Source organism: Nothobranchius furzeri, chromosome 13 (assembly GCF_043380555.1).
Source record: "Nothobranchius furzeri strain GRZ-AD chromosome 13, NfurGRZ-RIMD1, whole genome shotgun sequence".
Classification (NCBI taxonomy): Eukaryota; Metazoa; Chordata; class Actinopteri; order Cyprinodontiformes; family Nothobranchiidae; genus Nothobranchius; species Nothobranchius furzeri.
In genome coordinates, this window is record NC_091753.1 from 18,724,416 (window position 1) to 18,848,960 (window position 124,545).

Sequence of the window (124,545 nt, forward strand, 5' to 3'; positions counted from 1 at the left end):
GCGGGTGACTCTCGCCCCGGAGGATCCAGGTTCAAGTCTGGGCAAGGAAAATGCAGTAGATGTCATGGTAATTTTTCTTAATTTCAGGTATTTTACAGTTGTGACCGTTCAACTGTCATTAAACGTCCGAATGTTTGCTGGGCAGTGTTTTAAAAAGTGCACATAAGCTAGATGGTTTTAACCATATAAAATTACATTTTTTGTGATACTGGAAAAATACATACTGAAATAAAACTACTGGTTGAAAACTTTATGACTGTGATTGTACAATATATGACTCACTAATACACTGCAAACTCCCTTAGAGTGGGGCTTCCAGAGAGAGAGAGAGAGAGAGAGAGAGAGAGAGAGAGAGAGAGAGAAAAGTTCTTGCCTCATTAATGAATTGTTTATTTTTTTCAGTATTTAATTGACAAATTATCCTTTCAAATAATTAATTGATGAGTTACATAATTGTCCATTTAGAATTGTTGAATGGACTGAGTCAAGTTTGGTGCACTTTATATATTTCAAAACATGTTTTTTTTATTTTAATGATGCATATAAATAATTTAAATGTTAATTTAATGAAATATTTCTATTTTTTCATTACCTCACCCTTGTTTTGACAGAAACAAGACCTTGCTGGATAATATCATGGAGAAACTATTTGTTCACAGTACATGGCTCAATGAGGATCTGTGTAAAGGAGGAGATGCTCAGAAATCTGTCTGCAGATTGTTACAACCCAGACTGGAAGTGGTGGGCTGTAATAAGAAAGGAGACCAAACAGAGGAGTGGGGGTTCAACAACTGATTTATTTAACAAAAGTAAGGATTTACTAAAGCAAGTTAGTGAACAGAAAATGGCCAGTGAGGACTCTCCACCACACAGGAGAGACCCAGTGAAAGCAGAAAAACAGTAGGCTTTGTAGGCAGCACCACACCCTGAGCCCAGGTGCCTCCAAGGCTGCTTAACGAGCTGCCTACAACAGAATAAAAACACAATTAAACACAAATGAAAACCCAATGAGACGGTGGGGGCATCACAACACGTTCAGGACTACCCAAACACCAGTAATTCTTGACTGCACTGATCTGCTTTAGTAAATCCTTACTTTGGTTAAATAAATCAGTTGTTGAACCCCCACTCCTCTGTTTGGTCTCCTTTCTTATTACAGCCCACCACTTCCAGTCTGGGTTGTAACAATCTGCAGACAGATTTCTGAGCATCTCCTCCTTTGGTATACAGATCCTCACTGAGCCAAGTACTGTGAACAAATAGTTTCTCCGTGATATTATCCAGCAAGGTCTTGTTTTTGTCAAAACAAGGGTGAGGTAATGAAGAAATAGAAATATTTCAATAAATTAACATTAAAATTATTTATATGCATAATTAAAATTAAAAAACATGTTTTGAAATATATAAAGTGCACCAAACTTGACTCAGTCCATTCAACAATTCTAAATGGACAATTATGTAACTCATCAATTAATTATTTGAAAGGATAATTTGTCAATTAAATGCTGAAAAAAATAAACAATACATTAATGAGGCAAGAACTTTTTAAACTTGAACATACCTACACCCACAAGTCTATTTTTACCTGGTTAAAACCATCTAGCTTATGTGCACTTTTTAAAACACTGCCCAGCAAACATTCGGACATTTAATGACAGTTGAACGGTCACAACTGTAAAATAATATCACAGGAATTAGGAAAGAATAATATGACATCAACTCTATGTTACTTGGCCGGACTCGAACCTGGATCCTCCACAGTGACAGTCGCCCGCTCTCCCAGCTGAGCTATGCCAGCAACTGCTGAATATCAGATTTTTTTATATAGATAGCTAGAGAGTAAAGTGCGGGGTAAACTAACCAATCAGAGGATAGGGAAGATCTGCCACAGGCCACGCCTCCAGAGTGCCAAAACTCCTCACAGCCGAGCGAGCGGAATTAGAAACCGAGCGCGCAGAGGCTGCCGAGCGCGCAGAGAGGCTGCCGCGCGCGCACGTTTTCCTCTGCCGTGTGCTCGTTGGCAACGCGCGCACGCAGGTTTGTCACTTGTGCACATCCTTGTGCGCTCACAGACACAGTTTGCTCCCTCTCAGTGCACAAATGACCTCTCGCCATGTATATTTTCGCTCGCGAGTCCCGTTCACATGCGCGCTGTGGACCCAATGCGCGTGCACGGGTTGTGGCACGCTTTAAACGCGATAGACTCGGGCTGTAGTGTGAGACATGAGCAGACACGGGTACTTCTGCTCTGACAGCGGATGGCAGACTGCCTGCTGATTGATTTTCATTGCCTTGAATAAGTTATCTTGTTCATTCTGCTGATTGGTCCCAGCGCTGTCCAGCTGTGTGCAGAGATGGTTTGAAAAACAAGCGTACGACTGAGCTCTGTCTGTGGGTCATGGACAGACGATGCGTTTACTTACATAGGCTTGCAGTTTATGGTGTCCCAAAATGAAATAAATTAAAAAATAAACATGTTTGGGAACAAAAAATAAATGTGAAACTACATAAGGGTGGATAAATATACACAGATGACATTTTCAAGACATACGAAGAACATTTAAAGCTGAAGCAAGGTCCAGAGGTTTTAGAAGCAGCTGTCATTGAAATCTGCACAAGGCAGTGACTTTTACAGATGAATGAACGGCACAGAGACGGTCAGGTTTCTACTTTAATAAGAGTGCACTTTGTCACCTCTTTATTTACTTCACTTTAGGCTATTATTTTACAAACTAGATATAAAAGAACATAAATAAATGACTTAAGTTACATGTACCTAGAGCTCCTTGACAAAATAAAGAGAAATGATCATAACGTCTCCCCAGAAGTACAAAACAGAGCGAGAGAATGTTAAATTTACATGGCTAGATCATGATGGCGTTGGAAGGCAAACAATGACAAATGTGTTACGTTTCTGTTTCTCTTTTCAACTCATTTGATATTTAATTAAAGGGGAAAAAAAGTATCTTACAGTACATTCTGGTTTCCTTCTCCTTCCTAACGTGTCTTGTTGATTTCCAAACAGGTCCGTTTCATATAGACACCCCCCTCCCCTCCCCGAAACAAACAACAAAACCAGCAAACTATCAGAGAGAGAGAGAGAGAGAGAGAGAGAGAGAGAGAGAGAGAGAGAGAGAGAGAGAGAGAGAGAGAGAGAAAGAGAGAAAGAGAGAAAGAGAGAGAGAGAGAGAGAGAAAGAGAGAGAGAGAGAGAGAGAGAGAAAGAGAGAGAGAGAGAGAGAGAGAGAGAGAGAGAGAGAGAGAGAGAGAGAGCTGCAGCACTGCGTTAAGGATGGAGGTGTTTACTCTAAACGATGCTTCTCTGTTGAGTTCAGTAACATTCACACAGAGCGGGTGTGGTCCACTGGGTCAAACTGGTAGCTGTAGGATACCCATCTTGCACCCCTTCAGGTTTGTCCTCCATCTTCCATCTAAGATGGCTGCCCAACCGTTCAAATTCAGCTTTGTCCCGTGTGCACCGGAGACTTTTAGTCCCGCTCTGCTGCGTCTCCGTGTGTCCGTCTGCAGCTGCTGTTGCTGCAGGGCAGGAATGGGTTTCCCTCCATCCCCAAGCTCAGGAAATGTTTGTGCTGAAGAGTCTGCACTTGGAAAGCAACACCTTACTTGCTGCTCTTGTTTTTCTAATGGTGACAAAAACAACTATTGATTTTTAAAAAATAAAAACTGTACAATTCGATTTTTTTCTACAGTTTAATTAAAACAGAGAAAATCAGTTTGTCACTCATACACACACACACACACACACACACGCACACACACACAAATCAGACCCTTCTTACTCCACATGCAAACAGAGCGAATAAAAAACTACAGCTCACGAGTTCTATGAGACTTCCTAAAAGCGTACGTCATCCCGCGGAGCTGAGCTTTTCTCTTACATTCTTTTTTTGGACTGAATCATTGAGTCGTTCGTATCAACTCTTTTTCATCGCTGGAGGGTCACAAGCACGGGACTGCTAGTCTGTCATGTTGACATGCTATGAGCCTCCCGGGAGCTCGAGGATTATCCGTCCTCTAGTTAAAGGAAAAACCCTCAAATATCCCTTGGGACAGGGAATACAGAGGATGAGGAAGAAGGACGATGAAGAGGAAGAGCGGGTGGAATTCCAGTCGTGGCGAGTGGAGCCAAGTTCCTGTGTGTGATGGACGGCAGCAGCTGGAGAGGAGAGATGGAAAAAAAGATGGAATGAGAGTCTGCATCAGTCACGGTGGTTTTCTGTGTAAACTGCTTGGTTCCGGCGAGCAGAGCTGCTCTCCAGAACCAGAACCAGAACCAGAGCCAGCTCCACAGAACATTCAGATCTTCAGCTAAACAAAGGCCAGTGCCAAGCTGGAGCATGCAGACAGTAAAGTGCTGGTCCACGGGGGGGAATGTGGACGTTATGGCGGCCATAAGTTAACATTTGTGAGCCACATGTTGTTTGTGAAAACATGAAGCATGCCTTTGATTTACTGCCACCAATCAAAAGCCGAGAAACGGGCATTTACAGGACATCTGCATGAGATTAATGATCTGTGCTGCAGCAGCAGCATCGATCTGCCCACTCGACATAAATCAGCGTCTCCATGAGCAACGGTTCATGTTAGTAATGTGTGTGAGAGCTCGGTAATGTCATCAGACACGGATCTCATGTGCAGGACGTTGTTTTCACATTAGCTAAAGGTTTTTGGGTTTGAAAATGAGATTTTTCATCTTTAGCATTGGCAGTGAGACACAAACACAGATTCATCTGAACACAGCCGTACGTCTCACACGAGTAACAGATGGACGGGCTTGATCAGGCATCTCTTCATGCTGGGGACTCACGTCCACAGAGACGCACCGAACCTGATGCTGAAGGCCGATACTGGTCTACGGCTCTCTGACCTGATGAGACTGAGCTGATTTTTACATCTGAAACTTTTAATAATTTCTCTTATACATGAAAAATGAGACAAAAATGGAAATTTGAAGAGCTGCCAGACCAGGACAAATGCTGGACTCCTTGGTAAAGGGACAAAAGGAATGATTTTTGAGTTCTGGACAGGCCGATTACTGATTTGGCCGACTCTTCTGACAAAATGATCTATATCTCTGAATGTGAAAAACCACCAATTTATTTGTAACAGCGTGTTTCAACACAGCGTGAGAGCTGACCAAAACGCCTTGCAGAGGTAAATAAAAACAGAAAATAAACAGTTAAGTACAATACAGTCAAAACAAGCACGAAAGGGTCATAATCCAGAAGCCAAATCATAGAAATGAGTCTTCAGTCTTGAGTAGAAGACCGGGGCAGTACCGTACGGTGAATGGAAGGACAACCCAAAGGACACAGAATAACAGTGATTTGTTTTTATTTTGTTTAATGGTGGTGGTCACATCCAACCTGTTATCTTCTAGATAAGCAAACACTCAGCAGCTCTGGCTATTTCTGTTGTAATGGACAACAAGTGAAGTGATGAATGTCAAGTAAACGACGAGTGCAACATCATTAACCCTTTCATGCATAATGGTCACTACAGTGGACAGGTACACAAAATTGTTATTTATTTATTTTTACTATTAAGCGCAGCTGTTGAAGACTTTATTGCATTTGAGCCCCTCCATTTGGACTTCAGTAAGTCAAGCCACCATGTTTCATGTTCAGATTGCACGCTGTCCACTGAGGTGGACATGTCAGAAATTATTTGTAAATTAACAAAATGTTACAAAAAATATTTGTTGAAATTTGTTTCATTCACACCTAAAGATGAATGAAAAAAATTGCTTAAAAAATCATGGTTGAAGATTTCATAATTCATGCATCAAAGGGTTAAACAGCAAACCAGAACTCGATTGGTTCACAACAGAACTCAACTCACTGAAAACTAGTCGGCAACCCTCAAACCAGCTGAGAACAAAGAAACAGGGCTCAGCTCGAGCTGGAAAGTTATTGATTCTTTTCTTCAATATTGCAATTGCGATTTAATTCACGATTATTTTCTCTACGGGCTTTTCTCATGTTTTTCAACTAACAGAAGCCAAAAATATCTGTGTAACTTGTACTTAATATAAACAAGTTTAGTATCTACAAATTTTTCTACATATCACCAGTGTTAAGAACGTTACTTTAAAAAAGTAATTAGTTATAGTTACTGATTACTTTGTCAAAAAAGTAACTCAGTTACTTACTGAGTTACAAGATTCTAAAGGTAACTAATTACAAAGAAAAATAACTATTTTGTTACTTTTTCATTAAAGAATGCAGGAAAATGGGTTTACATCTTAATTAAACGTACTCGGCTATGTTCACTTATCCTCCCATGGATGTGTCCGTCACAGAAGCTCCAATAGTCACATCAGAAAATAAAAGAATAATCTGGCCAAGAGAGCATGTGAAGCAGCTGGTGCCTAAACCCAACGTTCTCTGCTCTGTTTGGCTGACTGGGAGTCAGCTGCTAATTAATTCTTCTCATTAACATGCCAGAGGCAGCAGTTCTGCAGACTGATCACAGAACAGTGACTATTGATCTGTTCCTGCTGCCTGAAGTGGTGCAACCAGCTTGCTAATTAACACGGAGCGGAGGAACGGGGGAAACGGACTCCTTTAGGATTTTAGGCTCCAAATAACATCAAAACTCACAAAAGAGGTTTCAGCCATTTTTGTTTTACAGCTTTGTGTGTTAAAGGTGCCGGAGGACGACGAGGGAAGTTCCTGTATTCCTATCTTACTTTGGATACGTTGGTTGATTTCAACCCTTACAGTCAGGAAACAAAACTACAACATGGGGTTTATTCAGGAAGTGAGCGCCGACTTTTAGCAGTTCTGTGTCATATTCACACAGAGCTGCAAGGAACAGGTGAGTAAACCCCGCCCACTTTCGCGCTCAGGTAGAATTACAGCAGAATCAGTCAGAGTTTTAACGAGGGGCTGAAAGTTGGACTTTACACGACTGACATCTTAACCCTTCATAGATTTAGCTAATCTTGTACAAACAAGCCTCTTAATTCTGCTGCTTTTAGAACAAACACACTGTTTCCCCTCACTCTCCTGTCAGCCCCATGGTTTTCTCTCAGATCCTTTCAGAGTGAACACCCAAGCTGTCACGACTTCAGCCCCATATCACTCCTCCAACTGGGACCCCTCCTCCTAACTACAACCCCCAGCACCACCTGCGTCATCACTCCCAGTCTATATACGGAAGTCTCGCCCTCTCGCCTCTACTCAGCCATCGTTTCAACGATCTGACTCATGAGATTTCGGACTACCAAACTCCCCGACTATCATCGACTCAGAAAGTCAACTCTATTCTACTCTGGAGTATCCGCTCGGCCCTCCCTCTGGTCCGGACCCGCGGTCACTCCTAGATCAAACCGTGTGCCTGTTAATTCCCGACGCTCGCTCTTCCGCGTCTGGGTCATTCAAACACGCTACAGCCGAACTTCCTGGTCTCTCAGTTCACCTGCCAGTCGTCACGCAAGCTTGGATTAAATTAGGTTACACAACGTAGGAACAGTGTGACCATCGACGCCGTGTACTGCTCACGCTTCACCTTTTTAAAATGACTTTCAGGTTTTACACAACGGCTGTTCAGCTAATCAGAATGCTGCTAATGAGTCACTAGTGGTTACCATGCAGACCCTAATGAGTCACCGACAGGAGCTTTAACATTGATTTTCTCGTACTTTAAACATGGGCACTTGTAGCTTCATTTGCTACAATGTTGATGTTGTTAAAATACCTTTTAGTTTACGTTCAGAAGGAAAACTAAGGACTCACCTCGCTGACGTGTTCCTTTCTTCTCCTGTTTAGTAGCCATTGCTGATTGTGATTGGTCCTGTCCCCGTCCTGCTTCTTTAAGGAAAGATAAAATAATTCCAATAATCCCTTCATCTGGCCTCCAGTTTAAATGAGCAGTAGAGCTGAAGTGATGTGGGTCAGAGCGGTGGGGAAGAGTCGGCCGCTACGGCAGCTGAGGTCAAGTGAGAGCTTCCATTCTGATGTAAGAGTGAGAGTTTCTGACTGTACGTGGGCTTTCATCGTTGTTCTTTTCTTAAAGGGGAAGACTGGGGAGTGGGAAGTCTCCTTTGGAAGATCAAAAACATCCTAAGTATTGTCCCGAGGGCAACAAAATCCAGTATTCGGGGGAAACAAGGTCGGAAGAGAGCCCCTTCCCCAAAAGGTCCAAACAAACCCACAGAAAGCCATCCCAGCACCAGCAGCCTCCCCAGAAACAGCCCTCGACCTCTCGGAGAGCTTCTACCTGACAGGTGGGAGCCTCCATCTTGTCTGAGAGATGTCAAACAGATCCAGCAGAGAGAAGAAACATGGTGTCCAGGACAGTCTGCGAGTCCCGCAGAAAGAATTTCATTTAAAGGAAACACAGTCACAGGAAATCCAAAAGATCTGCTCCTCCGATTGTTCCACAAATAAAGAAAAAACAAATAAATTTTGCCCCAAAATGAGGAAGAAATGTCGGATCGCACCCACATTCCACTCTCCTCCGTCCTTCCGAACCTTTAAAGGCACTCCAGATTGGTCTCTCGGAAGAAAATTTTCAGCCGTCCGTCCATCCATTCAATGCTGCTGCAGAGTCCTGCTCTTAAAAAAGGTGAAGTAAAGGTCAGGTTCTTGGGGAAAAAGTGCCCTTTTAGCCACGTTTTTTCAACGTCTTCTTTTCTTTCAGGTCAAATTTAAAGTGCATGGATGAGGTAAACTATTAGTTCATAGTTTTGTGTCTTTTTAAACTTTTTTTTATCGTGTTCTTTCATACAAAATGTCTTTTTAACGGGTTTTTCTGACTTTTTCTCAGACAGGGACCATTCTGCCTTGAATCTGCTGCATTTGGGACAGCATACTCTGGACACTGGTCAGGATCTTGTTCTGGTGTGCTGCTGAGGAAATGCCTATCTGGGCCATGTCCCTGGGAAAGGACAAGGAGAAGGATGCTTTAGGACCAACCACCACATACGGAGGGCTGATGTTACCAACAGAGTTTCTGTTTCATTCAAACACACACACACCTGGTACGAGAACACAACTAAAGAAATGCTACAAACAAGTAATAATGCCCGTCAGAAGTTGGACACAGATGCATTTGTTTTTAGAGTTTTATCAACAATTTCCCGTCAGGAGAACGTTTCCCCTCCATGCTACATTTACAGGTGTTACTCACTCCTGAGTCATGTGAACCACAGCTTCTGGACTGGTGTAGCCAGCTGCAGTGAAGTTATTGCGGTATCGCTCCATGCCGATGACCTGCAGCCAGTCCTCCACAGTCCCTGCTGCTGAAGATGCCTCAGGGCTCCCAGGCTCCAGCAGGGTGGCGTTGGGCCTGCAGTGGATGCAGAAAAGAAAGGGTTAGCTGTTTGAGGTGGTGTCTGAACTTTAGATCATAAACCCAAACTATGAGGGGCATATCATGGAAAACCCACTTTTGGGGGCTTTTAACCAAGTGGTATTGTTATTTCCTCAGGAAATATACCCCCAAACCCATGGTGGCTGCATTCATGCCTTTTCCTGTCTCAGCTACAAATTTTCAGATTCTTTGGAAAAGAAACTAAGTGCACCATCAGACCTTTCTCCTCCCCCTAAAGCTAGTCTCAGATCTGAAACCTGCCCCCCCTGGAAGTAGGTCACCAACACCTACATTGTCCTAGTTGTGGGCACAAAGCGGTTGATTTCATGCTGCAGTTCAGAATGTGTACTTCATGTCACAGATGACTGCTTCAAACCAGAGTGGATATTCTGACAATTTACTTCTGCGTTGGGAACAAAATACCACCATAAAAACCTTACATCCACAAAGACTCCTGGAACGGCCAGCACAGGCAGCGGTTCTGTAACAGACTTGGTAGCCCAGTGCTTAGACGGACTACCCGGCACGTAGCTTTGCACAGGTTTTTTCTACGTTTTGCTGCGCTTGCTAGTAAGACGTTTTCAACCCTTTATTGGTGACCTGTTTAAAATACAAGGGCGAACATTTTATGTGCTTTTAGCCGGTGTGAGTCCATTTGAGGTGAGCAGAGTAAATCAACTAAAATGCTGCTTGGAAACGACCACATTGAAAGATCTTTAGAGACACGAAATATTTTGTAGAAAAAAATAAGAAAAACTAAAGTATAAAAACTTGAAACCTGCTTCAGCTGGCTAAAAAATGACTGGCCACACCGGGAGTGAGACCGGCTCCAGGGCCGGGTGAAACAAGACGAAAGGCAGATGTTGTAACTGCTGGTCTACCAAGGCTAGCGCCACAGCAGGCTGGCCTAACCCCGGCTGCACACCGAAAGCATCAGCGATGCGGAACGGTTTACTCGCAACAACCGCTGCACTCCAGGGCACACCAGGAGTCTCAGCAGTGAAGCAGCTTCTTTGCCGTGCTCCTCGCTCGACTCGTGAGATCACACAATCCCCCAAGACTTCAGAGGTTACGGTTTGTTTATGCAATCCACCATTAAACCAAAAAGAAGGAAATCACGTTTGATATCACGGTTTGACGTCATCTATGATGTTGTTCCTCTCCACTACAGGATTAAAGCCATAAAAACACACCGCTGCACTTGTGGAACGATGTTGTGAGTAAATGAGTCGTTAGGTCACACGCATCGTACATATGACAAAGCATTGCTGCAATACTTTTATTTTGAAAATTACCAGGGATTTTACACTGAAACAGTGTGTGATTTCCTGTCTATGTTAACTGCAGTAATTGGCGCATCCCAGAAGCGGCTCGCGGCAAAAATAGAACCAGATCCTATTGTAGCGGCGTGGTGCGGCGTGGCGTGGCGCTTCTTGGACACTAATTGCCGCATCGCTTAGAAGATAATGGATTGTATTTGTAAAGGTGCCGTTCCGCGCCGCTGATGCTTCCAGTGTGCAGTAGGAGTAAGAAGCTGTAGTAGGAGAGTTTTGTCAGAGCGGGCGTGGGCGGAGCTTCACTGAAACTAACCCTTCAGGATGATGAAAATAACTCGTATTTAAGATAAATGACACCTCAAAAGTGCCAACGGTAAGATTTGATCATAAATTGTGCCTACCTTTGCTCTCAAAGCTTTAAAATAGCATGGCCCCTTTAAAGCTTTGAAAGTTTGTTTTTCCATTTAGACTTAGATAATTACCACGACAACCGCAGCACAGAGAAAATATTTGTCTCATTCCTAACTGTCCAGCCATGTTGTGGCTAAATAAACCTTGTACGGTGAGACAGGAACCCCCGAGCTGTAAAGAGCGCCACGCTACATTTCTCCTCAGCGCTTCCTCTTTGAGCAGAACAACATATCTGCCAGGCTTGCCTCTGTTTAGCGTCCTGATGTGCAGGTGCCCTCGGAGACTGGTCCAAGTCAAACGCGGCTCCTCTACAGTGTGACGACACAGATAGTTGCTCTTTATTGAAAGAAAACACACGAGCCGAGCACACCTCGGCGAACTTTACAGCACGGCCGAGTCTCGCTTTCAACCCAGTCGTTCTCTTTCACTGCTTTTCTGAGTGAAACATTAACACGGGGTTGGAAACTCAGAGGGGATTTTCAGAGAGCAGCTCTCTCCAGAAGAAAGAAGTGCTTTCATCAGGAGCCGGGTACGGTCCCAAGGAAACCAGCGACCAATGACAAAGCTGTGAGCGTTAGGTTTCACATCTTCAACTGCCCTAATAAAGCCACTTCCTGTAACATATCAGTGTGAGCAACAACAACACGATCACTTTGAATGAAAATATCTCAGGAGGAGGGCTGTTCTCTGTAATTTCAGGTGAGATTAAAGATGGTGAATTGATTACTGATCATAACGAATGAATCTCTGACCGCAGTCAACAAACCGGCTCCCTGCACCGCCATTCTGTGTAGCGGGGGTGTCTAAGGTGTGGCCTGCGGGCCTTTTGTAGCCCGCAGAGGGATTCTGTTTAGTTGCTGGCTGAAGTTCCAGACATTTGTCCTGTAAGCGCAGGCAGTAGATGCAGATACACACGTTTATATGGTAGGCGTTTTAATAATAAGGGGCCTGATGTAACTAATATACTGGTGAAATATTTCATGATCTCTCCGTGGAAAAGGTTAAGAGCTGACCCAGCTCTACAACGGGAACCGTGCTAAAACCTTCTCAGGTGCCAGCATGTCAGAGTCCCCATCAAATCATCTCTGCTCGTTAGGTGAAACAGATTACACGCAGGCGTCTTCTACCTGCAAAAGTCACTTTTATAGGACTCAGTCCTAATTACTCCACCAGGACTTCCTGGTCCCATTAGGAGTGCGTGCGCGGCGGTGCGACCCACTCGTGCGTGCTCACACGCTCGTTAAAGTCAAACAGACTCCTGCTGCTCTGTGTTGCGTCTGTAAACACACACAGGTCACTGCTAACACGTTCAGCTGCTGGGGAGCCCTGGGGTCGTGTTTGTTTTTAATTTGGCGTTTCAGCGTAACTCTCCGCTCCCTGTAGGAACGGCTGCATTCCTGGGTGTCCTGGGCTTTCGCAGCTCGTCCATTAGAGGGGCAAACGTGGAGAAAAGCAATGCAGTTTGATAGATAACGTGCAAAGAGCGAGGAAATAAAGTAGTAAACATAAATTTATATAACTATACAATCCATTTTACTGCACTTTGTGAGTGTAGCAATTAGCTTCGGATGAATTAGTTGCTTCTTTAAACCAACAAACAACCAAACTGCCCTGTTGCATTTTTTAAAGGTCTCTTTTATATTTTGCACACAATAAATTCAAGCTGAAATGTTGCTGTAAGGACCGCAGGCAGAGCTGACGGGGAGTTGTGGAGCAAATCCTAAAATATTTTTGTCTGGTTTTTCATCTTGTGCTCCACTACAGTGAGTCCCAGTGATCATCAGCCTTCTACTGAAGTAAAAGTACACAATATGTAGACTTTATTTAGTTAAGCAATGAAGCGGTTGTGTCTGCAGCACAAAAACAAGCCTGAAAAACTGTTGTTGTTGTCACTGAAATGCCCAGGCCCAGAGGTAAGGTCAGAGCCGTGGTTCATGGTCTAAACACAGTTTAGTAGCATCTTCTTTACCTGACAGTGGTCTCTCCTCCGGTTCTCTTCAGAGTGCTGGGGTTGCGGATCAGTTTGTCCAGCATGTTGACAATCTGTCCAAACTTTGGCCGGTCTGCCCTCTCCCGCTGCCAGCAGTCCAGCATGAGCTGGTGGAGAGCCATGGGGCAGTCCATGGGCGGGGGCAGCCTGTAACCCTCATCGATCGCCTTAATCACCTGGACAGGAAGCGTGAAAAACATTTAAAAAGAGAAAATCACCTTACGGCATCTGTGCAAAACACCAGATTATGCAAAAACAGACACTCCATTCCGGCAAATCGGTGCAATATTACCGCAACGGTGTGCCTTATAAATGCACCATGCCGGCATGGCGATGCACAAATTTTGTTCTGCCTCGCTTGGTAGTAATGTCGCAGTAACTGTCTGTCTTAAACAGCAATCGCACTTGGTGCAACAGAGGGAGGTGCCATGAGCACGTGGGGAGTTACTGCCGAGCTCCGGCCGGATACTACAACGCAGAAGAAAGTAAACGTGAGCCGTGGGTTTTGCTTTTGTGAACAGAATCAGCTGAGATTATAAACTGGAGTAATGCAGAGCTCCAGGAGCTTCTCTCAGTTAGCGCTGGAGCTCAGATCACCAGAAACTGCATGGGGACGCCTTTAGGAGCAGCTTGTTAAAGAAGTTAATGAGCATGGCTTCAATCGCATTAAAAAGCAAGTTATGTCCAAGATAAATGGAAGTCCGCGGCAGGGCAGGGACCACCCCCATACCCCCTTAATGCCGCCGTCATCAAATCGTTTGTAAAAAGGACACGATGGCACAACATTTCCGCCACAGTCTGACCACTGACCACTAACACACAACCTAAGGCTAAGGCAGCCACGGCGGTGCGTCAAATTGACGGCACTGTTTCGTAAAAACGGCTGCTGTTGCATGACTACCGCGGGATCTGACATCGCTGACAGAACGTTACTCTAATGATCCAAATTGAAGCTTGTTTGTGACCTTTAGCATATGAAGACTTACATCCTGGTTGCTCATGTCCCAGTATGGGCGCTCGCCGTATGACATCACCTCCCACATGACGATGCCATAGCTCCATACATCACTGGAGGAAGTGAACTTCCTGTAAGCGATGGCCTCGGGGGCCGTCCAGCGGATCGGGATCTTTCCTCCCTGTAATTGAATGGTGGGTTGATTAATTAAAGCAGACAGACTCGCACACACACACACACACACACACACACACACACACACACACACACACACACACACACACACACACTCACCCTGGTGGTGTACGCTGCCTCCGGGTCATCCTCCAGCACTCGAGACATGCCGAAGTCAGACACCTTACACACCAGGTTGCTGTTGACCAGGATGTTGCGAGCTGCCAGGTCACGGTGAACGTAGCTCATATCTGACAGGTACTTCATACCAGACGCAATACCACGCAGGATCCCAACCAGCTGGATGACTGTGAAGCGACCGTCGTTCTTCTGTACAAAAACATCCATTAAACGCTAAAGAAAAACTCATTCTTATGAGCAGAATGTTTAGATACAGCATGAAACATACGGTCGTTAGATCACTTACAGCGACGGAGGCTGGGTCGTGGATCGTTCTGCTACTTTCTTCTACCACTGCTCTCCAGCTACACGGTTATTTAAACTGTTAACTATGTTTGCTAAGTGTTTTCTCTCCAGAGACGCTACACTAGGCCCGGCCCTCTGAGGGGTGTGATGCCTTCCTGTTAAAGATGACTTTTCCTCTCCACTGTCGCTGCATGCATGCTTTGTATGTGGGTTGCTGCAAAGTCAGTGACTGGGTTTCCACTAATTAGAAATATGAACTGAAGTAGATGAAGTGTAACAACTAGGCTCAATTGGAACATTTGCTTTGTAAAGTGACTTGAGATGACTTGTGTTATGAATTTAGATTAAACTGAGTTTATCTACCACTTTAATAGCTGATACTTATTACCTATTTTACTTGCACAATGCGTACTGAGTATGCGTCTACATATATACTACCATTGTATTTAGTGTCTTACTTTTACTTTTATTCTTAGTGACTCTTGTACTCTTTCGCTATCTGTGCTGAGCTGTAGTAAAGCACAAACCTCCCTGCTGTGGGATCAATACAGTCTCATCTTAAAGGTTGGTTTAGGCTTGACGCGTCCGCGAGGTCCGCACGGCTCCACGCGGAAAAGTAGCGTTTTAACAACCACGCCCCCTCCACCGTGCCTCCGCACGGCCCAAAATTTCCGCGACGCGCACGTAGGAAATTTTCTAACCACGCGGACGGACGCGGAAAAACAGAGAGGGTGCTCGCTGCAGAACCACAAAGGCGGAGCTGCACCATAAGGTGGAGCTGCACCAGAGTCAGCCCCGCCCATTCACGCAAACTCAGCCTAGCCCACTGACTTCCGTTTGTTTTCCACTTTATCGCAAACTGACCTGACCCACATGAATTACGGCTGTTACTAGTTTACAGTCGTTAATGCTATGTTCTATGCTCCAATTAAACAAGATAAATATAACTTGCTACATGACAAAACCTGCATATATCTCGAAATGAAAAGATTTCTTTTAGCGAATATCTGCCCACAGCAGATCTAACAAAATTGGTGTACAACAGCATATCAGTCTATTGATTGAGCTCTGGTAGTCTAGTGGCAAGATCTTGTGAGTTAATTTTTGCTTTCCCCTCAGCTGATGCTGGTTCGATTCTCGGTGGGGTCGTCAGCAGTCTATTTAGCCAGTTGAAACATTTAATTTGTTTATATTTTAGTTGTAATGTTTATTTTTAGCAAAATATTTATGTCTCTAAAAGTTCTTTGAATTTGGTCGTTCCTAAACAGCATTTTAGTTGAAACTCTGCTCACAAATGGACTCACACTGGCTAAATAAACGAATAAATAAATTAAAAAAACACATTAGTCATTATATGTTAAACGGTATACCAGTAAATTGTTGTAAACATAGTACTGGCAAGTGTAGCTAGAAATGAAGAAAAGAGGTTGTAGACTACCTAAAACTTCCACTGTTGGGAGGCGAACCTGCGCAAACCTGCATGTCATCCTGACTCCTTAACCACTACTCCATCACACCTAACATAAATTATGTGGCGTTACATGTAATTGTGCTTTCCAGAATGTCTCGGAGATGGGTTGTATGGTTTATTGGCGGTGTCTCAGTAGAAGTCATTTCAGAAATAATTTGTCAGAAAATTCACAGAATATCCAGATTTGAGAACCAAGACCAGAGCCGCTTCGGGGGAGGAGACCAAATTGAAGCTGAGATGGGAGGAAAATGTATGAGTGAGGCTAAAAATGGCTTTGGCGTGTTTCTTATGAGGAAATGACAATATAACATGATTAAAAGTTCCAAAAGTTAGATTTTTAATTATATGGAAACTTTACAAAAACTGCTCAATTAACTTCTCATCTCCGTCCTCAATCTTGCATTTTTTTAGCTATAACACCCTCTTTGGTTCCAGAATGCTATCAAGTCTGACAAATGGAAGGAATTGTACTGACTCTGATGGAATGGGTGGGGCTGATTCTGGAATGGGCGGGGCTGACTCTGGTGCAGCTCCACCTTCTGGTGCAGCTCCACCTTTGTGGTTCTGCAGCGAGCACCACTTGGAAAAACATGGCGGACCGGCAAGAACTAGTATGGCAGAGGTTCGTAAATACAGACATTTGTATGATTCAGCTCTCAGAGATCACCGTGATCAACGTGTTGTTAGTAATTCTTGGAGAGAAATAGCTCGCACTGTCGGAAAAGACGAGGACGCTGTTAAAAAATGCTGGAATGCCATGTTGTAAACAGTAATTTCTACTATGGTGTAGTGTTGGATGCATGCCGTAGAGCTCCATGCTGCCCCCTACAGTTTGGGAGAATATTGGATCACCGCAGAGACAAGCCGTACGAATCATAAACGCTGCGAGCCGCATCACCAAGCGGAAAGTAAATGCGTCAAGCACAAACCAAGCTGAAGTAAAATCCTCAGTAAAGAAAATCTACATAAAAACTAAAAACCTTTGTGGTTGTTTTCATACAGTGGTCTCCTGTGTATTTTATTTTGAAATCTGAGCAATTACTGTTTTACGTCAGTCTGAAGTTAGATATAGTACTGCATTACTCGTAAAAACACGTTAGTAGATCGTGTTAGGCTGAACTAAGACTAAGATTCTAAGCAAGTGGAAGGATGTTTTAATGACTTTTAAAAGCTAAGAAGCTTTTAGTTGTAACATCTGCCCGTTCTGTCTTCACATTCATGTTTCAGATGCTTTTGCAACAATCTTATGTTAAAGTGACTCAAATGATATTTTTTTGCATGTAAACACAAAAGATCTTCAACTTCTAACTTCATACTTTCTCATTTAACTTTCAGTAACCCCTCCCACCCCCATCATATGATCACTGATGAAGAAGGTTATTACCTTCATGTAACTGAGACAGATCTTAACATTCATGTTCACAAACCTTCTTTATTGCTATGAAATTGTATTTGATCTGTTTTTAACACAGTTGCTTAGTTTTTTCCTAGGTCTAATGTTCCTCTCCCGTCAGATCCTGCACATTGTCAGGCATCGGTGAAAACTCAGGTGTGAGGAACCACAAGCCAAAGGTGAACCCAGCAGAGCAACCCCAAAACCCAGAGAGCCTGTGAGTCGATCAAAGTGTTTGTGAACCGACACTTGTTACTTCAGCGGATGACATTAAACAGATTAGATAGCGATCGTTCTGCACATAAACACACGTGTGTGCACACAGACGCGCATGACTGACCCTCAGGAATGCATCCAGCGATCCGTTTTCCATGTACTCCGTGATAATCATCACTGGCTTACCTAGAGGGTGAGAGTGAGAGAGAGAGAGAGAGAGAGAGAGAGAGAGATCACCAACACACATTCAGAGGTATCACCAACAGAACAGCACATTTTGTGTTGATGCAAATATTAACTGGATGCATTACACAAAATCCAATCTCCCACAATCCCCCAGACTCTCTTTTTACATCCCTGATTGCCCCTTTGCCCTCTCTCTCATTTGTCAAATTTCAAGGCATCTGTCACTCTCAGCTTGCTCTTCTTCTTCCCTCCTCCCCTCCTTTGCTCACCCTCTCCAACTCCCCAGAACCTGGCCACTCCTCTCTGGCCTTTTGCACCCCCGCTCCCCGTCTTCCTCTTTTTGTGTCTCTGATGGGAGCGTCTGTCTAAGAGTCTGAGTTGGGGCAGGCAACGGTTTGGATGGATATTCCCTGGTGGGTTTTCTGAGGTTGAGTAGGATGGGATGGGAAGAAAAGAGATGGAAAGTAAGAAATAAACTATGACCAACTGGTTTGTGTTCATCCCAAAATGGCAGCTAGCTGGTGCCCAACCAGCCGTGGTGACAACACATGTCATGTCTGTCCTAGGAAAGCCTTCTCCTTTGTGTTAAGGTGGACTTACAAGCTTATTGCTTTGCAGATTTAAAACTGCTGATTGGAGGAGGAACATGCTTGTGTTCCTTTACAGGAACGCAACAGAAATCCAAGCTAAGGTGAAGTTCCTCCACCATTTCAAGAGGCAGCCACCTTACTCATAGAGTGATTGGCACCCCATTAATTACGGGGGAATCCAGTGATGCCACAAAAACAGGAAGTTGAGCTGAAGTCGGGCATTCTGTGGAGCCCTTTTTGTCAGCCATCTTTGTTCCCTTTGTTGTGCACCCTTGCTCTAGGGCAGCTTGTGATTGACAGCTTTGCAATCAAGTCTGAGGAGTGTCTGACCTGCGACCTTAAACTCTCGCCTTCACAACCCCACCCTCTTCCCTCCAGCTCCATTTGCATGCTAATGCCTTGTTTGGTGAATGCACCCTGCTGCCTTTGGCATTGAACCCCAGGGAAGAGGTGCATCAGTGGGCCGATTATCACCTGCCAACCCAACAGTGGAGTCTGGGGAAAATGCTAGCTGGGGGAACTTTGGGGCCAAATGTTCTCTGAAAGCCCAGGCTTTTGCAATAAAAGCAAGATCGGCTTTTAGGAGTAGGTCCTTCTATTTAATTAGTATTTTCTCACTATATGTAAATCAGTTCTTATACATATCACCTCTAATGTCAAACTCTAATGGAGGCTGCATTTTAACTGCACATGACAGAAACATTAAGTGTATGCCTGACTGAAGATGGTGGACTGCAGCCTGCAGGGTTCGGAGACAGATCTTTGCACATTTATGTACTTTAGAGTATATTTGGACTTCCTCCATTATTAATAAGCCTTAATTGGCTCTGTTGGACACGCCAGCAAACTGAAGCCAGATTGAGAATTCCTTTTAAGTTGGTTGAAATGGAGAGTGGAATGCAATTGAAATAATGGACTTTTAATAGATTTCACTGACACCCTCAAGTGTGAAGGACCCATTTACTCGAACCTCGCAGAAGTGGAGTTATCAGATGCCCCCTTGCTTTGGCTTTCATGTCAGCTTCTGTCACTGCTGCGCCGCCGATCTGCTTGTCTTTCATGTCTCTGCTTTGTCTCGCTCTGTGTCTTCCTCTTCAAGCCAGTTCAGTTATTCCAACACCGCCGCCTGCTTTCTCTGTTTGTTGTTTGTCTTTCCTCCCAACCATAAACTCCTAACCGCCTCCCTGTCTCTCCCTCTCGGCCTCCGTTTGTAACTTCCATGCTTGCCACTTGTGTCCCGTTTCTTTTTCCGTCCTCCTCCTCTTGTCATCTGTACAGCCATTCCTTCTCGCTCCATCTCCTCAACGTCTGGCAGGTCATGTGATGTGATGTTAGGTGATACGCAATTCTACCTGTGCTGCTGTTCACCTTCAGCTCTGGCTGGAAAACATGTCTGTTTGGCTCACGTATGTCGAATATGTGTGTGTGTGTGTGTGTGTGTGTGTGTGTGTGTGTGTGTGTGTGTGTGTGTGTGTGTGTGTGTGTGTGTGTGTGTGTTTGAACATCCGTGTGTGTGAAGCCAATATGTACAACAGTGGTGGAGACAACATTATCTGGCACTGACATGGCCGGGCTGTTGTGTCTTCATGCATTAAGGCACCTCATCCATCTAGCCATGGCTGGCTATCAGCCACAGTAACACACATGCATGAAACCAAAGTGCTGGACACACACACACACACACACACACACACACACACACACACACACATTCAACTATCGTCTAACAAATGCCACCATGGGTAGGTGTAAAGAGAGGGAGTGCAGAGAGAGAGCGAGTGCACCGAGGACAGAAGTGGGGAGTTTTAGCCGGTGTTGTGTGACCATGCAAAAGCAGATAGAGGAGGGATAGGGTATCACTCCCTAACCCCAAACACATTTACAGCTGACACCATGATTAATGAGTCTAGAGCTGCGCTAGAGGGCCTGTTTCTGCACCCCCATTAGACGAACCCTCCCCCTCCACGTCTCCCAAATGCCCAGCAACCTCTAACTCTACTGCCCCCACACTGCCAGTGTTGGACCTTTTCCATCTGGTCACCTACAAATACCATCTATGAGACGTTTGAAATCCACACATAGAACTTTATTGCACAATCTGTCATACAGTCGAATAGAAGCCACCAATTACTAATGATACCTTTCACCTTCCTAAGGCAGCAGCAGCCAACAGGCAGCCAGAGAGCTGCATCTTTCTGGCTTGTGAGCAACATTTAGTGGCCCCAAGCTTTAATTCTGTCTTGGTATTCATGTTGCCGATGCAAGGCAGCATGGTGTTGTATGCACAGCTCGTCACTGATGACCTGCAGCGTGTGCTTCAAAGGTTCACTCACTCAGCAGTGAGAGTTTAGCATAGTCCCCCTCCACCCACCCCCCACCCCCACACACACACAAAACACTCTTGTTCATTTACTAAACATCTCACAAACCATGTGATGAATATCTGTGAAACTCTGGGAATGCTTTATTGAATGATATATTGTTTACAGTGGGATGCAAAAGTTTGGCAGCCTTGTTAATCTTCAAGATTTTCCTTAAAAAAATCGTTGGTTGTTACGATAAAAACTTGACGCACTTTACACAAGGAGATGCTGCATGTGAGAGTGATGCAGAGGAAGCCCTTTCTCCTCCCACAGCACCAACAGAGCTGCTTGAGGTTTGCTAAAGAACATTTGGACAAGCCAGCTTCATTCTGGAATAAGGTGCTGTGGACTGAAGAAACTCACTGAGTTATTTGGGCAGAACAAGGGGCGTTACTCATGGAGGAAAAAGAACACAGCATTCCAAGATAAACAACTGCTACCTACAGTAAAACATGGTGGTGGTTCCATCATGCTGTGGGCTGTGTGGCCAGTGCAGGGACTGGGGATCTTGGGATGCATGGATTCCACTCAATATCAGCAGGTTCTGATGATCAATGTCCAGGAATCAGTGACAGCACTGAAGCGGCAGCGGGGCTGGATCTTTCAACAAGACAACAACCCTTAACACTGCTCAGCATCTACTAAGACGTTCATGCAGAGGAACACGTAGAACATTCTGGAACGGCCATCTTAGTCCCCAGACCTGAATATGACTGAAAAGCTGTGGTGTGAGTTAGAGAGAGCTGTCCATGCTCAGAAGCAGCAGACCTGAATGAACTAGAGATGTCTTGTAAAGAAGAATGGTCCAAGATACCTTCAGCCAGAATCCAGACTCTCATTAGAAGCTACAGGAAGAGTTTAGAGGCTGTTATTTCTGCTAAAGGAGGATCTACTAAATATGGACTTCATTTCTTTAAACTTAGTTTCACATTTGAAATATCAATGTGTGTGTCTCCTAAATTATATATTTAACTTAAATGTTTTATCGTAACAACCAACAATTAATACAAGAAAATCATGAAGATTAAAGCCTAGTTTATGCTTCCGCGTCGGCACGGAGACACGCAACGCCATTATCCGTCCTTGCGAGCCTGCTGGAGAGCCCTCACAAGGACGGACGGAGTTGAGTTCTGTTTTCTAAACATTCATCAAACAAGACGGTGAATGCAAGCTTGTGATTGGTCAGGATGCCACTTTCGTCAATAGTACCGCCATTGCTCCCTCAAAAACAATGATATCTAGCGGCAGCCCCACCCCGTGTCGAGTCTACACTTTCCGATCTGAAATCTCTGCAGCAGAAACCGTCTGAAAGAGGGAGGGCTAACTGGTAGAATGTTTTGAGCTGATTGAAGGACGTGCAAGGTAGTGCCCGGCTGGCACTGGCTACCGTATTTTGTCTTTAGCCAATCGCAGTAACTCAAATGTCGTTCACCATGTGTGCCTGGAAAACAACAACAACAACTTGCTCAAACTTCATCTATTCACTCACGCAGAAATTACCATGTCTTTGGGTGATTTCTGCCAGTTTTGCGAGAAGATTATGCGCATAAATTGCAGGACTTCCCCTAGCGCTTTTACAGACTTTGCTTGGTCGACGGCCAGACTAAGCGTGCCCCCTCCCCAGCCCTACCTTCTTCGCTGTCACGGACAACGCGAAGCAGCGAAGCGAACCAGGGGCCTCCACTCTGCTGACACTGACGAGAGACGGTAGCGAAGCAATCCCTCGACCACCCACCCGCGCTCTCATGGTCCGGCCCGCAAGGCTTATCAAGTTTTCTGGGGAAAACCCTGAAGGGTGTTTTAAGTCACACAGTTATGTTATTCAAAGCTACATCGACCCAGCAGACATCCGGACGTTTAATGACCAAACAAAACAGCCTCAAACTGAGACGTTCTGCCATGGTTGAAAAATAGTTTGGTGGTCTGACAGTTTGAACTGGAGCGTTACAAGATGGATTCTCCTGAGTTTGGAAGACTCCAAATCTCACGAGAATTACTCTTGTAGCGCAAGGTTATAGATTCAGTCCTTTTACTAATAACTGAAACTGTTGTGAAAACAAGAGTATAATTCATGCAGAACCCACATTTGGTGACCACACCCTCCAGGTGGATGATATTGGGATGATCAAACTGGCCCATGATGCTGGCTTCGGACAGGAAGTCCCTTCGCTGCTTGTCGGTGTAACCGGCCTTCAGCGTCTTTATGGCCACGCAGATCTCTCTCTTGCCCGGCATCTTCAGTCGGCCACTGCAGACCTCACCAAACTCCCCTGAGAACACACAAGCTGCACTGAAAATTCAATGATGCACAAGCAGACGGATCCACTGACAATAAATCAGGACCAAATGGCCCGTGTTTGTGTGCAAAGTTGTGCAGGGTTCCACTAGACATTGATCAGGGTCTCTAATCCCTCCTGCTCTTATCCACTGGACCAGAAAAAGCAGGAAATGGATATTGATTATTTTGCTTTATTATTTTGTCATTGAATGACTTTACTCAAGCCACAGGAATAGCACAGACAACATCTTTAGCTTCTGCTGATTCATTTCTTGAAGACCCATCTGGAGGTATACCAAACAGCGTTGTCTTGGAATACAGTGTGTTTAATATTTGATGTCCTCGTGTTACAGCAAACAGGTTACTGGGAAAGAAATCTCACCGATGCCAATGACTTTCTCAATCTTGATACAGGATGCGTCTATCTCTTTGGCGAACTCCCTGACCGCCTGATTTGGATCCTCGTAGGTGAAGGGGTCAACATAAATCCTTACTCCTGAGAAAAGTGTAAAGGAAAGATGGAAGGAAGGAAGAATAGAAGAGGGAGGTTTATTCGTGCCAGCAACTCTACTCCAAACTCCCCATCTGGTCTTTATTTTCATCATGCTGGAGGCTACACCTCTTTCCTTTCTGGATCTCCTCCTCCTCTTTTCCTCTCTCCATACCTTACTTCACACTGGGACTCCATTGCTTTTTATGCCACTCTGGCTGAATCCAGTGAAGATGGAGCTCATTACCTTGAAATTCTTGATGCATGCAAATAACAATGCTGATGACTTGATAATGAGGTGTTTGAAACATGTTAGCAAGCAAGCACATTAAATTCAGAATAGTTTTCTCCCCATTATATGGGCTCCATTTGCAGTCTGCAGAGCACACGAGCACACCTGACAGCTCTAATGTATCTCAGTTATAGAGAGCGTGGATGGAGTGTAAACTACAAGTTACCTTGATGCAAGTGTTTCTCTTCATCAGAGTCCTGCTTGGCCTTGCTGTACTTACTCCTTCTGGGGGCAAAGAAGCAGTAAAGTCAGGGTCAAACCAAAAGGCAAAGACTGAAAAGACATGGATCATTATAGCGTAGCTCAGGTGTGCAATAGAAAGGAACAGAAACCAGAACACATCCCTGCTGAAGGAACCAGCATATGTTGTGTTTTGGTGATAGGACGGTGGACCACCAGCTGAACCATCACCAAAACACAACATATGCTGGTTAACACCTACGTTGGGCTTTGCTGGTTTCTTCAGCAGGGATTAGTTGTCGAAAGAGAAAAAATAAAAACATTTGTGAAAGTCTTCTGACCACAGTTTAATGAGACGTTATCATTACAGAGGAGCAAATTGAACATTTTAATAAGTTTTATGGCAAAATTACTACATTTGTAACAAAAAAATTCCCATTAGCTTTACAGTCTTAAGAGAAGGTAGAGTGTCTGCCCTGGGACTGGGCGATCGGGGTTCAAATCCTTGTCCGGTCATACCAAAGACTTAAAAAATGGTACCCAGTGCCATCCTGCTTCACACTCAGGTTTAAGGAGTTGGATTGGGGGATTAAACCACCAAATAGTTGCTGAGCGCAGCCACAGCTGCAGCTCACCGCTTCCCACGGGGATGGGTCAAATGCTGAGATGATTTTCACCAGTGTGTGATGACTACTGTGACATTAACTTTAGGATGGGATAGACAAAAGGCTAGTTAGCTAGCATTAAGCCTGATGCTAACACAGGTGTCAGCGGTTTGAAAGTTCATGACTCAGAAATAAACTAAATCAAAACTACAAGTTTGAAACAAACTCTGGGATGTGCCGCACCAAAACGCAAGTTAATTAGCTTAAGTACGTAGCTTGTAGCAGTTAGCTGAACATCAAAGGAAAAATTCAAAGCCAATTCCTGGCAAATATGCTTAAATAACAAGCATAAACTGAATATTGTTTGTTGCATTTAAAATAAAGCTTGTGCATGCGCCAGCCAGGACTGCTCATTGTGAATCAAAGCCTGGACAACCAGGTCCAGATTCAGGCTTTTAGCTAGGCACTTAAGACTTGTGCCCGTCTTCTATCACTAAACAAAATGATTCTTCACGCGACTTACAGTTTTATATTCAAGAAAAACAATATCAATATAGATATTTATCTCTAATTATAATTAGGGATGTCCTGATTAGCAGTTTGGGCTTCTGATCCCGATCCAACCTTTTAACTTCAAATCCGATCCGATTTCCAGTCCCGATCCGATAGTTTGCCTTTACTACTGAAATTTATAAAGCTGAAACACATTTTTAGTAAGTAACTCAAGTTAACTTTCTAAGACTAATTTCATTAATAAGCATAATCTGTAATGATTCCACCCTGTTCTGCCACGCCTGTCATGTTCGGTTTTTCCTTTCTGCCAGTCCTCCTGTTAATCAGCTTCACCCAGTTCACCTGAGCCCTGCCTGATTGTCTCCTTGCTGCACCTGTGCGCTCCTCCTTTTAAGCAAAGCTCAGGCTCTGTCTCCCTGCCAGATGATCGACAGCCTTGTGTCCGTAGAGACTCCAGCGATATTTTCAACCAAGCCTTTTGACCACGTTTTGTGTCCACGGATTCTGCCTGCCTTGCCCCTCACGGATTCTCTCGCCCATCTGTCACCTGGACCCCGACCTTGGCTCTGAACTTTGACTACTGATCCCTGCTCAACACCTTGATAAGAATTGCTGACTTCTGTCTGTTTGTGTATGGCCTTGCCTGTATCTCACTCTGACATTGGATTTTTGGATACTTGAACTTCTGTGGGCTGTACTAATTGTCTGTGTCGTTTTGAGGAGAGAAGTTGAATCCTCCTCCTTGAACCGTCACCTTATCGTGGTGGAGGAGTTTGAGTGCCCTAATGATCCTAGGAGCTATGTTGTCTGGGGCACTTAGTGCCCCTGGTAGGGTCTCCCATGACAAATTGGTCTTAGGTGAAGGGTGAGACAAAGAACGGTTCGAAGGATCTTTCATGGCGGTGAAAACGAAGAGTCGGAGTACCCGGCCCGGAGGGTTACCGGGGTCCCACCCTGGAGCCAGGCCTGGGGTTGGGGCCCGTGAGCGAGCGCCTGGTGGCCGGGCTTTCGCCCATGGGGCCCGGCCGGGCCCAGCCCGAACCGGATACATGGGCTCGTCCAACTGTGGACCCACCACCTGCAGGAGGAACATGAAGGGTCCGGTGCAATGTGAATCGGGTGGCAGACCAAGGCGGGAGCCTTGGCGGTCCAATCCCCGGACAAGAAAACTAGTTTTTGGGACATGGAACGTCACCTCGCTGGCGGGGAAGGAGCCGGAGCTTGTGGCAGAGGTTGAGCGGTACCGGCTAGATATAGTCGGACTCACCTCGACACATTGCATTGGCTCTGGAACCCGAGACCTGGAGAGGGGTTGGACACTCTACTTTGCTGGAGTTGCTCCGGGTGAGAGGCGGAGGGCTGGGGTTGGCTTTTTGTTAGCCCCGAGACTCTCTGCCTGTGTGTTGGGGTTTACCCCGGGGGACAAGAGGGTAGCTTCCTTGCGCCTTCGGGTCGGGGAACGGGTCCTGACTGTTGTTTGTGCTTATGGGCCAAATATCAGTTCAGAGTACCCACCCTTTTTGGAGTCCCTGGGACGAGTGCTAGATAGTGCTCCATCAGGGGACTCCATTGTCCTGCTGGGGGACTTCAATGCTCACGTGGGCAATGACAGCTTGACCTGGAGGGGTGTGATTGGGAGGAACGGCCCACCTGATCAGAACTCGAGCGGTGTTTTGTTATTGGACTTCTGTGCAAGCCGCAGTTTGGCCATAACGAACACCATGTTCGAACATAAGGACGCCCACCGGTACACTTGGTACCAGGGCAGCCTAGGTCACAGGTCGATGATAGATTTTGTAGTCGTATCATCTGACCTGCGGCCGTATGTTTTGGACACCCGAGTGAAGAGAGGGGCGGAGCTGTCAACTGATCACCACCTGGTGGTGAGTTGGATCAGATGGCAAGGGAACATGCCGCGTAGACCTGGCAGACCCAAACGCATAGTGAGGGTCTGCTGGGAACGCCTGGCAGAAGAACCTGTCAAGACGGTCTTCAACTCCCACCTCCGGCAGAGCTTTGACCACGTCCCGAGAGCAGTGGGGGACATTGAGTCCGAGTGGGCCTTGTTCCACTCTGCGATTGTCGAGGCGGCTGTTGCTAGCTGTGGTCGTAAGGTGGCCGGTGCCAGTCGTGGTGGCAACCCCCGTACCCGCTGGTGGACACCAGAGGTTCGGGGAGCCGTCAGGCTGAAGAAGGAGGCCTACAGGGCGTGGCTGGTCTGTGGGTCTCCGGAGGCAGCAGACAGGTACCGGATAGCCAAGCGGGGTGCAGCAGTGGCAGTTGCCGAGGCAAAATCTCGGGCGTGGGAGGAGTTTGGTGAGGCCATGGAGAAAGACTATCGATCGGCTCCAAAGAGGTTCTGGCAAACTGTCCGGCGCCTCAGGAGAGGAAGGCAGCAACTCGCTCACACTGTTTACAGTGGGGATGGGGAGCTGCTGACGTCAACTGAGGCTATAGTCGGACGGTGGAAGGAATACTTTGAGGAGCTCCTCAATCCCACCAATGCGCATTCCGAGGAGGAACCAGAGCTGGGAGGCCTGGGGATGGACTGTCCGATCTCGGGGGCAGAAGTTGCTGAGGTAGTCAAACAACTACACAGCGGCGGAGCCCCGGGGGCGGATGAGGTTCGTCCTGGGTATCTCAAGGCTATGGATGTTGTAGGGCTGTCATGGTTGACACGTCTCTACAACATTGCGTGGTCATCGGGGGCAGTTCCTAGGGAGTGGCAGACCGGGGTGGTGGTCCCCATCTTTAAGAAGGGTGACCTGAGGGTGTGTTCCAACTATAGGGGGATCACACTCCTCAGCCTCCCTGGTAAGGTCTACGCCAAGGTACTGGAGAGGAGGGTCCGATCGATAGTTGAATCTCGGATAGAGGAGGAGCAATGTGGTTTTCGTCCTGGCCGTGGAACTGTGGACCAGCTCTATACCCTTGCAAGGGTGATGGAGGGGGCATGGGAGTTTGCCCAACCAATCCACATGTGCTTTGTGGATTTGGAGAAGGCTTATGACCGTGTCCCCAGGGGCACCCTGTGGGGGACGCTCCAGGAGTATGGGGTGGGTGGCTTTCTGTTAAGGGCCATTCAGTCCCTTTACCAGAGGAGCGTGAGTTTGGTCCGCATAGCCGGTAGTAAGTCGGACCTGTTCCCAGTGAGGGTTGGACTCCGCCAGGGCTGCCCTTTGTCACCGGTTCTGTTCATCACTTTTATGGACAGAATTTCTAGACGCAGCCGTGGTGTGGAGTGTGTCGAGTTTGGTGGCAGGAGAATCTCGTCTCTGCTTTTTGCGGATGATGTGGTCCTCCTAGCTTCATCCAGCTCTGACCTTCAGCTCTTGCTGGGTAGGTTCGCGGCCGAATGTGAAGCGGCTGGGATGAGGATCAGCACCTCCAAATCTGAGACCATGGTTCTCGACCGGAAAAGGGTGGCTTGCCACCTCCGGGTCGGGGGAGAGGTCCTACCTCAAGTGGAGGAGTTTAAGTATCTCGGGGTCTTGTTCACGAGTGAGGGTAGGAAGGATCGGGAGATCGACAGGCGGATTGGTTCGGCGTCTGCAGTGATGCGGACGCTGAGCCGATCTGTCGTGGGGAAGAGGGAGCTGAGCCAGAAAGCCAGGCTCTCGATTTACCGGTCGATCTACGTCCCAATCCTCACCTATGGTCATGAGCTTTGGGTAATGACCGAAAGAACGAGATCGCGGATACAAGCGGCCGAAATGAGTTTCCTCCGTAGGGTGGCCGGGCTCAGCCTTAGAGATAGGGTGAGGAGCTCGGACATTCGGGAGGGACTCGGAGTAGAACCGCTGCTCCTCCGGATCGAAAGGAGCCAGTTGAGGTGGTTTGGGCATCTGGTCAGGATGCCTCCTGGACGCCTCCCCAGGGAGGTGTTTCGGGCATGTCCTGCCGGCAGAAGGCCCCCGGGTCGACCCAGGACACGTTGGAGAAGTTACATCTCCAATCTGGTCCGGGAACGCCTTGGGGTCCTGCCGGAGGAGCTGGTGGACAAGGCCGGGGAGAGGACGGCCTGGAGCTCCCTAGTTGGGATGCTGCCCCCGCGACCCGGACCCGGATAAGCGGAGGAAGACGACGACGACGACGAAGTTGAATCCACTGAGACTATGGAGACTTTCTGTGCTCTACATTTTATTTATTTCTACTCTGAACAGAAGAGGATTAGAGCCACTGACCAGAAAAGAAAAAGAGAATTCTTACTTAGAATTCTGACTTTTTTTCCTCAAAATTCTGACTTTTAATCTCGGAATTCTGACAGGGAATTCTGGGGAAAAAGTCAATTCTCTTTCTCTTTTCAGTGGCCCTAATCCTTTTCCGTACCTCTGACTTTACAGAAGGAACTGACATTTGTTTAATACAAATTTTCTTTTCGTGAGGAATGTTTACCATTCAACTCTCCTGAACATCTATCTGTCTAAAAAAATAAAGAAAAAAAAATCTATCTATCTATCTATCTGTCTATCTATCTATCTATCTATCTATCTAAGCATGGTCCTGTATCTAGTTAAAGGATTTCTCATGCACATTTACTGCAGTAATAGTCGTACATTTATGAACCCGTGCAGGGTTTCCCTCAGAGCCAGTGGATTCTGAAGGATATATGGTGTAGAGAACGCAGGCAGGAATAAAAACTATGAATCAATCCTGGAGAAGATGCTCCTAAATCCCTCTAATCCCTCAGCAGCCTGACACCTGTGCTCGTATTTATAGGTCGGTGATGGAAATGACCAGATGTGTGAGACATTGTCCTCCCCTCTAGTTGGGCAATGATGGTAAATGGTAACATGATTTTCACACACACACACACACACACACACACACACACACACACACACACACACACACACACACACACACACACAAACAATCACAGGAAGACGGCAGCAGCACAATAACAGTGACCATCACATGCATATAAAAAGGCTGAGACAACAACCTGCTTGGCTGAAGACAGAGGCAATCACACACACACACACACACACACACACACACACACACACACACACACATACACACACACACACACACACACACACACACACACACACACACACACACACACACACACACACACACACACACACACACACACACACACAAACACCTATATCCATATCATGACCCACAACACTTCCTCAGCATTTGAAAACTAAACTTTCCATTTTTTGCTACATAACAATATGAGCACACACACACACACACACACACACACACACACACACACACACACACACACACACACACACACACACACACACACACACACACACAGAGGAGAGGGTGGTTAACACCCTGAGGTGTGACAGCCCCATCTGCATGTAATTCATCTGTGTGACGGCGCTTCGTCCTGCTGGCTGGTTAACACTCTCAGATTGGGTCACTGAAGATCCACCTGATGCCACTCCATCTCTCTCTCTCTCTCTCTCTGCTCTAACACCCACTTTTTGCTGCCTGCTTATCTCACCGTTCCTCCTGTTGCTCCGTCTTTTACTCCTCCATGTTTTCCTCAGCCCGTCTCTCTCGTTTGTCTTTGTGACAGTCAAAAAGTCGCAGCGGGGGAAAAAAACTAGCAGCCATGATTACCACCACAAACTGAGAGATAGGGGAGAGTGACAGGGAGGGAGAGGAGCGGGGAGACGAGAAGATGGGGAATGAGAGGTCGCTGATTACATCTCTTCAGCTGTCTGAGCTGTCAATCATGCCTCCGGTGTGGCAAGTCATCACTCATTTGATGTGAGGTGGTTGTACCAGCTGTGTGTGTGTGTGTGTGTGTGTGTGTGTGTGTGTGTGTGTGTGTGTGTGTGTGTGTGATTCCCCTGACAGCTGCTTTTTCTGCCCCTGAGGAAGACATCCCTCATCGCTGAGGAGAGCGACAGCGACAGAAGGCAGAAGGATGACACTGACCTTCGGCTGATGACGAAAGCGCTGATGAGGATGAGGAGGAGAACCACGCTGCCCACCACCGATACCAGTAACACTGTGGAGTTGGCTCCATCGCCGATGATGGGAGATGGAACTGTGGGTAAAATACATTATAGTTATGTTTGTTTATTTGTTCACTCAGAAAGATTCAAATCACAAAAATAGCACATTAAAAACAGATGAAAGAAACAAAGAGTCTGAAGTAAACATAAATTTGAATCAGAAAGTCTTAAGCTGCTTTGTTGAAGAATCCAGACTCATCCCACTGTTTATGTGCAACAGATTGGAAACCAATAAAACCCCTCTAGTTCTTGGTCTGGTCTCCAGAGCTGCTCGTGGTTTCTGATTTGATGGCCTGAGGAATCGAGTTTAGCAGTTCAGGCATACAAAGAGGATTTTGACCAATCAGAGCTCTGAAAGTTAAAGTCAGGAGTTTCAAACATGCTCTATATTTAACAGAACCGTTAAAACTGGAGTGAAGATGCCTCTTCTGTTGGTTCCAGGTAAGAGAACCATCTTAAGTTCATGCTCTACCATCAACCGTCTTGGATAGGAAATTAATCACAGACGCCAAAAATCCTTCAGCTTGATTTGATGGGAGGATGTAAATGCCTGATCCGAGGAACCGTTCACTCTGAGGCAACAATCCGACATTCAGTCCTCCTAGAGTTTGACTGAAAATAAGCTTTTTTAATCAGTTAGTGATTAGCGAGTCATGTTGAGTCCAGAACGGCTGAATTTCACCAAAACAATCATAATCATCTTCTGAAAATAGGAGTGGGCCCACACCAGAGCCCTGGGGTTCTACACAGAGCAGATCAGTAATGATTCTGTTTGATTGAAAAAAAGCACGAAACGTCACAGATATGCTTTCAGCTTCCAGCTGAAGCCAGATGGACTGGTTGTTGTTTATTTTTGAGTGTGTCTGTTTTGATTTTCCTTCTTGTCTAACCACCTTGGTCAGGGGTGTCAAGCATACGGCCCGCGGGCCGTGTCCGGCCCGCAAGCGGGTTGGATCTGGCCCGCGAGATGGTTGTGTAAACTTTATTTTCATACTTTACAATGTAGAGTTAAAATAAACTTGTCTTTGTGAGCATGTTTTCTCTGTAATGAGTATAAATAAAACAAAGCTGCGCTCAAGGCTCACACAAGAACTTGAATCACATCCTGAAGTTGGCCGCCACTCAGGATGTGACTTCTGATATTGATGTGCTGGTGGTGAAGCTAAAAGATGTTAAAAGTGTATTTGACTCATTTTACTTAAGTGCTGCATGAAACTGATCTAGCCATGTGATCTGTAAGCCCTTTGAATCACTAAGGAATGTTTTTTTATTTTTATTTTTATTTTTTCTTCAAATTTTCAAGTACACTTCAGGTGTTGTACTTGTACTATTTTGGATACACTGTCCTCAGGCTCCAGCTTTGTTTTATATTGATTGTATTAAAACAAAGAAAACAATCTGAAGTTGTTTTTAATTTGCCGGTCCGGCCCACTTGGGACTAGATTTCCATCAATTCGGCCCCTGAGCTAAAATGAGTTTGACACCCCTGACCTTGGTAATTCCGTTCCAATCTCATTATAATATTCGTACAGCACAACAGATTTTATTTGTGGTTCCTCTTTTAAAAAGGAGTCGGGAAAGTTGTCTTTTTCGGTTGAAGCTCAAACGGACTGGAACACATTACCTGCTCATTTAAGATCCACCACATCTTCTCGTTTGTTTAGAATTTTGGTTTATGAATATGCGACGCCCACCTGTAACGCTTTTAGATTTAGAAGAAGAGGAAGAAAAAGGGAAAATGCTTTGATGAATCTGAGATGTGCCATGGCTCGATTTATGTGTTTGTTAATTTGTTTATTTTAATGTAGTTGTTTTTGTTAGTTTGTGATCAATGTTTCTTTTCCTTTTGATTGAGCTATCTTGAGTTTATTTGATGTAAGGTAAGAGGACCCGCTCGAACACGAGATGTTTCATCTCAAACGGTTCCATCCTCATCAAATATAAGTTTATAAATAAAATAAATAAAGAGAACAGACACAAGGAAAGAGAAAGTGAGGAAGGTTGCTGTGACACAGTAACCGGTCTCAGTCCATGCTTGGTGTCTGTTTACAGTCGCTCCTGTAAAGTCACAGCTTCTTGTTCACTGCAGAGAGACAATGTCCCCGTTTGGACCAGGACATGAATGCAGCTGTCTTCAGACCGTAAGTGCTGTCCAAACACAGCCAGGCTGGGTGTTGGTGCTCGATGCAAACAGGGTCGGTGATAAACCACAGTAGGATGTGTGCCTGATTGTGTCTTTTTCAATTGCAAAGGGACACCTGCAGGTTTTAATCAGCTGTTTACTCGTTTGTTTATTAATAATACCACAGGTGTTGCACTCCCTTTCAGGGTTTTCTAGCAGCAAAAACAATGCAGAATTTACTATGTGACTAACACAACAACAATACTATTGCCAATACTACTACGAGTACTACTACAGCAGTGTGCAACTTTCAACTGTGCATTTTTTCTGTTAACAAAAGTACTTGTGCATATTTTAACACCATTAAAGTATATCAATCAATCAATCAATTTATTAAAGACACAAGAAGGTCCATAACAGATAGTAAATAATTAAAAAAGTGAAATAGGTAAAATATATGCAAGCTAATTCAGACTAACATGAAGGTTAAAATGCCAATAATTCAACATGTTGTAATAACTTAAAATTTTATATTTATGATACAAATGTTTCATGATTTCATTCGTACAGCTGCAAGCAACACATTCTCACACCCAAAGCGTCGAAAAATGACACGTGTGACCAAGCATCAAAATATGACGATTCAGGGTGCCCCAGCGCGTCAGGAGAGGACGCGCTGTCCCAGAGCGTTGGTATCCGACGCCCGCGGTTACACGGACATTTGACAGAGTTGTGACCTACTTAACCTTCCCCTCACCCCCATTCTAACCTTAACCAGCTTGCACATGCAAAGCTTTATTGAAAATTGCTGAGTTAAGGTTAGGATGGGGGTGAGGGGAAGGTTAAATCGCTAGAGGTTCGAGGTGAAATGTCCGTGTCACCGCGGGCGTCAGATACGGACGCCCGCGAGTGTCCCTGCGCATCCTCTCCCGACGCGCTGGGGCACCTTGATCATTATATTGTGACGCTTGGTCACACGCGTCATTTTTCGACGCTTTGGGTGTGAGAATGCGTTGCTGCAGGTGGTCCTCACATCTGTTGAAACTTTATTTGTCTGCATGTTGACTTAGTTCATGGTGAATAAATGAGACGCTGATACGACTTGGACAGTTTATCTGAGGTTATAAAAGACAAAAACATTTTCTGAGACATGGAAACTTGAAGCTGACTGTAAAAGTGGAATTAATTAAAAAAAAAGTATTTTCTTTTTTATTTGTTAACAGTTTTTCTAATATTTTTCCCAGACTGATTTAGTAAATCTCCTCCAGAACAACAACAACAACAATAATAATAACAATAATAAATGTCTGTTTATTTATTTTTTATTTTTGGCTTCCTTACATCACTGTAATGGGCTCACACAGGCCAGCGGGTTTGTGAGGCTAATTGGGAATATTGTGCAGTACACCCACAAATCTGCTGTTAGTGTTGACAGGGTTGCTAAGTGATTCCAAGTCTGGCTGAAACAGTGACCGTTTAAAACACTTTAGTTTGATCCTTGGCTGGAACGTCTACCGATGCATACATTTAGTCAGGTGAAAGAATGGACGAGTTCATTCTGATTAATGACTCTGTGACACTGCATGATTTTTTGTGAAATGATACGACAGGTCTGGCATGGTGTGCTGCTGGCTCTACAGAGCAGAGGTATCACCCAGACAATCAAAGGAGAGGTGGTGTGCTTATTGGGTGTTGTAGCACAGGATAGAGTGAAGAGCTGGCAAATTACAAAAACTATATCAAATATCCTTAATTTGTTGTTTTCTGGCATCCAAGAAGTAACAGCACAGCATAAAATACAGTAGCTTCAACTAAGTGCTAGTGTAGCTGTTGCAGCAAAACAAGCTTAAGAAGGGAATGATGGGGTTGAACGTGTGTTTAAACAACACGTTCTCACACCCAAAGCAGGTAAAACCGACGAAGCATTCGTTTACGGAGGCGACGTGCTGTGACAGAGCGTCGTTTCCCGACGCCCGCGGTAAAACGGAGATTTCACCGAAATGTGACCTTTACCCTCTTGCAATTTAACCTTCCCCTCACCCCCATCCTAACCTTAACCCACTTGTGCATGCAAAACTTTGATTCTAGTTGTAACGTTCCTCTCAAGCATGGTTAACGGGAAATTTAGAGCAAGAAACTGGGTTAAGGTTATGGTTGGGAGGGGGGTGAGGGGAAGGTTAAATCGCTAGAGGTTAGAGGTTAAATGTTGGTGAAATGTCCGTATTACCGCGGGCGACGGAAAGCGATGCTCTGGCACAGCACGTCGCCTCCCGACACGGAAACAAACGCTTGGTCACCCTTCGTCAGTTTTAGCCGCTTCGGGTGTGAGAAAATTTTGGTTTTAACCATCCATTTAAATACAAAATGGATAAAACATCTCGGTCCTTTTCCACTTTTAACATCATTAATATACGTCAGAGTACCTACCATGTTTGAATTACTGTGCTGTTCGGGCATTGGGACTGAAAGAAAACGAGTGACTATGAATTTCAGATGTTTCTAAGTACTTAGCACCTTGTGCTAGGGATGAGCGAGTACACCACCATCTGTATCTGTTCAACCATCTAAATTATCTGTATCTGTACTCGGAGTGGGTGTGGCCTAACCCGGAAGTGGATGTAGTTTAACCGGAAGTGGGTGTGGTTTACATAAATTTTTTTAAATCTGAAATTGATATGGATTGATCAGAAGTTGCTATGTGTATTGTTTATTTGAAAACTATTTACAGAGCAGCCTTAGAGTTGAGATTAAATGTTTCTGATCACAATAGTAAAGGAACTATTACAGAACAAGTTTTTCAACAAAATCAGAACATTAATATTTAAGTGCATGAATTAAGAGAGAGAGAGAAGAAAAGATCTTTTCTATAGCTCCTCTCAAGATGAAAATCACGAGGCGCTTCACAAAAACAAAACATGTAAAATAGAAAAAAGAATTTAGAAAATGATTAAAATATGTTTAAAATGAGCAAAAAATAGACAATTTTGATTAAAAAATGTAAAGAAGGAGAGAGAGTGAATAGGAAAGAGGGAGTGGATCCTGAGGAAGAGGAGAGAGAGAGAGAGAAAAAAAACCCGACCGGAGTGGAGGCAGTGACTGACGCAGCACGAGCCGTTTTCAGCTGTCTTGTCAAATGCACCACGTATGTTACCAAAAAAGTAACTTTAAATAACTTTAAAGTAACTTTAAAAAGAGGCGAACTGAAGAAAACATAGGGAGTACTGAAGAGTGAGCAACAGTGAAGCAAGCACAGAGAGATCCGTTACTGTCTGTGCGTGTGCGTGGATGGACCGTACGCTGACTGAGCAGTGAGCTCCCGGCTGCAGAGTTTTGTGTGTAGGGAGGGGCGGGCGCTCTATGTGACTGGCCAATCATAGAGCGTGAAGACAGTCAGTTACCCAATGAGGATTTTCCTTCAGCACGATTACAGATATTTACCAGTTTTACTCGTTCCATGCTCGTGTTCGTCAAAAATGCTTTATCCGTACCGGATACTCGTCTGAAACGAGTATCCGGCTCATCCCTACCTTGTGCACACGGCCAGATCATCAAATCAATTTTAAGGACTCACCTGATTACTGTAATGGCCCTAAAAATAATCCCATATGATATTCCTGCCATGTGTGGTGTGTTAAGATTGTTCTGGACTGCTCAGGAGCACATCAGGGATGCTCCAGTCATATTCAGGGGTAGGCAATCCTAGTGCTGGGGTGCCGCTATCAGCATGTTTTAGCTCCAACACACCTAATTGAATGGCTGATTCACCTGTTCACCAAGATATCAAGCTGAACTGTTAAGCGCCCATTAAAATCAGGTGTGTTGGAAACGAGAAAAAACGAAAACATGCTGGGTAGTGGCACTCCAGGACCATGATTGCCTATCCCTATGTTGGGATTGATTTTAAGGGCTAACGTGTGCTTCTTGATGCATTTGACGTGTAGCCAATCAGAAAGTGAGGTGATAGAAGTACGCTGAACGATCTCTGCCATTTTTGTGTACTCCAAAGTCACGTTTGATCTCGAGATGTTTTGTGAGATTTCCCATCTGACTGAGGAATGTTCATGTGGGAATTTGGTATGTGTGTAGTGTAGATCTTGCCGTGTCTCCAGACACCAGAAAGTCAAAAATGGGGAATTTCTGTTATTTTTTGACCACCACATGTTGGATCTTCCATGTTTTAACAATCTAAATTTGTCCAAGTCCTGCCAAGGGAACCAGGTCAAACCCTTCTAATTTAAAATGATCCATTAGATATTCCTATAAAACTGAACTCAATAATAATCATTTCATTTAGCTAAACATGGTCATATTCAGAGGGTGTAACACCTTGAGAAAGGGCTTTAGATGCATCACAGCTGAAGAACCAAACTCAAACTGAATCATGAGGTACGTTGTTCACACTCACCTGAGTTGGTCATGAATTCAAAGGGGCCGCTGAAATCCCCATAACCAGCTGCAGTCCGGGCGCGCACATGGAAGACGTAAGAGGTTAGCGGGGTGAGACTTTTGATGTCGGCATTCCTGAACAACGTTTTTATGATCCTGTAACTCCTTTCGTTCTGGTCCTTCAAAATGAAATCAGTGTTAATCAGAAGTCCCTTCAGGTTTACTAAATAAAGCAATGTGTCAGTTAGTGCCCCTCACCTTCTCATAATACTTGACCTCGTACTCCAGGATTACCCCGTTCGCTCTTTCTGGTGGCTGCCATGCTAGTGAGATGGTGTGTCTGGTGATGTCCTTGGCCTGGATTGATGTCACTGGAGACGGAGCTGGTCAGAAAAACAGGACGTGGTTTAGCTTAGCATTTTGTCTGGTGTCTCTTTGTTTCCTTTTGCTGTGGTCTCTACTAGGGCTGCACAATATATTGTAAAATTATCGTCATCGCGATAACAGGACGTGTGATAGGCCCATCGCAAAGCATGTCAAAAACGGCGATAAATGTTTGGTTCAATCATTTCCATCAGTGTCGTACATCAACTTTTTGTAAACCAGCTCTGTTTTTTACGCGGAAGTATTATTTGACCAATCAAATGTAGCCCTTCTGATATGCGGCCAATCAGATGGGTCCGTTCACGTAATACGCCCGCCCCCTACGTAGACCCTTACCCCAAAATTCCACTATCTCCACTCCACCCCCGCTTTCCGCTGCCGCTCACTTCCCTTGTTCGTCATACTGGCTCAGATTAACGAACGCACTTTGTGCTGAGGTTTCTGGAATCAGCGCTGCTTTCAAACGTGAACGTGAGTCCGCTCGGTGTCGTTAAGCAGCTGATAATAACCGGGATGACTCAGACACGTGCCGGCGAACCAACCCACCTTAGCCCCGGGCTTCGGTTAGCTTCCAGCTAAAAGGCTACAGCACTCTCCTCCCAGTCCCACCCTGCTAAAGAGGGCCTGGAAAAGTTCCCCCACACATCAAAGTGATTTTTCGTTTATGAGCTTTTATAACCTTATTAATCAGGATAGTTGATTTGCTGCTGCACATAAACTGTCAGTCAGAAGCTCTGCTAGCCGGTTATCTTAAGCCCTTTTCAGACAGACATTCTGTAACATTTGTGGACAATTCAATTCGGTTTTTAACCGGAACCGTGTTTTCAGACACACCACTTTTGTACCAGAACTTGTCCTTTCGGCTGCGTTCACACAGCAGGGAAAAGTTCCAGATGTCTGACGGCGGCGGGGGGTGGGTAGAATCGGACTCATGTTAAGAAGAAGAAAATTTCATTTCTATAGCGCCTCTCAAGATAAAAATCACGAGGCGCTTAAGCATAATTCTGCGCACACGAAGACGCATAAGAGACCTGGATGATGAAGCTCAACGGTTAAAGGAATCACTGAAGCGGTGTGAAGCGCTCCGTCGCGCGTCTAGGCGGTACCGTAGGAGGCGAGCTGCCGTGGTTTGCCGCATGCTACAGGAACGAGCTATCTAGGTGCGCACAGCGTCCCCTCCTCCTCCCCCTCCCCCTTGTCCGGAACTCTACCTCACCAGTCTGAAGCAGCCACCCTGTCCGTAACAAGTCCGGACCTGTTACTAGGGGCTTCGTCCGGTTAAATTCCGGAACACGTTATCCGGATGTTTGTATTCAGACACAAAGGTCTTACGGACAGAGTCCGGAACATTTCCGTTTTTCATGGCCTGTCTGAAGGGGGCTTAAGAGAAGCTAGTTCAATTTGTTAGCTTGTTATCAGAATCATAGTTGCAGTTTCATCATCTGAGCTGCTTTTTAAGATCTAGGTAAACTTGTTCAATTTGGGGATAAAAACAAACGTTTTCACATATTTTCCATGTAGTTTTTTGCCAGTTCCTCTTCTGAAAGGTAGACAATTGTTTTTCTCTTTCCCTCAGAAAATCTTAATATTCTCCTAGTTTGGCCCAGCACAGATCACTTCCCAATTGCAGCAACAGCCTTATATCATAACCACATAAGTGGAGAAAATGCTCAGTAGCAATGAGAGAATTTGCTGTTGCATTTAAGTGATGTTAACTATTATTTAACATTTAAACTTACTTTCTGATTTTTTTTTATTCAAAAAACCCTAGTAAGGGATGTTTTTTCTGTATTTGTAGCATCAGAAAAAGTTTTATGGTGGAGGTGATGTTTTAAAGTCACTGAGAAACTGCATGCATGCAGTTTGTCGTTTTGCTGCTAATACAGTAGCAGGTGCAGCTGCATACTTTTGCAATAAAAATGTTATGTTGTAATGGAATTCATGGATTAGTTTTTGTTTGCTTTGAACCCAGAGCAGACGTCACACGCCAGACAACATCGACACTGCATACTTTAGTATTTGTTCATTTATCGTGAGTAATATCAATATAGCAATATTAAGAAGCACTGTTATCGAATATCGCAGGTTTTCCTAATATCGTGCAGCCCTAGTCTCTACATAAATACCACCAGAGTTATTGTCTGTGAAGAAAAAACAGCCGTGGTGTTCCTGTTTCAAGAAGTAGAAGGTGGTTGGAGGAGAGGAGGGAAGAAAGCAGCAGGATTTGGAGTCATATCTCCTGATATTACAACACCTCGCCTCTGATTGGTTAACAGTAACACGACAACCACTCTACGTTGATGTTTTATCTCCACAAATATCACAAGCCTGGCGGAGTTCTGCTGTGTGGTGGAGTTGCTAATGCTAACGATTAGCTTCTGCACACTAAATCAACAACAGCCTTCCCTGTTGTGAATCAAGATGGGTGAGTCCATGAATGCTAATTTTCAGATATGAGTGGCTTTTCTCCGTCTATTTTCCATCAGTCTAAAACAGGAAATCGGAGTAGAAAACCATTTTCATGTTCTGTCCGCATGTTACAGTCAGAGTGACTGATCACATTTCAGAAATAAGTGTCATATGTTTCCCAGTTAACCTAGCCTTCAAAATAATATATTGGCTAACACGGTTGTCAGCAGTCATATTGAGAAATTCCAGTTGCGTTTGGAAGCACTCAGTGCTACATTTTCCTGCTACTGTCACAAAATCTCTTGTAACAATTAAGTACGAGAACAACTGACAGCAGTATAAATGTTTACAAAATATTGTGTGAATAATTAAGATGTTTAATAGAATGTAGCTGTTTTCAAATGGCTACTCAGATTAGCCATTAGCTCATCGGTGCTTTAGGATGCATACTCTGTTCTCAGCTGCTCGGGAGGCTGTCCACAACAGCTAAGATACTAATTAATTCTCATTTTGACACAGAAAAAGTCTTCAGAATGTTTTGAAATAATTTCCCACCCTTTTCTCCTCCTTCACAGCCAGACCGCACATTTCCCTTCCATCCAGAATCACATGTGCTCCAAAGCTGAGTTGCTAGAAGTAGATAATAAATATTCCACACAGAGATTGCCAGCATACAGCAATAATCTGGCATGAGTAAAACGAATCCAAGTTGACACGAGCGTCTTTTCCTAACTTCATTTAGAGTAGACTGCCAGGTCACCCTGAGAAGACCTGATTCGCTAGAAAGTAAACGAATCAAAATAAATGACCTGAAGACTTTTATTATTTTTTAATGAGTTTTATTTTTTAAACAGCTTGAATCAATTGGTTTTCATTAAAGCTGTGGTGTGTGATCTTATCCTAAGCCCTTTCTGCTGCAGCTGATAATGAGGCCATATTTCAAGATGACGCGAACACATGAAGGTTAAAGCACAGATAATAGACCACGCTTGTTCCCTCCCTCCGGTGCGTCACCAGCACACAAATCAAACCTCTATCTTTAAGCAGTGTGACAGCACCAAAATTGGGTATACACCCTTTCTTGAAGAGGAACGTGCAGGCGCTGGGAGATAGTGTTGGAGACGGAGAAACGCCCGTGTCAGGGAGGAGTTTTGATCAGGCAGAAGGAACATCAGATGGTGAAGACACAAGCGCCTCTAATGGGTCGTAGCATCGCTACAATTCAAACGTTTCATTTCTTCTCCACTAAACACATTCAAAGTCTGTGTAGCATCTGCTCTGAGAGGAATCTTTGACCTCTGATCCTCGACGATTACCATAACCTTACTCACTCCAGACCATCTGCCTTTTAAAGCATTACAGTGGGGTGATTAATGAGGGGATTTATGTCCACCGATTATGATTGGATTCTCTGCGACACTATATACATTCTCATCACTTGGACCATGGACTCCAGGGAGCCTAACCTTCGAGCTAACGCTAACAAACCCGTGCTTTTAGGCAGGGATTGGGTTCAAACGGGACTGGAATATAAGCACCAGCCGTGGATTGAGTTTCACTGAGATGAAGAAGCAGCAGAAGGGAGGAGGGTTTTCGTGCGTGTGAGAGGGGGGGGGGGGGGGGGGGGGGGTCATGATGAAGATGGAATAGATAGGAATGCAGACGTCTCTTGGTAAACGGATTAACCCAAGGTTGTGTCATCTTGCTGGCCTAATGTGTTGCATCTCCGTTAAACAATTAGACAGCGGCCATTTGTATCCCCTCAATCAATCTTCCTCGACAGCAAGAGCCAATTTAAAGGCCCTCATGGGTCTGGAAGAGGACGCTCTGATTCAGAAAGGAAACACCTGAGAGGTCGGGGGGGCTGCGTTCCCCAAAGACAAGCCACACATCCATCTTTCCTCTAAAGATGACAGATATGGCCACGTAATCGTGTTCTGCTGCTCTTGTTGTTCTTTCCCCTTCCCAGCTAAAGTGAGGATCCAAATGAGTGTAGTAACCTTAAACTTTGATTGATAAATCCTAAAGTACTGATGATTTTATATCTGATTTGACCTTTTCTCTATGCGTCGTTGATTCTTGGCCATCAAACTCAGAGAATTGTCTTGCTTTATAGAGTTACTGCAGGTATCAGTACAGGAACCCATGCCTGATTTAGAACAAGTCTAAGATTTACTATGTGTGAAGGTGAACTAGCATCCAAAAAGGAAAACCAACAGATCTAAATAATATATTTTTATATATTAAATAATGATCATAAATTCTTGCATTTACAAAAGTCCGTCTGAATTAAAAGAAAATGCGTTCCACTGGAGTTCGTGTTTTAGCAGATCGAGCGACCTGCCTCGGTCTCCTCTGGATAAACAGACTCAGACATTCTTGTCTCTCTTCAGGAAGGATCGGGTCTGAAACACTTCAGTGGTTTACTGGGCTTTTTTGTTTCTGTTTTTAGGACTAAACATGTGCATGCAGAAATGACACACTGAAAGAATAATCAACTTAAGTTTTTGTATCCTACTTTTTATCTAATTCCTCTAATGGTGGACCACTCTGTCAGCCCAGCATGACAACTATAAACACGCCAGTTTGTTCTAAGGTGAGACAATGGTCTTGTTGAATCTTGGGAATTAGGTTTGTTACATTAGCATCAGTCACATAAAGCCTAGCAGTGATGAGTGGGTTGAGGTGAGTTAACGAACAGTAAATGAATCCAACACATTACATGCTGTACATGAACAAGGCTGGTCGTCAGTCTCATCAGAGCTGATTGACTCTAGATGAGAATTCTCCCTCAAGATCTGTACCTCTAATTTCAGTTTTTTCCACATAAATCTAGTTTGAAATTATTTTCCTAGCCCTCCAGTAACGTTGACCTATCCAAAGACTCCTCACAGATCTTAAAGTAACAACAGATGTTTTTTTTTTTACTTTAAGCTAGAGCTTTAACATTGATCTTGGTGACTGCGGAGTTAGAAACTTGACCAGTTTCATATTAGACACCACTCTGATAGTTTTGTGGAGCCGGGAGGTACCCTGTGTGGGGGTTGGGTTAACTTGCTTTACGGCTGTTAGCCACCATGGCGGGGCCTGGAAGTAAAAGTAGTGGCACTTTCACAAGTGACCCGGTCCAGTCTAGGTGGCGTCGGACCGGGGCCCAACGGTAGGTTGTGTTCACACACACTTCTCAGGGATGTGGAAACGGCTGAGCATGTGGGCGGGACAAGAGACGTGCAGAGAAGTCTGTAGTGTCTCTCTTAAGTTTGTAAACAAAGGCGGCCGTGAGCAGAGTTGCTTTTGGAGACTCTGATATTGCTTCCTGTTCTGCTGTTTCTGTCCTCGCTCTGCGCAGCTCAAGCCTCGGCCGCTCTGTCTCTCTCTTTACTCCACTGTATTCAGAATGATAATCAACGTGGGAAGCCCCCCCTAACTGATTCTACCCACCAACTGGACGCTCCCCCTAATGGTAGGCGTGGATTTGAGCTATTCAGTCAGCAGTGGGTGTGTTGGGTCACCTCAGCTCGAAGGAGACCGCCGAGGGAGGAAGTCTGAAAAAAAGCGAAGAAAAAAACAGGCTACCAAGATGTGAACCCCAAAAATACTACCTGGGTGGGACCAGGGCAGCCCAGATACGAAAGTGCCATAAGAGAGTGATGTCTTTGGAGGTGAAGCAAAGAGTTTAAACCAGAGTGAACATGAGTGTGGCCTACACTAGCTAAAGGAGGCTACAAAATCACAGAATGATTGTGACCTGGCTTTGTTGCTACTGGACTTGTAAGTAATTATATTGTTTGTCCAACAGTGTGGATCTTTTTAACTTGTGGTTTATTTTAGCATTAGTTGGCTCAGGTTAGCATTAGCTTGTTGCTAATGTTGGCAGCAGGGTTGTAATTCCACTTTCAACCAGTAGGGGAGAGGAGCAGGACACTTTCTGTTGTTACTTTAACTGTTGTTACGTCCAAACGTTGTCAAGAGCCTCCGGAGGAATAGTTTCATTACTGACCAACCTCATCAAAAACATGCAGTTAGCTGTGACAGCTTGTCCGATTTAGCGACAGTAACTAAGGAGGTCACTTGAGACTGATGAATGTGATGAATTCACATATGTGGGGCAAAGCTATCAAACTAAGCCAGGCAGCTTAATAACTTGTTAGAGGCAATGGATATTCAACTGTTGTTCACACCCCTCTGCACTTCCACTAGACCCCAGAACACACACATCCACACAGAGACACACGTAACATGCATCAGTTCTTTAAATAAACCCGAAAATATAAATCCAGAATTTTAAATGTAGCACAGGCAGCAAACATGTGCATTATGACATCAACCTGGCAAAGATTTTTGGTTTGATTTGAAAAAACGCCGTCCTAAAGAGATCCAGGAGACTAGGCAGGTACTTGGGGGCGGGGTTAGTCATAAATGTATTCACTGTAAGTGTTTGTGTTGTATCTGTAGTCAAACTCAAGCATTTGCACAAACATGTGGTTGATTACAGCCCAACAAAAAAAGAAACAGGCAGTGGTGCACATATGGCCGCCAGATTGGAACCCGGTCGCCAAACTTGAGTCACTGCGTTTTGCTGCCGTGACGGAAAAACAGTCGAGGAGGGAGCTGTTATTTTAATGTGGAAAAAAAGCTCCGGCTTACAAGGTTCTCTCCCTGTGTGCTCCACCCCTGCATGAATTCAGTTTGCTTCCACCTCCAAAAACACATTTCCACATGTGCCTCTGTCCGGTGTCAGAACTCTGTCAGGGAAAAGGGAAAATCACATCCATGCCCACACACACAAATCCCCTCCTGCACTAATTCACTTCTAGTGTCACCTTTGCCTGCCAAGTCTTCTGTATCAGGACATAAACAAGCCTGTCTATAAGTCTTTCTTTCCCTTTTTCTCACACTCATAAAGTGCTTGATCCCATAAAGAGGAGAGGAAACATTCATTTACAGCCAGGGGTCACTTCAAAGCATGGACCCCACCCCACCACCCCCATCCTTCTCTCCAAGCCGTCGGGGTGAAAGGGTTACACCGAGACTGATTTACAGCACTTTGTGGCGACACACGGAATCTGACCTCCTTGTGCACAAATCTGCTAGGTCACAGATGGACTCGTAATCATTCACAACTTCATATTGAGCTGACAGGATTGTTTTAAACAGCCGCCCCTTCCTCACCGTTTCTATTACGCCTCCCACTCTTCCTCCTTTCTAACCAAAGTTTGAACTTTTACGGGAGGGTGGCGGCGCAGGCGTCTTTTCTACGGCAGTCAGAAATCTTAAATAACCTAATAAATGTGTAATCCACGGTGTCTGGGTGAGGGGAGGTGATCCTGAAAAAGGGACGGCCGCAGATGACTGGCTGGATTATCAGCGGCTGAAACCAGAGCTTTCAAAACCCCTTACAGGCATTAGGATGAAGAAATCCAATCAGTGTGGAGCTTTGCTTTCACACACACACACACACACACACGCACGCACGCACACACACACACACACACACACACACACACACACACACACACACACACACACACACACACACACACACACACACACACATATAGCTTCAAATCACTAATCCAAGAGAATAATGGTGAAACATGCATCAATGCTGGGCCAAAGGCAACATCATCTGTATCCAGCAGGACATTGGCCTTGAGCATCCTCAGGGGGACACCGTGTGTGTGTGTCTCTATGAGACCATGTCTAAAAGAGTTCATTTGGAAATTTTGTGATTGGTTGTGCAACTGTGTGACCGAACTGACACGCCCAGACTCCGGGGCTCGTTCCACCTGCAGCTCTCCCACAGGCTGCACACCCATTCATCTCTGTGTTTTCAACCCTGACTGATAAATCAAGCTACAGTGTCCTTAAAGCTCCCAGACCCCATTGCATGGATGGAAATCGGTGATAAAAGTGACACAAAAAGACATAAAGCTTGCCACCCAGGAGCAGAGCAGTAAAACAGGTCGAGGTAAGGATGGGCTGTAATCAGACGAAATAAGGCAGAGACAACCAGGGGTCGTAAAAGCCATTTACACCACAACAGGTTACAAAATGGCTAAATGACAAAACAACAGGAGGCTCTGAATACATCCTCAGGCCGGAGGGCTTCTCTTCAGCTCACAAGCTATCACACTTTTGCACAAATACACACAATTTAGCTCAGTCAGAGTAACTCTAGTTCATTAGCATGGCAGCTAAATATAACTGCTATCTTCAGTCTAGGCTCCTCATCTTTAATTATGCAAGATTCCCATGAAATATTAAAGCAATTCATTTCCATCAACTTGTACTATAATGAATCATCTTTCACCACAGTGTGTCACCAGAGTGGTACATACGTGTGTGCACCTTAGCTCTCAAAGGCAAAGAAAGTAAGACCTTTAAATTAATGGGTGCTAACTCAAAGACAAGCCAGAAAACTGGAACCTGAACATGAAGAGTTAAATCCGATTAGCATCAGAAGGGTTTTATTGTCTTATATGCAAAAAGTAACAACATTAGGGAACTGCTGCGGTACTTTTATCGATCGGAACAGCTCATGTACAAACACAACACAGGGTCATGTGACTGACACCAAGTGACTGGAGTGGGCAACCCTAGGATTGTCATTCATGAGTCCAACTGCAGACGAGAAGAGACTGTATTTGTGGTTCTGGTCCGAATGGACCAGAGCCTTCTGCCCGATGGGAGCGAGTCAAAGAGCCTGTGTACAGGGTGACACGAGTCACAGTCAAATGTGTGACCATCTGTAATGCTGATACATAGGGATGGGTACCTTTGACATTTGAATCGATCCGGTACTAATTCCCGGTACCTAGGAATCGATACCGGTACTTAACGGTACCAATTTTAGATACTTTTGAGTATTTATTATTTTAATTCTCTTTTATAATTAAATTTATTTTTTTCTCAATATATAACAATATTTGATGAATATCACGATAAATAACATACAACTGTTTGTATTTTAACATTGTCCTTGTAGTTTTATAAGCTGATAATTGAACTGAATCAAACATCTTTACTGTGAACTACATTTACTGTGTATCGTCATTCCTTTTGCCGTCCTTTTTCATTTGATTTTTCCTACTGGAAAGTTAGAATTTCCAAGGAGAAAGCAAACGCACCATTAGCTGATAACAATGGTGGCAATGGAAGCTAATTTATCAAGCTAACCTTATCTTAAACAGTTTATTTAGCTGCTGGAGCAGATTAAAACGACGATGCCGCACACTTAGATTGTGGTCGCTGGTTTCATCTTCACCTGTCGCATTTAGTAAAGTGAAGCCAAACTTTAGAGCGCGTCCATGTTCTTCTAGTCGGAATTTCGGAGTTCCGAGGAGAAAACGAACGCACCATTAGAGGAACGGAAGCTAACAAATCAAGCTAACGTTATCTTAAACATTTTATTTACCTACCGGAGCAGATTAAGATGAGGATGTCTCACTTAGATCGTTGTCGCTGGTTTCATCATCACCCAGTTACCCATCACATTTAGTGACGTGGACCCAAGCTTTAGCGTGCGTTCTTTCTACCATGCTGCTCTGTTTACAACTCGCTCGCAGCGACCGACGGCATAATGCTCTTGCGCATGCGCAGCTGTCTTGGCAAGTTCTCGTAATGAAGGACGGGTACCGAAACGAGGCACCGTTTCAAATGACGTGAATCGGTGCTCAGTCGGTACTATGGAATTTGGTCGGTACCTTAAAAAGTACTGAATTCGGTACCCATCGCTACTGATACATCACTAAAACTGTCCCTTTTCTACTCAAATACTCAACATTGTATCTGGAACATGTCTAAATTAAGCGTTTATGAGTCAGAAAGTAAAGGGAAGGGGAGGCAACGTGTGGAGGATTTGTGAACGATGAAGTTTGTTAAAATAAACGTTTTGAGCATTTTGCATTTGTTTGCTTTTTGAAAGGTTCCTGAAGCCCAAAAACGAGGTACGGTGGGGTCTTTGTACCATTTCATTACCTAGATTCCAGTGAAACTAATGTTGTTTGGTTAACATTTAGTGGAAATGAGCAATTATGTTACTTGAATGGTTCAAAAGTATAAAAGGTGTGCCTTTCATAAACTGATGATTTGGCAAATCAGTTATTCAGAACCTAATCAGTGTTCAATCAGAAAAAGCTATAAATCTCTTGTGAAACCACTCCTTAAACAGCATTGGCTTGTTATGAAGAGTATATATCCTACTTTTAAGAGATTGTGCTAATTGCGTTATCACTTTAGTTAAAACCACACTCAGCCTGGTTGCTCTCGGCTGCTCTTACCCGCCTGGTTGGTGGTGACGGTGACAGACACAGCCTGCTCTGGCCCCGGCCTCTGGGTTGAAACACCGTTCACTGCCCACACCTCAAAGGTGTAGTTGGTGTGGGCCTGCAGCTCGTTGATGGACACCCTGGTTCCCTTCAGGCTCAGCTGCTGGGGGCTGAAGTGAATGCCGTTTCCACAGGGTTGGCATCGGCGACCATCGGGTCCGCAGCGTTTACACACAACATTATACGTCAAGTCCTGACGCCCCCCCGAGCTCTGAGGAGGGCTCCACTCCAGGTTTACAGAAGTCTCGTTCACATTAGAGATGAGGTGAAGAGGGGCAGAAGGAGGGCCTGGTGAGAGGAGGACAAGAGGCAGTTAATAACCGGCGTTATCGAAGCGAGTCAAATAAACACAAATGTTTCTGTAAGAACTGTTCTGTTCTCTTGTGACTGAACAATGAAGGAGACGGGCAGATTTAATAATAATGCAAATATTTGATAGATTAGGTTTATTTAGCACTTTCCATCATTCACACATTCACATGAAGACCCTTTTACGTAAAGCTGCTTTACCTAAATCTTTTATTTTCCTATTTTTAACTCAAACTAGTAATCCTTCATCTGTTTATGAAATTTTATAATTTTATGACTTCATTTTTTCTGATGTTAATCAAATTCTGTTTTGAGATCATTAGGATATTACGTTTGATTTTGTTTTGATCTATGTGAAGCACTTTGCGTGTCTGTGATAAGCGCTGTATAACTAAAATGTACTTACTTACTTACTGACACATGCTGCCAGTGATGGTTAGCTACTATGTAGCCACAGCCGCCCCGGAGGAGGTCTGACAGAGGCAAGGCTGTATTTTACACCATCGGTCCCTCTGACCATCAAGTCAGGTGACTTGCCTTGATCTGATTGGCTAACAGCAACACGACTCTACCACTGACTCAGTTTGTTTTGCAACATTGATTTTTTTTTATCTCCACCACACAAGCCTGGAAGAGTTCTGCTATGTGGTGGAGTTTCTAATGCTAACAGTTAGCTTCTTCTAGCCAAGACGTTCTCTGCTGTTTCTTGGACACTAAACCAACAACAGCCTTCCCCGCCGTGAGTCACGATGGGTGAGTCCATGAATGTTGTGACAGTGTGATGTAAATCTGTCAGACTTTCCTAGAGTTTCACCGTCTATTTCTATCAGACGCTAATGCAGGAGATAGGTGTGGGAGACTATTTTCATGTTCAGCCTGCATAACTGATCATTTTCAAAAATAATAAGTGAAAACTGGTCTTTAATCTCCTTGTTAAGGTTTTTTTCCCCCCAGACATAAACAGTTAGCAGAGACTCAAGTGGTAAATTGTCTTGTCTGTTTAATGGAAGCTCCGTTGTCTAGAAGTTCCTTTTATTGTCCAATACATTCCAGCTTAGCGGGATTTTATTTGAACCCAGTACGCCAGCAGAACCCTTTTGAGATCCAGTTGAAAATAAAGGAGTGCTGGATACAACATGAAGGACTTGTCAGTCCACTTGGACTTGAGCCTGTTGACTTGAAAAGTGACCTGGTGTCCCATTTTGTGCAGAAAGTTCAGCTGTTTTTGCTCCACACTTTTAGAACAGTTCTAACTTCTACTCGTCAGAGGACCAGCCTTTACTGCCTTTAGCCCCGCCCACAAAGTCAAATAACCTCACTGCACATGAAACTCATTTATTTCTGCTGTGGGCAAAAAAATACATGCTTCGGAAAAAAGTCATGCATTTAAAAAATCACACAGTTAGACTGAATGCTGATGAAATAAAAATAGTATAAAGGCCATTGTGACATAGATATGAATGTGTGCTTTAATATAACAATATACAACAAATGATGAAACTCCATCATTGCTAAAAGTGACTATGCCTAACACGACTGTATGTCTGTTGAGTGGCTTTGTTCTGATCGGAATTCTGCTGATGCGTTTTCTGGAAAAGCAGAATTCCTGGTTTGTGATGCACTCTCTTCAGTTCATCACTCCTAATTTACATGTTAGCTCTGATGTGAATAATGTGTGTCTTGCAATGCTATCAAACAGCAGTAATTGATTTAACTCTGCCCCCCTCTATCCTCCCGTGCTTCTGCTTCCTCTGTCTCTCTCATGATCCCTTTAACTAATGAAATGCACGCAAGCGGGCTGGGGGGTTGATGCAGGGTGAAATATGGAAGCTGGTCGGGTCGCTGATGAATCATCTCACAACGGAAATTAATTATCAGTGTTATTTTTGGAGCAGCAGAATGGCAACGAGCCATGAAGAGCTGAGGAAAAGGATGGAATGCATTGTTTTCAACAAAAGGTACTTTTGTTAGAAGAAGCAGTAAAAATTCACGACAACAAGCTTGAAATTAACATTAAAGTGAAATGTTGGTACAATGCAAAGTGCAGTTTAGGATTGTTGTGTCCCAATAAATATTTCCCACAGATTTTCTGCCCCAAATGGATGTGCAGACATCGTTCAGTCCTCACTTTGTAACAAATGTGCGGGTGTCAACGAGGTTCATTGCATTAAAAATCTCGATTTGATGCTTTAGGAGGAAGGTGCTTGAAACCTCAAACGCACCTCCAGACAACATAAAAAAGGCTTCACAAGGTAAAGATGATAATGAAGTTAGATCCTCAAAACCTTAGGAGGAAGAAAACTCTTTAGTGCAACCTGAAAAGTCTAGGAAACTCCTGAACCATCTCCTGACGCTGATCCAGATTTGGTATAGCAGCAACGGGCACGTGTGAGTTCACCTGTCGCTCCGAGAGAAGACTTTTGGAGGTGGTGTCAAAAAGGACAGCAAAGAAAAGCATGAAGAGGACAGGAAAAAGGCAAGGAGAGGACCGTTTTCAAGTAAAGCATCGTGGGACCACGGACTCTGGAAATGTTGACTGCATTTACCCCAATGTAACTGTCAGGAAAAGCCATTGAAATCTATTAAATGTGTGTAACTGAACTTCAGTACCATAGACATCGTTGACCATCTGAAAACACCTTGTGAAATAGTGGCTGAGCCTGATGTGAAGGACAGCAGGTGATGAAATGAAGTGTCCTTTATAAGCTAAGTCCCAGGAGTCCCAGTGTTTTGTTCTCTACAACCTAGCAAAGACATGGTCTGCCCTTTCTTGCTGTTGGCACAAAGAAACATGACAGCAAGGCAGCTGAGACTCGACTCGTGAGCTGTTTGTCAGTCAGGACACCCAGGCATGTTGTAGCCTTCGCTGGATGCTAGCTGAAGTTCTCCCGTGCTGCATCCACAATCCCCAGACATGGCTGTGTGCATTGTGCTGGGTTAGCCTGTCAGTGTTTGACAGAAAAGAGGAGAATGAGAGACGTTGTGAGGAAGGCTTGAGAAAGAGACAAAGACAAACACGGTTCACCCAGTAAGAGGACAGATCGAGTTAGTGTGATAGGAAGTGTTGCTGGAGGATGGATTAAAGGGAAGGTAGCATCAGAAGGACGCGTCCAAAATCAGCATCTCATTAAGCTGCGACGGTGGGCAACAAAAGGGTGAATTACATTTTAGAAGGAGTTTTGAGAATAGTCTCAAGCGGTTTTCCTCTTGTGCTGCTGGATTTAGGCCTGGCCTGCCAGACTCGTCCTCTGTTTCATTCTGCACAGAGACTCTGGTAACTCACAGGCAGAGAGGCACATGAGGGGCGGGGCTAGCCAGCTCAGAAATAAACAATCAGAAAAAAGACGGAAATGCCGACTGTACCGCACGACGCTGTAGTTTTTTTTAGCTGTAGTCAAAAATGGCGTCTGGCGACGGCGCTAACATCTTTTAGGCTTTTAGCGCTTCTACTTGTTGTGGTTTTAAAGATGTTCAAGTCTTTTAGAACAGAGGACAGAGCCGCTTCAGTCCCCATGTTTATGACAAAGTCGGCGTTGTGGTGTGTGATGCACGCTGTAACCATATTAACGTAACCATATAATCTAAATGGTTGTGAGGTTGTTGCTCCCATACAAAACCCAACCACTCTACGCTGGCTCTGTTTGGTTTTTGAGTCAGAAATACGAGTGGGAAAATGAGACAAGTCTAGGACAGGTTTGGCGACAGAGGCTAAGGGGTTGCCCTGTAGCAGCTGGGATGCCGGTTTGAACCCAGGCTCAGTCTGTCAGTCTTTGTGTCCTTGGGCAAGACACTTCACCCTCATTACCTGCTGGTGGTGTTCTGAGGAAGCGGTGGCTTGTGTTTCAGTGCACCCCAGGGCAGCTGTGGCTCATCCCCCCGATATAAAACCTGTTCCCTTGCAGTGACGTGAACCAAGTCGAGTTAGCATCCTTCCTGCTGTTTTCCATCTCCTAGTTGCAGCAGTGAGATGTTAGCTTTACTGCACAGTTCACAGGCTTCGAGGTGGAAGAATGGAGGCTGTTTCATATTATTCAGTTTCCTTTTAACAACTGGAGGCTTCAATAGAAATCTATTAATAAATTCCCATTAAAGACGAAAATGACGAAGTGTCCCCATTTCTGCTCATTTCACCATGGTCTCCTCTTTCCACCTTCACCTCATTTCCCCTGTTTGTTTCTGAGACAATAAGAACAAGTCGGTATTTCTAAGTGAAGGTTCCCACTAAACAACATCTATGTGACAGTGTTGTGTTACTCTCTCACATCCAACACACTAGAAAGATGTTCTGTCTAACCCCGCTCGTCAGAAGCCTACTAACGATTACTTAAAAAACTAAAGATGTATGTATTCAGGGATGTGTCATGGTGCACAAGCAGAAAATAGGATGGTGAGATTTGTGAGTGTCGGCAAATGTGTACATAATCCCATCACAGAGGCTGTTATGTTTGCCGTGACAACGAACATGGAAAAAACGTTGTATAACTTTATAAGGTCTTCAACACATTCCACCGTGTCAGGATTCCTCTCTGCATTGGACACACACGCGCACACACACACACACACACACACACACACACACACACACACACACACACACACACACACACACACACACACACAGTACCTGACGCTCTCTCGGAATGCACCGCTGGGAGCATGAGAGCGTGGGAGAGCTGTCGGCTGTGACTGACACCCGGTAATTAATCCTGGGAGAGCGAAAAGCGAAGGGAAAGGGAAGCGCAACGCTTCTATAGCCTTCATACATCATTGACTCAACTTGGACTTAAAACTTTGCTTTCTGCTCAGGAGGAATCCAGATTACTACGTTTTGAAAGTTTAATTGCTAATTACTTTTTTCATTTCATTAAATGTCTTTTCTGTTGCTCAGTTGCCTGAGTTGGTTTTGGTGCCTCCAATCTGGATTTCACTCCCTCAACTGTGTTCTTGTTGTCTTTCTCCTCCTAACACACCTCTCTCTCATCTGGTTTTTCTTCACCAGTCACTGCAGCTCTAGCTCGAGGCCGAGCGGCAGAGCCCACTAAATCGGCCGGAGAACCATACTATTACCATCCAACTTGGGTTTGTTCAATGCCCCCACGAGTCCTGTTGGGCTTCGTGTTCATTCCTCTCTTCCACGCCTCCTTCTCCCCCACAAAACCGCTCTTAAGAAAACTGAGGAAAGTCTGTAAAACACATCAAGGTTTTCCCAGATTAGAGAACAACCTTTCTTTGATTAACTGATCCTGGTTTCTTCTCTGTGGTGTTTGTACTAAAATGTGTGTATCACCGTTTATTTCTCTGAATTATTTAAAACTCCTGACTCAAAACATTTCATATTTGTTATATATCAAGAAAGGCATGACATGGGACTGGAAATATGAAATAGTCAGTTGTTTTATTAAAAAAGACAGAGTGGTTTTTATGTTTATGTATTTCGCATACGCTTTTGTCGTTAATCTCTGGGAATATCCATCGAAATGCTGTTGAAAATGAACTAAATGATGCCCAGTTGTTGGAAAATGTGGGTGGCTTTGTAATATAAAAGCATAAAAATCTGGTCTATATGGGTTTAAGTGTAAGTAAGTGGGTGAAAGGCGACGCCATATTAGACGCCATGTTTCCTTCTATGGCAGCCTGTGAGGACCAAACACATTTACTGATTTGTTACCAAACTTTCTCCGTTCATAAATGTTTGTTTTACACATATATCTCTTCATTCGTTGGCAGTGATGAAAGGGAGCCTGATGCCATTTTACTGGAGGTTGAACGATCTGACGAAGTACTCGTTTAAAAATTGCACTTCCAAGAATTTTTGACCCTAATAGCCAACTGTTGGTGCGGCCTTACCCCAAAATTCCACTATCTCTGCTCCGCTCTGATTATTTCACTGTAGAATTCTCACATGTTGCTCCTTTACATGGAGATAATTAGCAGCTAAGGCAGAACTCCATTGGTGTACTCAGTGCAGCCCAGTGGTGTGGAGGGAAACTGTTTTATATCTTTAACTGAACTAAAACGTGAAATCCTAAAAATATAAATCCCGTATAAATACCAAAGTCACATGCATCGAATGTGATCACATCTGAGCGTAGTACTAGAAGTTAATCTTTACAGTGTGGGCTTTTCAGTCTAGTTACATTTTGTTCCTGCTAAGCCTCAGTCAGGTAGATTGTGAGCGCGGAAAAGAACTACTGTCTGTAAACTGGAGAAAACCCCATTTTGATCACAAAGTTTCTTTCAATACCAGCTGACCTAAAGAACAATCACTGGAAAAGGTTCCAGACAGGTTTACAAGACCACCAAAACAGCAGGAGTTCCACCACAATCATCACATCAGAAAAACACAACATCCAGTTTAATCAGCACCACAAGCCACAACCAGGAAAATGCATTTTCAATAACTCCCTCACTCTCACACACACACACACACACACACACACACACACACACACACACACACACACACACACACACACACACACACACACACACACACACACACGCTGCCCAATTACCAGAGATGCTGGCTCATTTCCAGTCTGACCTTCAGCGAGGCGAGCTGGGAGATGATTTTAAGAGGGATTTTTTTTTTTGCTCTGAGAGGATTTTTAGACAAAGAGAAACAAAATGAAAACAAAATCTTGATGAATGCTTCCTAAGTGATGACTGTAATTGCAGAGCTCTCACTTACAGGTCAGCAGTGGAAAAAAAAAACAGGAAAGGCAAAGAGCAGTCGACAGACAGGGTGAAGGTTCAAAGCTCAAATGTTGACCGACTGACGAGGCGGGCCAAAGGTCGGCGTGAGAGTTGACACCAACGTTCGGCTCCTATTCGTGAAGCTAGGAATGCAGCCGAAGTGTCGAAACCGGGTCTTACAAAATGAGCCGAGTAATGAGTCTGGACAGCTGTTACTTGCAGCAGGCATTGTGAAATTCCACGCTGACTAACCGGACAATGAGGATGACCTCCCAGCTCGTCCCTTAAAACACAGAAGGGAGGTGCAGGAAGTACTGGGATTATTCCAGTTCACATGGAGTTTAACAAACACAGCAAATCTATTTTAGAGAATAATCATTAGAAAAAGGTTGTGCAATTCTTAGCACAGACACTTTAAATTTAACTGATTTTTTTGGGAGGGAGCTATAAAAACAGCTGGATTGTATCATTTCTGTTTCTATAATAATAATAATGATAATTATATATATATATATATATATATATATATATATATATATATATATATATATATATATATATATATATATATATATATGAAACAGAAAGCTGCATGAGCAAAAGAAATTTGTTGTGCTGAAAACAACCTGCTGAAAAACACAGCAGGGAACAGAAAACGCTGGAGTGATTACATCACATGAAATGCAGCCTGATGATCTTCTTTCTGTTTTTATTGCAGCAGGTTGGAAACTTGATTTGATGTGAATAGTAACACTGAGAGTTAAACAAATGTCTCTTTGTTTCATGTAAACCATTGCTGTTTTCCTTTTCCCATGCATAAAGGAAAGTTCAAGTTTTTCTTTATTATTTGCAGATCCAACATTAATCCAGAACCAGACACTCAGGATGATCTCACCTGGATAAAAACCACAGGTGAGATCATCCCAGTGCATAGAGAGGAAGGAAAGAGGTGCTTGTTTGGATGAGTTATTCTACAGAATGATAAATCCACAGTTTGGAAGAACAACAAGCCAACAATGAGCTAAGCAGCTTAACCAATTTTATCAAGGCTTGCACACATTAAAGCATGAATCAAGTTGTTTTCAAGGGGAATAAAGAATTTGTGTGTGATGAGTTTGTGTAAACTCTCCCATGGCTCAAAGAGACATTTCTGATACTTGTCAGAAAGATGACTGTTATAGCATGAAGGCATGTGAGTCAGGGGTGTAAAGTGAGGAAACAGAGATCAGATTTTAATTCCAGATGGATACAAATGAGATAGAAAATGTTATCACTAATCCTACCTCACACTGGAAGCATCAGTGGCACGGAACATTGCTGCTTCAAATAAAATCCATTATAGTCTAAGGAGGTGATTCAAACCAGCCCCAGTGTGGAAATAGGTGCTAACCAGAACTGGCAGGCCACACGCTACAGATAGGTTCTATTTTTGCCATGAGCCGTTTCAGACAGGAATGCATACTAGCAAGATCCTGTGAAACAGGGGAGTCCAAAAGACCTCATGGGCCACAGAGAGGACTGGGTGATATGGACCAAATTGGTTTTACCCAAAGAATACATAGCTCCACCCACTCCTGCCATTATACATTAGACCTTGTGCTGACTTATGGCATAGAGTGTGAGGAAATAACAATATTTCCACATAATCCAGTCCTCTCAGACCACTTTTTGATAACCTTTGAGTTTTATATAACTGAGTTCTCAAGACATGAAAGTAAATTTCACTATAGTTGGTCTCTATCTGACAACGCAGTTGCATTTTTTAAATCAACTGTTCCATCTTTACTGTCCTCAGCATCTCAGAGGAACGTAGCAGAGGGCAATATTTTCATTTCTAGCCCCTCACAAATTGATGCCTTAGTTCATCATGTTAATTCCTCTTTACGTGTGGCATTACATGATGTTGCCCCTTTAAAAAAGAAGGTAATTAGGGACAGGAAGTTGGCTCCCTGGTTTAACTCTCATTTACGAACTTAAAACAAAAGTTTAGACAATTGGAGAGAACATGGCACTCTAAACATCAGGAGGAGTCCTACTTATCCTGGAAAAAAAGTCTTGTCTTCATAAAAATAAGCTTCGACAAGCTAGAACGGCTTATTTTTCATTGCTAATTGAGGAGAATAAGAAAAATCCTAAATACAGTTGCCAGACTTACACAGAATCATAGCTCTGAACCATCTATTCCCTTAGCCCTCAGCAGCAACAACTTTATGGGATCTTTTACGAGTAAAATTCATTCTATTAGAAACAAAATAATTAGCATCCTCCCTAATGCGATTTCTTCTTCCTCAGTAAGTGAGGCAGCATCAGAGGTGACTGTAGAACCTCATCTGTGCTTGAACCGTTTTGATCCAGTTGAGCTTTGAGAGTTATCAAAAATATTAGCTTCATCTAAACCTTCAACTTGCATTTAGATCCAATCCCAACCAAATTATTTAAAGAAGCATTTCCTTTGGTTACTGCCCCCATTCTAGATACAATCAATCTATCCTTAGTAAATGGGTATGTACCACAGGATTTAAAGGTTGCTGTAATCAAACCTTTACTTAAGAAACCTTCTCTGGATCTAGATGACCCAATGAATTATTGACCAATATCTAACCTTCCATTTTTATCCAAAGTCCTTGAGAAAATAGTGGCCATCCAAGTATGCGAGCATCTAAACTAGGGATGAGCCGGATACTCGTTTCAGACGAGTATCTGGTACGGATAAAGCATTTTTGACGAATACGAGCATGAAACGAGTAAACCTCGGAAATATCTGTAATCGTGCTGAAGGAAAATCCTCATTGGGTAACTGACTGTCTTCACGCTCTGTGATTGGCCAGTCACATAGAGCGCCCGCCCCTCCCTACACACAAAACTCTCTAGCTGGCCGGGAGTGCAGTCCGTCCGGCTCATCCACGCACACACACAGACAGTAAAGGATCTCGCTGTGGTTGCTTCACTGTTGCTCACGTTTCTTCAGTTTTCCCTAGGCTTTCTTCAGCTCACCTCTTTTTCAGTTGAATATTTAAAGTTACTTTTTTCGTAACTTACTGTACATGGTGCATTGACAAGACAGAGCTGACGTGCTGCATTAACTCACTACCTCCGCTCCGGTCGGGTTTTTTATTTTTTTAATTCCATCTCTCTCCCTCTCACCCTCTCTATCTCTCAGACACACACACCTTAATCAACATTGTTTTGTTTAACTTTGTGTGGCAAAAGGCCAAGAACGTTAAGAAAAAAATCAGTTTAATCAAATTAAAATAAAAATATATATATAAAGTTGTGTCTGGTTCTAGCATTTCATATTTCCTAGTTCCTACTGCATGAGTTCAGATGTATTAATCCATGCACTTAAATATTAATGTTCTGATTTTATTGAAACACTTGTTCTGTAATAGTTTCTTTACTATTGTGATCAAAAATATTTCATCTCAATTCTGAGGCTGCTCTGTAAATAGTTTTCAAATAAACAATATACATAGCAACTTCTGATCATTCCATATAAATTTCAGACTTAAAATAATATATTGATGTAAACCACATCCACTTCCAGTTAAAACACGCCCACTTTGGGGTTATGCCATGCCCATTCCGAGTACAGATACAGATACAGATAATTTAGTTGGTTGAACAGATACAGATACAGATAGTGGTGTGCTCGCTCATCCCTAATCTAAACACTAATGATCTGTTTGAGGAATTTCAGTCTGGTTTTAGAGTATCACAGCACTGAAACTGCATTAGTGAAAGTTACAAATGATATTCTCATGGCGTCAGATAAGAATCTTGTGTCTGTTCTAGTCTTGTTAGATCTCCAGTAGATCACAATGTTCCTTTAGAAAGGCTTGAACATGTTGTAGGGATCAAAGGAACAGCGCTAGGCTGGTTTAAATCCTACCTGTCTGATAGATTTCAGTTTGTAAATGTACATGACAAATCTTCTTCATACTCCAGGGTTACTGGATCTGGTTAGGATGCCTCCTGGATACCTCCCTGGTGAGGTTGTCTGGGCACATCCAACTGGGAGAAGACCCAAGGGAAGACCCAGGACATGCTGGAGGGACTATGTCTCTCGGCTGGACAGGGAATGCCTTGGGATTGCCTGGAGCAGCTGGCCCAAGCTAGCCTGGCAAGCCAGACTAAATAAATGTATTATTTTTCTGCAAAGCAAGAATTTGGTCTAGTTCACTAGGCTAGGCCCAAGCAGCTGGGGAGAGGGAAGTATGGGCCTCTCAACTTAAGCTGCTGCCCTCGCAACTCGACTCTTGATAAGCGGTTGAAAATGGATGGATGGATGGATGGATGGATGGATGGATGGGTTTCTTACCCAGGAAACCATATCATGACATGTTAATTTCATGACATCAATGAATCCACTATGCAGCAGATTAGGCTAACATGGGTCACACAGCATGGAGTTATTAAAGTGGTCAACATGGCTGGAATCTCGCACTATTCACTCATATCATTGAGTAGGAAACGGTATGAGGCCCTTATACATGTCACCTGGGCATGCTGGGAGTTTTGGCCTACTGCTCCACACAAACGGGGAAAAACAAGGACAAATTGACCAGATGTGTAAGAACACATGTAACACAGTCTGAGACGAAAAAGAATAAGATTGGTAGAAACGAGGTATGCCTGCTTACTACTGTCAATAAAAACTAACTGATAGCTCAGTATATTTCGACTATTAGTAACCTTAGTAACCATTTCACCCCGAGTAGACTTTCCTGTTTATGTGGTTGGAGGACAATGTGAATTGTTATGCAACATAAACATGTGGTTGTACTTACGGGTGCAGGGCATGGATGCAGGGTCTGTTTCAGACCGAAAGAATCCCTTGTCACAGGCACAAGACGTGGAGCCTTCCCTGATGGAGTAACTGTGTAGTGGACATTTGGAGCAGGAACCATCGGTGGCCAGAGCACGGTAGTAACCAATCTTACAGGCTGAAAGGTAGAGGGAAATCACAAAGAATACGCTTTGTTAGATGCCACACATTTGATTCATTTTACATGATAAATGGATAAATGGTGGATGCAGAGCCTTCTAGAGTCCTACCCCCCAAGGCACTGCTGCAACAGAACATAAACTAAAGACTGGTTAAAAAATGAGGTCTTTTCTCATTCATAACTTTGATCTAATCTCTGGCAGTAGTGCAATAAAAAAAGAGCCTACAGTATTTCAAACTGTTTAACAAACAAACACAGCCACACTTGGCACACCAGCAGCGCTGTCACTCTTTTTCATTCTGTTGGTGCCTAGCACACACCTCTGTCTGAAGTGGTAACTTTTCTTACTTCTGGCAACTGGGCTCGTCTTTCATTTGAGCGACAGTTTGATTGGAGAGCTCGTCTTTCAAGGAGTTTCTCCTTTGTCTATCCATTTCAATAATGGCTGGGGAAGCCCATCAGGGTTATATTTCACCCTCTGAGCACTGAACCAGAAGAAGGGGACAAAAGAGCAATTCTCCAAGAGGTGCAGTGTGGACTGTTACAACACCAGTTGGACCAAATAAGCCATCACTCTGCAAGGCTTGTGCTTGGTAGTGGGCGACAAATGGTATGGTGGCTGAAGGACAGGTGGTGTGGGTTGGAGATGGGCAGGGATCTTCGAACACCGGAAAAAGCATTACGATTCGTGAATAAGTAATGTAGTTTTTGTTTTGTTCTTTCTCCAGTACCACTTGACTAACACATAACTACTAACCCAAACATGTGGTGGCGGTAATGCTCCAGTTGGTTTTCTATTGCTCTTCAAGTCAGCTATTATATTTTTAAAGAGATACTTTGCACCTTTTTCATATTTTTAAATAATTTTCTTGAGCCAGAATGTGCTAAAATGACCCTTTACAGAGTTAATGAAATGTCACTCAGACCCCCAGATCCCTGTGGCCAGAATATCGCACTTGCATCTTCAGAGTGGTGGGCCGCCACCTGTTAGATTTAGAAAATAGTTCAGCTGACATGAATGACACTGTGATCCACTTCCAGAAGGATTATGAACACAGCTGGTTTGTTTAATTTAGTGATGAACTGCTCCTGCAGGTACTAATGAAGGCTGAGGAGACGTATCAGCTGTTAAAAAAGATGAACTCACAGCGAGGAGATGAGTTTTGCTTTTGGTTCTACTAAATGGACACGGGGGGGGGGGGGGGCTAAAAGGCATGCTAAAACTGCCAAGTGTGCCTTTAAGGTGAATGTATTACAAATTGGAAACCTCTAGCCGTGGGGGCAAAGACAACCATGTGTGTCCCTGTAACTTCTGTTCCATCAGAACTTCAGAAGGTGCTTTCAGGTGCAGGACTGGGCACTTTATTTAAGGAGAAAATTCAAACAAAAATGTTTTTGGTTGAATGTCATTGCTGGTTTGGAGTTTTTGTTCCAATAGTAGGTTTGTGAACCCTCAAAAAAATCTATGGTTATATCAGCTGAGTTAAATGTTTATACAGTAATCATTTGAAGCAATATGAAGACAGCTGCATTCTCCGAGTATATTTTAAAATACCTTTCATCTGGTTTTAAGTGCCAAAGTCAAAAATATATCATGGGAGTCTACACTTAGGCAAAAACCTCCAACATGTGTTAACCACACTAGAAACCAAATCAGTGCACGTACCACGCAGCAAGAAGAAAATCTGTCATCCAGCAAAAACACACACAGCACCAAGCAACCGGCATGTTCACACATACAGCCGAGTAGTGGTGCCAACTCCTCAGCACGGCCAGTAGCTATTGGCTGTCTTAAAAGTTGCTAGACGCTGCAAAATGACATCATCACCTCATTTTCATAATGTTCAATTGTAATAGAAGATGTGAGATGCTGGTTTTTTTTCATATCAGAGTTACAAACCCGCCTTCTTTATAGACTTAGGATTTTAGGATTGGCCAAAGACCACTGAAGAGACTCTGACAAAGTCATTTTTAATGTGTGTGTGTGTGTGTGTGTGTGTGTGTGTGTGTGTGTGTGTGTGTGTGTGTGTGTCTGTGTGTGTGTGTGTGTGTGTGTGTGTGTGTGTGTGTGTGTGTGTGTGTCTGTGTGTGTGTGTGTGTGTGTGTGTGTGTGTGTGTGTGTGTGTGTGTGTGTGTGTGTGTGTGTGTGTGTGTGTGTGTGTGTGTGTGTGTGTGTGCGTGTGTGTTTTATGCCCAAGTCACAGTAAACATTGAACATTTTAATCATACATTTTTTTTGGATAAAATCTACATTAAAAAATCTATATGGACCAATAAAGGACTAAATGAAGAAACTGACTCAGGCACATGGACGTAGTTCAACCAGCATGAGGACCGGGGGGTGGGGGTGGGTGGGGGGGGGCTTCAGTAAGTATACAAAGAAAAAAAATCTGTATAAAACTACAGCCTACAGGCTCTTTTATCCAATGTCAGTAATGCAGAACTGTCAATACACAGGTGGCAGGAACAGCCAATCACATGTTAGCAAGTACCAGCAGACCCAATAGATGCGCTTATGGACGGTTGTAATGGGAAACAGGCTTAAACTCAAGCGGTTATTTTCCGCTTGGTCCTAGTGCTCAACCAGTGTCTGTTTAATATAGCGTGGTATTGTTTTTGGACGGTAAAATGTGCAGGGGACAAAAATTGACCTTGTAAAAAGTGGCGGGGACATGTCCCCCCTGCCTCGCCCCAAAACTACATCCATGCTCAGGCATGTATCTGTCTTACTCTTCCCACCAATAAGAGCACTAATAGCAGGTAGCTAGTTCTTGGGCTGCAGCTCCACCGAGGCTCAGATGCAGCCAAAGCAGATGTTTACCCCCAGCATCCAAACTGCAAATGAGTCATGCATGTGAATTTAAAAAAAGTCTCCAGTAACACCAAAAAGTTCCATTTTTAGTTGTTGTTTTTTTAACACAGAAAATGTTTTTATTTTATTTTTATTTATTTTTTTAGCAAAACAAAAAGCAGAAAGTTCAGTAAAGAAGTCAGCCATAACAAATCACTGCACAAGAGAAAACCCATGTAATGGACTGGGACAACACAAGGATCATAAACACCGAACAACAGAAATACAAGAGATGGATAAAGGAAGCTATAGAGATAAGGAGACATGGATGTGGGACCATGAACCGAGACGATGGGGTCTACACATTGGATTGTGCATGGAACTGCATCATCGGAGAGGGGAGAGCGGGCAGCAGAGGGCGACAACGTCCTCTGCTGCCCGCGGATAAACGGAGTAGGAAGTGATGCCACCATCGGCGTCAGCTCCTAGCATCGATATATATACTGGACAATTCATTTCCATAGACTCCAATAACAAGTTTTTGTGCCAAAATGGGAGGTGGCCACCACCGCCATTTTGACCGTGTCACAGGTTCCATCAAGCCCAGACAATTCCACTAAAGGGAAGAGAGGAGGAGCTGAGGGTGGGGCTGTAAGGCTGGGATCAACTGACGACACCCGGTCAAACTAGCTACAAGCTAACCTGAAGCTAACCCAAAGCTAACGCGGAGGTGGGAGCTAAGCTAACGGAGGTTGCAACCTAGCTACAACCGGAGTTAACTGTGCTCAACACCAGAGCTTCTGAGTCAGAGATACACCGGGCTGACCGCTGGGTAAAACCGGGTGGAACACAGAGGTCTCCGAGAGCTCCACAAGCCGGCAGCCGCACAGCAGACAGAAGCCGCGATCAGACAGAGATGCGCCGAGCTGCGGGGAGGAGACCATACCGATAGTCGGAACCCAGCTCCACCAACATGTTATATTTCAACCCATTTTCTAAAATGCAGCATTATGTTAAATGCACTGGGTTTTACCCTATTACATTTAAATTTCATGGTTAAAATCTAAGCTCAGCTCGGCATGACCTAAAATACTTAAATATAATTTTACTTACTGAAAAAAATGAAAAGGAGACTCCTTGGATGCTCTATTAGTGCAATTAATGCCACAGCAAGTCATTTTGTCCAACAATTGCACAAATAATATCCAAAAAAAGAATACACAAACGCTACAACTAATGGTCTAAGTTGAGAGACTGAAAATAGCAGAACAGTTTTCAGACTGAGGCCTTTCCCCAGAGCTAGCTCTGTGGTCATGTGGGTCGGATGCTCATTAATTATACAGAATTTTAGGTTTTTAATACACTTAAACAGAAGAGTGACAACAAAAATTCATGTCATGAGTGTAAACTAGATCATTTAAACAAAAAACATGTTTTGGTACCAGGCTGTAAACATGTTTATTTCTGCTGTGAAATTGGTATTTTTAACATGGGAGTCAATGAGGATTTGCTCGCTTCTGACACCAGCCCCCAGCGGATGAGGGTGGAACTGCAATTTATTTCATTTCCGCGTTGGCCTCACTTTCAGACCATCATTGTCGGGACTTGGTTCAGAACAACAATCAGGGATAAATCCTTGCTGCTTGACTCGTTAACGTCGGCTAACGCCTCAGCGACTAGCCTGCAGGAGGGAGAAAAGCCTTCTCTTTTCTTCACCAGTGCAAAGGAGCAGAGATTAGTCAGGAGGTGTGCTTTGCATAACCCATTATATAGAGAAGTCTCTGGAAGCTGTCATCACAGCAGGCAAAAAAGTCTAAGAAGGAGATTGGGAGGTGGCTTTAAGTAGCTGAGAATGACTCAGAAATAAAAACACAACATTGTTGTCAAGCGTTGTCTGTGTGTGTGTGTGTGTGTGCTGGAAGTGTGGAACAACACAGCTGTCTGAGACGGTAAACGTTAGGAGAAATAACAAATCTTGTGCTTCCCGGCGTCTAAGGGGTTTTCCACTCAGTGGAGAATTAATAATAAAGTAAATAAAGTAGTTTGGAAAAACAAAAGGACGGATGGCTTAATGGCCGGCCATCCTAGAGCAGCACTGATTTCTAAAGCTGTAGCAGTTCAAATGCTGGTGGAAATACGTGTATTTATGTTCTGGAGCCTGTTTTCCATGTTTTAGGAGAAACACAAACAAACAGAAGCCATCAGGAACAACTACGGAGGTGCAGCTAAGGGGCAAAGGCTTTCTCAGGATGTAGCGCTCATGCAGCGTTATTTTATAAACCTTTACGATGTGGTTCATTTTTTTATGACACAGTTATTTTATTAGAAGTATGTTATTTACCCTGGGTCACGAGCAGCAATAACATCTTCATGTTTTTACTGGAATAACCGCGTAATGCCAAACCGAGTAGATGGTGTTTGATCGATTGTGTTGAATTTCTGGAAACTGTAGCTGTTCGACGATGGCAGCACAACGCTCTGGAAGAGGGCTCAGTTGGACGAGCCGTCATTCAGCTCCACATCCAAGATGGATTGCTGCCGTCTTAAATCATCTCTTGTGAGCTGGCGTGTAGCTCATCAGTTTCGTCTAACATAAAAGTCATTTAGGCCGTCAGAGAAGATATCCACAACGGGTGAGGCAGTAATTACTTCTCGTTTTTACAAACACTTCAGAATAACTAGAAAATCCCGCTTAAGAGCAGGCAAGTTCAGACTGTGCAGAGCGGTGAGGTTTCTGCTTGACATGCATTAAGCTGTTTTAGCCTGACTCTTAAACCTCTTTAAGCTGTCCGGGACTCGCAGCGCAGCTCCAGGTCTGCCAGAGACGAGCTGACATCAAACTCTGGTGTGAGGACGTCTGAAAATGTGGAAATCGGCGTAAGAGGAATTGTTTATAGCAGCCACTCCTCTGAGGAAAGCAACGCCAAAAGGAAAAACGAGGCCTATTACACTCTAAAAACCTCAACTACAGTTTTGTCATTATAACACATATTTCTAAGTTAACTGAGCATTTTTTTTCTAAAATAGTTTAACTGAATTAAAATGTTAAGTTCACAAATTAGTTGTCCATTTAAACTCAATTTTTCAGTTGAGACAACTTTAGGTAATGAGTGGTGCATCCAGAGAAGCAACTAAGGGCCCCACACATGGTAAACTTTGTTGAAGTATTGGAAATCATGTAATTTATCCATGAGAATACAATGAATACTTACATTTATATCTTTGCATTCGTATATATTTGTGTTTTTATGTGTTTGTAAACATTTTAGTTTAACATGCCAATCTGGTGCCATTAATGTTAAACTGACTGTGTAAAGTAATCTAATAAACATTAATTCATCTTAAAAAAAAGTCATGTTTCAAACATTGGCAGAAATTTGTTTTTAATATATCTTAGTAACATTAACTAAAGTACTTCAAAGTTTTTGAAAGTTTTTGTAACTTACACTCATACCAATTTTTAACTTCTTACTTTTAAAAAATAAAGCATAAATGTATTTTAATGATAAATGTGTTATTTCTTAGAGTTAAACTTTGTATAATTTTACTCATTTTCTTAATGATGTGAATCTGCACCTAAAATAATTATCTTCTCACAAAACGCTCTCAAAACATTTGATTTTTGTATAGCTTTATGTGTATTTGTATAATTAATCCCCCTAATGATTGTTAACATAAATGTATTCCACTGAATTGCATATTTTGTTTGTTTTAACGTTGTTTAATCTATTCGTACTTTGTTACATTATGGTTTTGAAATAAATCAATAAAAAACAACGGAAACAGTTTCGTTTTAGAGAGAAACGAAATGCGATTCAGACGCCCGATCGATAGGTGGCAGACAGTTCGAGAAATTCAAGAATTTAGAGACAGTCGTCATTTCCGGAAGCCGGGTTAGCGCGGTACTGAGCCGGAGCGGAATTTGGACGAGACGCACAGCACCGTTGGTCTGAACGTTCTGTATGTATGCTGTTTGATCAGGTAAGCCTCTTTATGATATAAACGTTATTTTGCTGGTTGCCGCTCAAATGCCTTAAGTATTTAAACACATTGGTATATTGATAGAATTGGACTTTCGTACTGGTCGAGGTCAAGCTAGCAAAGGCTAATTCTTGTGTAAGTGAAAGTGTGTGCTTGCTCTGGCATTCTACCATCTAAGTCTACTCTATTTTTTTTTGACTGGGAAATGCTTTTATTTGATTTATTTAGTCCCCAGCGTCCAACTTCATTGGTATTTATCCTCATATCTTTCGTTTTATGTCGCCATCTGTCGAGATTAACCGTTGTGCGCGCTCATTTTCCCTAATGGATGGCGCCACACGTTTTTTGTGGAACACGGACATAAAAGTGTCTAGAGCCCTTTTCAGATAGACATTCTGGAACATTTGTGGACAATTCAATCGGGTTTTTAAGAGGAACTGTGTTTTCAGACACGCCACTTTTGTACCGGAACTTGTCCTTTCGGCTGCGTTCACACAGCAGGGAAAAGTTCCAGATGTCTGACGGCGGCGGGGGGTGGGGGTGGGGGGGAGAGAGAATCGGACTCATGTTAAGAATCTATAGCGCCTCTCAAGATAAAAATCACAAGGCGCTTAAGCATAATTCTGCGCACGAAGACGCATAAGAGACCTGGATGATGAAGCTCAATGGTTAAAGGAATCACTGAAGCGGTGTGAAGCGCTCCGTCGCGCGTCTAGACGGTATCGTTTGTCAGAATCATCAGTATTCTTGTTCATTCTTCAGCCAAGGTGTCTTTCTTGTGCAGAAAACTCATGTCATGGTACATTGAACATTGCAGATGCTATGAAGTATCTGAAACAACTGACATTGAAATTCTTGAGGAAGAAGATCTTAATGATATCCATCCTCTTACGTCTTATGTTATTCAGGGGAAAGCTGTTGTCTCCCTGAAGAAGTTCCTCCTCCACCTTTAAGGTAATAATAATAATAGGGAACAAAAATGTAGTAATTGATTGTTTGAGACAGTGAAATGGTGAAATGCTAATTGACTTATATTTGTTTAATGGCTTTCAGAGAAATTCACTTGTGCACACATTACCCACGAAATGTTATATTGTTTGTATTAAAGCAGAGTTACATGACCAGTTGTCGTCTATTGAGCATAACTCTTTACTGGTACTCCTCTTGCAAACCTTCATGAATTTTTTGTGACGTATTTTGTTATAATTTACTTTTTTTTTCTTCTTTTTTTTGCGTTGCAGATCATGCTGTTTCGTGTCATTGTGTCACCAGACAACATCAGAAGGGTGGATATTTCGGAGAGCCTGTGTTCAGTAGAACATTTAAAGAACATTCTTCAAGAATGCCTTGAACTTGCAGGTGATATTTTGATTCAGTTTGAGGATCCTGATTTTGGGAATGAACTGTGCAATTTAACAGACATTAAAGAACTTCCTAAAGACAAAGCAGTACTGAAGATTTTGTATCAAGGAGCAATCCAACAAAGAGATGAATCTGCATCCTCAATTTCTTCCACGCCATCTTTAAATGACTTAGCTCCATCAACCAGCAGAAGTCGGAGTTCAACCCTACATCTTACACAGCGAGACAGTGGAATGGAAAATACTTTTTCCATGAGGAGGAAGGAAATAGTGGGAAAACAACCCTTTGTCTCTGATGTGATGAATCGATGGCTTGCGCTGTTCTTTGAAGAACAGGTTTGCATTTTCCAATGTGTTGTATTTGATATTTTGAAGGAGCACTATGTAAGAATTCTACTGTCTAATAATCACAAAACAGTTTAGTGCCTTAATCATGGTGGAAACAGATTTCCTTTAAAGCCAGCTGGAAGGTTGTCAGACCTTTTCTTTCAAAACAAAAAGGGAGATGTAGTAAATATTTAGTAGAAGTTTGTAATGTTGCTGTGCCTCTGCAGCGTTAGCTCGCCAGAACAGACATTTGTAATTTAGTACAGTCAAAAGCTACAAAGTTTTTTTTTTAACAAAAGCAAGGAGTGACCCAGAAGCAGGCTAGAGGCTAACGTTGAGGTAACAATGCTAATAGTGTATAATAAGCAACTGTTATGCTCTAAAAATATTTCAAGCTACTTTTTAAATGACAGACAACTGGATATTACAGTGAAATGTGTGTGAAATTAATCAGTTAATCAGTCAAAGTTTATTAGCGCACTGAGTCCAGAGTAAAAACAAAAATAATTCAATTATGGCATTTTACTTCCTTTAATGAGTCATTCATTAAAGCCAGCTAACAGCAAGAAGAAGGAAAAACAACACTTTAATGCTGGATAAATATTACAGTAAATGCTCTACACCGTAAAACACCCAAGCGTGGTAACACCTGATATAATAATGTACGTCTATTATTTAAAATCTGGTGCTGATTTGTAACAGCCATGAAATTCAGAACAACAATGAGATAGTTAAAAATTTGCTTAGAAAAAAGTCGTGCAGTAACCACATTTTACCACTAGATGTTTGTCTTATGCTATTCTTACATAATGCACCTTTAATTGTGTTTTCTGTTTAAGTGCAAAAATTGTGGTACATTTAGCATATTTTATGTGATAATGATTTAATGAGCACTATTACCTCAAAGATATGTGCTGAGTTTTTTCGAGTTACCCGGGTGGAGCTGATGAAGACCTTCTTGTCATCTCTGGATGAACACTCTGCACAACTCATAAAGCTGTACAGATCGCGCTCTGGAAAACTTGACAAGGAGCTCAAGAACCTTCTAGATATATTTGATGAGAAGGTAAAGATGTCTATGAACTGTTATTTCTGATAAACATACTGTTTACTAACTGAGATTTTTCTAATTACTAATTTAATTTTCTCATGTAACTGTCTTTCAGACGACCGATGTGCTTGAATACAGAAAGTCTACAGCTCTTCGAGGTCTGCCTCTATATTTGAAGGAACAGTCTGATGGGTTTCTAAAAACGTGTCTGGTAAGGTATAGTGCTATTGCTGTTTAGATATCCTTAAGAAAAGTCTAAGTCACTGTCTTGTCTCAATGTTCATGACCATTTACATTAGGAGATTCTCACTGAAGTCATCAAAACTATAAATGAACACATGTGGAGTTATGTACTTAACCAAAAAAGTGCAAAAACTAAAAAAACATGTTTTATAATTTATTTTCTTTAAAATAGCCATCCTTTGCTCTGATTACTGCTTGGCAAACTCTTGGCATTCTCTTGATGAGCTTCAAGAGGTAGTCCTTCAACACAGTTGGAAAACCATTTCAGCAATGGGTCATCTTTTCAGGTTTCTTTGTTTTCCTCCACAGCACCTAGATTACCACATAGTGCACCAGTAAAATGTGTTCAGACTGCAGTGCACACATTTAACGAAGCTTCGAATAAGTAAATAAATAATCAAGGAATTTAACGAAAGGAATCATTTGAAGATTCGTTTCAGCCCTATTCTTGGCATCAAAATGTGTCTTTAAAATTCACTGACATCATATGTGAAATCCATGGCACAAAACAAGCGGCATTAGAAAAAGCATTTTTAGTCCTGTTGACTTGCATTCATTTTTTCATTCTTCTGGTGAGCCATGATGTGTAAATGACTTAAGCCTAATTTATACTTTTTCATCTGCGTCGGGACAGATGCATGCAATGCCATTATGCGTCCTTTTGAGGGCTCTCCAGCTCACAAGGACAAAGTTGAGCACTGTTTTTCTAAACATCCGTCTGACAAGACAGAACGCAAGCTTGTGATTGGTCAGGTCACCACTGTCGTCATTAGCACCGTCATTATCCCCTCAAAAACAAAAAGAGAGCCTAACATATCTAGCTTGAAAAATACCTCATGGTAAAACTCTGCAAATATGAATGTTTTATACACCTGTGACTGGAGGAGTGAAAATATGTGCAGCAAGCGTTTGATTTGTGAACGGAAACAATGGGAAATGTGAGTATAGAGGTGGAGGAGAATAAGACCCAAATTTGTCTGTGTTAAAAAGTCTCAGAAATACAAAAAACACAATAGTAACTGCACTACTTTGGGCCGGATACATCACAGGATACCACAGAACAGTGCTAAGCCCTCTGTTGTCTTGGCGAGGAATAGCTTTGCAACATTCCCTAGGAGAGGGAGAAGTTTAGGGGCAAAATATCTCTGTCCGTGCGTGCGTGTCTCTTTCTCGTGGAGCTGAGTATAAACCAGGCGTTCGGCTCTCAATGGCTTGTCTATATTGCACACACGCACACACACCACCCATTGTTTGGTTGTTTTCTGAACACATCATAATAAAGATTTGCTTTTACCTTTTTTGCTGACAAGTTTTAGCTAACACTATAGCCTTCCTCTGACTGGTGTCACTTCCTTAATTTATCTGAGGGCAGCGGAGGATGATGTTGCCCTCTGCTGCCCACACCCTCCTTGCTAATGCCAATTGGGGCTTGCATATTAGCATGGGCTCCATCCCTCTCCACTATACCCAGCCTGGCCGAGTTGATTACACACACATCCTTCGGAAGGCGTACATTACTGAGCATATAGATGGTCTCCGAAATTTGTGCGGAAATATCAGCAATCCATTAGCCTGGCCTGCCATACTCATCCTCTGTTTAATTCTGCACAGAGAAAGAGTTTGGTAACTCACAGGCAGAGAGGCACATGAGGGGCGGGACTAGGCAGCTCAAAAATAACCAATCAGAAAAAAGATATAAATGCCAACTGTACTGTGCGACGCTGTAATTTTTTAGCTGTAGTAAAAATAAAAAATTAAAGGCATCTGACAACGGCGTAAACATCTTTTAAATTTTTTTTTTTTTTTTTTTTTTTTTTTTTTTTTTAGAAGAAATGCTTTCAGCGCTTCTACTTGTGGTTTTAAAGACATTCAAGTCATTTAGAACAGAGGAAAGAGCTGCCGGTATGAGAAACTGCGCGTCGCTATGTGTGATGTAGGGATGGGTACAGAATTCGGTACTTTTTAAGGCACCGACCGAATTCCACAGTACCGACCGAGCACCGATTCACTTAATTTGAAACGGTGCCTCGTTTCGGTACCCATCCTTCACAACGAGAACTTGCCTAGACAGCAATAGAGGGTGACTTTGTCCTTCGCTGCCAACCCAAAGCCAAACAAAAAAGTTATGAATCTTTCCAAATCTCCCTCTTTTATATACTACGTGCAGAATTTCATGACAGAAATCTGCCTGATTTATTTTGTGGAATGTTTAGTTTTTTATTTTTAGGTATTTTTATCCAAAAATAATGGTTGATGTTCCTTTATTTTAAAATTAAAAGAAATTAATGTCTTTTTTTTTCCCTATTTCTTTGTTTTTCTGTAGGATACTGACCCAGTGGATGTGGCTGTCCAAGGCATGGAACTTGGTATTCTCACGGTTGTCGAAGATGATGTTGGAACAGTTAACTCATTTCCAACAACAAGAAGCATCGCCCTGATTATTGAGGAGCAGATTGTCCTTGATGACATCAGCAGTTTCCCAACTGCATTTGCACTTCTCTTCGGCCTCATATATGCTCTTAACCTGGACTATCCTAAGAACTTGAGGTACACTTTTGAGGCCACTCAAAAGGGTTTCCTCAGTCTGGGAACCGACTGCTCAGCCAGAGTCCAGGCCCTAAAGAATAGTTTGCTGAAATAAAGATGGTGTTTTCTCCTACTCTGGTGAGTGCTGAGAAGGTAAGAGACGGCAAGTTGTTCTTCAATGTTAAGCGTTGCTAAAGCATTGTTTAGAATGTTTTCATATAAAAATATAATGAATGTTGAAATGGCTTGTTCAGGGGTGGTTATTTGTATATAATAAGTGTTCTCTCCTCTACGAGTTTCTTAATCTCCACCAGCCATACAGATTCTAAAGACTGGCAGGTGCCAAGCAGTCTTTTATTATTATTATTATTATTTTTTGTGTAAGTTGTTTAACAAATGTTAAATGTTTCAAAAGCAGTATTTTAAATGCTTTTAAATGAAGATTTTCTGAATGTTAAAATGGCTTCTTCAGGGATTACTGTTGTGCAGAATTGTACATCTTTTTCTAATACTTTTTTACATGCCAAAGTTATCCAAAACAATATTACAAGGTAGCCACTATACTGAGCTCTACAGAAGTTTATAACACTGTTATCAATTATTTTTCTTTGTACTTCAGAGTACAATATCCAGGATGAGATGAATATTTTTCAGTGTCATTGTTGTGGCATATTTTCATTTATGGTAAGGATATATATATATATATATATATATATATATATATTACTTCCATGAAGTGCCTTTCATGTGCATTAGTTTTATTTTTTCTGTAATCTCTTATGGAATTTTATTTTCCATTTTTTTTATTTTATTACATTGTCCACAGAGGAAATTAACTACCATTGGAAGATTGATAAAAAGAATAACTTTAATTTTGATGTTGCAATGTTACAAATAAATGTTTCCCTATACACAAGATGCTTTTGATGTGGTATGTTACTTCCAACTTTCTATTTAAAGAATGGGCAGTTGAATAAACTTAAAAGGTAAGGCAGTCGAGTAAACTTAGAAAAGTAAGGCAACCAGCTGCACAGCTTTTTTGAGTAGACTCAACAAAGGGTTTTTTGTTGTGTGAACAAGAACTAAATTGTTAATTGAACTGTCATTCTGAAGTTGAACAAATTTAAAATTGCTCTTCAGCTCTACTTCTGTTTTTAAGTTGAAGCAACCCATGTTTTTAGTTAAAAGTACTGAAGAAAAAGTTGAGACAACATGTTTACATATGTTGTCTCAACTTACTTGAATGAGTATATATGAGTTGAAGCCTTAAGTTTGACCAATTTAAAACTTTATGTCAAATGTACTCATACAAGTAAGTTAAGGCAACAAATGTAAACATGTTGTCTCAACTTTTTCTTCAGTACATTTAACTAAAAAACATGGGTTGCTTCAACTTAAAAACGAAAGGAAAGCTGAAGAGCAATTTTAAATTTGTTTAACTTAAGATTGATAGTTCAGTTTACAGTTTAGTTCTTGTTCACACAACAAAAAAAACCTTTGTTGAGTCTACTCAAAAAAGCTGTGCAGCTGGTTGCCTTACTTTTTTAAGTTCGTTCAACTTTTTTTTTTTTAGAGTGTAGCAAAGCTGGGAAATTTGCTTTTTACTAGCAGTGTGTGTGTGTGTGTGTGTGTGTGTGTGTGTGTGTGTGTGTGTGTGTGTGTGTGTGTGTGTGTGTGTGTGTGGGTGGGTGTGTGTTAGAGTAGAGACCACAGTGATGGGTGGTCTGAGGATCTCCCTTAAGTCTGACTGGATTTATCAGTGTCCAGGCCAGCTAAAGCAATCCCTCACACAACCGCAAACACACACACACACACACACACACACACACACACACACACACACACACACACACACACACACATACACATACACACACACACACACACACACACATTTTTACACGTGTGTTTAGGTCTGATGGAATCTGAGCTGAGAACTCTCCTCATCTCCTTTTATAAAGCTCTCAAAACCCCATCTCACCACGCCGTCTTTTCTACAGCGCGTCCCCCTTTGCCCCGTCACCCTGAAGCTCTTCGTCATGATTTTTTCTGACTCTCCCTCCGTCCTCTATCTCTTTCTCCCACTCTCCTTGGCGTTCTCTCGGCAGGCCGCCTTTCAGACAGAGAGGGGCTTGTCAGGTGCCAAATCCCGAGCTGTGAGATCAAAGGCAGACAAAGAGACTGGTGACTTACTGTTCTATTCTGGAAAGGTGAAAAAATGGAATTCCTCATAGACTGGGACATCACATTCTCCCCCCCATTCTCTCCCCGCAGCTCTTTCTCTCACCCAATCCTCTTGTCCGGCTTTAGACTTTTTTTTCCCTCCTTTTGTCCGTCTCCCCTCTGCCCATCCCCGTTGTTTCCGAACTAAAGCGCGCTCAGAGGGGAAGGGGTGGCGGTGTAGGGAGGGGGGGAGGTTTAATGAATAGTTTTGTAGATGCGGTGAGGATTCTGCTGGCTGAATTGGGACAAACAGGAACTCTGCACCATTAACACAGCCATTAGCAAATATCCACCAAAGTAATGATACAATGATAGCAACCCACACACATGCCAAGTGAAGTTTTCTCCTGAGTGGCAACAACCCACACACCAGGAACACATGCTTCCAACATTACATCCAAATTAAGCCACATCCACCCGCACGCCCACATGCTGCAGCCCACCTCGCGTGACCAGCATGCAGAAGCAGAAGCTTTACTGAAGCCTACGCAACTAAGCGCTCAATACACCGGGGGATTGAAACGATGAGATCTGACTTTAACCACAACGGCCACCTAAAAGCTCTGGGAATGTAACACCCAGCACTAGACACACAATAGCTAAGCCTGCCCAGACAGAACAACCGCCTCTCCCGTCATCAGAAAAGGAGAATTAAGTTCAGTCCGCGGCACTTCTCGTCTTTCATGGCTTCATTTTATCTTCTTTAAGTGATGAAAACTCAGGCCGTCTTCTTTTAGTCAAAACAGACAGCGAGCGCTCTTCAGAAGAGCAGTCAGAGGAATCCTCACAAAGCAGCTCTTTCAAAAACCGAGCGATCGTCTTTCAGGCCCCGGGGGCAAGGAGAGCCCCTCCACTCATGCAGCCAGACGGCCATCCTCGTCTCCTTTCCACCTGTAAAGTCTGGTTATAACGGTGGGACCAGAAACATGCCCGTGTGTTTACACGCCTGATGTAGTCACCAGCTGCACGTATCCAGCGAGCCACGCCACACAGGCAGCAATACAGCCAGTGAAAGAGCGTCTGCATTAGCTCACCTAAGAGTTTGCTGAATAAGCAGCCAACGACTAGCTGCTGGCTGTTAGCATCTGTCACAGAGACAGCAGGAGAGTGGAGCAGGTTAACTCATTAATTCCGTCACACAGCGCCATTAATTACTCCCTGGCCCTGACGGCGACGCAGAGCCACACGGCCAGCCAAACACATCAGCGTGATGGATGAGGGACACACGGCCACCGAAACTGATCACCGTGATTGATGATGTACACTCAACACACATCTTGACCTTGACCTGGCTGGGTGGAAAGGGTTCCACGTCGGTTGTATCATCCTTTAACATGCAAATCCAGAAGTCGGGTGGTCACATCTGGGTTGACATCCTGGCCGGTGGTAATGAAGGGTTTAAACAAAAGCCATTGAGGCTGACAACATTAATACCCCAAAAGCCAGACCTGACGACGGTCTCAGCCGCTCTGCAGCTCGTGGTGGCCAAAGCCGGAGGGACAGGAGCTGGCAGCAGGTAGTCAGTAAAACGTCGGATGATTTATGACTGTAAATTAGCACCAATCCATCAAATGAGACCCAGCCGAAAGCAGGGCTCGTTAAAGCGTCTGTAACACACGGGATGATGAGAAAACAAGGCATGGAAATTATAATCAAGCAGAACTCCCAGAACTGAAGTGGGAGAGCACTTCCCTTGTGCTGGTTTCTTGGTTATTAACGCAAAACTAAACATTAAATAAAGGAGTATTTCTGACTGTATGAGGTGCATTAGTTTACAATAACAACCATATCGTCAGCCTGCAGAGTCGGTTTGGTGCACAGCACCTATGATTCCTGATGGGTGTATGGTTCACAGACGTGACTGATGTCAAGCAGCACCCTCCTTTAAATCTGCTGTTCTAACTCAGTCAGCCTGGCAGGCATCACCAGCCTCACGTCAACGCTCTCACCCGAGTTAGCAAGAGGCTCACCGAAACGTCGTCAGCAGGATGCTGTGTTTCTAAAATGCAGCGGTGCAGATCGGCACATTTTCATGGCTGGAAGAGCCAATAACCGTTATCAATACCAGAACTTCTAGTATGCAATCTGCTTCAATAAGGAGCATGTTCACGAGTCCTATGGTGTTGCTGCTTAAACTCCAAAAATAAAAGACTTCCTGTCCACCAGGGTTGGTTCGTTCTAAGGGACACGTAGGCTCTAACTTCCTCCTTAAGTCTTGCAGCTAGGCCTTAAGATGGAATATGTGCACAATGGTTATATCGCAGGAATCTAAAGTAGTCCACCCAGCCACTTAAAAAAATGAGAAGCAAGGTTGTGAAGGTGAATGTAAGGAAGCAGATCAAACAGCAAAGAAAGGTATGTGGGGAACGCCCATATAATGAGGGCAAAGCGCACAAAACGAAAAGAAAGCTTCTACTTCAAATAAACAATAAAAGAGAAGAAAAAGACGGATAACACACACGGCACAGGACACACAACTGGGAAAAATAACTGGGAAATCATGTTTAACTTGGCCACTCAGTGTCGGTTTTGCAACCATGCCCTGACCAAAATGTGGCACAGCTCAACAGCTTGGCGTCATGTCAACAGGCTGAAGACCTTTTTTGACCTAGGAGGGACACCGTAGGTAGAAATGACTGTGCTATCATGCAAACAAAACAAACCTCTGCACACCTGCACACACTCAGGTATGAATGCAAAGCCCTTCAAACGCCCTCTGGGCTGCAGATGCACTTTGCAGCATCATCCATGCATGCAAATACACAAAAACACAGACAACAAGCTTGGGGGGGGCTGGTTAGCAAAAGGAAACCGCTTTCCTCAAGGCCTTCAGAGTCTCACTTTTAGACGTGTGCCTGTGTTTGGCATCCTCAAGCATCTCTTTCTGACAGTGTTTACAATAAAAAGAGATCAACTCTTCCATCAATATAAAAAAACTACACGGGAGCGGGCTAATGATGTTGTGATGTTCACACACATCGCTACACAGCCATTCAAGTGGGGTGAGTCACAAAGCCAGGGGGAGGAAAAGGGAGCTTGTTTAATGGAGCTCCACACTAAGAATGGGTGAAGAGGAAGAGGAAACCATGAGGAAGGAGGTTCAGTGGGACCTCCTAAACCACCTGCCGCTCTGAAACACACACACATAAAACAAATCACTGAAAAACATTACATCTACATGTTTATCCAACTTATTCTCACCCACACACTTTCATTAACCTCACAGTTTGTTTTTGCAACATAAAAAACAGAAGTTAATAAAAGACAGTCATCACAGGTGTTTCAATACATTTATGGAACGTATTTTTATCCCAGCCTGCAGAAACATTAGATCAAATGCATGTGATGATAACTACAGGATGTATAGGAGTGTAAATAAAACAAACTCTCTCCTCATGAACCCAGACGTCTGAGGCTTTAGGAACGTGTATCCTGATGACGTCCTGTTATGATTCAGTGTGAAGCACCAAAACCTTCTCTGAACAGCTCATGAACTGTTTTTGAACGGGTGTGTCTTCTCAGGTTTATCCTCAATCCATCTTTAACTTTTTAGAGCACACGCTCTATTAACCACACCAGTCAGCCAGAATGAAGGGGTCGATAACACTAAATAATGCAGCTCATAGTTCTAATCTTGTTCTCACTCAAAGGCAAACAAACTTTTTTTAATTAAAAAAACAACAATAATGGTGTGCAACTAGTTCCCCACAACCATCAAACTCATGAAGTTTGCTCTGACTGTGAACACAACTCGTGGCCACATTTGACCCACAGTACGTGACACACACATCTGCCAGCGCTTAAAAACACACACATGTAAAACTTTAATTGCCTAGTTATCTGTGGTCTCAAGGGCAAGTTTGACATCAACCTCTTGCTTCTTTTTTTGGAACGACCCAAAGGGATGTTTGGGGGGGGGGGGGGGGCGCTCACCGGTGAAAAGGAGAATATTTTTAGGTTGTTTGTTTAGGTAATCTACTCATGACTCCCAGACGACAGTCTGTCTGGGGCCTCAGAACACCTTCCATTGTGTGTGTGTGTGTGTGTGTGTGTGTGTGTGTGTGTGTGTGTGTGTGTGTGTGTGTGTGTGTGTGTGTGTGTGTGTGTGTGTGTGTGTGTGTGCGCGCTGAGGGTACATAAAAATCTTCTTGGGTCAGTACTTTTTCAACAGCCCATCTGTGTTCTCTGTAAGTTTCACTGCTGTGACCTCACACTTGTCCTGGTGGTGACCTCTCTGGGCCAGTGGTTCACTAACGTGGGTCAGGACTCGAGTGTGGGTCATCATGGATAACAAAAGCGGGTCTTGAGATGATTACCAGAAACAAAAACAACTGCTGCAGCTAGCATAAATGCTACAACAACTATTACCAGACTGCAACTAAAGTGTCATAAATGCAAAAAAGTGAACGGGAACTGAGGTTCATGTGTGTTTTGTCAAATCAAAGATACCTGGGATCGCATTTCTTGATCATTGCAATTTGGGGAACTACTGCTCTAGAACACTTTCACCTTTTTATTCTCATTTTGATAAAGACTAAGTTCACTTTTTTCCAGCACATTTGATTTCTAGTATGAAGAATGCACTGTGAGTCGATCTCAGAGACAAAAGCTCTGGCACTTCTGTTTCGGGAGGTAAAAGTTAGCCAAGGAGAGGCGAACAGAACACAGAAGTCTCATTTCCTGATATTTGGACATCTCGCCTCTGATTTGCTGACAGCACAAAAGAACTCAAGCCTGAAGGAGTTCTGCCGTGTTGTGGAGTTGCTAATGCTAACAGTTAGCTTCTACTAGCCGAGATATGCTCGGCTCTCTTTTAACCAATAGCAGCCTTCCCCGTCTTGAGCCAGGATGATCCATGAATTCTAACATGCAGAATTTCCCTTACATAGGTGTCCCAACGCCACGCCTTCACGATCCCAAGTTTTATTGAATTTTTTTTTGCGCCGTTTCCCGAAGAAGCAGCGGGAACTACTCTGTTGCTGCTTGTGATCACAGCCTGCAGGCAGCAAGGAGGAGGAGGCAGGGCAGGGTGGTTACAGCTAGGGATGAGGCGGATACTCATTTCAGAAGAGTATCCGGTACGGATAAAGCATTTGTGTCGAATACGAGCATGAAATGAGTAAAACTCGTAAATATCTGTAATTGTGCTGAAGGAAAATCCTCATTAGGTAACTGAATGCCTTCACGCTCTGTGATTGGCCAGTCACATAGAGCGCCCGCCCCTCCCTACACACAAAACTGCAGCTGGGAGCTCAATCCATCCAAGCGCGCGCGCGCGCACACACACACACACACACACACACACACACACACACACACACACACACACACACACACACACACACACACACACACACACACACACACACACACACACACACACACACAGAGTAACAGATCTCTCTGTGCTTCATTGTTGCTCACGTTTCTTCAGTACTCCTAGGTTTTCTTCAACTCGCCTCGTTTTCGGTTGAATATTTAAAGTGACTTTTTTCGTAACGTACGTGGTGCATTTGACAAGGCAGAGCTGAAAATGGCTCATGCATGCCTCGGTCACTGCCTCCGCTCCGGTCTGTTTTTTTTTTTAATTTTAACTCTCTCTCTCTCCTCACACACACACCTCAATCAACATTGTTTTGTTTAACTGCGTGTGGGAAAAATGCCAACAACGTTAGGCAAAAATCAGTTTAATCAAATTAAAATAAAATGGTTCTAGTATTTCATATTTCCTAGTTCCTACTGCATGAGTTCAGATGCATTAATTCATGCACTTAAATATTAATGTTCAGATTTTACTGAAAAACTTGTTCTGTAGTTCCTTTACTATTGTGATCAAAAATATTTAATCTAAATTCTGAGGCTGCTCTGTAAATAGTTTTCAAATAAACAATACACATAGCAACTTCTGATCAATCCATATCAATTTCAGATTTAAAATAATGTATTGATGTGAACCACACCCACTCATTTCCAAATAATAAATAATAAGGTGCATTCATCTGTGTATCTCCTTTGATCTGCATTAGTGATATTTTCAGCACCGGAACAATGAAGCAAGGAAACAGATTCCTGAGTTTATGTTAGTAATTTTATTTATTAGGTGCATCTGACCTGTTCTATTTTTCTCTGAAATGAGATCAAATCAGTGCTTCTATGGGTTGTCTCCCCTCTGCACCAGAAAAAGGTACTTTATTATAATGTTCACTGTAATGCATCTTGATGTTCTTAAGAAATAAATTAAATCAAAGATATTGGTCAATAATGCCAAATATGCAAATTTGTGTTTCAGTCATTTTTATACTGGCTTAAAAATACTTCATTAAGTCTACTAAGCAGGGGTGTAGAAGGTTTTTAATAGAGCCAGCCCAGTAATGATCTTGGACCAAAATAAAGGGGGCAGAAAGTCAAATAAAGGGGGGCAGAAGGAGATGTTTTTCCAGACGCCAAGAAAGATTGAATGTCAACCCCCACCCCACCTCCCACCCCCCGCAAAGTGTGTCACGGAGAGTTTAAAACAGAAATTATTCTTGTGCAAAAATTGCTGTATTCACCTTTAATACTAGTTATTAAAATGCAGCAGTTGCTGGATTGGTGCAGTTCAGAGTGGAGTGTGTCCACTAACACAATATTAACATAAAGGTGAGACGTGTCATAATACCCCCCCCCCACCACAGCTGGAAAAATTCCTGGGGGAAACACTGACATGACATTATGACAAACCAATGTCACAGGCTAATCTATCTAATCTAATCTAATCTAATCTAATTTTCTATCAGCAGCTAATTCAGTAAATAGGTGTAGAAAAATATTTTCTCGTTTAACTGGCATGTTAAACTCAGAGTGACCGATCATATTTAAAACATACGTTAAGAATGGTTTCTTGGTGAACTTGGCTTTTAATGAAGTGGTGTGTGATTAAAACGAGCCTATAGAACAGCCAGCATGGTATTCATCAAAAATGTGTAGGTGCATTTCCAAACGTGTGTGTGTAATGTTTGCTGTTTGTGAGCAAAAGTTGGATTTTTTTAAACGCAGGTGGGTTTTACCTGACCTTGGGTGTAAATAACGTGTCACATGAGCTTGTGGTAAATAGCTAAGAGTTACTTTGCAAATGTAGTTTAGCCTTCAACTCAGATGTGAACAGACAGTGGGTACCCAAGAATGTGACATTAAAAGGAGCAACTTTGGTCTTGAGTAGGGCTGCAACAAACGATTATTTGGATAATCGATTAATCGGATGGGGTCTCGACACGATTAATCGATTAATCGGATTACATGGGGAAATTTTTAAAAACTGCTAGGGAAATGTTATTTATCTCCTTCCTTCACTTTATTTAACACAACATTATTAGAAAACAGTTCAATAGCAGAAAAACAACATGCCATCACCTAAATTGTCTTATAAGGTGTATAGACAGAGACCCTAAGCTACATCTATCTGTGACCTAAAATGCTTGGTCCAAGTTAAACAGCTTAAGGGCAATTCTCATCTGTTTTGTTTGATCTCATCTGTTGACATTTATTTTAAATGTAATTAAACATAGGCTGTGAATTAATCAAAATTGATCACTATTTCCAAAAATGACTGAAAAAATACCAAATAAAACAAAAGTAAATGAATGCCATCCTCCTTGCGATGATGCCCTGGGCAACTGCCATAAAGTCACATCAAGAAATGCTGCTGATCATTCCAATGATCCCAAATAGACTCACATTAGGCCACATGAAAGCAACTGAACCCAAAAATATATTAACCAGTATATAACTGCACTCTCACACAACACGCCTGCAGCAACAGTTAGGACTCCTCCCTCCCTTTGAAAAGCGTTTTTGCTTCTGAGGACATTGTGGCTGTAAAGCCACATGCTAGTAGTCTGGCCCCGGTGTGATCAACCAGTTTCTGCGGGAATGTGACGGCGGAACCAGGGCCAGATTAACACTTTGTTGTACCCTGGGCAACAATATTCAAGGGCTCCATCATCACGACCCAAGGATCACCATAATGTGGTCACATACAGAATATTTTACTGTAATATGCAGTAAATATACTCAATACTTTAATGCCTGACAACACGTAACCCGCCCAGAGTAACCTTTGACCCACCTCGTGTGGACTGACCAATGAGGAGGGGGTCTTAACTTGAGGCCCTCTCTTCATTGGTCAGTCTGCATGAGACTGACTCTCAACTGACGTTCAGTCGTAGGCAGCGAAGCGTCTCTGTGCAGTGCAAAAGCCCGGTTGGACAGTTTGTTTAATGTAGGGTGACCATATTTCCATTTCCAAACAAGAGGACAGGTGATCTGTGCCTATGACATCACACTATGGCAACGCCACACAAACAATGTTGGGACCCATTTTTTGTAAGAACTAAATTAATATCAGATTCTGCCAATAAAAGGGCTCTAAAACAACTCATATGTAAATATTTTGCATATTTAATGCAAAATCTAATTTTTCTGCTTTAGTGCTGCAACAAGGTTTTATTAATAATAAATTATTATACCTTTTGTTTTACTACAGCATCGGTAAGCTTCCTGTGCACAGATTATTAAGGATGCTTGTTTCAGCTGTGAGATTAGACGATAGGATCAATGAAAAAATAAGTTGTCACACACTCCATGGAAACTTTCAGAGAATCCACAAATAGTGGCTTTCAAATGGTTTTGTTACTTTTTGCAAGTTTATAAAAGAAGCAGATGAGACAGCATGTCTGATAATTTAGTTTTTCATCTGATAATATTAGAACATGTCAGTAATGTCTGAGGGGCTTTTATAAACACCATATAACTAACACTACTGGAGAGGGCATGAATAAAGCTTGGTTTATGCTTGACGCATTCACTTTCCGCGCGGTGATGCGGCTCGCGGCTGGAACGCGCTTCACAACTCGCAGCGTTTATGGTTTGTGCGGCTCATCTCTGCGGTAAGCCAATATTCTCCCAAACTGTAGGGGGCAGCATGGAGCTCTACAGCATGCATCCAACACTACACCATAGTAGAAGTAGAAATTACTGTTTACAACACGGCATTTCAGCATTTTTAACAGCGTTCTCGTCTTTTCCGACAGTGTGAGCTATTTCTCTCCAAGAATTATTAACAACATGTTGATCACGGTGATCTCTGAGAGCTGAATCATATAAATGTCTGTATTTACGAACCTCTGCCGTGCCGGTCCGCCATGTTTTTCCGCGTCCGACCGTCCGCATGGTTAGAAATTTTCCGAGGTGCGCGTTGCGGAAATCTTGGGCCGTGCGGAGACGCGGTGGAGGGGCGTGGTTGTTAAAATGACGCAAAATGACGCAACTTTTCCGCGCGGAGCCGTGCGGACCTCGCGGACGCGTCAAGCATAAACCAACCTTTACACAGAGGCTTCTGGGGAGCCCAGTTATTAGCGGGGGGGGGGGGGGGGGGGGGCATTTTGCCTTGGCCCCCAAAATGTCTTGAAACGGCCCTGGGTGTGTGACTGAGTTTTGAAGGTGATCTGAATTGTATCAGATGTATAAATATGACATGTGTAGAACTTATTGTTTTTTACTGGTAAAAACGTGTAGTGGAGATAAATCTACCTACATTTTACTTTTCAACACTTTGTTTTGTTTTCTTGTTTTTTTTAACTATTTTCCTGTCCTGTCTGTCTCTCATCTTCCTGCATCTCCTCTTAATTCTCCAGAAAATCTGTTGCCTGGATTCTTACCTTTTCACCTCATCAGTTACTTTTGAGCAGATCAAAGGGATCTCCTGACCGAAAAGCGCAGAGCGCGTTTTCGATGCTGCGTGAGGTGACATCACCACAGCACAGGTGATGAGCTCCGCAGTAGCGAGCTTCAGGCACAAATAAGACAGAAAATAGAGAACATGTGCGGACATGAACGATCGTATGCTAATTATAGTTTTTTGGTTGCGCCACTTTGAGAATGGACCGTGCGCTGGAAGCAGCTGCCTGGATCGCTGTGCAACAATGTGGAACCGGTTCGCAGCAGCGCAAGTCTGCCGGCTCTCCCTCGCGCTGATCTGCCGGTACCGGCTCTCCCTCACGCTGATCTGCGGCTCTCCCTTGCGCTGATCTGCCGGCACCGGCTCTCCCTCACGCTGATCTGCGGCTCTCCCTTGCCCTGATCTGCCGGCTCCCCCTCGCGCTGATCTGCGGCTCTCCCTCACGCTGATCTGCGGCTCTCCCTTGCGCTGATCTGCCGGCACCGGCTCTCCCTCACGCTGATCTGCCGGCTCTCCCTTGCCCTGATCTGCCGGCTCCCCCTCGCGCTGATCTGCGGCTCTCCCTCGCGCTGATCTGCCGGCTCTCCCTTGCCCTGATCTGCCGGCTCCCCCTCGCGCTGATCTGCGGCTCTCCCTCGCGCTGATCTGCGGCTCTCCCTCGCGCTGATATGCGGCTCTCCCTCGCGCTGATCAGACTTGCTCTGGTCTGCGTGCAACGGCGGGCGGGAAGGCGGGGCGCTTTTGGAAGAGTTGTGCGACACAACGAATCGATGACGCAATTCGTTGCCAACGCTTTTAGTAATCGATTTTCATCGAATTTATCGATTCGTTGTTGCAGCCCTAGTTTTGAGTTTTCTGACATGTAACTATGTCGGAATAATTATAAACCGTCATTCTGAGCTTTGTGCAGCCATGAAGAACCTGAAGAGGCTAACTATGTGACAAAGAATATTTGTTCATCTCACAGCTCGGATCTGCAGCTGTTCATCTATGACTCCTGTCACCATAAAGGCTGAAGCTGAACATGTGGTATGTTGGATGGTAACTCAACTGCAGTAAGGGCTCACAAAACTGTTCTCTTCCCTGTTCTAACACTCAGAACATCGTATCCTAACACAAAAACTAAAAGAGACCAAACCACTGTGTGGGTTTTCTATGTTACTTCAGATAAAGAGTTTGTTGTCATAGCCAGAGGCTCATTCATATAAGATAGTTCAGTAAGGCCAAAGGCAGACATGGACATGGATAAAGTTGGCTCTAAAGCTGCAGCAGGCCAGGACACAGCTACACCAGACTTGTTCAAAGAGCATCTCTATAGCCCGAGCCCCCTACTTCACCTTTCACATCTCTGCTTGTTTATCAAAACCACACAGATCCATCTTCTTCCTCCTCTTCATCAGACATAGACTGTGGCACATGTAACACCAGGGTACTCGCTTCCCTTTCTCTCATTTCTACCCATCTTTCATTCTGTTTTCACTTCACTCTCTTCCTCCACTAACATGTCTGAAACTTAAAGAGGAATACTTTGTTTTGCTCCCTCTCCTTCCAGCAGTATTTGGCAGCTAGCTTTGGATCAGGAAGGATCAAAGTTACTAATCCCATAGACATGCCCTGGCATGGACACACATCTGCCTTTGGCAGGAGGGCTGAAGCTATGGGCTTCTTGGTATTGCGAGACCTTCACATCCACAAATCACATCTCAGCTCTCCCACATAAAGTTGCACCTCTCAAACAACACCAAAGTTGCCTAATGCACATGAATATTTTAATATGCATATCCCAGCAGTAATTGAGGAGGTAGAGCGGGTTGTCCAATAATCGGAAGGTTGTGTGCTCGATCCCGGCTCCCACCAGAGAATGCTGCTGTTGTGTCCTTGGGCAAGACACTTTACCCACCTTGCCTGCTGGTGGCGGTCGGAAGGACCAGTGGCACCAGTGTACAGCAGCCTCTCCTCTGTCAGTGCGCCCCAGGGCAGCTGTGGCTACATTGTAACTCATAATTATCAGCATGTGAATGTGAATGAGGATGACTGTGTTGTGAAGCACCTTGGGGGTTATAGAACCCTAACCCCCATTTCACACTGAAACTGCTGTTAGCAGTGACTGAATCCTTAAAAGAAGCTAGAGCGACTTCCAAATCCTCAGTGCTTATCCTGCTCGACTTATCGGCTGCATTTGACACAGTCAACCATGGCTTCCTTTTGTCCACACTCTCTAGCATGGGCATTACAGAGAAAGCACACACCTGGTTTGAATCGTACCTCACAGGATGATCTTTCAGTGTATCTTGGCTTGGACAATCCTCTACCGTGCACCATCTTGCCACAGGAGTCCCCCAGGGCTCTGTACTAGAAACTCTTCTCTTTGCCACCATCTCCATCTCAACCTCTCTAAAACTGAACTACTTGTCATCCCAGCAAAACCATCCATACAGCACAATATCTCAATCCAAAACGACTTCCTATCTCTGGCTCCTTCAAAGGCAGTTCGAAATCTGGGTGTTGTGATTGATGAACACCTGAGCTTTAAAGATCATGTTGCCTCTGTTGCTCATTCATGCCGCTTTACCGCCGCTGTACAACATACGAAAGATCTGACCATACCTAACACAACATGCCACCCAGCTCCTGGTGCAATCTACTGTCATCTCCCGCCTCGATTACTGCAACGCCCTTCTAACTGGTCTTCCAGCCTGTACTGTGAGCCCTCTTCAAATGGTCCAGAACGCAGCGGCGCATCTGGTCTTCAATCAGCCAAAAAGAGCACACGTCCCCCCTCTGTTCATCGAGCTCCTCTGGCTACCGCTAGCAGCACGCATCAAATTCAAATTGCTAACACTAGCATACAAAGTCCGAGATGGTACGGCTCCCATCTACCTGAATCCTCTTGCAAAGGCTTACGTCTCGGCCCGGCCGCTCCGGTCATCACAGGATCGTCGGCTAGCAGTGCCTACACCACGCTCAGGACAATCCAGACTCTTCTCATGCATCGTTCCACAAATGTGGAAGGACCTACCAAGCACTACCAGAACAGGGGCTTCCTTTTTGACTTTCAAGAAACTCCTGAAGACCCTGCTCTTCAGAGAGCATCTTCTAAACTAGCACCCTCCCTGCACCCATCCCCCTCTCTACTGTCCACTCCTTTGTTCCCTCCTCTCCATGATTCATCATGCTGCCTCACTGCCACCTACGACTGACTGGAAATTGGTTGTTGTTGTTGTTGTTATTGTTGTTAGCCTCAAGGGCAACATGCCGATTATCTCTTGTAAGTCGCTTTGGACAAAAGCGTCTGCTAAATACATAAACATCAAGCGGCGCAGAACGGCAGCTGAATGTTTTACTCGCGAGCATCAATGCGGTTCATTACACACTGGGAGAGACTTGGTCGCAGAACGGCTTCCTCGCTGTGTTTCTTGCTGGACTCGCAAAATCACGAAATCACAAGATCCCGTGAGGTTTGTTTATGCAATCCACCATTAAACGTTAAAGAAGGAAATCACATTTGATATCACTGTTTGATGTCATATATGACGTTGTTCCTCTCTACTGCAGGAATAAAGCCATGAAAAACTGCACTTCTGGAACGATGTTGGGAGTAAACAAGCCGTTGGGTCACATGTAAGCTTCATATGTATGAAATTGCATAACTGCAGTACTTTTATTTTGAAAATTACCAGGGATTTTCTACTGAAACCGTGTGTGATTTCCTGTCTAGCTGTATATTAACTGCGGAAATTGACATGTCCCAGAAGCGGCTCACTGCAAAAATAGAATGTGATCCTATCTTTAGCGGTGTGTTGCGGTGCTGTGCCGCTTCCAAAACACACCTGAAAATTGCTGCATCGTGGCTGGTTAAATACACTCCACAGACTTTAACTGAGGATATTTGAAGCAGCAACGTTACACTGCCATTCGTTGCCGCTGATGCTTTCAGTGTGAAACGGGTGAGAAGGTGGCGGCGCCACACAAATACAGGTCGTTCACCATTCACATCCATCACAAAAAGGGTGGTAAGCCTAATTAACTGTGTTTGTTCTGTGTTTAAAGACAAATGGGAAAAAAGGCTTCATATAATTGTCTCCCTTTCTTTAAAGCACTTAGTTTGGAACATACTCCGAATTAAATCAGTGCCTCAAATCTCTGTTCTAAATGCTACAGCTAGCATGTTAGAACGTACCACGAAAATGGAACTAAGATCCTTGTCCTTTATAACAGTCTACACATCGCTAACAGAACAATAGCTTTAGCTGTAGTGGGTTTCCCTAGCATGTGGCTTCAGCTGGGATACCCTGGGGTTGCCTCTTGTGATACACGGGACGGGTTCTTATGACATCCTAAAACTGCTTCCTGGCTCTTTAAAACCCCATTTCTTCCTAAGTTTTATGTGGCGTTGAAGTCATGCAGACATAGTGACAGAACCAAGAATGTTTGTATGGACGAGAGCAAGTATCTTTGTTAGAGTGCAGCAGTGACAAGTGGTCTGTGTTACCAGCCAACTGGAGGCTTTGGAATGGTCAGTGTCCACCACCCTTGACCCTGTTCACATCTGGCATGCTAACAACCATCCCGGCTGCTCTTGTCGCATTGGGACCGTTCCAAATGCGGATGTGGAATGTCTAAAAACACTTAAAGGTACGTTCACTCAGACCATTATGATTGGCAGTTGGAATGTGAACCATCCAGAGCCACCGTGGAAAACTACCTGATGTGACTCTCTCTCGCTCCTTTAAGACTACCGATTCTAGACCAACATCACATCGTTGTTTGGTGCACAGCTGTTGATGATGATTTCTGGCTTAGACTTGCGTCACTTGGACCACTCTAAAAACAGCTTTAATATTTGTGCTAATCATCAAACAACTGCATCACAGATGGTTTGCATCATATGTGATTCCTGAGGAAAGTCAAAAAGGACTTTATGAAAGCAGTTATTATGAGCTGTCCAAAGAAATATGGCAAACTACAAAAGGAGGCCTGTATTTAACAATTAGATGAACTCGTAAATTGTTTCAAAACTTTATATTTTCATCTCATTGCTTTAAAGTTATAATTTCTCCACAGCATGTGTCATGTGATCAAAGCTGTCACAGGTTTTATTACTATTGCCTCATAAATTGAGTGGATCCTACACAGCAATAGAAACTGGAGCTTGGGGTCTTTTCCTCTGACTGGTCACTGCAGGCCCGAGGGCTTCTAAAGCAGTAATGGTTCATGTCAGTCTCACCCAAAAACTGGTTTATGGTTTCAATCAGAAGTAAAAACACTGACAGAACATTTGCATAATTAGATCAAAATTGTCCATAAATCAAAGTTATTTTACTCTTCAGCAAACTGCAAATAGTTTAGTTCCAAACCACAAATGACTTATAGAAGTATGAACATCTAAGTAATCACAAATGTTGCCATTCTGGTTCATCTTTTGAAATGTTCTGTAATTAGAAGACCTTTAAACTTTGGGATTCACACCGAGACTCCTCCCACTAGAGCATGACCACCTGTTGTTGAGGAAGTTTTCCTGTATCTCAGATTCAAATCACACATCCAGCGTCTGTGTGCGTGAGCTTCCTCGCTTTCATCCACTACCATGATTAGAAAGGGGGATCTTAGCTCATTAAAATGGGCACTACGTTCAGTCTCAGGGCCCATCAGATTACACAACGGCCCTTTATTGCAAGCTTTTTTGTCATAACCCCTGACTGATTGCTGTGGAGGGGCCTTTGATTTGGCCACTGAACCCTGTGCCCCTACAGAAAATGGAAAGCGACAAGAGAAGAAGAAAAGACCACCTACTATTGGCCCGGCAGGATTGACGGGTCTTAAGATAGAAATCAGTAAGAGATAAAACATTTTCAAGGTGTTTGCAATCAGCTTCCCTTTGTCCGACAGCGATCGAGAGCTTTCCGCCCGTCTGAGAGGCTGCTTTGTCTCCAAGCTCAGATCGCACGACCAGATTTAGAACAAGTTTATGATACAGCATGTGATATGCCTGCTGAGACACGGTTCAGACAGATACAATAGTCCTGTGATCAGTAACATTTTGCCAAAGATCAAAGGGATATCTGTCCAATCCTAAACTGATGGATGAAGTGTTAAAAAGACAGTTGCCAGACTGGAACTTAATTTCTTTCCATTTCACTTCCCCCCATGTTTTTGCTCCTTTCTCCCTTTTAGCTCCCTCCCTGCCTCCTCATCCTCATCTCTGCTGCTCTTGGCGAGAGTGGTCCTCTCTGCCCCTCTCTCTCGCTCTCTCAGCACAAAGAAGGTGACGGGGCCCACTTTCTCTTTCATAACCTCCCTCTCTACAAAACAGTCCACCCATGCCCACTCCATGGCTGTCCACTTCTCCCTCACCACCCACCTTTCTCTGCCTATACATCTGTCCATCTCTCTTTACAAACCCTGCCTCTTCTCTCCAGCCGTCTGCCAGCTGAGAGGGCAGGAAGGGAAATTTTAAATTCGGCGAAGAAAAAAGGACAAGGGGCGAAGGAACGAGAGCGGGCAGAAAAAAAATGACGGGGAAGCAGGCATATAGCTGGAGGAACGGGCGAATGGCAGCGATGGTTGGAGTGGGAGTGAGAGGACTGCAGGGCTGTGTTGGTAGAGAGCTGGGGTATTGATTCAGGGCCTTTTGACATGCTAATTTGCTTGCTGACTGCTTTAATCGCTCCCTCTTCCCATTGCGGGCTTCAAAGAGAGGATGCTTTTCAGACCACTGAGGGTTGAAGAAAGAAGACGAGAAAAGGAGAGAAATGTTGTCATTGTTTTAACACTTTCATCGTACATATGCTGCTGCTGCCAGCCGTGTTAGAATATCTGAATAAACACAAACTGGTGTACTTGCTGTCCCATATGAACATGCACCTCATGCAGTCACTATCAGATGGTGATGTAATATAAGACAATTGTTTTAGGTTGGTTTGCGTAGCGCTCTGAAACGTAACATTTCCTTACACAATATTTCATATTCAACCAATAAGTCTTTAGGGCCAGTGTCACCACCACTCACATCATACATGATGTCGGTGTGCCTTCTCACGGACTCATAGAATTATGGGATTTCACCCAACCAATGCTCAGAAATCAAGCTAGTCACATTTGGTGCCATGCCACCATTCGACCAATCAGCACAGGCCTGTCACGTGCCAAATGTTGTTGTGTCTGCAGAACTGGAAAACTTGGTCTCTCCTTGTGATCTCTAAAAACATATAATGCACAAGGGTTACCAGTTGTGCTAAATAAGGATGAATGTGAAATCATTGCATGAAAATCGAAGCTGCCATATTTGATCATACAACCTGAACAAATAAAAGAAAATTCAGTATATTTTCAGGTCAAATCTGTTGTTTTGTACACAATCTTCAAGACCATGGTTACAGTAATTAGAATATATATGTGTGTGTGTGTGTGTGTGTGTGTGTGTGTGTGTGTGCGTGCGTGCGTGCGTGTGTGTGTGTGTGTGTGTGTGTGTGTGTGTGTGTTAAATAATCTGTAACATTTTACAGTGTTATGAAGTTCTAAAAGGTGCTAGATCATTCTTAAGTGTCTTTAAATAACATATACTATCCTAAATGAATAATATTAAGCTTGTTCATGTTTTTTTTTTTCTTTTACCAGAAAAGGGCCAGCAGCCATACTTGATTACTTCATTTTCTGTGATTTTCTGCCTGAAAACCATTTATTTTTTAATTGTAACAACAAATGAAAATATTGGCTGCATTCCACAACACACTTGGGGTTTAAGTAGTTTATAATAAAAATTATTTCAATGTGAAAATATTTCAACCTTTGCAACATGAAAAAGGAATTTAATAAAATGTGTTGATTTACATTTAAAACTAGCATTTTACAGGAAAAGTCAATAACCCGAATGTCAGTGAAAGTTGTCTCTATTTCAGTAGCCAGTTACCTTCCTGATTTTATTTCTTCTAAATGATTAATTCCACATTTCAGTTCGACACTGAGGTAGGGCCACTTTCCTTCAGCTGGTATCGAGTTATTTTTAAAAAACGAGGAACACCAGCACAGGCTTGAAGATCTTTGGGAATAAAAATGAGGGTTAAAAAGTCTGGAGAAGATAAATGACACAAGGATGATTATTTGTGGCAGTGTGACAAGTCACACTGCGTTGTGGCTGAAGATGTGGGAGCGCTACGACTAGCAGCCAGGGTCATGCTCCATCACCGGTGGCTTCCTGCCCTAAATCAGGCACCACCAGGAGAAATGGAGAGGGGTGTTGAGAGCAGAGAACAGCTAAGGGTACGAACACTGAGGCAGGACGGCTGGCCGAGCAGGAAAAACATTTCAGCACCTCGGCTAATGATGACTGAATTACCACCAGCAGCCCCTCCTCCATCCAACTAGAAGATTGGTGTTGAGAGAATTTTTTTAAAATATGATTTGAGAAGCTTAGAAAGTGATGAAAATGCTCAACGTTTGTTTTGAATGCTTACATTTATAGGACCTTTAGCCAAGAAATCTGGACTAACCGTAGCAGTAGAGAAAGAATTTGCTCTGCAGGTTGTTCTAGCCACGCCGCATCATAACCTCAGCAGATCTACCACTGGTCCAATCACAGCGCTCTACGTTTGTTGAGAGACATCGACACCAGAGCAGATATCGTCTACTTCACAAGAAAAAAATCTGCATTGATGGAGTCACCCATTTTGGTGTGCAACCTCAGAGGGCTGAGATGGTTTAGCAACCAGGAGAGAGCAGAGTGCGTCTTAGCTAATAGAAGCTAAGCATTAGCAATAGCAACTTTACAAAATGGCAGAAAACATTAAGGCTTATGTTTTGTTGTTGTTGAGATAGCACATTGATGTACTTTTTACTCAACCAACAAATAGGAGCGAACAAAGGCAGTGGAAGAGTTGCATCACTGTTAAGCCGGGCGTACACTGTGCGACTTTTTCACTCGTAGCACTCAGCTTCAGCTCTAACTGTACGACTTCCTCGCAGAGCAGATCTCACGAGTCATGCGCTCACACTGCACGACCCAGTTCTCGGATGCGATCTGACTGCTCACACTGTACGTCTGGTAGCAACATGTCTGCCCTAAAAATATGCTAAAAATAGCAGTTTTTACACAACATGTCAGACTTTTTTGTCTTGTTTTGCCTGTTGTCCTTCGGGAGTGCTGCAGGAGGACACACAGGCATTTATGGGGGTTGGATGAGGAAAACGAAATAAAGAAAGTAAATCTGTGTTTTGTGATCAGTTTAATTTGACATGAACACGACAAACACGCTTTCTTGACAATCTTTGTGAGTAAAAAAAAAAACGTGGAGAAATAAAAAGGACCAACGTGTGTTATTAGAGAAATAGCGGGCGAGCGGTGTTGATGCAGGATTGCGCATGCGCCGTGAGCGGTTCTGATACATTTTGGGTCGCAGCTGCTCGCAGCGCCGCTTCAACAGTGCGATACCCTCATGAGGGGCGAGCAAAATATTAAACACGCCAGAAGTCCATGCGAGCTCACGATTGCTGATTGGTAGCTGGTCACGTGGTATTAATCGCCTCTCGTAACCCCCTGTACACTACACGACCGCTCGGCGCAAAACTCGCCCCGATCTCGTGGATTCTCGCACGAGTGGAAAATCGGCTCAAAAAAGTGAAAAAGTCGCACAGTGTACGCCCGGCTTTAGCCAATCAGGGGGTGAAATTGCATACAATGAATGTTAATGCGTAAAGCCTAGGGTACACCAGAGACAGGCGTGCCGCTCTGTCATTTTAAATAGAAGCCAATATAGTTAATGAGAGTGGCTACACGGGGAGCGGCGCGCCACACAGAGAAGCTGAAGATAAGCGCCAGTTCAATCTCAAGTGCCACGCCGCAGCTGTTTACAACATTGTGGAATACTTTACAACTTTACAATGCAGACTGGCTTTTCGGCACAAACCTAACTGCCAACACAAACCCACCTGCAGTTTTCATAACGTTAGGTACTATTGATCTGTAAATATTCTAATAAATAGCGTACTTATCCATTTTCAATGAACTAGAGTCTCACAAAACATGACAGCAAGTATGATCACGTATAAACAATAGAGTCACTTCCTGCTTCTTCTCAAGTCCCGCATGATGTTGTGACTATTGCGCGACTTTCCAAGAAGAGCTCTGGACCGCAATCTGCGTGACCACTTGACTTCTCAAAATCACAGACGTGACGCGACGCGCCTGCCTCCGCCTGCCCCCGCCTGCCCCCGCCTGCTTCCACCTACCTCCACCTGCCTCCGCCTGTCTCCACCTGCCTCCACCTGCCTCCGCTTCCCTCCGCCTGCCTCCGCCTGCCCCCGCCTGCCTCCGCCTACCTCTGCCTGCCTCCGCCTGCCTCTGCCTGCCCCCGCCTGCCTCTGCCTGCCCCCGCCTGCCTCCGCCTACCTCCGTCTGCTTCCGCCTACCTCCTCCTGCCTCCGCCTACCTCAACCTGCCTCCACCTGCCTCCGCCTGCCTCCACCTGCCCCCGCCTGCCTCCGCCTCCCTCCGCCTGCCTCCGCCTTCGGTGTGCCCCACCGGTGGCCTATGACTCCACATCCTGCTGTTTTCTGCCCCCACTCCTCCGACTAACTTCTACTTTCAGAAACAGGATTCATTTAAGACTAGAGACCAGAGCAGACCCACTGACCAAAGGTGTGAATGACTAAAGGTGAGCTGAGGTTAAATTAAACATTTAATGCTAAACAGAAAAGTTTATAGCAGAAAAAAATGATTTGAGAGATCAAAGGTTTGTGATTGACCTAAACTGTTTATCTCAAATGCAGAAATGATGTTAATCTACATAATAAAATGTTTACATAATGAATACATTTAGATGAATAATAAAGAGACTTTAGGAAAGATCTGAAGCAGCGTTCCCTGGGCCTTATGGTGCTCTTTTCTGTGCCTGTTGATCTTCCCAGCTCCCAGTCCGTAATAGATTCCCCATCTCTATTCAGCGGCACTGAAAGAGTGTCTCTGGTGGCACATGGAGTGACGAATACATCCATCTCTTTTCTGCTGCACTCTGCTCCGCTCGGCCCGCTAAAAAACTGTCCATCTGATGAACGTGTGCTTTGAGATTTTTGCACGCCACTGGACTTTTCTTTAAGAGAAAATCCAGATACATGTGTGAACGGGTGCTTGCATGTAAAACCCCTTCTCTGAATGTGTCTGAATTTTTAAACAGAGTCAGAGCACATTCACAAGTGTCACTCGTGAATGCACATTTGAGAGAAGAATGACGGGTGATGATGATGTTCGGTGTGCTGCTCTTCGCTGCCTGCCTCCCTCCAACTGCTGAAGGTATAATCTCATTATTCTGCCCACTTCCTGCTGCCGCCCGCCACCACAGACAGGCTGACAAACACTAACCACCTCGACGGCCGAGCAGAGGGAGGGGGAAAAAGCAGGAGAAGAAAGATGGTGTCAATGGGAGAAAATTGCTAGCAGGAGATGAGTAGTAAAAAAAAGAGCAAGTAAAAAAGGAGACATAAAAGATAAATGCATATAATGAGTCACTGAAGAAAATGGAAATTTAAGGAGACAGATGACACGGAAGAGAAAAGGAACAAGCAAGCAGCTAAGCTAGCGTAAAAGGAGATGCAAATACTTAATTTGTGCAGATGCAGAAGGAGAGGGGGATGAAAACGGGGGAAATTAGAGAGGCGGAGAGAGAGGGACTGGGTCTGTGTATTCAAAGCCAACAGGGACCAGCTGGCTAAATAGAATGATGTGGTGAATTTTGTGTGATGCTCCCAAGCGCATATTTAAAAGTGTCAACAGAGGAAGGCAGGACAAAGGGGGACACAGACTCCCTAAAACCTCCTGATCTACTGCAGAGCTCTCGCTCAGCAATGGCTCCCAGAATCATGAGAAAGATCTCAGGTGAGGAAACGCTCTCCACACACAGATCCAGAGAGCCTGACTCTAACCTTCCTGTTTGCTTACTGTTTTGTCTCCATTTGGTAATTAGTAAATGTTAAAAATCTCTTTTCCTGTGATTTCCACAGCTTACAGCGACCCAACAACCTGCATCTGCAAGTCAATAAAACGTAGGGACCTCTGACAGAGCAAACGGAAGACCCTGCATGTGCTCTCACCAGACATCTGACACTCAAGTCGAACAAAATGAGTTTGTTATTTGACTCCTGAGAAAGAAAAAATGTGAGACTTTCAGCCCTTCATCCTGAGTGTGCAGACTCTGGTTCCAAAAATACAATATGGCAGCGCCCCTAAAGAAGGCAGAGAGGTCTATTTTTAAGCGGACGTGTCTACGGTGTTGACGGAGATGTGCAGAACAAGTTCACAGCTGACCAAGATGGAAATCTACAGTGTCAATTTGTGTGCTGACACCACACAACAAGCACACACAAATCAATACAGCATGAAAGCAAACACACACACACACACACACACACACACACACACACACATTCTCATTGTTGCTCTGAGGGGATAAAACTGGTTTACCGGTAAACACTGCTATGAAAATAACTGTTTTGAGGCTAATGACACAGAAAGTCCTCACCAGCGGCGTGCCGCCAGGGATAAGGCCAGCTGGCCCAAGCATTTTCTGAATCACTACAATCTAAATTATACTGTTTGTTCAATGATTGGGATGCATTCACTTACTTCCTGGAGTTTTATTTCCTTTTTCTTTAGGTTTCTTTTGGCTGCAGCCCATCCCGTATGTGTCCGAGGAACTCCTATGTTTCCTCCAATCAGATTTAGTCTTTGTGTTCCCAGGGGAGTCTAATCTGCCTAAGGCCTTCTGACTCAGTAGACCTACATTAGTTAAACTGTAGGGCAACGGAACTGTTTTTGAACCAATCAGCTTTCAGATACACCTCAGAGGGTCATCTATCCTGTAACTGGGCAGTTAGAGCAAAACTATCACCACCAAGCACATCCTCAGTGATCAGCAAACATTTATACTTTTGAAGTTTGACTGATGAAGGAATAGAAATGGATTTTTTCCTCAGAAAATATAAAAATAACATTTCAAGTCAAAACTGTTTAGAAATACTAGCTTGCAAACGGAAATTAAACACAGCGATCGGCTCTATGGTCAGTGGAGTCTTCCTGCATATCGAGGAGGTTGGATAAATATCAGCAGTTATAGAGTTCTACTTGATTTAGTTATATATATAAATATTAAATTATGAATATCAATTGCTGATATATGTGCTGATGCAGCCATAGAGTAGAAGTCTGGAGTTGTCATAACTGGGTTTCTTGTTTTAAATGTACACTTGCTTTTTGCACCCCCTAGTGTTCATTTGTAGAATCAAAAGCAAAACCTCCTCGCTGTGTGCTTGTCTTTTTAACACCTTAATCTAACGACTGAAACGTGTCCCCAGCCTTCCTTCATGTCCACAGGAGGGATGCATCACAAAATTAAACAAATCAGTTGTGTTCATGATCTAAAACATGCTGGAAGCAGACTGCAACGCCAGGTATGTCAGCTCAAACAGGCCAAACCGGCAACTCTGAAGTTGCAAAGACGGTATTCAGGCCACAGAGATCTTAAGGGTCTGAGTGAGATTTCATGAACTCTGTAAGGGTCATTTTAGCACCTACTGGCTCAATAAAATGGTTTCAAAATGTGAAAAAAGTTATATAGTGTGGCTTTAATAACACTCTCAATACACAAGATGCCCCTCATGATTAAAGCAACACAAAAGAGTTTTTAACACTTTAAGCTAGGGGTGGGCGATATGGAAAAAATAAATCATGAGTTAGTTTTTTTTTAAATTACGATTACGATTTTATTACGATTTTTTTTCTATTTTGACAATTCAGACGTTTTGGAAGTTATTAAAGGAGTTGTTCAGTTGCTACTGGACTTTAAAGCATTATTTTTTGTTCAACTGTGTGAATCTTTGTACTTTGTGTCTTATTTAGTATCAGTTGGCTCTTATTAGCGTTTGCTCATTGTTAGCATTAGCTCATTGATAGCCTTAGCTTGTTCATGGCGTTAGCTAAAGGGGGCTGCAATGAACTTAGCTGGTAAACCGATACTGAAGGCCCAGGCAACAAATGCACGGCCCGCCACTCGTTCAACCCTCATCACCATTAAAAGTCCAACTGTAGAGACCTCCTCACAAGATGGGGAGCGAGGGTTCTCCCTGACCCCCACCTTCCCCAACGAGCATGGGTGGGGGTAGTTAACAGGGAAAGTGATCCCAAATACAAACAGACAGAGTGCCCTCTCTTAAGATCAGGGGGCCCTTGGCCCTCAGTACTCTGGTTGTCGCTCTTGCCTTGGCCCTAGGAGTACACCCTAGCCACCCTTGGTCCACTCGGAGTACAGAACACATACACACTACGCCACCACAGCTGTCAAAACCCCGTCGTCTTAATCAATCCTGGATCCACAACCCTGTCAGACCCAGACACAAGATGGATGCAGAAGGGGATGACTCTTGACCTCTGCCAGGAGGGAAGAATAAGTTCTATGTGCCCCGTCAGCCCCCCCCCCACCCCCACCCCATCCCCAAACATCCACCATCGGCTCTGCTGCTGCCCCCAACAATGATGGAGGAGATCCCATTCATCCAGGGCTGGGAACCAGGGGCCAGTGTGCCCTTGTAACCCCTCAAACACACAAAACAACCACAGGTACATGAGTTTTGAGATAAACAGACTTGCTGTTCTCTCTGCGCTGTAGAAAGCTTTTAATGTCCTGAATCCAAACTTTATTAAGTCACGCATTTATTACTCTTGTTAAAATAATTTAGGATGCCACATAAGTCTGGCTAACAGTAAAAAACCACGGCTCGCCCGTAAAGTCAGCACACTTCTGTTTGGGCCTTTTGGTCAACGCGTCCCGAAGAGCGAAGCCTCTTTCTCATAAAGTCTGTCGCTCATGGGAACATTAACCCGCTCGTCAGAGTAAATGAAGACCAGCCTTCTCCACAAAAGTGAAATGTTAGAATACTGCGACTGAAACTCAAAGTTAATGGAGTTTCTGGCACTGTTAACTTAAACACAATTAAGCAGATGCAGTGATATGTGAACTAAATGGATACACTGGCTCTAAAAGCAGCAGTGCCAGGCTAAAGCTGGCAAATTCAGCGACCTTGCATTAGTATCAAAAAAATCAATGAATCTGAGTCCACGCTGCCTTCAAACGCTATTCATCCTAACAGGAAATAAACTAGCAGGGAGGCTAATTTAATGCTACAAGCAAACCTCACCGTCTGCTGTAAATGTCATTGTGTTTAAATAGCACAAGATATTTTAGTTACTTGCTTGACAGAATGCTAAAGAACAATTATTTATTTCCTTAAAAACAACAAACTTTTTTCCCTTTCCTCTTTGATCTGCTTCACACAGCCACAGTTTAGACCACAGCCGTCTAAACCAATAAAAATATATGGAACTCTTCCAGGAACCTCTAGAAACTGGACAAACACACCAAGAACAACACACACACACACACACACACACACACAAGTCCATCTGCCGATCAGTCAATGGTTTCTCTTTCTGGCGACACCCCCGAGCAGTCAGTCGTACCCCTAAATCACCAAACCTGTTTCTCGTGCAATTAGTCCTCCGAGATAAAGGCTCCCTCGTAAATTAAGAGATGTGTGGTGGTCCCCCCCCCCCCCCCCCCCCCCCGCCCCCGTTAATCACCCATGCCCGCCCTCTGACCCCACAGATGCAGCTCACTGGCTCTGGTGTGTGACGGTGACTGGAGGTATCATCCCTACAAACCGACAAAAACGCCATGTGGTCCACTAAACAACTCGCCTGCAGACCTAAACCAGTCGCAGTAGGAAGGTTTGCAGCTCCAACACAACAGCAAAAGGGCAGCAGGAGCCTCCTTCCATTTCTTTAAAAGCTTTTGGAAAACACCAGACCTGAAGAATGAAATGTTAAAACATTTGGATGATTTAAAGGACTGGGGGCAGATTGTGAAGGGGCACATAAAAATTAAAGGCAACATTTAATCACATTTAACTCCCATAACCATAAAAAAGGGCAGTATCACTTTTTCTCTACGTTTATTTAGGAAATACATTATTATGTCTAACGGGCTCCACACACGGGAGGTGACATAGCCTCTTCATTCATTTTCAATGAGATACGCACAACAAAGCAATAATCGCGGGTCTCCCTCCCGCTATGCGACGTGAGGAAAAAGTGCACAGGCAAGCCAACAATGTGATCCCTAAAAGTTGAGTAATTTCAACTTTTCGTCGCTGTAGCTCAGACAGGGACCAGTCAGCTGTGATTTCATTGACTGACCAATGAGAGGACAGGTTGCTTCTAAGTACATCTCCGGGCAAACATGGAGGAAAAGTTAATACTTGCCGTGTCGATTTTCCCGAGCTTTAAAGCATTTATACAAAAGAATATAGAGATCTTCACAAAAAGGCAGCAGCACGGGAAACCGTCGGTGAGTTGGTTGTTGGTGTGGTCTCATATTCACCGGGATGAACCCATTCACGTATTTTTTATATGGTAAAGTCAGAAGTAAGACTTAACGTAAGTCTAGCAAAACCTTGTGAGACTTCTAGGGATGTACATAGTTAACCGGTTAACCTGTTAGTTATGAATGTGGTAATTATGCGGTTAACTGGTTAGTTGTTGTTCATGTTGTAAGCAGGTAAAATAGTTTTGCCAGGTTAAAGTGTCTTTCCAGAGTTTTTCCCTTTCAGAAATTTTGTATGATTTTTCAGAAATCCGTAAAAGTGATTATCTCGTCATATAATGTAAGCAATACATCTTTATTTATTTATTTTTTTGCTAAGCACCCCCGCAGAGCTCCGTGCAATAGGAAACTTAGCACCGACCAGAACTAACCAATAGCGTTAGACTACCGCTTACCTGCTTCATATTTAAGGAATACCTCGGCTGATGCAGAGTTGATGAACTTTTCACGGACAATAAAGTCTAAAATATATAAGTATATGAAAACACAACATGACATGAGAATAATACTTGTAAAACTGCGAGTTTTAGCTCCGTTTGTCGGCCACAGAAGTACATTTACATAAAATAAATGTGAAGTCGCCAACTTAAAAGGACGGATCAACAGACTATTTGTGTCATATGCTTGTCAGCCACTAGATGGTGCCATCGGATAAGAGAAATACTCCAGATTGAGACTAACTGCTTCAAGTCCTTTTGCTGGGCTTGGGTGTATTATATTTTGTGTCACTAGAGAGCGCAAGAGCGCTGCTATCAAAATACGTTTACTAGGCAACTGCAGAAGAAGAAATGAGCTCGTCACATGACCAAACACGTGCTGAAACACGAAGCGGTTAGCAAAAAGTACAGCATGGGAGCGGATTATTCTTAGTTGCTTCATTCGTGGAACACAATAAGCCTCACATCAAAGTGCTAAGCCTGGCAAAACATGGTGCAGCAAACTGAACTGAGACCAGCAGCAGGTCAGTCGGCCATGACACTCCTGCTTGCGTCTGACTCCTAATTTGTCTGTTAACATAAAGAAAAGTCAGTGTAATTATTTAGTTCAGTGTAAGGAAACTAAAGTGCGTTTTCAACCGTGGCCTCCAGAATGCGCTTTTAAGCCCGCAATCACATGCATCACTGTGTATTTGATGCCAGGCTGCCCGCTACTCAACAAGTACTGAGTCTGACGGACATTTCAGCTGTCATCCTGCTCTCTCTTTACTTCTTGTTCACAAATGTAACGAGTGTAGATGGAAAAAGCATTATTATTCATAGAGAGGGGGCAAATGTTTGTGTGCATTGGTGTCCTGTTAACCAGCTATTACCCGTTAAAGGCGTCAATAACCGGTTAAAGGAATTTTGGAAAACGTGCATATCTACTGCGTTTTTAACTCTGAACTACTTTAATGACCCAACATTCCCTCCAATCTGACGGCCAATCAGAACAATGGAAGACTCGTTATTCTCCCTGGTGCATCACTGGCTTTTGCCACTGGCCGCCACCACATGTCGCCTCCCGTGTGTCGAGCCCATAAATGTTTGACCATTAATCCAAATTACCTACAAATCTAAATAAACTGAGTTTGATTTAAATAGTCAGAACCAAGTCATAACATATAAATGTGTAATAAACAGCCTAGCTGCAGTGATGGAAGTAGCCGACCACACTCGCCTGGGATGGAGAGACCTCCTATCTCACGTCTCAGAGACTCTTACTAATATGCGTTGTGAACCTTATTAATCAAAGCTAAACGCAGTAAACTGCAGCAGTTCTTTGATGTATTACGTTACAATCCACACCCTGTATAAATGTACCATCATGGCTCCAGTTGAAAAGAAGCACCGTGAGCTGACCTTAACCGTGATTAAGGTGTAGGGTGTGGAATCAACGCAGTCTGCTAATCAGATAATTGTCCAGAAAAGGCTAATCTCCAAACTAGATAGCAATCCAATCCCACAACGGCGTATTCCCACTGCTCTCATGCATGCTTGGAATTATAAACCCCCCCGTAGGGAGCTAAAGAAAGAGCAGGTGGGGGTGAAATGCTCAGTGGTGGTAGCTCAGCTCTACCCTCCTCTCCTCTAGTTTCACCAGTTCTCCTGGGATACGTCCCTTCGCACAACACCTCCCAGAGGGCCTGCTAATTACTCCATTTGCAGTCATTGCTGCCTCTATTGGCCAACCACACGCTGGAAAGAAGAGTGAGAGAGCGAGGAGATAAAAACGTCCAACAGAGCACAAGGTGGTTAAATCCAGGGAGGAGAGGGAAGGACAAAGAGAAGAAAGCACAGGGAAGATGAATGAATCCGAAGGGGAAATAACTCATCCAGGGGAATAGAGCACTCAGGGTTAGAGAGAAACAACAAAAAGGACTTTAAAACCTTCAGTTTTTACCTTGGCATTCCGAGTTGCGGTCCTCATATCCAGGGTTGCACAGACAGTTCCCTATGGGCACCAACCACTCTCCATCAGCTCCACAGTACATCTTAGGAACCTCCTTCTCTTCTGAATTATCCACACACGAGCCCCGAACTTCCACCAGTGAGGACGTATCAGCCCCAGTGATGGTGTCAGGAAACTGGGCCAGGTTGCGCACGGACAGAGGACATTTCTTGTAGAAGACTCTGACAGAAACAAGAGCAATGCATGCTCCAACATCCTGGAATGCCAGATAGAAACCCTTCCGGGTCAAGGCACCCACATCGCGGACCTCCGTGTTCAGCTTCATGATGCGATCACCAATGTCCACCTGAGTGAAGCTCTCATCCGCAGCAATGGTGTCTATCTTGCTGAACTGGTTCTCACGAATGTAGCGCTCTTTGTCGTTGTTGGATTCATAGTAGTAGAGATTGAAGGTCTCTTTGCAGGTTCCCACGACTCCCGGTAGACTGTTGCAGTCCCGAAGAGTGAACTTGATCTCGATGTAGACACGCTGGGCACCTCCGCGGGGGATCCAGTCCGTACGGAGCCAGTTGTTCTGGTTCGACTCCATGACATTACACACCTGGTACGTCCGGATGGGGATGTTCTTTTCATCCATAATGCTCACTTCCTCCCACTGGGGACAGAAAAGGACATGATACAAATGTAAATGTTCAAAGTCTGCGTTTTCAATCCAAGACTAATGAAGCAGTGAGAATGGAGTGTCGTCTTTGGACCTAGCTGTGTGTACATGGCCGTTAATCCCGTGGGAGCGTTTGATTTGTCTTGTCAATAATGGCGTCACAGCAGATGAATGCATGTTTTATGTCTGACACCGAGTACACCTGTCAGCTCTTAATACAGACCCAGAGAGCGGCTGTTATTCAGCACTTTTCCTCAACAATCAGAAAGGAAACGTGTGCAGTTAGCTCTGCGCTCCATTGATCCCCCCCCCCCCCTTTACAATCGTAGCTGCGTGACATGGGGGTAGGTAAATGCTGACTTCTTAAGAATTCTGCGGACGGTCTTTGGACAAGTGCTAATGTTCTAATGTGTGCAGGTCTGCTTTGTGTCTGCATGACGGAGCGGGGCCAGGCGACATGTTCACTGATGTTGGAGGGAACCCATGGAGAGGGAGGGGGACACTGACGCGATGCTTATGGATTACTTTACCCTGCACCACTCGGCTTATTTTGCCCAGAGCCAATGTTTGTTTTACTTATGACAGAGTTCCCCTCTCGACGGAGCGCCGCTGAGCAAATACGAGCCTGCGCTCAGAGGCTCAAAGCAGTGTGCTCCCTTGGGTTTTTTACTGAGTGTTTTAAATAGAGTCTTTGACTGAGCTGGGCTGTAAACAGGAGCGGACAAGCCTTTGGCTGCTGCAGCTTTAACCATTCAGAAGTTTGTATAAAATAAACACAGCAGGACGATGGGAGATATGGCTGATTCTGCAAGATACGACCCGATGTCTAATCGTAAACAAGCTGGATTAAAACCCCATTCCCCAGGAGTAAGTAGGTTTAAGCCTAAATACAGCTGCAGCCGTATGATGTGGGAGAACGCCTGTCGTTCCCTGCTGTTCCACCCCCCTCTGCCGTCTTCCCTTCGCCTCCCTTTTGTTGCGGAAATCTAGTGGAGCTGAGATAAGGCTGCGCCGTTCCCTGATAGCAGGAAAGAGGGAGAATGAGATCAATTGGTCATAATGAGAGGGGCAATGCAGACCTGCAGGCCTGCCAAGACCCTGTCAGTCACCTGCTTGTGATAAAACAGCTGACTGGACGACCTGAGTGCAGCACAGGTTCGGTTAATGAGCAGACGTTGCAACAGCTGTTTAAAGCAGGCTGCTGGGCTGACTTTCATTAGCAGGTGTAAATGTGGCTAATTTATATAAATGTTTAAATCCAGCGAGAGGCTCGTGTGAACTTTAATTAGTGCACGCTGAACAAATGCAGGAATTTTAAGCTATTATTCATTGAGACACTGAATAAATCTGAACACTTCTGTATGAATTTGTCGAGACATAACTGAGTTAATGCCAGAAAAGTAATGATGATTATGGAGAAGAATCCTAATCGTGATCGATGTTTATTTTAGACCGTTGGCTGGGATTTATTCCTCCTATTTAGGGAATGCTGCCGTTAGACTGTTCATCATGACCTGTGGTCCCTTTAGCAGCTGCTCATTCTTATAAAGATGTGACATTTGAATGAATATCGTTATTAGTTTATTATTGCGCTTCAAACGTTACTTTTATAGCAGAAGTTTGAAATCTAACATGGAGTCACATTAGGCTGCACCAGTGGCAGCATGAACCAGCAGACCTGCCAGCTGGGGAACGTAAACACATTAAAATGTGTCAACATGCAGAAATAGACCCATCTGCAGGAACGACACAGAGCGTGCTGACCTGAAAATAACGGAAGTCTGTTTTCCTACACGTGTTTTTCTGTGTTCACTTTGTAAAACACCACGAGACGTTTAGTCTTCAGAAGAGATGGAAGCGTGCGTCTTTTTGGAGGCACGTCAAAATAAAGGAGGGCTTCCAAAATGTTGTATAATTCTTTGTAGTATTACTGTTTCATTTGATGCTGTTTTATGATAACTAGGGGCAGAAACCGAGTCTTAAAACCAAACTGGATGAGTTGCCTTTAGCAGCAGGACCACACTCGGCTGGTTTTCAGGAGTATCTGTGAGCTCTAGTGGTCCTGCAGCCACAGAGCTGAGGCCTGAGCTGCGTCCCTCCTGCATTCATCCATTCTAGACGAGCCGCCGTCGGCTGCCAAGTTCCCCTCTCCCTGCTCAGCTGAATGGCGGATATAAAGTTTCTCCACAAAGACTGATTCAATCCACCATCTATTCAGGAAACCTGACGCCCGCTGCAGTATCAGCCTCCACATCTGACCATTACAGAGTGGTTAGAGGAAGGGGAGCGAGGAGGGAGGGGGCAGGGGTCGGGACGAAGGGTACCAACAGAGCTATAGGGTTCTCAAAGTGGACGCTGGGCCTTCGCAGGGCCTCGCAGGTGTTCCACAGGGTCACACAGTAGAGTAGCGAAGTAGAAAATCCTAAATGCACATTAGTAAAGGTTAGAAACCTCCCACAGCATTCCGGTAGGAAAATCATTTCATTTAAAGGAACTTTAGATATTTCGCTCCATTGGCTGGTGTGATGACACACTGTTAGACGCGGCTGTAATTTCTACAGTAATTTACCACATATCTTATGTACTACGCTGTAAAACAATTTCTACAGTTAACTGTAATTTGCATTGCACCATGAGAGTTTGAAGTCACGTGGTAATTAGTTTACAGTTTGCTACTGTAGTTTATGAAAATACAGCAAGGTACTATAAACTGAAAGTTATTTAATTATGACTGCAGTCATAATTAAATACGTTTAACTCCTGAAAACTGGACTTCTTCCATCTGAGTTCTGATCTGATGATGACAAAAATATTAGAGAGGGAAATGCTTCATTTTTAAGAAACAGTTGCAAAGCTTGTCCAACATTTTTTAGATCTGTTAATAAAAATGTCACGTTTTAATTTGCAGCTAAAGATTTTATTGCCCGTAGCTACAGGTTTAGTTTGCATCCTGATGCTGATCATTGCTCTTCCGGACGCTTTTGTGTTCAAGCCTGATAAACTAACGGACATCTGGGCAGTTTAACACCACAGGAGGACACCGAGTCTTTCTTCCTAGATCTCATCTTTGCGGTACTCACCCCTCCTTCGGTCGGGCTCGCGACCCATCCCAGCTCCCCCTGAACAGATCTGGAGTCCAGCAACGTGACTGAAAACAGAAAAGCGACAGAAGAGTCTCAGACTGTCCGTGCAGCAACACCTTCATGACCCAACCAGCCCCAATCTATATAAAATGTGCCACGTCGTTTATCTGCAGATGAACGTTTTCCTGCTTTTTTTCTTTTATGTGGATTTATTCTGACTGCCAAACACCTTCCTTTGTCCGAGCAGGATTTCTCCTTTTGCTGTCCGGCGGCTTTAATGTGGACTCTGAGCTTAAAGTTTTCAAATATAATTAAGTAAACAAATACACAAATTAATGAATAAATAAGTAAATAAATACATAAATATATTGAGGCTTTAACATCCTTTGGAACAAATTTGGACCTAAATGCAACAGAAGGGGTCCATTAAAAAATAACCGGTGCGTAAAACCTTTCATTAGCAGACGAATTATTTTTAACAACCTCCGAATAATTGCAGAACGTGTTATTAAATAAACGAGCCTCGTTTAAACCGATTTCCATCATTTTATAAATAGAATTAATTATGCGCGTGTTTGTGTTCTCGGACGCGGCTGTACCGACACCGGGACTGATGGAGAGGAGACGCGCCTACATAATATGTTGGTTTTCTGATAATCGTTCAGCAGAGCGAAAACCCGCTCTGATCCGCGGAGAGTGGAAAAAACACAGTTTGGCCTTTTTCGTGAACATAAAATCACAACAAGTTTCTGACTGGAGTGAATCGTTTCTGCTGGAAGCGCAGGTCCAACTCTGGAGAATTTAAAGCACCAGCGCGAGCCTGCTACGGCTGATCCATGCGAGTCTTTCACCAAATTTACTTTATTTTACTTCTCTGGTGAAATGTTTGCTTTTTGGTTTGCAGCTAGTCACATTTGCGCCCCTTTTAGCTCCACTTTGGTTCCGATAACAACCGACAAGTAGCTGTGCGTCCAGGCTCCGTGCAGCTGGACCGATCCGAGCGCGCGCTCGGACTTCTCATAGTATTATCCAAAACAAGCAAACCAGACTGCTGCGTAAAAGCGAGTCGCTCTTTTCTGGTGTTTCACTCAGACGCGAGTCGGGGGCCCCGGCTGAGCCAGACTCTGAGACTGAGCGGGGATGAAGAAGTCCGCGCCGGCTCCGTCCTCCAGCCTTACCTTCATTTTGGGGGTAAATCCGAGCAGAGGAACCAAGAAGTGCTGAAACTCCAGAAACCAGAAAGGAGACCGTAAACCAGATTCCTGCCATGAGTGCCATTTGCGTCGCTACTCCGCTTTTCCTTGCTTCTTGTGCTCGTCTTCTCTTTGGTCCCTCTCTCTCTCCCTCTCTCTCTCCCTCTCTCTCGTCCGTCCAAGTGGAATCCGGGTTTAAAGCGGACGGCTGGACAGAGACGAAGCGAGCGCTCCGGTCAGAAGGCGGGTATGTGTGGTCTGACGCGCACCCCCGTCAGTCCGGACCTGAGGGACAGAGGAGCAGCGTGCAAATAATCATTAACTGGCCCCGCTGCACGCTCCCACACCGCCACCCCCTCAGCCAGCAGCAGCACAGAGAGAGAGAGGGAGAGAGAGAGAGAGAGAGAGAGAGAGAGAGAGAGAGAGAGAGAGAGAGAGAGAGTACCTAATGAGACCAACCTGCAGCGCAAACTCTGATTCACCCAGAGATTCCAAAAATAAACTTCTGCACTTTGATCTTGTTTCTGTCCTGTGAAAACAACCTGGAAACACGCGCGCGCGCACTTTGTTTAATGAACAAAACGCATCCGGCATTCTAAATGAACAATCAAGGCTGCCATCAACCACTCGGTGGAAGAGTGAAGTGAAGCTTGTTGAGCTGTGCGCGGATTGTACACGTCCTGTCTGCAGCCACCTTATCAGCTCAGCAGCGCCCCCTGGCGGCGGCTGCGCCGTGACCTCCCCAACGTCAGACAGTAATGCGCCTTCAGAAGTCACCAGTGGTTGTGGAAGGATGGGCTCGTGTCGGATTATTGTCACTGGGTTCCATTCTCTCTCTCTCTCTCTCTCTCTCTCTCTCTCTCTCTCTCTCTCTCTCTCTCTCTCTCTCTCTCTCTCTCTCTCTCTCTCTCTCTCTCTCTCTCTCTCTCTCTCTCTGTTCTTTTTTGTTCCATTTTTTTTCAGTGCAGATTTCATCCACAAAAATTTCGTGATTGAAATGTTCACTGTTAGGCATAAAGCACACGCACACACACACATGCATGTTGTTAGGGTCATGACTGAAAGTGTGTTTTAAGAAAGCCACACTATGCAACTTCTTCATATTTTTAAGCCATTTTCTTGAGCCACTATGTGCTAAAATGACCCTTTACAGAGTTAATGAAATGTCACTAAGATCCTCAAAAGCCCTCTGTGGCCACAATATTGCATTTGCAACTTCAGAGTGGCAGCAGACACCTGTTGGACTGAGTAAAGCGGAGCTGACGTACTAGTCACTGCAGTCTGGATCCAGCACATTTCCTGCATGTTTTAAATAATGAACACAGCTGGTTTGTTTGATTTGGTGATGAATCGCCCCTGTTGACAAGGCTGGGGAGACATCTCAGCAGTTAGACATGTATGGAATTGCTTCAGATGGGGGCTGAATTAATGTATTCTAATTTTGACATTAAATTGACCTTTTTAGTAAAAAAAACATATTTAACACAATTAACAGACAGCTAAATTCCCTTCTGCAAATGCACGAGGTAATCATGAAGCGCTCAGTATGTTCAGACCTACGTGCCTGATGGTAAAACCACCTCCATCAGAGAGCAGGCGTTTGGTCTTCTGCTGCAGCCAATAACATGCAGGCATCGATGCTGCTTCTGCAGTTTCCTCCCAACAAAGACCACATTGTTCGCATCTGAGAACAGCCAGCTGTGTCCAGGTTTGAGGCTTTGTTCTGGGTGCGCTCCTGCTTTCATGTCCTCCCACACAGGTCGCCGCCGCTCTCCCATGAGATGAGATGGGCCCATTGCTGCAGTTGGCAGGAGACGGTCTCTGCGTGGGCAGGCAGGGCGTTCTGCATCAGCTGCCAGTGAGCACAAGCACAGATCTACAGCATCAGCTGGTACCATTTGAGTTTTGTCTCATGAATGTAGCCATCTAAACTGGGGATGCACAATATATCGGTGTCGGCTGGTGTCAGTCATTTTTTAACATATAGTATCGGGCCGATAAATAAAACTGGGGCCGATAATAACAACCGATTTTATTTCCATTTGTTTATCTGTTTCAGAGGGTGAGGGGGGTTATGTGTAATTGTTTAGTCGTGTGACGGTGTTTGTAATCATCTCAGAAGCGTAAATGTGTGTGGTGTGTGTACACAGCTTTAATTCTTTTCATTCTATACAAAGTCTGCGGATTTTAGAAGCATTAATGTAAGCATATCGGTATCGGCCCAAAAATTTCATATCGGTGTATCTCTAATGTAAACGTTAGACGTGTATGCATTTATATCTAACCTCAAAAGCAATCAGATCAGACTGTTGTGTTAGTGTGAGATCATTTCTGCACACTCAACAGGTGTCTGACTAGCCCTCTGTGAGTGGCGTTATGCACAAATGCATCCTTTCAAAATATTTTATTCCAAAATCATTTTCTAGTTTTTTTTTTGCACACAGGACGGAGGTACAGTGGTTAGCACTGTCGCCTTCAGCAAGAAGGTCCCAGGTTCAAACACCAGCCTGGGGTCTCACTGCATGTTCTCCCTGTTCAAGTGTGGGTTCTCTCCGGGTACTCCCAAAGGCCAAAAACATGACTGTCAGGTTAAGTGGTCTGTCTAAGTTATCTTTAGGTGTGTGTGTGTGTGTGTGTGTGTGTGTGTGTGTGTGTGTGTGTGTGTGTGTGTGTGTGTGTGTGTGTGTGTGTGTGTGTGTGTGTGTGTGTGTGTGTGTGTGTGTGTGTGTGTGTGTGTCTGTGTTGCTCTGTGATGGACTGGCTCTCTGCCCAGGGTGTACCACCTGTATGCCTGTAGACTGACAAGCAGGGATGGATGTCTGAGAAATGTGTGTGTATGCAGCACGCATGTGGCAGTGTACCTATGAAGACTGGGATGGATGGAGCTGGTGTTTAGAAAGTCCTCCTTGTGTCATTCATGTAGGAGGGATGTGCCTCATCCTTCCTTTGTCCATCAACACCCTCAGCTTGAGTCAGCTGCAGGCCCACTGCAGGACACGTTTTCAAATCTCAGTCCTGAGGCTAACTCTATGACATGTATGGATTGCTTGTACCATTTTGTTGATTTTAACTACTTTTACTAGATTTGGTGTTGTTTTCATAACTGTGTAACTTTCGTCTGATGCTTGCCACTGCCCATGTTGACCAGGTCTCCCTTGAAAAACAGGTTTTTAATCTCAATGGGATTTTATTCCTGGTTCAATAAAAAATAAAGTAAAAATCAATGGAGGACACAAAGTATCTGCCTCCTGACAAAGGTTGCTAAACTGGCCCTGAGCATTGACACATTTCTGCTTCAGCCCAAGTTCGATCATCTGAAAACGTCACGAGGAAAGTTGTTTTTAATCCCACCCAGTCCCTGGTAGCAACGTCTGCAGCGGCGATGAATGATGGTGCTGGTGGGAGGGCGGTGTCTCTTTTCTCCCCGTGCTTTAGACAGATTGGTTTTGATTTATTACACTCCCATCGTTTCTTTTATTTGCCTGTCAGATCGGGGCTTTTTACAGGGGAGCAGCAGAGGAACCTCCCCCCTCCCATTTCCCTCCCTTTATAAACCCACTCTGCTTTTTCCAGATGGCATCCACTACCCACACATCTGCATTGTGTGCCAATCACACACCAGCTCCAAATCTTTTGCTTGAATGAACAAGCACACACACACACACACACACACACACACACACACACACACACACACACATACAGAGAAAGAGAGAAGCTCATTTATTCACTGGTCTGGTTTGCTGGTGATAAATTTGGAAATTACAGGTTTTATTAAACACAAGATACAAGTTATCTCCTCTGAAGGAAGGAAACTAACTTTCTACTTTGTGTGCAGAGCTAGAATCATCTCTGACGTGTTTTTTTCACTGCAATTTTCCTTGAAAAAGATTTTTAAATGGCTGTGCTATTCTAAAAAGCCTCTGCAGGTTGGCATTTTCTGCTTTCTATCACTTTGAGCCCAGAATGGAGCAAATAGTTGCCCTAGAACTGCAGACTGGGCCTGCAGGAGGGCAGTTAACCAGATCAGCTGTCAATGGTGTACCGACCAAATACTGGTAAGTAATCATATCAACATAAGCATTCCTAATGTTAACAGAAGATGATGGGGTTGGTATGGATGCAGCAGCTGTTCTGTTAGTTTGCATGTGAGGGATTAAAGCTGGTGTCACCCGCCTGAAAAAAAGGTTAATATTGTTTAATAGTGACATCATTATTCTTTTCATTTTTAAATATATGTAATGTTAATTTTATTTGGAAAACCCAGAAATGTATTGTGACAGAAACCGGAAGTTTCATCTGCTGATTTAGCGAGGTCGCAGAATATCAGGAGAGCAAAGAGTGAGAAAAGCTTCTGTTCTTTTGGGAGAAGCACTTTTCTGTCCTGCTTCTCTCGTGGAAAGCTTTCTCTTGGTCAAGTCTTTTCTTTTATCTCCTCTGGATGGAAGGAGAAGTGAATAAAACTCCAGTCCTGGTTACTCTCAAGGCTGAACCGTGATTCCAGCCAATGGCGAGCCTCCCATGAATCTATCACATCATTCTACAGATCCAGCGGTTGGACTGGGTCTGTTTAACGAATCGACACCCATAAGGAGCCAACTCTGGATTCCTTCCGTTGACTTGAACTCTGATTGACTCCAGCCGGATCGGTCCTATGTTGAACATTGTGAAGAGACATTTTATTTTGTATATATAGTTCTATAGAGGGGGATGTCGCTTTACACTTTTAATGGTGTTTTTGACTCAGAGAGTCTCTGATGAAGCTCTTGGGACCGCTGGGGTCAACATGAAGTCCTTCTCCAGCTGAGAGGAGGTAGAACTGCGCAAGAGAAAATTATGACATCAACTAATTTGTTTCATGTAATTAATTAACACTAAAGTACTTTTAACAACGACTACACTTTTCTCTATCAACTGACTTGACATGTACAGTTTGGATGCTGAGGGGTTAACATCCCTGATCTGACTGCAGCTGCAGGAGGAGGACTGCCGTACAAGAACCAGAAGACCAATAGTCTTCTATTTGATCCCAGTATCAAGACCGCACACTGACATGAAAAAGAGTGTTTCTAGACCAACACAAGCACGGACAGAGGAAGCTTGAGAAGGAGCTTTGACTGGCTTTTTCAGCAGAATGTTGGTATCTTCGTCTTGTTTGGAACGCAGGGTGGTGCCGTCTTCACACAGCTGCAAATCTAAAGCAGTTTTGCAGACATGACATTACAAATCTTTCACACCAACAAAACTTTGGCACCTTTGTTTCTGCAGCAAAATTAAGGTTTGGACCTCTGGATTCACAGGAGCAGTTGGTTCTCTTGACACATGTAAATAATCACAGAATTCTATGTAAATAATGTGAAACTGGAGGTGACATAATGGTCATTGGTGTTGTTGTGAGAGGGTTGCTAGATTTGAGTAATGGCTGTGCTTGGGCTAGCTGTTATGGATAAAGCTTTTTCTTCCACCAACAACAAGTAAGACAGTATTATTCATAACCTTTTACACAGAAACATGCTTCAGGATAGCCTTTAGCTCGAAATAAATGAGAAGGGGAATTTCAACAAATCAATTCATCACATATCAGAAACTGACACTTGTCCCCTTTGTGCATCATGTCATAAAGGAGTGCACCACACATTAATTGACCGTCCACACCTTCTGTTTCTCCAACCTACCTGGGTGTAGTTTGGACTTTTGTTCCAAACAAGTGTCCTCAGCCCCCGGCTACAGGCGCGGCCCAAAGCATTCAAAAGCCTGGCCTCATGTGGTGTTCGCTGAGTCCAGCAATCAGCAACAGAATCCCAGGAGTTCAAACTGAGAGACAGTCAGAGGAGTCCAGAAGGGAGGGGAGAGATCAAAGAAGCAGCAGGAGTGCAGCTCTGATCCACACTGTCAGTGATGAGATCAGATCTAGTGGGCAGGATTTACTGCTCACGCATGACTTCATTCACACACGCACACACACACACACACACACACACACACACACACACACACACACACACACACACACACACACACACACACACACACACACACACACACACACGCACATGCACACCCATGCTGGGTAGATGCTGTTCTTCACTGGTTTGTTTTTAATTAGCATTTTTGTTTAGAACCTTTGTGAATAGAATAGAATAGAATAGAATAGAATGCCTTTATTGTCACTATACAGGTGTAAACTGAGATACAGAGCATCTCAGTGTAAAACAAACATACTTGGGGGGGGGGGGTACAGTTCTGCAGCACTATGTACATATGGACAGTAATGTTATGTATATACAATTATTGCACATGGAATTTGGTATCAATAGATAGTGGCGGAGTGGGGGGCTGTGTTATCTTTGCATGTGTGAGTTCAGGGTGGTTATTGCTTTGGGGAAGAAACTGTTTTTGAGTCTGTGGATTTTTGTATTAATGCACCTGTAGCGCTTCCCTGAGGGAAGCAGTCTGAACATGTTGAAGCCAGGGTGGGAGCTGTCCTTGATGATGTTTGCTGCCCTACTGAGACAGCGGGAGGAATAAATGTCCATCAAGATGTTAAGATTAAGATTAGTCAAGATTTTGAAAGGTTCCTCCTCAAGCAGCATACAGATTTCAGTTCTCCCAGTCTCCAGAGTTTGTTTCCAGTTTTCAAAACCATTTGGGTGAAATTGGTCCCGGGCCCTTTGTCATGCTCCAGCATGGAAATGAAATGTAATATGGTCCTCCACTTCCCCTGTTTCATTACACACACACACACACACACACACACACACACACACACACACACACACACACACACACACACACGTCTGTGTCGAGCCAACCGTGGGGAGTTTCTGCTCGGGCTACAGAAATGCCTTAATGGGGGTTACTGTAACTTTTCACTAACCAATCAGAATAGGCATCAAAATACTTCATTTTCCCAACTATGTTTGTCAAAATAAAAGTCTTCACATATTGATTGTGTCGCACTGCCACAGCAAAATAAAAGCCGCCACACCTATGCATTTTTGTTATTTTTTTAAAAATATTGTAATGACTCCTTGTTCTTTCTGTTTCATATCTTTATTACGGGTTACTATAGAGCTCCGGGAGTTGACGTCACTTCTCCCAGCATGCAACAGTTCAAATCGAAACGGCGCCATCTTTTCAGGTAGAAGCCGGCAGCTGGACTATTTGTTATTGACAGAAAACTCAATCAGACAGGAAATATGGTAGATTCCTGTTGTGCCCCAGGATGCAGAACAGACACGGACGACATAAGGAATGAGCCATCTACAGGATTCCCCAAGATCCGGAGCGCCGCAAACGTTGGAAGATTGTAATAAAACGCGCTAGTGACCGGGCTAAAATGAAGCTGTGGGATCCCGAGAGTAAAGGTTTTCGCTTATGCAGCGACCACTTCATATCAGGTACTTAAACCAACATTTCCTCAACTGTGTATGGTGTTTATTTTAAATGCTTTTATTACGATTCTTAGTGGGCTTCCTAAACTTATTTTGGCGTGGCTTTTTCTGTCTGACCCCGGGTTTCCATGGGAGCCGTTAGCAGCACGTTACTGCAGCAGCACGTCTTGCTCGCGTAAGCTGGTGCTTGGCCCTTCCCACGAGACGCGAAGCAGCAGGGGAGCAGCTGTCACCGACAGAGCACGAAGTCACACGAGTGACTTCGTCAGTAAACACAACAACAAGCAGGAGAAAACTACAACATGGTTTGTGTTTTATGTTCTGTCCATTTTATAATCGCCAATATGGACCTGAAAAACAAAGGAGACCGCTAGCTAGGTGATAACTTCTCACGGGGCCGCACAGTTAGTAACCTTTTTTAAAAGTAAAGCAACCGGAAGGCAGTACGTTCTTTATTCTGAAAATCTCTGTAGCTTCTCTCCATTTCCGCGTCCGATTTCCTGTCTTTCCTTCCCCAAAAATGTCGAACTTGACCCATTTCAGAGGCGTCGCGTGTAGAAAATAGAACCGGCGCGTAAAGGCCGCGACATGCTGCTCCTGAGACGCGGCCGACTCGCGCTGCTGACGGCTGCCGACGGCTCCAGTGGAAAAGGTTCTGTTGACCACAGCGGTTCCTATCAGCAGCTATGACGTGCTGCTGCAGTAACGTGCTGCTGACAGCTCCCGTGGAAAGCCGGGGTTATTACTCATAGCAGCAAGTAAACATCACGTAAAACGTTGCCTCGTGAGTTCTGCGTGCTGCCGTTTACGTGTTTTATGATCACAGCAATTAACCGGCTAAGCTGTATTTAATTTTTAAGCAATGGTTGATCAATTGTCAGATCACACATTAAAAGCACTTTGGATTGCTATTATCTGTCTCACCGAGACAGATCTCAGACAGATCCTGAGACGCTCCTGACTGACATATTTATTTTATTCACGGAAAAAAATCAGACTAGTGATTTCTCTTGGCGTTCAGTTCATACATTCAAACAGCACAGCACTCTATTTAAACTACTTACATGTAAATCTGTTATTTGTCCATCCATCCATTTTCATCCGCATATCCGGAGTCGGGTTGCGGGGGCAGTAGCGTCCAGAGGCCCAGACTTCCCTCTCCCCAGCCACCTGAGCCAGCTCCTCCGGGTAAATCCCAAGGGGTTCCCCGGCCAGGTCCGGTAAGAAGTCCGCTCCGACAGCTTCTGACATTTTAAAAAAGTATCCCAGGGGCACGGTAAGGGTCGGAGATGTTTAATCTATTTAATTTCTGACTATATAAAATGATTTCTTCGGTTTTAAAGTGTGAAGTAAACTCCGACGAAGTAAAATCCAAGCCGATCCCGTTCACGTTCATGTTTACATCCGTGTTTGTTTAGCTTCTTTTACCTGCCAATATGGCGTCTACTAACTGAGAGTCACGTGGGGTCCGGAGCTCTATAGGCCGCAGACCACGCCTTAACCCCAGGAAAAACAGCGTTAACGATTTCCATTCAAACTATCTTGTTTCCGCTTTCTAAACAACCGAACCGGCACTATCCACACTACCGGCCAAGAACATAAAAGTCCAACCATAACTAATCGTAACCCGTTACACTATTGTAAAACAATGTAAAGCGTAAAATATATAGCCTATATTTGCACACTTATACTAACCATAATCATAGTTTGACATTAATTTAATTATCATAAAACATTTACATTTTACTTTATTCTGAAAAGCCACTGGCTTCTTCCTGTCTAGCTGCGGTGTTTCGGGTGAGCTTCTCATGAGAGACAGTTTGAAGTAGAGGAGAAAAGTCTGTGTCCCACCTTATTGACAGACTCCCATTTCTAGTTAATTCCTTGTCTTCCGTTTTGAGTTTAATATTTGTACAAACTGTGGGTAAAGCAGGAGGCGGGACTTGAATGCAGGTTTGGGTTCGGAGAGCACGGAGTGCGCTCACGTCAAACCAGCAACACTAAATGAAAGGGCAGGGTGAGCACAGATGATCAAAACTGTATAAAAAAGATGGAGAACAGATAGCTGAGCAGAGAAAATATCTCATTTTGAAACATCGGAGGTGAACTAACATTTCAGGAGCGAATAAGAAGAAGGGGGTGTTCCTGTTTTGGAGTGGGCGTTCTCGTTTACAAACAAAAACTCCCCTTTTGGCGGCTGACCGGATGAAATTTCCGCATCGCTGCTGGTTTGTTATAGCCTGGCAAGACAGACTAAATAAATGTATTATTCAGTCTAGCAACGCTCCATCGATGGCTCTCGGTTGTGGGGCGGGTTCTACCGTTGTCTTTCAAATGATCTCCACATTCCACTGGACAATGAATGTGACATACTCTTGTTTCACTCTGTTGCATCATCCCACCCACCAGTGCCCTGACTGGCCCACAAAGCGGATAAAGCTCTGTGATTTGTTCACTAAGCAGATAGAGCACTATGATTGGCCCACCATTATGGACCAATCACAGCTCTTTATCTGTTTGAAACCCCTCTAGAGAGCTGTGATTGGCTAGCCAGAGTCCTGGTAGGAGCTGCGGAGGTTCCAATGGAGCATGCCTAGACCAAACTTTGCAAAGCAAGAATTTGGTCTATTTCAGTAGGCTAGGTTTGTTACACTCCATAGACTAAAATGGATTCTATTTGAAGCAGTGACGTTTCGCTGCCGTTCCGTGACGCTGATGCTTCCAGTTTGCAGTAGGCGTAAGACGCCACGGCATCCTTTTGGGTTATTTTAATATTGGGTGAAGCAGGCTAGAGGTTAAGATTGGGCTAACAATAATAGCAATGAATTAGAAGAAAATAGTCGGCTCTAAAAATATCTCAAGCTACTTTTTCAACTACCAACAAATGGATATTACAGTGAAATGTGTGTGTGAGGTGAATGAGTCAATTGTAGCATTTTATTTCCTCTGATGAGTCGTTTTGAACTATAACAGCAAGCTAACAACAAAAAAGAACACACGTTCTCTAATCCTGGAGACATACTACCACAGTAAGTGTGGTATGAGATTGCTACCGTAAAACACCCAAGAGTGCAAACACCAAAACTATGTATTTATATACTTATCAACTTACTGTGTATGACTTATCTTGGTCATCTAGAGTCTTCTGGTGCTGATCTATAACTGGCAACAACCATAACTGAGGGAACGGAAGTGGCTAAATGATGGCAGTAGCCAAATTTGACCACAAGACGTCATTTATTCTTCTGTGCATCTTTAAATAATGCCTAGAATCTAAAATATTTGTCCATGAGAGGTACAGGATCCCTGTCCAGTTTAATCTGCAGAACTAGTTGGACTCTTCAGGAGCTCTCAAAAACAGAGACAGACTGTGATTTCACAGCCCGAGTGGGACATGGCGGCTTGAATCTGCAGCAAGCGTGAATTTGCGGCCTCCAGGTCTGTTAGCCGGTGGAATTCACTCAGGGGGAGGTGATGTTTCATCAAACCCAAGCGTTTTATTTCTGGAATGGCTCAATAAATTAACTTACATATTTTATTTCAACGACATCTCGATACATGGTAACATTTCATCAAATATAGATGAAATGTTATGGATGGTGTCATTCTCTATGACACCTTCCGTTGCTCTGGAGGGTGTCATAGGGAATGATACAAACCCTTCAAGGGTTTAAATGATATCTGCAGAAATTCTGCTGCACCACTGGGTCAAATGTGAAGTCTTCATAAACCCTCTGACACATCCACCAGCTCTTGCCAGGTTGTTCAATGTTCTCTGACCTATTTGTTGCCCTGCAACCCAAGTCTTTACTCCCTGGCAGCAGGATTTTGGATCAATAGCACACGGCGGGTCTGGCAGACTAGCCCAGCAGGTGCAGGTTCTCTCTGTGGATGTGAAAAAGCAAGCAGCAAGAGACCTTTTGTGTCATTTCAAATATTCCTGAGGGTTTTTAAAGCAGGCTGCTGTTGCGCTTACCTTGTTATTTACCTCCCTTCATGTTCCAGTTCTGAATTGTTGTTGTGACAAAGGCCAGGGGTATGAAAACCAACAGCATGACGTATGTGTCCATACAGAGCATTTCTGTAATAAAACCTCAGCTAAAGATGCATCCAGGCTGCTTTTCTCAGGAAGGACGAGAGGTGTAGCAGAAAAGCCCTTTATAATTTACCACTTGCTGTGTCTTTATTGTGAGGTGCGTACCACGCTTGTCTCAAAGTCACACATGTCTTGTTGTTGGGGACTGGGAATTGAATGCAGACACTCATCTGGCTGCCAAATTGTACGTTATGTAGCATGACACTACAAGTTAATTATGACCAATAAGATGTGATGATTCCATGTAAATATGAAATATCAACCTAATTGATCTTTGAATGTTTAATCAGAAGATTATAGGGTTCTTTGCTTCTTTAGGGAGCATAAACACACTTCGTATTAATTCAGACAGTCAGGTAAATAGTTTATAAAATGAATTTAATTGTTTTTCCTAAACTAATGACTATACATGTAATGTCCAGCAATGGTCAGTTTTAGGTACAGTTTGACCATTCAACATCTGGTCAAAAGGGAGACACGAGACTGCATGTGTCCCCTTTAAATCAGCCTGCCTCCGTCCCACCGGCTGGTGAGGGGGACCCTAAGTCACCACGACTTGGTCGTGAGAAACATCGTGTCTCTTTTAGAGAAAAGGGGGGTTCATCTCTAGGAGAGAGTCGTCTCGCTCAGGCGAGCGCCGATCTCCCTCTGACCGGTACTCACCGCATCGTGGTCGCAGAGACTACAGTGCTGCCCCAAGGCCGAGAGCTGATTCTAGGAGCCATTCTCCTGGAACGACTCACGCCGCACTGAGTGCTGCACTTCGGGCCCTGTTGAAAGATCCATCAGCATGTGAGCCGGTCGATCTCTGGTTGGCAACTATTTTGAAAATGAAAGTAAACATGGGCCAAAAGTTTTGTTTTTTGAACAAAAAAAGCTGAGACGGCCAGCAGGAGCTTCTCTCCATTAGAGTTGAAGCTCAGATCACCAGTGACTCCACAGGGACTGTGGGAGACAGACACCTTTTGGAGCGGCTTGTTAAAAAAACATGACGGCTTCAATCACAATAAAAAGCAAGTTATGTCCAAAATAAACGGAAGTCCACTGCAGCCCAGAGACCGCCCCCATACCCCTTTTATGCCACCACTGCCTACTCTTTTATTTAAATGACGCGATTGCGCCACTTTACCGCCACGGTCTGACCACTTATGAATTACTTTTGGCTCCTTGATGCCACAGGGATGTCCATGCTCAGGGCTCTCATGTCCAGACAAGACCTAGAGAAACTTCTTCATGTGTTAACCTACAGCAGGCTGGACTATTGCAATGGTCTTTTGATTGGTCTTCCTAAAAAAGCTGTGAAGCAACTGTAGCTCATTCAGAGTGCAGCTGCTGGAGTCTTAACAAGAACCAAGAGAACCAAACACATCACCCCCGTTCTTAAATCTCTACGCTAGTTACCAGTAAACTTCAAACTCTCTCCTTGATCGAAGGTGGATTCCATCAAGAAGCGAGTTGACAGATCAGCACGGATTGGAATGGATTAATTACGCCATTATTGGACCTGGAGGGGTTGAAGACCAACAGAACTCTAAGGCAGAGAGGAAATTATCTCTGTCTGTACCCAAAACAATTCTTATCTGAATCTGGTGCCCTTGAAGCCTGTGAGGCTGAAGTGTAAACTCCCCTCAGAAGAAATGTAGAATGCTGCCGTCACTATGGAAACTCTTTCTCCCTATCCCAGCCTGGGCGGGACTGTGACCGGTGAAGACCGTGGAACCGTATCAATGTGCTCTCTAACCCATTATCTCCCTCCCCTGTCCAAACGGAGGTGATGAGCGCTGCTCTTGCGGCTGCAGGCACTGAAGTGAGGAGAGTCCCAACCCTACCTCCCCACCTAGTGGACACTTATGTTGTGTAATGTCTGAAGTCTGTGTGCATATCTGTCTGAGGTGTGTTTTGCATAGCAAAGCTACCCTCTCTGTTAAGGGTAACTCTGAAGTGCCTTTTTTTCCCTCCCCCTGACTCTATCCTCATATAAACCCTCTCGATCTATAACGGTAGCGCGACTTGGGCTGCGAATGACCACAGTCACCAATTCTTGTCATGTGTGTGTATGTATGTGTGTCTGATCCAGAATTGTGTGTACTGAAACAATTGAATATCCCTCTGGGATTAATAAAGTCTTTTTGAATTGAATTGAATTTGAACACTGGTTACCAGTAAACTACAGAGTTGATTTCAAAGTGCTTCTACTAGTTTACAAACCACTCAATGGCATGGGGCCAGAGCAAATGCCAGATCTCCTTCAGGTATCTACGCCTAGCAGGGCTCTGAGATCCTTAGGAAACAAACAGATGGTAGAACCTCGGGTCATAACCAATCAGGGTGAAGCTGCTTTTAGCTAGAATGTTGCACACAAATGGAATCATCTTCCTCATGACCTCAAATGTGCCCCAACTCTAGAAACTTTTAAATCAACATTTAAAACGTGCATGTATTCATCAGCCTTTGAATTAATGTTTTTTATGCTGCACCTTCTGCACTGGAACTGCTCACCCTTTAACTTTGTATTTTTTTTGCCTCTGTCAGTGTGCCCCAGAGTAGCTGTGGCTACAATATAGCTCATCCCTACCAGGGTATAAATGTGTGTGTGAATGGGCAAATGACTGATTGTGTTGTAAAGTGTCTTGGGGGGTTCCAGGACTCTAGAAGGTGCTATATCAAATGCAGGCTACCATTTTTCTGATTCCTAAATCTGAAAAGAATTTCTCTATTTAAATTTGATTCGAATTGATTCATTTATTTTAAACATTATTTTAATGTTCTTGCTATTCTCACTAATGGAAAGCACAATGAATTGCATCTGTGTATGAACTGTGCTATACAAATAAAGCTGCGTTGCCTTTACAGTAGGGATGCTGCCCTCAACTTGGGATGTCGTCAGAGGACAGAGTACTTCAGAAACCTCCTCAATCCCAGTAGATCTCTCAGGGAGAAAGTGGAGTCTAGGGACTTTGGGCTGGGCTCTCCAGGCTCTGATGGCGATGCCACAGAGGTGGTCAAAAAGCCAGTTGGTGGAACACTGGATCAGCTGTGCACCCTTACCAGGGTCCTGGAGGGTGTATGGGAGTCCGCCTAACCAATCTATGTGTGTTTTGTGAACGTGGACTCTGGGAACCCCGTGAGGGTGCTTTGTGAGATTAGGGTGCTACAGGCCCCCTGATATGGACTGTTAGGTCCCTGTATGATTGGTATCAGAGCTTCATCCGTATTGTTGGTAGTAAGTGGGGCTCTTGGAGAGCTGGACTCCTCCAAGGCTGCCCTTTGTCACCAATTCTGTATTTAGGCACAGCCACAGGGTTTTGGTGGCCCAAGGATCAGGTTGCTGCTTCTTGCAGATGATGTTGTCTTCGGGTCTTGTTTGAAAATAAAGGGGTTGTTTCTGCGTTTATTGTGATTCTCTATAACGGTCGGTCATGATGAATGGAGTTTATCTGAAAGGAAAAGCTTTAGATTTACCGTTCCAACTACGTTCTTACCTTCATCTATGGCAGAGGTGTCAAACTCATTTTAGCTCAGGGGCCACATTGAGGGAAATCTAGTCCCAAGTGGGCCGGACCGGTAAATTAAAAAAAAACTTCAGATTGTTTTCTTTGTTTTAATACAATCAATATAAAACAAGGCTGGAGCCTGAGGACAGTGTATCCAAAATAGTACAACACCTGAAGTGTACTTGAAAATTTGAAATAAAAAAAAAATCAACAAATTAAAAAAACATTCCTTAGTGATTCAAAGAGCTTACAGATCACATGGCTAGATCAGTTTCATGCAGCACTTAAAGTATATTTGACTCATTTTACTTTACATCTTTTAGCTTTCACCAGCACATCAATATCAGAAGTCACATCCTGAGTGGCGGCCAACTTCAGGATGTGATTCAAGTTCCTGTGTGAGCCTTGAGCGCAGCTTTGTTTTATTTATACTCGTTACAGAGAAAACTTGCTCACAAAGATACGTTTGTTTTCACTCTACATTGTTAAGTATGAAAATAAAGTTTACACAACCATCCCGCGGGCCGGATTTAACCCGCTTGTGGGCCGGATCCGGCCCGCGGGCCGCATATTTGACACCCCTGATCTATGGTCACGAGGTTTGGGTAGTGACCAAAAGAAAGAGCTCTTGGATGCAAGCGGCTGAAATAAGTTATCTGTGCAGGTACCTGGGCTTTCCCTAAAGCTCAGTCATTTAGGCTGACAGAGCTCCAGACACTTTAAAAAATGTGCTTCGGCTCTTAGAACCAGTGGTGAAAAACCTAAACATTTGTTGTTCATCTTTCCATAGATTAAAAGAGAACAAAGACCACTGACAGTTTAACAGAACAGTGTAGCGTCATGAAGGTCCTCTAATTTGTGACAAAGGTCA

At 43.9% G+C, this 124,545-nt stretch overlaps 2 protein-coding genes across 2 annotated transcripts; one reads left to right on the top strand and one right to left on the bottom strand.

Annotated features, from left to right (window-relative positions):
* Positions 1-8,560: 8,560 nt before the first annotated feature.
* epha4l (eph receptor A4, like) lies at positions 8,561-109,350 on the bottom strand. The gene is made up of 18 exons (XM_054742968.2): positions 109,150-109,350; positions 108,676-108,975; positions 107,495-107,562; positions 103,745-104,408; positions 60,565-60,720; positions 48,725-49,060; positions 37,908-38,032; positions 37,669-37,828; positions 31,062-31,173; positions 24,017-24,075; positions 23,451-23,564; positions 22,875-23,060; positions 17,776-17,837; positions 14,266-14,475; positions 14,003-14,152; positions 12,996-13,192; positions 9,156-9,314; positions 8,561-8,903 (listed from the first exon to the last, which is right to left on the bottom strand). The coding sequence occupies exons 2-18, from the start codon at positions 108,773-108,775 to the stop codon at positions 8,789-8,791; spliced, it is 2,973 nt and encodes a 990-aa protein (XP_054598943.2). The 5' UTR covers positions 108,776-108,975; positions 109,150-109,350; the 3' UTR covers positions 8,561-8,788.
* LOC139062467 (uncharacterized) lies at positions 68,725-70,510 on the top strand. The gene is made up of 2 exons (XM_070543358.1): positions 68,725-69,192; positions 70,091-70,510. Exons 1-2 carry the CDS (start codon positions 68,740-68,742, stop codon positions 70,277-70,279), a joined length of 642 nt encoding a protein of 213 aa, XP_070399459.1. The 5' UTR covers positions 68,725-68,739; the 3' UTR covers positions 70,280-70,510.
* Positions 109,351-124,545: the final 15,195 nt, after the last annotated feature.

Coding starts and splice junctions, on each gene's coding strand:
- LOC139062467 (XM_070543358.1), top strand. CDS start 68,740: ATGCTGTTTCGTGTCATTGTGTCACCAGACAACATCAGAAGGGTGGAT. Junction 69,193..70,090: donor CGCTGTTCTTTGAAGAACAG/GTTTGCATTTTC, acceptor ATTACCTCAAAG/ATATGTGCTGAGTTTTTTCG.
- epha4l (XM_054742968.2), bottom strand. CDS start 108,775: ATGGCACTCATGGCAGGAATCTGGTTTACGGTCTCCTTTCTGGTTTCT. Junction 14,153..14,265: donor AGGCAGCGTACACCACCAGG/GTGAGTGTGTGT, acceptor ATTCAATTACAG/GGAGGAAAGATCCCGATCCG. Junction 8,904..9,155: donor GTGGTTCACATGACTCAGGA/GTGAGTAACACC, acceptor GTCCTTTCCCAG/GGACATGGCCCAGATAGGCA.